The sequence below is a fragment of the Podarcis muralis genome, chromosome 4 (genome assembly GCF_964188315.1).
Source record: "Podarcis muralis chromosome 4, rPodMur119.hap1.1, whole genome shotgun sequence".
Lineage (NCBI taxonomy): Eukaryota > Metazoa > Chordata > Lepidosauria > Squamata > Lacertidae > Podarcis > Podarcis muralis.
In genome coordinates, this window is record NC_135658.1 from 58,372,020 (window position 1) to 58,516,198 (window position 144,179).

A 144,179-nucleotide genomic window follows, 5' to 3' on the forward strand; every position below is an offset into this window, starting at 1 on the left:
ACAGTGGATTATAATAATATTAAACCAATGTTAATGAAGTGTTGATTAAACAGAAATTGTTCTGACCAATAACAACCCTGTCTGAAACTTTATGACTACTTTAATGCATATAAAAAATTTCAGACCTTGGTTTACCCTCTTGAGAACTAAATGCCACTGGTTATCCCTGCTCTGGATCCTGACAACAGCTAGGTATCGAAGCTCAGTCAGAAGAAGCTATAGAGTCATCCATCACTGGAAACTTTGCAGGGGGAATGGATCTGAATGCTTTCATGCAACGGAGCAAGGCCATTCACTTAATTACTTTATTTATAAATGCAAATTTCTGAACTGCTCAAGATTCCAGGGCAGTGTTATTCTATTAATTAACTGTTCTTCATCATATTATTCCAACCCAGTGTACATAAGTGAGGATAAAACTTTTCATACAATATACGGATACTACTTACTTAAAGAATTTAGAAGAAAAAGTAGCTCTTAAAATACATGAGAACATCTGTGGGGAGTAGTGAGGAAAAGGAGAAGTAGAATGTGGGAACTCTCACTGAGAATTAGCTGAGAAACCTTAACTCTTCAACTCTTAATCTTGTCTACCAATGGATTGGATTAAACAGAGTATTTTGTGGTTTTGAATGTTTAGGAAACACAGAATGTCACATAGGGAAAGAATAATTGAAGGAATTGGCTGAAGAGCAGCAAATTTGTTCAGCACAGTCACCTGTCTGAGCATGGCTTACCAATGTCTGAAGTTATAAGGATTGTGTGGCACTTGGATTCGTGTACTTGCTAAGGGGGGAAAGGGAAGTTGGAGTGCACTATTAAATGGCTATTTTAGCAGGCTGAGGAGTGTAAACCACTGCTCTTAAAACAGCTGCTTAGACTGCAGTCAATTTTTAAAGGGGTGAATCTAAACAGTTTCAATCTCTGGCATCTCCAGTTAAAAAGGGACTGGGTAGCAGGTGATCAGAGTGGACTGTAGCTCAAAGCAGTGGCGTAGCGTGGGTTGTCAGCACCCGGGGCAAGGCAAGTAATTTGTGCCCCCTAACCCGTGGATTTGCGCCCCCTAACCCGTGGATTTGCGCCCCCTAACCTGTGGATTTGCCCTAACCCCAGATGTTGTGCCCGGTGCAGCCAGCACCCCCTGCACCCCCCACGCTACGCCACTGGCTCAAAGACAGAGAACATGCTTTGCATCCAAAAGGCATCTCTGGGTAGGCTTACGAAAGACTCCTGTCTGAAATTCTGGAGCACCACAGTCGGGGCTTGCCCACACCTCTGTTTGCCCTGCTGCTTCCCCTCGGGGAAACCTGCAGCTTGACACTGAATTGGACCAAATGGCACTTGGGTTTCCTGCAGATTTCCATTTGTTCCAATTTAGTGGTGAAGAGCATGTTTTCCAGGAGAAAGGTGCTTGGACCCATGCCTAGAAAGCATGGGACAAGCAGACAACTGGAAGTATGGATGATCCCTTTGGGTAGACTATTCTGAAGTAGATGGACCATTGTCTGACTTGGTATAAAGCAACTTCTTATGGGCCAATGGTCTGATTTGATTTAAAGCACGTCCTGTATTCATATCTTCTTCAAAATTGTCTTGTCACAGTGGTAATTACAGGGAACCAGGCAGAGGGCCTTCTCAGTAGTGGCACCCACCCTTTGGAACGCTCTCCCACCAGATGTCAAATGAGCAAATACTCTCTGAGCTGCTCTAAGGAAGCTTCTCCCTACCCTCTCTTTCTTCTCCAAGAGGACCTGAGTAAACAGCACACAGCTCATAATGTAGTCTGCTTGACTCCAGCAAATCTTACAAGATATGGACTCCCCATGAAGATACATAAAGATATCCTCAAGAGTGATCTAAAACCTCATCTCATCTCATAATAATGAGCATGTGGCACTGATCGGCCATCTGCAGAGTGCCCTGTCCTGCTACCTGCCCCATTGCCTTGCTTGGGTCCTGCTCAGCATGCTCCTGCTTGGGTTGACAGGAGGAGCGACTCCCTCTTCTGCCAGGCAGCAGACATGGGTGGGTCTGGCAAAAGAGCATCTGTATCTTGACAATGTAATGTGAGCCACAGCCCTGGGGATGGATGCTGCGGATTAGATTGTTGCTAAGCACCCAAGCTAGCCTGATAGCAATGCTGGTCTGCAGCCTGTTAATACCCTACAGATCTGGAAGTGATTTCTAGTTGAAAAACAGTCTTGTTTTAGCAGGATCATTTCATGCAGGTGGAATGAATGGGAAAGGGAGGAGAAGGGTGCTTTGTTCTTTTTCCCCTGAGTCTAACCAGATGCAAATATCACTGAAGCAGGCTTCTGGTGTCACTGAAGTAAGGTCACTTTCCAAGCCAGATCACTACATGATCAAAGTCTTATTTAGACACTCTTCCAAACTATATAGAAATAGTACACATAGTCACAATTCGTGGTCACAGTGAGGGAGGTTGTGCATGGAACCTGAAGGGAATGACTTTTGGGGAATGTAACCATCCTAGTCCTTCCACATGCTCTTTCCTTGATGTTTTAAAAATACAGTGGTACCTCGGGTTACATACGCTTCAGGTTACATACACTTCAGGTTACAGACTCCGCTAACCCAGAAATAGTGCTTCAAGTTAAGAACTTTGCTTCAGGATGAGAACAGAAATCGTGCTCTGGCGGCATGGCAGCAGTGGGAGGCCCCATTAGCTAAAGTGGTGCTTCAGGTTAAGAACAGTTTCAGGTTAAGTACGGACCACCGGAACATATTAAGTACTTAACCTGAGGTACCACTGTACCTGACTAGGACTGGCATCTCCCCTCTGCAAACTCAATTTGACCATTGTGCCTTGGAAGCTTATGGATCAGGGGCAGCACGTCCTGTTTCCCCACTTGGCCATGGAACTAAATAAGTTGGGGTGGGTGGGGGGGTGGGTGATAATAGTTTTCCGCAGGTCTGAAAGTCCAGATTAAACCCTGTGGAGGCCCCTAGGCAGTCAAAATCTCTGGGGAGCCCTCACAAATTATCTCCTAATACATTTTTTATTTTACCAACCAACAATTTTAATAAACCAAATTTACTACACAAAAGAAATAGTATTTATTTTGATCCATTGTTGTGGGGCCTCTAAAAGGAATGGGGCCCATAGGCCAGTGCCTACTCTGCTTATTTGGTAATCTGGGTTGGGCTTGTTAACAGCTGTGCATGATACCTTTAAAACTAACACATTAAATTGGAGGAATAAGTTATGTTACTATTATTACTTACATATATATATATATTATAATTCTGTCATTCTCCTTTCTTTTTCTTTTTTTCCTTCTTACTACCAAGTGTTTGACTGTAACATATTAAGTATTGATGATACGATAAAACAGAAAAGCAAATAAACATTAGAAAAAACAACAACTAACACACACATTCAGGCTGTAGTCCTCTATGAGTGCCATCCCCATGCACTTTAGTGGGACTTACTTCTGAGTGTGGTTATTGTGACATCAACCCGCACTAGAAAGTGTGACAGCAGGGACCCCTCCTAAACCAAGGTGAGACACTTTTCAGTTGAGATAGGTGCTAGGCGCTTAAACAGCTCCTGTGCTTTCCAGCCCACACCTTTGCCAGGGAGAGAACGATGGGAAGAAAGCCAGAACTACTTGTCCCTGCTCTTGTGTCTTGCCTCCTGGTCCCACACATATGACCTTATTGCCCCTGCCTACATGACCTCCTTGGCCACAGGCCGCTCCCCAGGCCCAGGGGTTACCTGCTACCTGTCCCCACTGCCAATAAAGGTGGCACCTCTTTAATGGCCCTGGCTCTTGCTCAGGGGCAAGAAGCTGCTGCCTTCTTGCTGTCTCTTTCTTGGCCAGAGAGAGTCGACCAAGGCTGAGCTCCATGGCGAGCCTCTCCTCCACCAGCCGCCTTGGCAGGAGGAAAGCAGGGGCGGGGCTCCCCTCCAGGCCGAACGAAGGGGCGGCGCCGTGCTAGCGCTGTTGCTCCTGCTGCTGCCGCCGGCTGGCAATTGTTCCAGGAGCCTCGGCGGCAGCCAGAAAGAACAGCCAGCCAGCCGACGGGCGGAGAGAAGGCGGCCACCATGAGCAGCCAGAAGTGCGATGTGGTCGTGATCGGGGCAGGCATTTCAGGTCAGTGGCGGGGCGAGCGCGAAAGCATCTCCGCGCCGGAGGGAGAAGGGGCGTGCGCCTCGCTCGGGTCGTGCCAGGGCTGTCCCCAATCCAGTCGCTGGGTTATACTGGGTTAAACTGGCTGGGAAACACTAATATCCCTCGCGGAGACTGGCGAAGCTGCCGGGTGCCCCGTCCCCGCCAGAACGCAGACTGTTGCTCTTTTCTCTGAATGGTTTGATAACGCGCTCTTGCGCAGCAGCCGCCCGGGCAGCCTGTTCCATATCAGACGAGGGGCGCCGGCCGCTCCTTGGAGTCTCCCCCCGTCCCCCGACTGCTCTTTCTCACCAGGGACGATCTGTCTGGCTCCCTCAACAAGGATGTCTGCAGGCTGGGGGTATCCTAGCCTCGCTTAATGCCGGTGGCACCTTATTTTGGCAGAAGCCCTCCCAAGGCCGTGCCCATAATTTCGTGTTTTGTTTTGTGGTACCCAGATGCGTGTCATCTTAGATCCAAAGGGGTCATTGGCAAGGAAGGCTGACTGTCTTGCCCCAGACCCTGATGTGGAAGCCCCAAATCAGCGCCTAGGAATGCTTGCCCTGGGCTCCTTTGGGAGCCTTTAATTAGGTGATAATGAATTGCCTGGTTAGAGTGGAGATCTGGCTAGAAGGGAGACTTCCTGTTGTGCCTTTATTTATTAGCTCCGCTGGAGCTAGTGGATCCATTCTGGTTGCCACCACTAGTAACATGACCCAAATAAATTGCCACTCTTTGTACCCGCAGTAGCATCAGTAGTAACACGAGATGGTGATGATGAGATCAAAAGAGGCAAGCAGAAGGAGCAGTGAGGAAAGTGCCTCCATGCTACTTCCACAATTCTGTTTTCCTCTTCTCTTAAAGGGAAGCACTAGAGTGAGGAAGAAAAGGCTTATTGAAGGGAAAGGATGGAGAGATGCCTTTAAGGCATTTAAGGAGAGAATGAGGCTTAAAATTTATACACTGTTAAGGTAGGGGGGGAATGGATTGCTGTCTGCTCTTACCTTTACAGAATATTTTTTTGGGGGGCTGAGGTGTTCCTGCCTAAAAACTGTAGATTAGGGTGGGGCAGCAATCTGAAGTGAAGCAAGGTATTTTTCTAGGTCAGTCACAGTGCAATCATCTACATGCCTACTCAGAAGTTAATCCCACTAAGTTAAATTGAATTTATTCCCAGCTAAGGGTTCCACCTGGAAGTAGGTCCCATCAAACTCAGTGGTGCTCACGTCTAAGTAGACATGAACAGTACTGCACTGGTAGTGTCACGGTCTTATTACATTTCCAATCTTATCTCCATCTGTTACAGTAGAGGATGTCTGCTTTTTTAAAAAGCAAAAAATTAGTTAGCCCCCCCCCCAAATATTCTGAGAGCTTTTGCTTTTGGATCTGTTTTATATACTACTAACTTACCTGCTGGAAATGGTGACAGTTTGCTGATTTGTCTCTGTGTTAGGCTTCTATTATTATTTCAGATTAGGGTCTGTTACTTTGTAGTCTGCATGATGATGTGCTATAAAACTCCAAGGAACCTGCTTACCTAACGTCATGCATTTACTGTTCTCTAAACTCATTTTATGACAGTTTCTGTGGCTCTAACAGGTCCATGACAGGTCAAAACTCAACAGGTGCAACTTTCCCCAGGTGAGATATGCAGTGATGGAGAGGACAGGCCTTTCAAATTTCTGCCATGCAGCTGGTAAAAGACATAGGCCATTTGTCATAAAAATGGCTACCATATATGCAACCATAAGGGCAAATTTATAGCTTTGTATTTTTTGTTGGGCTTAGTGACTTCTGACTTCAAAAGTCTAGTCTGGAAAACTAGAACTGGCCTTTCTTTCTCCAGATATTTTATTGCCAATTTGAGCTAAATGCTGTCTACGCACATAGGCAAAGAGTTGGCTTCTCTTTCTGCCTCTAATATCAGCAGTCACCAAGTCAGAACTTTTAAATAAAAGGTTGGCACTTCTGTGGCAAAATCGCCTCAGAAACTTTGTCTACCATTACCGCTCTTTCAAATCTTCTGTATTTCACTGTATTTCAATCTTGACTATCAAAGCAACAGGTTACCACCTATAACACCTAACACTTTTCTGAAAGCACAAATCCTTTTATTATATTGACTGAAGGATCTGAAGGAACTAGAGGTTTGATATGGGTCGTGAGGGTTAATGAGCAACATCCGACAAAAAAGTCTTTGAAGTTAAGATTTGCAATTTCAGATTTACATGCTCCTATAATGTTCCAGAAGATGCTAAGAGAACAAAAGGATCATTTTTGAAGGTGAATGATGAAGTATAGTATGCACTTTTCAGTTCAGTCAGCAGCTCTGCTTAGTAGTATCAGGTGCATGTCTGACACTTCAACCCTTGTCCCACTTTAATTCCTCCTACCCCAGTCTAGTAGACTTTGGCTGCATTGCACACCATTAATTCAAAGCACATTAAAAATACATGCTTACCCCCAATGAATCCTCAGAACTGTAATTTACCCCTCACAGAGCAACAATTCCCAGCACCCTTAACAAACTACTGTTCCCAGGATTATTTTTTTTGAGGGGGGTGGGGATAATGTGCTCTTAAGGCCTGCTGGTGTATGCAGCATTTATGCTCTGAAGACCCGCCTGAGGCAGTAGCAGGCAGCATGTTTGGAGGTGATGGGAATGGCTTGAAAGAGTTAAATGTATATTGGAGGCTTAAAACCTTTAGGTTTGATTAAAGTGTATTGGGGCAACTTTTCTTTTCTCACTGTTTTCATAGAATGGCCAGCCCCCTGCTATGCATAAATCTTTTGCTCATGACCCTGAGATTAAGAGTCTCATGCTCTACTGACTGACCTATGGGAAGGGATGAAGAATAGAGGAAACATGGATGCATGAGCTGTTGAAAAGGTTTAGTTGGGCAACTGCACCACAATCTTACTTCAACTTAAATTGTATTTGTGGTTGCTGAACCAGCTGCCGTGCATCCAGACAGCAAGAACAAGCTAGCCATGTGCTCATATCCTGATATGCCTTTAAGGTCATGTTTACTCACTGAACCGAGGCAAAAAGAAAAAGTCCAGCAAGCTTTCAGTAGATGGTAATCATTCACATCATTCTTGGTGAAGAGTTACTGCTGGACTGTTGTGAAGGAGATTGAAAAGTGTGTGCTTTTCCTCATAGATTAGGTACATTCATCTTCTCTGGCGATCTCTCGTAGCAGAGTAAGATTGTCTTCCATAAACACGGTTTTAACAATGAGTCCGTAGGTGACTGTGGAGGCCAATTCTGGATCCACACATCCTTCCACAGTGGGGACATTGGTTACCGGGCGGGAGTTGATCACGGTGTGGATTTGCCAAGCGTGCCTTCCTCTTAGCACGCTTCTCCCTTGCGTCCTGAGTTTGAGTGTCTTCAAAGCCCATGACACCTTTGGTAAAGGCTGTTCTCCAATTGGAGTGCTTGCAGAGCAGTATTTCCCAGTTGTCAGTGTTTATAGTACATTTTTTTTAGATTTGCCTTGAAAGAGTCTTTAAACCTCTTTTGTTGACCACCAGCATTATGCTTTCCATTTTTAAGTTCGGAATAGAGTAGTTGCTTTGGAAGACGATCATCAGGCATCCGCACAACATGACCAGCCTAACGAAACTGATGTTGAAGAATCATTGCTTCAACACTGGTGATCTTTGCTTCATCCAGTACACTGATATTAGTTCACCTGTCTTCCCAAGAGATGTCCCAACCATCCTAAATATCTTCACAGAAGCTTACGAAAAGCTTGGTCTGTCGCTCAACATCCAAAAAACCAAAGTGCTGCACCAACAAGTACAAAATAAGCCCTCTGCAGTGCCACAAATCCAACTCAATGGTGTAACATTGGAAAACGTTGATCACTTCTCCTACCTAGGCAGTTATCTTTCCACAAGGGTCAACATTGATGCCAAAATCCAGCATCACCTGAGCTCTGAGAGTGCAGCTTTCTCCCTTTTGAAGTGCAGAGTGTTTGAGGACTGGGACATTCGCAGGGAAACCAAAATGCTTGTTTACAGAGCTATTGTACTACCAACCTTACTGTATGCTTGTGAAACATGGACCACTTACAAAGCCATCTCCAACTTCTCAAAATTAGGTACATATTTACTTCCCAATATAAGGGACCTAATGTTCTGACTTTGGCTATTCCAAAAATAATGTGAGGAAAAAACATTTTCTAAGCAAATTGTCCCTTTGGCTCAGGACATACAGATTCCCAGGCATGAATATCATCAGATGTCTTTTATCATTCAGTGTGGGAAGAGGAACTTAGCATTTAACTTTCCTAAATCCCTTTTGTAGTGTAATATATATTTTGGAAAGTAGATGTATCTGACTCTAATGCTGACATTTTTCTCTCAAAGAATGGACTTAATAAGCTTCAGTCACCAGAAGCATGCTGGGCAACTCTGTCATTATTCAAACCACCTAAATTTAAGACTGATTTCGGGTTTTAAACTCAAAGCTTCAGGTAACCTTAAAAGTACTTAATACAGCAAATAGGACCTTGCACAATGTTGAAAGTGGCTTTGTGTTCTGCCAGAACATCCTCACAGTGTTATCAATTGGTGCTGTTAGGTGACTGCAAGGTAGCCAGGAAACATGTTTGAAGGACCTACAAAGGACCTGTACTTACATGTGTGGAGAGAAGCCATGGTTCCCTGCCCATTTCCAGGTTTAGCCTTCTTTCAAAAGTAGAGTTCAGTTCATGGCAGCCTGATAGTGAGAGGCAACTTTCCAGTTATTGCTGGCCTCCAACTCCCATTAGCCTCAGCCAAGAGGCCGGAATGTTGTGAGCTGCAGTCCAAGTAATATCTGGAGGGCATCAGCTTGAGGAAGGCTGATGTGAGATGTGAAGCTCATTTGTGTACTCAGTGGTGGGTGGGTGTGTTCAAATAGCACCAACTCTGTTCACAGGAAAGCACTTCTCTAATTCATGAACCTCCCAGTGTATTCATAGACCACAGCCTGCCTTCCTTCCTTCTGGAAAGAAAACTGGATATAACTGGGTGAGATGTCCCGCTTCCACTAATTAGTCTTTAAATATTATAACAGGGCAGTTGCATTCTTATCGTCTTATTGGGCCATAAATATAAATTTGTCAATGATCTGAGACAGAATTTAAGCAGCACACCAGGAACTGAGAGAGACAGAGTGATGTCTGATTTCTGTTTCAATCCAAGGCTGCAAGCTATGGGGGAAACAAGGCCCTCTTGGGGTGTTAATGCTGCGAACCCCTCCATTGTAGGCTCAGGTTGTATATATGTGTAAATAAACCATGTATCCTTAAAAACACCACAGTCCACGTAGAACACTGTTTTCCCAGAGTTCCCAACTACTGCATGACTTTAGTTCAACACAGAGATAATTTAGGACCCCAAAACAATCTGTCAAAGTTAGAAAAACGAAATGAAGAATCAAAGGTGTGTGAAACTGTTCAATTGAGCAATTTCAGTGCTACCTTATTAACAGAATTTTGCTGACTGACAGTGAGTAAGAACAGAGATCAAAGTATCTGATGCCAAGTTCAATATCTCAGCTGAAACCCCATAATCAGATTGTTTATATTATGCTGACTGCTCTAATGATCCCAATGCTATTAAATCCAATTTTCAGGCAAAGTAATGCAATAAAGCAGAATGTTGGGGCTTTGAAAGGAGATCTAAGCTTGGGGAAATTATAACAGGACAGTTGCATTCTTATCACCTTATTGGGCCATAAATATAAATCTGTCAGCATTTTTGATGGCTACTGTTCAAAGGCTGACATTGCATTTTGAAGGCAAAACTCCAGGTAACATTAAACTTGCTCAATACAGCAAATAGAGCCTTGCACAATGTTTGTGCACTGTGTAAACACCCTCACACTATTATCACTTTGTGCTGTTAGGTAAGGTAGCCAGGCAACATTTTTGAAAGATTTAGTTGCTGCATTCTCTTTACAAATAGTTTATAAGAGTATTTCTTTAACAAAATGAACTGTTCTTGTCACCTTCCCCAGAGAGAGAGAGAGAGAGAGAGAGCGCACTGTGATTGGGAACAAGGACCCTTCTAACCCTTGGATCCAGCAAGTGTTAAACTATAAGTGAGGCTAGCTTCTTGGTGAGGCAGTCAGCTGGGTGATGAGCCATTAGGGGGAGCAAAGGAAAGGGCTTCTGTGTGAGATGGCATATGAGTGGGGCCTTCCATCAACTCGTGGATAGTTAGAAGGACAAAGGCAGAGTTGAGAACAGAGAGTTTCAGTGATTTGAGGCAGAATTTAAGCAGCACACTAGGAACTGAGAGAGACAGTGTGATGTTTGATTTCTGTTTGAATCCAAGGTTGCAGCTATGGAGGAAGCAAGGCCCGTTTGGGGTGTCAATGCTGCAAACGGTTGTATATATGTGTAAATAAACCATGTATCCGGAAAACACAACAGTGTCCACTGTGCTTCATTCTATGGGAAACAAGAACAAGGGAGATTGTGGTAGCATACACACACACACACACACACACACACACACACACACACACACACCTTCCTCCAATTGGTCATGGGTAACAGACCGTTTCTGAACTGTGGAGTATCTTTGATTGCTCCCTTGATCTCTGCTTAATTTGCCTTTTCCTTAAGGGTACCGGTGGGTGAGGAAACCTTTCCAGTGCTTGGAATGGAAACTAGGTATGGTAATTATCACTCTGTGGGTAATAAGCTACCCAACAGTTTGCATCAGTTCCAATTATATTGCCATTTATATTGCTGATGTCCAGATTCTGGTAGAAACATTCAATTTTAGGCATCTCTGTGATGTCACAAGTACCCATACTATGAAAATTCACACAACCTCATGTATCTGGTAGTTTCAGAGAGCTCATGCAAGTATGCTGTGTTTTCACTAATGCTGCTAATGTGGCTGTACAAGACTATTTCCTTTGGTGAAAAGCACAGATCAATCATTCCTGCTGTAGAATATCTATGCAGTATATTAATTTGCTAGCACACCAAGAAGAAGTGTCAAGACAACCAAATGTGGATAAATAGGTTATATTTACTAAATATAACAACTTGCGGATCTGCAAAACAAATTAACTAGTCACATTCAGCCAATGTAACCAAATCAAATTAATTAATTCTGGGCAGGTGTTCATTAATAGAGGGGGCAATTTCTATCCTCATCATCTGGGCAAGTTAACAGCTGCACATTGTGTGCATGCAGTGAGGTTTCCTAATATTCCTCCCTCCCTGCTGCCTGGACCTTGAGTGTAAGAGCCAAACAGGCACACTGTGGCCCATTGACCAGCATTCACCTCATTGTGTCTGCCAGGCCAAAGGGCACCCCACCCTCAGCACCTGCAAGCCATGCCTGACAACAGTGACCAAGGGATGCCCACAACCCAACATGGCCTTAGGTACGTGTTCTGTTCTTTCTGAAATCTTCTCACCTGTCCAGAATACATGCCAACTAACCAAACTGAAGGAACACCACTCCAAGAAACATCACCCTACAGTGTGGAGTCAGTAAAAAAAAGAGAAGACCAGGAGCCAATTACAGTCTCAAAAAAAAAAAAAAAAAAAAATCCTACTCCGCCCCTGGAAAACAGATGACTAGCCTGTAGGCCCACGCTGCAAAATGGAGGGAGGGTGCTGAATAAAGAAGAGGGAAGCGTGCAGGGTGGAGTAGGCCTAAATAGCCTGTCACCACCTCTCTCCCCATTGGGCAAAATTGCCCTCGGACCATTGTCCTCCCCTAGGGAGATACCACCTCCCTTCTTTTTCCAGGGGAGGAGGATTGTGGCAAATTCATCCCTGCCATAAATGGCGTGAACGGCATTCTTATTTCATATGGGCACATAGTTTGTCTAGCATCTCTGGTAACTTGTTCTTTTAGATTTGAGCCTCACAGGCCTTCCTTTCTAGCACAGCATTAAGCCCATTCTTGTCTATCACCTGCACTTCCTCTTTATACATGATATCAAGTTTCAGATAAGGCTCTGAATCCAATCTACAGAGTTTGCAGCCTCTGAAGCAGCTGATTAAACAATTTGTGCAACATGCTGTAATTGCCTAAATAGCTCATAATGCTACAATATCAATTTGGTTTCAGCGTTGGGTAGCTGCCAAGGAAATATCTAGTATGACAACTTGCACAATCTCTTTTTGATACAGCTATGAAGGTCAAATTACCTGAAGCAACAGAATACATTCAGGTTTTATGGCATCACATTTCTTATTGTTTTGGAAGAAAAAGCTGTGTTCTCAAAATGGTGCATTGTCTCTGGGCATCTCACCCTCCAATATCTCTGAGGGACGACTAACTAGCTATTGTAACCCTGAGCAGTGAAGATAGAAAGTGGCTTAAGTTTTTTTCTTGACCTGTGTGGCCTTTACCACTAAATATCGTGTTCCCTAGACCTATGCAAATGTTTGGACTGTTTACACTCTTATACAGTGGTTCTGCTCCTTTCTCCTGGGCTGTGTCCAGAAAGTGGTTTTGGGGGATGAGTATTCAGACCCCTGGGCTCTCACATGTGGGGTGCCTCAGGGTTCCGTCCTCTCCCCCATGCTTTTTAATATCTATATGAAGCCACTGGGAAAGATCATCGGGGTTTGGGCTGGGTGTTCATCAGTATGCAGATGATATGCAACCGTGCCCCTGAGGGAGCAGGTGCACAGCCTGGGAGTCATTTGGACTCACAGCTGTCTATGGAGGTGCAGGTAAATTCTGTGTCCAGGGCAGCTGTCTACCAACTCCATCTGGTATGCAGGCTGAGACCCTACCTGCCCACAGACTGTCTCACCAAAGTGGTGCATGCTCTGGTTATCTCCCACTTGGACTACTGCAATGCGCTCTACGTGGGGCTACCTTTGAAGGTGACCCAGAAACTGCAACTAATCCAGAATGCGGCAGCTAGACTGGTGACTGGGAGTGGCCGCGAAGACCATATAGCACTGGTCCTGAAAAACCTACATTGGCTCCCAGTACGTTTCCGAGCACAATTCAAAGTGTTGGTACTGACCTTTAAAGCCCTAAACGGCCTCAGCCTAGTATACCTGAAGGAGCGTCTCCACCCCCATTGTTCAGCCCGGACACTGAGGTCCAGCACTGAGGGCCTTCTGGCAGTTCCCTCACTGCGAGAAGTAAGGTTACAGGGAACCAGGCAGTGGGCCATCTCAGTAGTGGTGCCCACCCTGTGGAACGCCCTCCCATCAAGGAAATAAACAACTATCTAACTTTTAGAAGATATCTGAAGGCAGCCCTCTTTAGGGAAGTTTTTAATGTTTGAAGTTTTATTCTGTTTTTAATGTTCTGTTGAAAGCCGCTCAGAGTGGCTAGGGAAACTCAGCCAGATGGGCAGGGTAGAAATAATAAATTATTATTATTATTATTATTATTATTATTATTATTATTATTATTATTATTAACAGGCTCTGCCTCCAACACACACCATGTTCAGTTGAATGTCTGCATGGACTCTACATACTTAATACCGAATGTGCCATAGACATTGACCAGGACAATCTACATAGAACACTGTTTTTCCAGAGTTCCCAACTACTGCATGACTTTAGTTCAACACAGAGACAATTTAGAACCCCAAAACAATCTGTCAAAGTTAGAGATATGAAAGGAAGAATCAAAGACATGTGAAACTGTTCAGTTGAGCAATTTCAGTGCTATCTTATTAACAGAATTTTGCTGACTGACAGTGAGTAAGAACAGAGATCAAAGTACTTGATGCCAAGTTCTATATCTCAGCTGAAACCCAGTAATCAGATTGTTTATATTGTGCTGACTGTTCTAATGACCCCAATGCTATTAAATCCAAGTTTCAGGCAAAGTAATGCAATAAGCAGAATGTTGGGGCTTTGAAAGGAAATCTAAGCTTGGGGAAATTGCTTTCTAGCTGTGAACAATAGAGGCTTACCCTCTCTAGTTCCCTCATTGTGCATCACATAATTTTTTGTTTGTCTCTGTATATTCTAGTGAACTGCAAAGTTTATTGTGCTTATGCTTTCAAGAAAGTGCTTGACTTGCAAGTTAGCCTGTAAATAAAAAGGGTCTGATTTGATCATGGACTAAACTGATCTGAACTCAAAGAAAAAACAGCTGCATGGGGCTGGCAAAAGAGGCATTTGTTAAGTGTGCTGATGAGGGTGCCTCATAAGTAAGCAACACAGGATGTCATTCTACTAAATCATACTCTGAATAGACCTATTGAAATTAATGGACAAAACTAACTTAGGTTCATTAATTAAAGCAGGTCAGTCCTATATGGAGTACATACATTGGGCTGCATTTAACTAAGTTTTACTACTAGTAGGACTCATTGAAGTAACTAACCTTAGTTGCTCTTATCCATTACTTTCAATGCGACTACTCTGACTATGACCTATTCTGAATAGTTGCAAAAATATCTGTGACCATCCTTACCAAACAGGTACCAGTAATTGTAGCTGAACACAAGCTAGTTTCCCAGTGTATATCTAAAGTGGGTACATTACCTAATTGGACATAAACTCAATGGCTCCACAGTCAACGGTTATTTGATTATCAATTATTGTGCTTTCTGTGGTTTGACTATGTAAAGCTTTTCACCACTGTGGTAATTGTGAGAGTGTAGCTTCCCAGTTCACCTTAATTTTTAGAGGTGTTTTTAATGTCTCACTTGAGCAGCCGATATTCTGTTACGTATGATTTAGTTGTGAAATTACTTCAGAGTTCCAAATTAGGCTTGAAGTGGCTGTTCTCTAGAGGGCTTAGGAGAGAAAACAATCTGGAGGAAAGTCTTCTGCGTGAAACTGTCTTTAAACGTTTTGAGACATTTAAGTGTTGCATACTGTCTGACTGCACTTTTTAGAAAACACTTCTATTTTTATCTGTGGGCAAAACTGTCTTGGATGTTCAGAACAAGCTGGGGGACACACACACAAATGAACTTCCTCCCACATTTGTTTAGCATCTCCTTGGCTGTCCCTGTGTGCTTCCCTTTCCTTGGAGAAGTGAATGCATTACACATGTAGGGACAGAAAGCAGACAGATTTCCTTACAGAGGTAGATGCCTGGGAGCCGTTTCTGACATTCTCAAGAAGCGTGGGAAGAGGAAGGACCTCTGGTTTGCATTCTTTTCCCCCCCAGGCTGCTTTGGAAAGTATGAACCATCTCTGTGACCCTTGACCTTGGATGGTTTGGAAAGATGAAATTCCAGACAGGCTCTTAATCCAAAGGGGGGTGGGGTGGAGAGGAAATGCTTGTTCTTGGCCCCCAAATCAAGCATCTTAGTTGTTGCAAATGGTTTTTAGTCTAATTCATTAATGCCCCAGTCTTTGGGGCTCATGTTTGGAAAGCTGCTTCTAAAAGTGCCATTCAGCATGCCTTTTGATGCCTTCCTTGACCTCATTTCACCACCTGTTTGGGGTTGGTGAAGGGGTTTGCAGCCACCAATAGGTCACAGATGCTAAGAATAAGGCCCTGTGGCATAACAGAAGAATCTGGTTTTGGATGAGCCATGGAGCTCATTTAGCCATTGGGCAAATGGGCAAGCAAAAGACGCAGAGAGGAAACTTCCAATCAAAGGGATGGATGGAGAAGATGATTGTTGAGTTAAAATTGTAGAAAATATTGGCCATGGGAATGAATGGATATTGTCAGATCACATGTGTATATAATTCAGTAACCAAACCTTCTCTCAAGTTCCCTTCATATACAGCATTATCACTTACAGTTCATATTTTATAACTGCACAAAGTTCATCTTTAAAGGTGAGCCTAACTGAGAGAACCTGTGTAATGTTCATCTTATTTTATCTTTCTGATGTTTTGGGTAGATAAATGATTGAATCTAAAATTCTGATTGATGAAAGATGAACCACTAGGAATCCAACAGGCCAAAATCTAAGCTTGGTTAATAATTATGATTGCTGACATTTCAGTCAGACAGTAATTTGAATACAGATTATTCTGTGATAGGGAAGCAGTCTTTGCAGATTAAATTTCCATTGTAAAAGCCCTTAGAAGCCAGTCTTTAAGGGGATGCAATTTTATAGCAGGTTGCCATAGTTACTTATGAAGGCTTACTGCATTTCCCTTGCTTCTCCTCTGTCTAAATGTTGCAGTGCCCTTTGTGCAAATAAGATCAATCCTTGTCAATTCTTAGTTGTTTTTATTAATTTTGCTACCACTGCAACTCTTGGAGAAATTTGAGTTAAAGCTGCTGAGTTGCCGCAGGGCACACAATGGCTAAATTCGGACATCATGCCAAGCCATGGTTTACTGTGCAAAATATGGATCTATAGGGTAATGCAATGAAGAAAGTAACATTTTGTAGCACTGGAAATGGAACTAACAAAAATAAAAGCAGTTAAGAGAGTATGCAGTGAGATACTGCATAGAACTTCAGCACAGAATATTTTTATGTGATTGCTTCACTGTTCTTCATAAAATTGCATGTTTAACTTCCATTTGTGGAACTGAAGCTGAGAGAGGTATTCTCAATATATTGCTAAATATCAACCATAAAACAAGAAAAATATGCCAGAGAGCATGTGCCCTAATATTGTGTGTGTGTGAAAATATTATTAGGGTTAGGTATGGGAGATGCTTTTAGTTTCCTGCCATGTAATATATTAGAATGGTTATTCTCCTTCAAATGGATAAGAAAGGTGGCATAGCTAGGAAGTGCTCTCATTTGTCACGCTGCATCATTGGAGTCCAAAGACCTTCCCAAGCTCTTGCCCTGAATTATGTACAATAAGGGCATAAGAAGAGCCTGCAAGATCAGGCCAAGGTCCCATATAGTCCAGCATTCTGTTCTCACAGTGGCCAATGAGATGCCCATGCAAAAGCCTGTAAGCAGGATGTGAATGAGACAATGATGTATTCTCAAGTGAACACCATCTGATGAACAGTTGACTATGTCCATCCATGGCAATAGCATTCCAGATTTCATAATGGCATTTTAACACTGGCTAAGGAGCACTTCACTATTCAGTCTTTGTAACTGGGTGGTTTAAACCTCTGAAATATTTAATGAAATCCATTTTCAAGGTTGACTCTTATTTCATGTAGCTATGAGTACTTTGCGTGGTGGAGGGAGCGTAATGCATCCTTCTGTTTGCTCTTTAGGTCTGTCAGCAGCCAAGTTGCTGTTTGACTCGGGATTGAGTGTTGTGGTCCTGGAAGCCCGTGACAGGGTTGGAGGCAGAACATTCACGGTCAGAGTAAGTATTCCTGTCTTATCTCTTTTATTCATTCATTCACAAAGCATCACAAAATGATGCTCAAATTGGCTCACAACAAAGAAAACAATAATGCATTTCAAAATCAAACATTGCAAACTATTTCATAATAACATAATAAAACAGCAACACAATAGCAAATATTGCAACTCCAAATAACATTGCAGTACTGTATAGCAACATTACATTAACAGTGTTACACCTCCTGGCAAACAGCAAAAATAACAAGAGAGTCTAACACTGTTTCCTGGTCCTAGAAACCCCAGTCCCGTGATGTTGTTCACAGTTCCCCTTTTGCAGCAGCTTCTTACAAGGCTTCCAGTGGCAGGAGGTGGGGTAGCTGAAAACTCCTCTCCCATGGTGTTATTTATTACATTTGTATCACAACTTTCTTTCCATCATGGAAGGTGTGGTACATAGGGTTCCATGGCAGTCTCCCACCAAAATGCTAGCCAGGCTTGTACCCAGTTCGCATCAACAGGTTTCTGTACCACAAGCCTTCAGCCCATGCACTGCACTGCTGCAGAAATTGTGTGTATGTATGTGTATGTATTGTGTGTATGTATTGTGTGTATGTATTGTGTGTATGTATTGTGTGTGTGTATGTATGTATACGTGTATATATGTATGTGTGTTTGTGTGTGTGTGTGTGTGTGTGTGTGTGTGTGTGTGTATATATATATATATATATATATATATTCATCCCATGGCACAGAATTGAGGGCAAAAATGGAGAATCACAAGTTTTGTCTGATAGCCATTTGCCAAGAATGTTTCCTTTGTTCCCTTTTCTGCCAGAATAAGCATGTCAAATATGTGGACCTGGGAGGGGCATACGTGGGGCCAACACAAAACCGTGTCTTGCGACTATCTAAGGAGCTGGGACTAGAGACCTATAAAGTGAATGAAGTAGAACATCTCATTCACCATGTCAAGGTATGACTAGAACTTTTTTCTGAATGTGTATGTTTTTGGAATTAGGATGGTGGCTCATAACATCTTTATTGGAATCCCTAAATAGGATAAAGATCAATGTTTAAGCCTAACTGGGGTTATGTATAATCATTCTTTCTGCAAGAAGTTGGGAGTTTGACTGGATCAAGTGATCTAATCTGATCGTGGAATCAAAATAATTTGATGGATTATTGCAGTATTAAATAATATGATTAACTGTAGTGATACCCTGTTGAAATTTGATCAGCTATATAACCAAGATGCAGAATTAAGCAATGAGGTGGCTGTTATTTCCTGGGTTTTGAAGTGTTTAATGCCTTCTAAAGAGATACGCAAAATTCTGTTAGATGCAGAATTTCAGGCAGTTCAAACATGCTGGCATCATCTAGTTGGGATATTTGCAGTAAAGGGTAGCAATATTTATCTTATTATTTTAAGTGTCCCTTCCCCTCAGTGCTGTGAAAGTGTAGTTTTCCGGTAGCAGCTCTGCTGTATCTGAGAGAGTCTTGGAAGAAAACCTACGGTAATTGGTCTTTTCTTAGATGAATGCCCAGTGGCAGACCTGGTTATACTGAGAGATTTTAATGTCTGGATAGCTTTCTAATTATGTCTCAAAGGCCATCCCAGCATATAATGCTAAATGATTTAGCATGGGCCTGCATGATTACTATATTACAAATTCAGTTTCATTTTCTTGAATGGGGAAAGGTTAGGGTTGATGATGACTGCCTGGACCATTTTACCTGTATGTCAGATAAGGGCGGAAATATTAATCATCATGTTATTACATTACATTGTATTTGGCAGTATCTCACTAACTTCTACAGTTGCAATAAGGGCAGATAGTGATCATCCTTGAACGGAAATGGTTTATAAACCCTCTGGCTTCCCAGATATTGCAAATGTGCCCAAGGTAGAAGTAGACAGATGGACTCACGTTTGAACTGGTCATTCACTTTTGCATTGGGTGTTCAGACCTGTGGTTGGAGCAGAATGCTTGCTGTAAGGAAGGAATATTGAATCTAGATCTTGTGCATCAAAGAAGCAACAGGAGCCTGCAAATATGGTGGGCAAGTTCACAATTCAAAATGTGAAGTTCAGCCTCCAGCCGTCCATTTGCCCCCAAATAGCTCTTTCATTCATGTTCCTGTTTCTTACTCTACTGCCTAATCTGCACATTTCTCTTAGTCCCATTGTGTCTCGGTCTGGTGTCCCTTGGCTCCCCTTCCTTTTAGTCTGGCCCACAAAACTACTTCTCTTCCTGGGAACTGTGGGTCTGTATTTAATCCCAGGCAGGCAGACAACTTTCCATTCTGACAGTTTAGTTCTCTGAGCAGTTGGAATATTTGTGAACATTCGAGCCAATTGGTATCTGAGGCTTTGCTGCCTTGAGCACAATCCAGTATAGATTAGGTTATAGCAGTTCTTTCCTTTAGGTGGAATGACAAAAGCTAAATATCACTCAAAGTAACAAACAAAACAGTGTCTACCAAAAGGTCAATATATGTTGATAGGAGCAAAGAGTTATTAGGGAGAACTATGATCAGTCTATGTTTTCCAAGCAAAACCCACTATAACATACATAATGGTATATTACAGGTAAAATGTTTGTTTAAGTAAATGTTCTATGCATACCCCAGTGCATTTAAGTACACTTACCATTTAAGCTCCATCATTACCACACCAGCAGGCCAGGAATTACTGGCTTGGTAATACTGCATATAGGCCCACTGACATGTAGCAAGTGCATGATGGGATATGTGTGGGATGTTAAGCATTCTACATGGGGCTGGCTTCATGTGTTTTGGCCCTTAAGTGATGTTTTATTGGTGTACTAATCAATAAATATGAGACAAATTACTGAAACATTTTGTTTGCTAACTGACACCAAGGCATTGTAATCAATGGATTGAGCGTAGGAGAAGTGGGCTTCACTTCTAGTTCAGATATGAGAGTGTTGTTCACCATATTAAGCTTACTTTACATCTGTATAACTGGAATAATAATTACCTTATTAATTTTTAAAAATAACAAGGGTTTTGCAGGATTTTGCATACCTGCAAAATGTTTTTTCTTTTTAAAAAAAGTTTAGGGGTTCTCTCATTTTGACTCAAGAAAATCACCATTTTATAGTTCAAATCCGGGAAAATAAATACAGTAAATGGACAAAACTTCAAAGATCCACAAAATGTTTAGGGGTATGCGTACCCCTGTGTACCCACAGAGAAAAGTACTGCCTGTCTGACGATCCAATATGGGAATGATGTCATCCTTTCAGATTAAAACATTAGTGGATGCCTTTGCAAGAAATGTAAAGGATTCACCTCAACGTTATCTTTGAAAGTTTTAATGAGGGTCATATAAAACCAGTGCATTTTTCCGGGGGTATTCAAGGGTATGCAACCAGCACCTTTCCCCCCATATGTTAAAATGTGGCACTCACTGTAATAACTTCATGGTGGGTACCAGTACTATTTTTCTCATTAAAAAGCACTGTATAAAAATCTTTCTGTTTCTTTTCTGATGGTGAATACTTGAGAGTTGATTAGGTTCACTAACTGAGGTGCTTCTTTAATTCAAGGAGTATGAATTACTTCTAATACCAATTAACAAAATAATTTCAGACCAGGATGGACTGTATGTTAGAAAATAATTATTATGCTATGGAATAAGCAACTGAGTGGAGGCAAATAGGAGGGTCCACTGTGATTTTTCTTAAGAGATTATTCTCTCTCTCCCTCTCATGCACACCCACCCCACACACAACACATTTTGTTATTCAGAGAAGGCTTCTTCAGATAATTAAAATGTACATAGTGGGGTGTATGTGGCAAGACGTTTGTGTCACTCAACTAATGAAGTCATGGTCCCTATCCAGTGGGAGGAGCTTGTGATGGTGATATTCACGCAACCACATTCTGCTCTGCCCTCACAGGAATCCTAGTGGGGAGAAATAATCAAGCGGCAAAGCATTGGAGGGAAGATACCTAGTTCCAATGCAACAAATAAGTTACAGCTGCACAATTGTTTTTATAAGACTGACCTTCTGGGTATGGTATGCTTGGGTATGGTGTATCTGTGTTCTTGCGTAGCCCATTGTAGTGTGGAGAAGATGGGCTACTCTGGTCGCAGTATTTAGATTTGGAAAACTTATTTGCAGAGGGTTGGACTATGATGATTCTGTGCTGGGGATGTGGCCTATGTAGTTGTCATAAGTCACCAGTGGGCTGCTCCAAAGGAAACCAAATGCAAGCAATTACTTGCTGCTCAGAGAAGTGGGGTGAGGAAAGCAATATAATTTTACATACACTTTCATGAATATGAATAGGGCATGTGGTAGTCTGGGGACTTTTGAAATAAAAATATGGGTTTTTTGCCTTCTGCACCCTTCCACCTACCTTACCATGGGGGGAAATTAACACCTCAATCACTTCAAAATGTATTCTTCAACAGGTGATGAATATCTTATCTGCAAACATGTATATATTTCTTAATTAAGAGGGTAGGTTATTATTTTCTCTTCCCTTCCTCTTTTGGTTCCCATAAAATATTAACCAAAGCCACAAATCTGTCTGTATGTAAAGTGCATAGCCTTCCTTCTTCCTTGGCTCTAACCATTGAATTACAACTTTGCAAGGCTCTCTCAAGCCTTGTTCATTTTCATTCCTGCTCTGGAACTGTTTATTAAAATGTTGTTTGCCGTCTTCTTGTTTATGAATAAAATATGCAAAGCAGCTGGAGCATTCAGACTTAATTAGCCCCAAAGTACGTGATTGCTGTATTGGAACACATTCAATTTTGTGGCATCTCTTTTATGGCTGGAGATACATGTGTGAGAGTTAAATACTCTGATTTATTCTCATCCTTGACATGCTCCACAAAATAAATGGCCATTTCCATGTGCAGAGATCAGAGTAGAACAGCTTAAATGGATTTTAAATGACTGGGTGAAATTGCTTTCGTTTTTCATTTTCAAACTTTTCTTTGGAGACCTGTTCTAATTAAAGCATAAATATTAGAGTCAAGATGACTTAAGATGTTGTCATCCTTCTCAGGTTTTCCCCAGCCACTGGAACATGGGCTAAGGCCTTGTCTAAAAGCTGAAAATAAGAGCATATAAAAAGAATTATGCAGGATCCGACCAGAGCCCCATCCTGTCCCCACAGTGGCCAAACAGATATCAGAAAGAGCTTCCCTACTTGATACTCAGGTATTCAGAGGCACAATGATACGAGAGGTAGTAATGGTAAAGGTAAAGGTACCCCTGACTGCTAGGTCCAGTAACAGACGACTCTGGGCTTGCGCGCTCATCTCGCTTTACTGGCCGAGGGAGCCAGCGTTTGTCCGCAGACAGCTTCCGGGTCATGTGGCCAGCATGACTAAGCTGCTTCTGGCAGAGCTGCGCACAGAAACACCGTTTACCTTCCTGCTGGAACGGTACCTATTTATCTACTTACACTTGACATGCTTTTGAACTGCTAGGTGGGCAGGCACTGGGACTGAGCAACAGGAGCTCACCATGTCGCAGGGATTCGAACTGCCGACCTTCCGATCGGCAAGCCCTAGGCTCAGTGGTTTAGACCACAGTGCCACCCGCGTCCAGCCATACATCATGAAATAAAATTTTTAAGATGTTCAACCTCATCAGCCCCTCCTCATTTCTCTCTGGGAATAGATCACCCACAGGGGCATCCAAGGTGGTTTTCATTCCACAAACAGTGCTAGACAGATAAAATTCATGTAAGACGTTCCAAGAACTTGTATTTTTTCCAGTAAAGTAGAACATATTATTTCAGGTCATCCAATTTGTCTTTTCCAATACTGTGTACTTTTTCAAGCAGGCCAGGTTTGCTATTCCCTGTCTCCATGGCTTTGCTTTTACTACTTTCCTTTGAATTCAATTTCTAAAGACTTTAAGCTAATAAAAAAAATGTATCTGCTTTTTATATGCTGTATGTACAGTTGATATTTCTAGCCTCTCAGGGGCTTTTCTTAAAGAAATAGCTGCAAAGGCAATGAATTATAACAGCTGCACACTTTACATATGCTGGCTACCTTTCACCAAAGATTATTGTTAAAGACACTAAATAAAATGAGACATAACACTGATCCACAAAATCTCTCCTATCAAATGATTCCTGTTGTGATCAATCTATTAACATTCTAAATCATATTATCTTGCTTGTGTAGCAGTTCATTTCAATTAATTTGCCAGTTTAACTGGACACTTAATCAAATACTTATTAAAATTTGATATTACATGCACACAAGCGGCATAATCTACAATCCAATTAAGACAAAAGCGGGTGGCAGTTTGGCTGTTTTGATGGAAGCAGGGAAGCCAACCTAGCCTAAATCCTTTTGCACTGACTTACAGTACAGATTTTAGCCAATGTGTCCATTTCTAATGCTATGTCCTTTATGTGCATGCCTTGAATATGCCCCTTGAAAATGGGGCTATCAGCAAAGCTCACTGATGTGTGTTACGATTTCCTGAATTATTCTGCTTCAGATTTAGAATCCAAACCGGAGAAGAATTCCTGGCTTACCCCCTGCCCAAAGGCCTCCATCCATCCTGCATTCACCAGCAGCAGTGCCAGCAGTTGGAAGTCCTTGGATCTTTTCCAAGGGCTGTCAGAGAGGCAGACCTCCCTCCTTCACCTTTGCCACAGACAGAGCATTGCTGATCTATGTGTTAAAGGGAAGTTTGGGGGATATGTAAATAAGTTGGTTTGGAGCATAGGAAGCTGCCTTCTACCAAGTGAAGTCTATCTAGTTAAGTATTGTTGACAACAACTCTTTGAGATTTCAGAGGTCCCTCCCAGCCCTACCTGGAGACGCTGGGGATTGAGCCTGGGACCTTCTGCATGCAAAACAGGTGCTGTACCATGGAGCTATGACCCTTCCCCAAAGGTCTTTATGGTATAAGGTACGGATTGGCTCAGAGTTTTCCATCTTAGGAAAGTGCTTGGCGAGTGTGATACAAGTCTGAGCTGCGCCTATCATTGCCTTTTAAAATTTCATCCAAAGATGGTCTGCAGGAGGTTCAAGAAGGGCAGCTGAGGAGTAATGGAGGACTTTCTCCTCCTCTTCCAGTGTCAGCTGCAAGGGCCAAAAAAGGTGGAGGAGGTGCTCTTGCCCTGGTTGGCTGCCTACATGTATGATTCAAAGAAGAGTTATTTGCATCAACTTGGACAGAATGTGGTGTTTTTTTAATGGCAGTCTCAAGGACTTGTTTTCTATATTCATTTGAGAGATCTGTTCTCTAAAACGGATCTTCTGTATTGAATTGCATCCTTTTTTCAATCAAAAACAGATGAAAATAAGCAAATGGATTTGAGTGGTTTTTTCCTTGTTTCTTCTGTTTTGCAGGGCAAATCTTATCCATTCAAAGGCCCTTTCCCTCCAATGTGGAATCCCATTGCCTATTTGGATTACAACAATTTGTGGAGGACAATGGATGAAATGGGGAAGGAGGTAAACTCCAACTTATTGTCCAGACTGGTGACATCTATCAGAAGCCTTTCATTTGAGCTTCAGTACCCATAAGCCATGGGTAGACAAACTAAGGCCCGGGGGCCGGATCCAGCCCAATTGCCTTCTAAATCCGGCCTGCGGACGGTCGGGGAATCAATGTGTTTTTACATGAATAGAATATGTCCTTTTATTTAAAATGCATCTCTGGGCTATTCGTGGGGCCTGCCAGGTGTTTTTACATGAGTAGAACGTGTGCTTTTATTTAAAATGCATCTCTGGGTTATTTGTAGGGCATAGGAATTCGTTGGTATTTTTCTGTTATCTAGAAGTGGTCAAGTAACTTACAGAGAAGCAGACATACAAACCTAATTTCAAGATAAAAAAATAATCAAGAGGGGTTTTTTGGTAATAAAACAATCATGTGGTATATAAATTTATACAGTAAAAATTAACAAACAATAAATACTGCAATCCTATGCAGTATTTATTTGTAGGTCTTTGTTTGTAGGTCTCATTGAACTATGCAGGACTAAATAAATATATAGGCTATAAATAGCGTAAGAATTAATTCCAAAAATGTGCAAATAAAGCAAGACAAATAAAAGCCAATCCATTTCATAGTTCTAAATGGCTTATTCCAAAACAAAAAAACAAAAACCCAGAATGAGTCTTCACGTTTAGCAATAAATGAATGGGCTCCTATCTCCCCTCTCGTCCTCCAGTGTCCTCTTCCATTTCACCTAACCACAGCATGATGTTAGGTCTGAACTAGGAAGTGCAGTTAGTTTTTTAAATTATGGTCTATCTGAACAAGCAAGGTCCATAAGACATGGTTGGAAGTTGGCTTGTTAGGATAAATCAAAGTTCAAACTAAACAGCATTTATCTCACTTTGGATATAATGGCAGGCCATGTTCAATTGAAATGGGAGACAATGCTTTTTATCTGTTCCTCGCAGCTGCACCAGAGGTGACTGGCTCTGCCCATTATGCACATGATGCTCAGTTCAGTATTCTATCCATAGCATTGTATCCATACCTTCTCAATGAGCTATTTCGAACTTATTCCCAAGTAAGGGTATATAACATTGCAGACTTAATAATAATAGTTTATTGTGTGGGAAACCCAATAAAAAGAGTACAGGACTTAATTAATTTAAAATATGCTACATAGTATTTTAAATTTTTCAATGAAAATCTGTCCAGCCCATTGAACACTGCAGTTTGATAGGCAGAATACATTCCCAAAGCACAAAGGCTTTATTTTCTTTTACTAAACTGGGAAGCAGAGGACTTTGCAGAAGATAAAAACTCTTTGGTGTCATGGATAAATGAAACCCTTTTGTTTATTTTTCTAGAGAATCCTGTCTAAAGTCTTAAGCAGTCTAGAAGTGAACTAGTATGGCGCTCCTGTGGGGCCAGTGAAGAGAGTGAATGATTTCTAAATAGGATATCTGTGGCTTCTTTCTTGAGATGTGACTCTCTTTCTCTCTTAGATTCCCAATGAAGCGCCATGGAAGGCGCCCCATGCAGAGGAATGGGACAAAATGACTATGCAAGAATTGATAGACAAAGTGTGCTGGACAAAGTGAGATGCAGTTTTATATATTCCATATTGATAAGCTCAATAGCAATAGTACCTAGAGGAAACACCCATCCTAAGTTGAGAAGTAACGCTATCTATTTGCTACAGTAATATTAATCTTTATCATAGTGAATGATGAATTGTGTTCACAGTTGGGAGATACAATGAAATAATGTGCATGTGGAAATGTGGCTATATTGCTCTGACAGTGTGATCATGCACATGTCTACTCATGTAAGCTCTGCTGAGTTTAGCAACAGTAAAAAAAAACCAAAAAAACAAAACAGACTAGCAGTGGAAAACTCCAAACCCCCAAATAGCAATTCAAAGGACTTCAAATGCTCCTAGAAATTAAACTGTTATCTGCCACCATAAAACTAGCAACAGGGAAATAGATTGGGGTTAAGCAACCCATGGTTTACGAAGTATGATTTTGTACCAACTCCAATCAGCCTTGGCCAGCATGGACAATGGCCAAGCAACATCGGAAAAGCCACAGCCCATTAAATATATATATATATGGGAGCTGATTCATTTATTTTCTCTTAGCAACTCTGGTCAATTTGTTAGTCCCATTTTCTACCAGAGGTCATTTCTAAGAACTCTTCAGTGACAGCACCACACATCAGTGGTGGGGAGCCTACAAGCCATGGGCTAAGGTGGTCTGCCCATGTCTCCCTATCTGACCCAGTAGGTGCTCCCAGTTCTTCATGAAAGTTTTAAATTACCTGGTGTCATATGATACCTGGTAATTGACAGATGGGTGGCCCTGCCAGCCTGTCGAAGTGGCTTGTGGAGGGTTGGATCTTGCTCTCCCACTGGATCCAGTTCACTGCCCCTGCTTTAGTGTTAGGCTTTTTTTGTTTTTTTGTTTCTGTTTTAGCATTTGTTTTTCTAGCACTTAACACTTTTTTTGCAGTGTTTTTGCAGTGAGCATTCCTAAGTTAATGCTCAGCTGGGAGGGTTGTGAGACCTCCCACTCTTCTTCAACTTCCAGGGGAATGTGGTTTAGATAAAATGAATTAAAAGCAATGGTTCCTACACAAACTGAGTCCTATCTCATATTAAGCCCCAGGAAAGACCTTTGGGTGAACCTCATTTCTCTCTCTCTTATTAGAAACCTATCGATGTGCATGTTTCATGTACTTCTATGCATTTGATCTGCCTTTGTGATCAAGATTTATGTTTTTTGAAATGGCTTCCCTTCTCTAGGATGCAATGGAGCTGAAGGGTAATCTCCATTTTTCTTCCATTCTGTTGACAAATTGAACAAATTTGCCTTTATATGGCATTGCATGCTGGAATGAGATGCATGACATATATTAGGTGCCTAGTTAGGTCTGGCAAGCTCTAATGCAGCCAGAAAGCTATGTGTGTTTGATAATTTCCTATAAACTTTACATATTTCAAATGATGAATCCACAAGGGCCATACTACATACAAATAAAATAGAAGGAGCCATCTATTTCCCTGTATAGTTAATTCTAAAGGCATGGAAGTAAAACCTTCCAGAGACATGGAGTGTGTGCATGCAGTCTCTACCATGGCATGTGTGCACTGATGTTCTAAATGAGTGCTGTGCTAATGTTCTCTCTCATTATTTAAACGTTCTCTATCAAGTGTTAAGAAATTGCATTCAAAAATAATAAAAACCGAGAGTAGATTTTGGTGAAATTTTCATGGATAGGGTACAGGGTTTTTGTTGTGCTTACCTTGCTTTCAAGGTGGCTAATGGGTGGGCTTGAGTGTCCTTTCTTTTATTCTGCAAATTATCTCACCAGTAGTCTGCACTCTGCAGCCTGCCCAGGTACCCATGCTTCAATTAAAGCCTAGGGGAACACATCATAAGATAACTCATTCCATGGGGCTTTTCAGATCAGGAATTGGGGCAGCCAGGGAGGCTGCACAGTGGTGAATAAATGTTTTCTGGAAAGATGCACACACCACTACTCTCTTAAACTCTAAGGCAAGCTCAAAATCCTACACCCACAGAAATGCTGAACAATGAGGCAGGGGGAAATGTCAATTTTCACAGGGAAATAAAACTCTGGAGAAATATTTTGGCACAGCACTAGTTCTGGATTGATTGGAACATGAGAGCAAGAAGTCAAAGGAACATGGGAAGCTGTTTATATCACTGATCCATCTAGCTCAGCATTGTCTACCCCAGGGATAGCCAATCCAGCCCAAAGTGTTGCTGAATTACAACTCCCATCATCCCTGATCATTGGGATCATCATCATTGTGGCTGTTGGGAGTTATAGTATAACAGCATCGGGAGGACACGTTTGCTACTCCTGGTCTATGTTGATTGGCAGCAGCTCTCTAGGGTTGCTCATATCAGTCTTTTCTAGCCTTACCTGGATATTCCCAGGATTGTAAGCATGCCACAGATTGAAAGCATGTGTTGTACCACTAACCTATTTAGGATTGAAGACTGCTGTCATTTAGGACAAAACCCACAGAGCTGCATGTGATGCCTGGTGTGCTCAGAGGTGCTTCTGAGGACCCACTTCTGAAATATTGAACAAATATTTGGACATGGGGGAGATTTGGGAGGGTCTTCCAACATTGTGCCAGAAACAGTAGATTGAAAGAAACCAGGACTTATGTGCCCTGTTTTGGTCTGATGTCAGATTCCATGGAGAAGGAGGCAAGGCAGATCAAAACTGGACCATGGACAGCTCCAAGTGAGCAACTTGTTCCAACAAAGGTTGGGAGCGGACTGGGGTCTTTTATGCCTCTGTTTCCAGACTGCTACCTCCAGGTTCCGCTCCCTTGAGTGAGCTTTACTGATTTAAAGACCCAACCCTCTGGCCTGTGCACAGTCACTTCTCACCTGTTCCATAGTTTCCCTCCTGGTGCATTGCCTGTGCTGCTGGACTGGTGATGTGCACTGGGAGGCAACTGGTGCTTCAGGGTCAGGGGAAGGTGCCCATGAGAGTACTATAGGGAAGTTCCTCTGGGGCCTCCTATCTTCAGCAATCAGCTCTGAGTCCTCCACTGACTCCCCATCTGGTGCCCTCCCCATCTGGTGCCCTCTAGTCTATTGCTTCCAGTTATGGTTCTCTCATAACAAAATATTAGTCTATATGCCAGGGAAATATTTAATTCACTCCTTTGCTTTTCAAATATCATGGAAAGAACTCTCAGCCTTTTTGGGTCACTTATTTATTGCCTTGTTTGTTTGAGGCATCTCAAGAAGGTGAGGAACAGTAACAGATTTATATGTGAAAACATGTGATAAATATTACATGCAATTGCAGTGTTGCTATTTCAGTGGTTGATCATTTAGAAATAATACTCTGCTGTCAAAATCATGCACAAAAAGATCAAAATGTCAGGCTTCCCTGGAGGCCAACACTTTCCTTAAGCACAGTGTGCTCTTTCAGGTAGGAACAAATGGGGCATGCTGGTTTCTGGAAAGAACTAATCAGAAAAAAATAACATTGCTTGAATAATATTTTCTCATTGGTTTTCACTTATTTGACATTTTCTTGGCTCCCTTGGTTTATAAAAGAATTAAAATTATAAAGCTGTGGGTTTTTAATAAAAAAAATATTCCCTTCAATACATGAATTATTTTATAGTCTCAAGTGGAATAGTAAATGAAAAGTTCAAAGGACCATTCAACAGGGCATTTATAGCTATGATAGAAATCTTTAGCTGCAGTCCACTGGGGTGTGGGTGTGCATATATATACACACATATACATACGGTATGTATACATGTACATGTATGCGCGTGCACACACACGCACACAGCCATTCAGTAGCTGTTGAACTTAGGACTGCCAAAGTGGAGCATTCCCCCTCCCCATGTTAAAGTGATTAATACCCAAGCCTGGTAAAGTTATTTTGGCACCTGAGGCACGAAAAACACCTCTTTCCCTCCCTAAAAATTAACTAACCATTTGTTGTCCTCTCATGATGTGCCCTGGAGACAGTGGCATATCTTGTTTTTCTTTAAATACTCAGCAGACATGAGTGTAGTCCAGTTCTTACTGGGAAGGCATCTCAGAAGAGGGAAGACTAATCTCACCCTCCCACCATGATTGGAACTGAGATCCCCCCATTTCATGAAAAGGGAGAATGGAGATATTAGCCACCCCTCCCTGTGCATGCAGTAAGAGCTGTCCAGCAAGAATCCTGCATCTCCACACCTGTAATGAAGGCGGGGCAGGGGGAGAGGCCAGACTCAACATTATTCCTCTCTCTTTTGGATTTGTATGCAGTGCTGCCAGGCGATTTGCTACTCTGTTTGTCAATGTCGATGTTACCTCTGAGCCCCATGAGGTCTCCGCTCTGTGGTTCCTGTGGTATGTTAAACAGTGCGGTGGGACATCCAGGATATTTTCAACAACCAATGGAGGCCAGGTATAGTGAACTAGAACCCCTCCTCCCCCGCTTATTTGTGTTCAATCATTATGGCAATAATTTCAGACGTTCAGCTTGATTGAGGGTTGAATGTCTCCAGAGGGCAGAATCTGCCCTCCATGTTCTCCATGCACTGGCCACACCATCTCTGACATTGATATTTTTATTTAGATGGTCTGAAGTGGGCTGAATTTGCTTAGTAGCCTCTTCTAGCTTGAAAGCCCTGATAACAGGATTCTTAGCTGTACAGAGGCTTCCAGAAATGGCTAGAAGCCACCTTTAGACCTTCATGCTCAACATGTGAAGGTGCTGGGTGTGTGTAGCCCAGCCAGAAGAAAAATATTAATGTGAAGGGGGTTCTATTGTGGTTCATCTGTTCCATCTGGGTATCATTTTAAGCCACCAATTTGGTCTGCTGAATGATGTTGGTTTTTTTCCTGTCTTCCAGGAGAGGAAATTCATTGGAGGTTCTGGCCAAATTTGTGAGAAGATAATGGAATATCTAGGAGAGCTGGTTAAACTAGAGAAGCCTGTTACCTCCATTGATCAGACTGGTGAAAGTGTCATTGTGGAGACACTGGATCATGAAACATATGAGGTGATTTAAAAGCTTACAGTTCTAATATATACAAGGATTCTCTTTTCCTCATATAAGGAGAAGAGGATATAAAGGACATTAGTTAGTTGGGCGAAGAATCCCAACAAACAAAAATGTTCAAACGATTGTGTTCAATTAAATATCCAGTTTGCTGTTACAAACATGAAAAAATTATGCCTTGGACCTGTACACTTTATCCCCCTCTCCTTCCTCTGTTTGTGAGAGAAGAGATTATAAACTTTCCTTCCTCATTCCTTCCTCATAGTCTACCCACAAAGGAGATCTCAAGCACAGGTCAAATTATGGTTTGGGATTGTGGTTTAGAAGCAAATAGAGTTTGCACAAACCATGGTTTGCCAGGTTTGGACAACAAAATTGTGAGCAGGTTGCTGCAAACCAGGAATTATAGATTTAATCTCCCTTCATACCCTGAGGAAGCAGGGAAGGGTAGAAGACTGTGTGTAAGCCATGGCTTGATTACCATATCTCAATGCAATAATTGATTTGGTACAGGCAACTCATGTGGGAGTTACATTCTGGGGATAGTGCATAAAACCCAAATCGTGTATAGTCAAAACACACTGGATTCAATAGCAAGCAGGAATCCCAAAGTATTTCTTCCTTTTTACCCCCTTTCTGTCCCCTTTAAAAAATTTTTTAAAGGAACATTACTAATGTGTAAAGCTTAAATGCATGCTGGTTGCAAGTTCCTTAATGAGTTTATGCTATTGTGCTTTCTTTCTTTCTTTCTTTCTTACTTTCTTACTTCTAATTATTTCTCTTGACTGTTGTGACTGTACTCCTTCCTTGTGGCTGCTGTCCTATATGTTTTCCCAGGAGACGCCTGGGTATCTAAATGGTATCTAAAATTACCCTTGTGTTCTTTGTGTTGCAAAGAGCCTTTTCAACAATTTATTCAGCCATTTGGAGAAATTCAAAGGTCCATTTCTGTCATCATTGGAAAAATTGCTTGTCACTTTAAATTTCTGTGACCTGTAACCTAATGAGAAATTTGTATCCTCTTTTGTGAGTCAAATTTCCATTGAAATGTAACCGGAAGTCTCCTAGAATAACACAAGCAGTTTCAAGTATCCTGTGAAGATAGAGTTGATTTTTCTTTGTATTTCTTTTCAAGGCCCGGTATGTTATTAGTGCCATCCCTCCAGCACTTTGTATGAAGATTCACTTTAACCCACCGTTGCCTTCAATGAGGAATCAGTTGATCAGCCGGGTTCCTATGGGATCAGTCATCAAATGCATAGTATACTACAAGGAAGCATTCTGGAGGAAAAAAGGTATTTCTTGCTGATTGAAGGGAAGGGGCACATGCAGAAATCCCCTAAAGTATACTTTTTCTCACATGTTGTTCTCATGATGTCTTCTTCAGCACCATCTTAGAGAGACAGACACATAGATGGAGAACTAGACAGGCACATAAATATATGCATAAAGTGTGTGTGAAATAGATGCATAAAGTGTGTGTGTGTTCTTGAATCCCAAAGTGACTAACAATTCTAATAATTAAAAGCAAACAATTAAAGCAAACAGTAACATTAAGATGGTGGAACAGCCGTGAAGAGACAACACATATTAAAACCAAAGGCAGCAAAATAACCCCTACTAAGACAGCATTTTAAAGGGAGTCTAAAAGGCCTGAGCAAATAGTGCCAAAAAGATACTGGACCCTCCCTGGGGAAGGTGCTTTGAAGATGGGGTTACATCTTTTATCTTTATGATTAATGTGGTGCACTATGGAGAGCAAGATCTTATGCAAAGAGTTGTCAATATTCTCTGTGCCTGAAGAATTACCATGGTAACCCAGAATCTGGCAGCCACCCAAAGGCTATCCATTTCTCTCTCTTTCTTAAAGCCTGCTGTTACCTCACACAGTTGCAGAGTACAATATAGGAATCTCAGAAACTTCTAGAAATCCAAACATAATGGTGGTGCATGGCTGTTCAGGACACTCATAGGGCTCAACTCTTGGCATCTCCCAGAAGGCCAATTTGGTATAGTGGTTAGAATGCTGGACCACTCAGCCAAGAAGCTGACTGGGTACCCTCGAACCAGTTGCTGTCTCTCAGCCTGGTCTGTGTCACAGGGTTGTTGTGAAGAAGAAATGGACTGGGGCAGAACCACACATGCCACCTTGAACTCATTGGAGGAAAGTGTAATAAGTATAATAATAATTTAAATACAAATATATATATATATATATATATATATATATATATATATATATATATATATCCACAGTTAAGTGATCTCGGGGACATTAGTCAAAAAGGAATAATTCTTCCTGGGACCTACTAGGAGGCCTTTCTAAAGGCCCTTTCACTATGTAGTTTCTCCCAACCACTTTAAGTAGCTGTGTATTGTGACTTTTAAATTGCTGCATATATATTGCATTAAATTTAATGTTCCTGTGGTGTCCCTGTTGTCAAGAGATGTTGTTAAGATATATTATTTAGAGGCATGAGAGTGGCATAGTTGTTAGAACTACCTAGATTACTGATACATGGATTCACTTTTCACTCCCATTTCAGATTATTGTGGCACCATGATAATTGAAGATGAGGATGCAGCTATTGGTTTGACACTAGATGACACTAAACCCGATGGAAGTTTTCCAGCAATAATTGGGTAAGGAATACTGAAAAGCCAGCTTCTGAGTCTTTTAAGAGAGGAAGAGAATCAGAAATGAAATGTGAAGAGAGTATCATTTGTGTCTTGACTTAAGCATGTACCATACATGCTTGACTTGAGCAACTGTACCATACAGTTGGAACATCATTCTTTATGGAAAATCAAGAGGACATTGGCTTTATATGTCCTGTGGGGTATAAAAAGCTGTCTGTGAAGAAGAATTCTTGTCTCAGTCTACTATGTTTGAGTTTGCACCTATTTAGTTTATAACCTGCATACCTTTTCATATGTTATGTAAAGTACGGGAAGAGAAAGAATGGGTCCCTCATTCTTTCACACATTTTTTGGTAACATGCAAGTGTGGAGTTTCTTATTTCCTGTGTGTACCGTGCATAAACTGTACCAACCAGGTGTCAAGTGCCCTTGGGCACTTCCATGAGAAAAATCCATGCTTCCCTTTTTCCACAATGTCATGGAAGGAGAGACAAAGTGAGATGGCTGGTGTTTCTGTGTTGTCACATCACGTGGAAAGATGCTACCTGACGGAGTCTGCATAAGTCTTGAAAAAGAACTTTATGACATGATTGAAAACCACCGGCATCATATGGTCTTAATCGAAACTATAATTATTATTGATTCTGTTATGATGATAGATGTAAGAGCCTGTTCTATATTATTGTATTTTAGTTTTATCCTTGCTCGGAAATGCAGAAAATTAACTCACCTCACCGCGGAGGAAAGGTATGAACAATAAACCTCTAGATTATTATTATTTTTTGCAGCCCAAGATGTTCCTTTCTTTCCATTCCCATATGGACTTCCCTGATTTTGTATGTGAGCTGGAACTGGTCTGTGACCGTAATAATAAATCATTCATTCATATGGTGGTAGAATCAGTGGAGGCTGACCCACTAGGGCAAAAGGAGCACTGTCCCACCAGCCTCAACCAACCCTCGCCTCCCTTCTTTCTTACTTACAGCCACACCAGGTGGTTGCACTGCCAGTCAAGTTCCTCCTCCTTAGTCCCAGTGTTGCCCCGTGTAAAGCTCAGCAGCAAAGACCTTTATGCACTAACAGGTCTATGCAGCTGTTTAAACTTTCTTGACAAGCCATTCATTTTATTGGGTTTTTTGGGGGGGGGTATTGTTTTGTGTTTTGTTGTACTTGTATATATTGTGCACTGCTTTACATCTTTTATATGAGCTGGCAGCATACAAATATTATTTGTAAATAAACAAATAAATGATTCAGCTGCAAATATATTTCATATAGGTTTTGACTCCCAGGACAAAATGGAGTCAAGGAAGTAATGATGTTTTTGATGGTTTTGATGGTCTCCAAATTAATGCTGTTTGGTATTTGCTAAGTTTAAAGTATTTCATTCGGTGCGTAGTTACTACAACTCCCCAGTCCATAAATTGATATATGAATGCACGGTCATAACATCTATGACAACATAGTGCGAGAGGGTGGGCCTGGAGTCAGCCTTGTTCTTGCAACAGATGATGAGCGCTATGCATCCATGGGGATGGGGGGAACTCCTCCTGCAGCACTCTTTGTGTATGTGGGAACATGTCCAGAAGACCCACCAACGATGCATCGAAGCTTCTTTTCATGCATGGATTCCACACTGTGCCTTTGTGCAATTTCAGTATGCGCCCAATCAGTTTATGGGAGTCATTTGTGTAGCTGGCTCATAGCAAGCACAGGGGATATGATACAACTCAGCCTGTACAACAGAGCAGCCTGTAACACATTTTTTTTTTAAAAGTGAGAATCCCGCTGATCAGCCATTGGGTGGGGAAAGGAAAGGGGGTCATTTCCATTTGCTTGTATCCTCCTATGAACAGGCAATTGGCAAAGCTTTTTAAAGGAGGAGTTCCATACATACAGGCCCATCTATTCAAACTGCACACATAGGATCTGTTTGCACATGTGGCTACTCAGTAGGGCCATCCAGAGAAATTTTGCTACCTGAGGAAGAGCAGAAAAGGCAGAGTCTCCAAGGCTGGCCAAGTTATTTTGGTACCCAAGGCAGAAAATCCCACAAGCACCACTTCCCCCTCCCTCACTTTAAAAATGCAACAATAATGTTTGCTGCCTGTTTGTGACACTCCAGCTGCCCCAGGTGGCCGTCTCACTCAGAAGGCCAGCAGCCCAACAATAGGGCTAGCCTTGTTGCTGCTGATGTTGTCTGCAGACTGTGTGTGGGGTGGTGGGCCCTAGCAGGCTCAGGCCCATGGTGTTTATGAGGACCTTTAGAATGTATAGCCCCAATCCCTGTAAATATTAATCTTAAAAACTGAGGTGATAAAATCCAGATGCAGAGCAAATTATAGTTTGTTTCAGAAACGTAAACTCAGCAATATGTTTTTTCTTGTATTTCTGCTATAGGAAAAGAAGGATCTGTGAGCTCTATGCAAAGGTGTTGGGATCCCAGGAAGCCTTGCATGTAAGAGGATAATATATATTGTTTTTATTAATGATTAGCTCTCATGATCCAGCTAGCAGGGCTTCATGCATTCTCCTCCTTTAACAGATGATTTCTAGTAATTTTTTTGTATGACAGTACTCTGGCACCAAATCTTCCTCTGGGGCTCCAGGACAGTGCTTGGACATCTTTTGGAAGATTTATAAGGCTAGTCATCTTGGATTAGTTTTCTGAGGTCACAGTCCGTGAAGCTGGACACACAATCCATGACCTCAGAAAACCAGTAGGTTGACTTTGAGTGTTGGTATTTGGGAATATTTCACATGTGGATCTCAGTCAACCACGTGAGGGTTTTCAAAGATGTATTTTGCATTTCAATTTTTTCAAAGATGGACTGAGAAGAGCAAGCACTTGCTATATTTTTTGTACCTTATTAATATACATTTCTAAGAAACCTTTAACAAAGCGGTGGGGCAGAGAGGGATTAAAGTTTATGTGTGTTACCCATTTTCTTTTCTCTTTTATAGTAATTTTACCTACACTTTTCAAATTGGAGTGTCTTTATCTGTAAATAGATGAGTAAATTTTAAAGTGACATGAGAAATCACTGGGTGCTCCTCACAGATCTCTGAAATAAGTTTTCTGTTTGTTTTTTTAAGCTTCCTCTGTTACTTTTAACCCTGTTAACTCTGCCTTTCTAGCCAGTGCACTATGAAGAGAAGAACTGGTGTGAAGAACAGTATTCTGGGGGATGCTATACAGCCTATTTCCCACCAGGGATAATGACTCAGTTTGGAAGGTATGTTAACAATAAGCAAGGATGTTTCATTACAGAAAGAAACCTGAGGAGATTATACAGTTCCCTAGCTTGTGATTACGCAATGACTGGCAGGAGGGTTGCATTTGTTTCAGCAGTTAAAAAACTGTAAACAGATTCATGTTTTATTGTTGATTGGCGACCATGCCTTTAATGAGTTAATTAGCTCCAAACAGCTCAGTCCTATCCAAGAGATTCCAGGAAAGTGTGCATCCTTAATTAAAGGGGTACTAGAACGTCTAAGTGTTGGTGAGAGTTTGCAGGTGTTCAGTAAAAGTAACTTCCTCACTCAAGATAAAGCATTTATTATTTGGAAATATCTTAAGTATCTTATCTGAAGCAAAGGTTTTATGTTGCTACTTATATCAGTGCCATCAGCCTTGAGCATCCTTGCACACATAACAGCTCTGATTAACATTCAGTTACAACTCTTGTTTATAATATGTCTCTAATAAATCAAAGTAGTAAGCTAACAAATTACATAATTAACGTTGGAATTCAATGCCTTTGCCCAACAAGGGTGCCCTGTATGTGAACTCAGATTTCTGTGCCTTGAAAACTTTCTGTGTCAGAAGACTGTTACTCAATTCTAGTCACCTTTCCCCTCTTCAGAAAGGATTTCATAAAGTTGGGAAAGGGGGCCAGAAGCAATCTGCCATAGGCTGCAATGCTGATGTGGTAGAATGATATTAGGAATGCTCTTGTCTGACTTACGATTAGAGAAATGGGTCCCTCATGCTTGCCATATTCTGTGCCTCTTTTAAAGGGTAATTCGTGAGCCAGTTGGGAGAATCTTCTTTGCAGGCACCGAGACGGCTTCAGAATGGAGCGGCTACATGGAAGGTGCAGTACAGGCTGGAGAGAGAGCCGTCAGAGAGGTACAGTGAGTTCTGAGTAACAAGGCCTTGTGAGGCTGCAATCCTATACTCACAGATCTAGGAGTAAGCCCCATTGGACTCAATGGGGCTTTTTTCTTTTATAGGGGCATATAGGATTGCACTGCTGTTATGTTTGAATAAAGGGCAGTTGTATTTGTTGGTTAAAACATTTGTATTCCATGATTTGGCCAAGCAATTTATGAGACACCCATTAAAAGCAAATAATCAACAAAAACAAGCAAGCCACCAAAATGGGAAAGTCAGTACATAAAATCACAGAAGGAAGGGTAGTGGTGGTCAAATTAATCCCAAAATGCGACCAAAGAAAGGAAAATGGACTGAAATTCTAACAAAGCGGAGCCTCCCTTGAGAGAGGGTTGCAAAACATGAGTGCCACAACTGAACAGGCCCTGTCTCACCAGCTGGATCTCTGATGGCTGCGGACTGCTGAGCACATACTCTGGTTGTAACTGTGCTTAAAATAATGCAATACATTATATCATTGACATGTTAGAATTCTTGTCTGTTAGGATTGATAAACAAGTTATAATGATGTTTATTGATGCCGAAAAGGCGTTTGATAATGTGATATGGAACTTTATGTTGAGAAACCTAGAATATATGGATGTAGGCAATGATTTCTTTAACGGGGTAAGGGCAATATATACAGAACAGAAGGCCAAACTGATTATAAATGGTACGGTAACGGAAGAGATTAAGATAAGGAAGGGAACAAGACAAGGATGCCCGCTCTCTCCGTTACTATTTATAACAGTGCTAGAAGTCCTCTTAAATTCTATAAGACAAAACAGAAACATAAAAGGAGTGACTTTAGGACAGAATGTGTACAAAACTAAGGCCTTCGCTGATGATTTAGTAGTGATGACGGAAGACCCAATAACATCAATAGGAGAGATATTGAAGGAAACAGAATTATTTGGAGAAGTGGCTGGGTTCAAATTAAATAAGACAAAAACAAAAATGATATGCAAAAATGTAGATTTAAGGACAATAGAATCAATCCAACAGCAATCGCAGATAGAGACGGTAAAAAAAGTTAAATACCTCGGCATCTGGCTAACATCTAAAAATATAGACCTATATAAAAATAATTATGAGCCGATGTGGAGGGAAATAAAGAGAGATTTAGAAAAATGGGGACGGTTAAAATTGTCAATGTGGGGAAGGATGAATATGATTAAGATGAATGTTCTATCAAGATTAATGTTCCTATTTCAGTCTATCCCTATAATAAAAGGGAGCAGGATTTTCAAAGAATGGCAGAGGACAGTTTCGAGATTTATATGGCAGGGCAAAAAACCCAGAATCCAATTCAAACTACTAACAGATGTAAAGGAAAGGGGGGGCTTTGCCCTGCCAGATCTGAAACTATACTATGAGGCATCATGCCTAAGTTGGTTAAAAGATTGGGTCAAACTGGAAAATACGGAGCTACTCGATTTGGAGGGCTTCGATAACTATTTTGGCTGGCACGCCTATTTGTGGAAGAACAAAATGAAAGCACATAAGGGGTTTGGTAACCATATTTTCAGAGGACCGTTAATTGAAGTGTGGGAAAGATATAAAAACGTGTTAGAACCGAAAACACCACACTGGCTATCACCTCTTGAAATAACAAGTATAAAAACTATCAATATGAGAAGCAACTGGGCAACATACAACCAGTTAGTAACTAAAGTAGATGGGAAATGGAGAACTAAACCTTATGAGCAGATAAAAGAATATGTTTATGATTGGCTTCATCACCAACAGGTTAACCAGATGCTTAGCAAAGACATTAAAGAAAGAGGTTATGCAGACAAAGATTCGAAATTCCAGACGGAGATAATAAACAATAAAGTGAAAAATATATCTAAGATGTATAGGATGCTGTTAGACTGGAATCTAGGCGACGAGGAAGTTAAATCAGTGATGATCCGCTGGGCAAAAGACGTAGGCCATAGTATACAATATGAGGACTGGGAAAGATTATGGAGAGACGGGTTGAACTTTACGGCGTGTACTGTGATAAAGGAAAATGTCATGAAGATGTTTTATAGGTGGCACTTGACACCTATGAAACTTTCAAAAATGTACAAGGTGGATAACAAGTGTTGGAGGTGTAAAGATGCAGAGGGCTCCTTCTACCACATGTGGTGGGAGTGTGGAAGGGTAAAACAGTTCTGGGAGAAGGTATATACCGAATTAAAAAAGATATTAAAGTACACGTTCATAAAGAAACCAGAAATCTTCCTATTAGGGATATTAAGACAAGAGATAAAAAAAGGAGGATCGTAGACTGGTATACTATGCGGTTACGGCAGCAAGGGTCCTAATAGCCCAGAGGTGGAAACAGCAGGAAACCCCAACAGTGGAGGAGTGGAGATCTAAATTATCGGAATATGCAGAGCTCGATAAATTAATGGGGAAAATTAGATATATAAAAGACCAAGTGTTCATTAAGGATTGGGGAAAATACGTAGATTATCTGGAAGGTATTAGTGAAGGACAAATAACGCTAAAGGGATTCAGAGATGTACTGTGATAGATCATGGTTATTGTGTAAGGAAAATAGAGAACAAAATTGGATACAATGACAATATAAACGATGAAACGTGTAACTTTATTTATTTGCTTCGAATGATTCGCGGCCAAGCTGAAGGAAGTCCTGAAAGAAACAGTTATGTTATAGGAGAATTGTGAAAATAAGAATCTTGTGTACTTTCTACTTATTTCTTTGTAAGTCTTCTCTTTCTTGTGTTTCGTTTCTTTTATCTCTGTGTTAATTTTTGTTTCTTTTTATGGAATAATTAATAAAAAGAATTTTGGAAAAAAAATAAAATAAAATAATGCAATACATTTTAAAATTGGAAAGAGAGCTTGAAATTCGACATTGGGGATTAGGGCAGGCCTGCAGTATTTTGGACTATTCCTAGGAAATAGTCCATTTTATAGCCAATTGAAACTTTACTTGGTTTGCAGATGCAGGATTTATTCCCATGGCTGCATCTTTGGGGGTAACGTTTTGCCTAGCTTGTTTTGATATGTCCTTAAATCTTGGACCTTTCTGATAAATTTGCATTACGTGTGAATTTGTGCACCTCCCACTCATTTCAGAAAGATCTGAAACCTTGGCATGCATTTAGTGTATAATTTTGGGAAGCCTTTTCCAAGGTATTTGGAAATAAAAGGAAGCCATGTAAATGTTGTCTTCATTTTTAGATATTGCACTCAATGGGGAAGATTTCGGAAGCAGAAATTTGGAAGCCAGAACCAGAATCACTCGTAAGTTTGCAGTTCTTCCTTTAAGGTGAAATAGTACTGCATTATTATTAATTTTATCGACCATTTCGTGACATGCTTTATACAGGATCTGTAACTAACAGTGAAACCTGTGGATGCTTTGTCACAAGCAAGTCCTGCATAATTCTATGGCTCTTAGTTATACCCAAATAGATGCGACTGAGATTGCCACCTAAGAAGAACATCACATTTGCCTTACACTAACAGTGAATGTTCTTTCATCCAGGATGTCCCAGCCCTGCCAATCACTACCACCTTTTGGGAAAGGAACTTGCCTTCTGTACCTGGACTCCTCAAGTTGTTTGGCTTCTGTGCTCTCTTGACATCAGCGACTGCAGTTGGGCTCTGCACATTTAAACGGGGACTTCTGGTGAAAAACTGAAAATCGTTCTGTGAATCTAATAAGAATTGGCAGATGTGTGTGCATTTGCACTATCATTTTACTCTTGCCCAGGTAGTGATGAATGCAATTCTCAATTATCCCATGTATTTCTCCTATGAAACTTTATCTTGCAAAAGGGTCCAATATGTATTTCTGAGGCCAGTACAAAGTGGGCTGCTGTTGTTATTATTATTTTTTTGGTTATTTTTTTAAAGTGGTCTGGTGGAGCCCAGTGTATTGCCATGACATTTTCCTTTTTTACAAAATCAACTACTATGTTGATCTCACCACAGTGGCAAAGCAAAAATCATTGCACAGTGGGAGAAAAGTAGTTGATTGAACATTTCCATTGCCTCCAAATGTTTTGGGAGAATGATAATTAAATGAAGAGATTATATGAGAGAATAAATTCCAGGATCAACATTCTACACAAATTTAGGGGTCTATTTCTTCAGAAGTACTTTTTGGTTTCTGTTCTTGGGGTTTATTTTTTTGCAGAGATTGGGGTTGTCAAAAAGCTGGAAGGGGCCTCTTTTTTTGAGGAATTCCACTCCATGGCACATTTTCTAGAACCCATAGGCAAACTACTATTCGACCATGTGTTAACTCCAAGAATGCAAGAGCAGTTACACCTGAGTGAACCCAACAAATGAAAACACACATTTTTAAGGCTTGAGTTATGTGTTTGCAAATATTTTATTTTACATGGCCAAGCCTTAACCTGGTCATTAAAAATACTAGGACCAGATTAAAGTGTGCAAGGGGGTAGGGGGGCATTGATGCTGTTGGGACTCCTGGTTAGACACCCTCCCCCTTGTCACTTCCTGCCTTTGACTTGTGGCATTATGAAGAACTAGGAATGGAGGAAAAGTGTAAATCACTACGTACTCAGATTTGGACTTTCTGAAACAGTATATGAATCGAAGCACAGTTCCCTGCATTTTTGTGGTGCACTTGTCCAATCAAGCAATGTTCACAATAATGCAGATATTAGGAGGAAGATATTAGTAAAAAAAACAAAGTAACATTTAAAATGCAGATGGGGAATTAGGTTTGTTAAAAAGTGTACATTAGCAAAGTTGCATAAAGCTTTTGTGTTTATTAGGAGAAATTCGCTCTAACATGCCGGTGAATTTTCATGAGTATTTCTTAAACATGGCAAATTGCTGTTGAGAACTGAATTTAAGATGGGGAAAATGTGAAACTTGAGAGAACCAAAATGGACACATCCTTCCATCCGAAGAAGGAACCTATCAACTCAGGCTAAATACAGGTGCAAATCCCAGTTTAGGGGTCATTTCCAGTATTGCTTTTCCTTTCTCATGTCTTTGGCGGTACAAATCAGGGAATAAATTACCAAAGATGATAATCTACAAGGAGCAGCCATATACTGAATCAGAAATTGGTCCATCTAGCCCAGTAATATTTACCAACAGGTTCTGGTTCTTAAGTATAGATGCCCAACAACTTAGATCTTTAAGCTGGAGGTGTAACCTGGGAGCTTCTACAGCCAAAGCCTGCTCTCAGCCAATGGCCTCTCAAAACAGCATTGTGATGATTATCACATGGAACTTGTTGACGCTGTTTTGTGAATTGTGAAAGATTCCTGTCTGTCATCTTAATCAGACCACTGCACTGTTATGAAGACTTGTGTACCCTGAGCATTTAGAAACGCCTGACATTGTGAGTAGCTGAGGAAAGAAAACGAGTGCTGCACTTCACACAGGGAGGGACCAATGTGAACTTCGGCAGTAGGTGGGCAAAAGAGAGGAAATAATATTGAGATGGACAAAGAACTGTGCATGGTACAAGAGTGCAGCTCCCTAGATATTCCCTTTTAGATTTTTGGTTTCCAAAAACATGCAGGCATCCAAACATTTCTAAGCTTTTCTATATGAGTACTGGACACTTGACTACTGCTTCTTATTTTTTAAATGAAACCATGATTTTCAGGATCCCAGCTTCAGCAATAGATACTTGATTTTGAATTTTGACAACCGTACCATATGGAAAGGTATCTTAAAACGTAACATGGAGTCCATGTCTACCTCTGGGACTATGGGAAAGGTCCTTTCAAGAACCTTGTCATACTTGCATCATCTTGAAGATCTATTATTTTAATAGTCTATAAAAATGATACTAGCTTTCTTTTGCACTTCCTGGATTTGCAGTAGGAACTAACACTTAATGTTGTCCAAAATCTGTTTACTTCCTATCTGATATTAGCATCCTCGTCAGGTTAAAATGATTTATTATTTCTATGTGTGAAGGGGCTTCTGCTTTGGTTTCTAATGAGATGGCACACAGGAAGTACACTGTGGGAAGGGTCTTGAAGCCCATTTTTCACCTACAAAATAGAACTGCAACATCTTGCTGCTCAAGTAGCTCCAATGAATTCAAGATAGCCAACTAGAATGACATTTCAGAATGTCAGATTTCAATCTGTTGGGAAGTCTGTTGCTTGCCTCTGGCAAGAATTAAGCTGTTTCTCTGTGCTCTGGCTATGCAGTGTGCCGCTGTGAACTGAAGGCATTCATTTAACTTGAGAGAGCTTCTCTTAGGAATTCGAAACACAGAGGAACAAGCCATAGAACAGACATGACGTTTCTTTTCGGGTATTATGGAAGAGTCGTGTACTTACCAAAAGATTTCCAAGTCTTAGAGTTGTTTTTCATTTTTTTTAAAACTAGGATTGCCTTTTACTAATGACATTGTGACTCCCTGGGAGTTACATATGTATATTTATACTAACTTCCAAGTTACATCCCTTGACCAAAATGGTATGCCAAGGTTTATTAGCTTTTGGCCTGATGAATTTACCATCCTCTTCCTCTGGGTGGTGTTATGTTTTTTGTTTCTATTCTTTGGACAGACTTAGGTTTGTTAACAATATCCCAGGGCTGCCATTATGAAGATATTTTTCCTTTTTTCATAATGGGCCACTTTTCCACAATTTATTCGTGGTTACAGAGGAAATTTTAGGGCAGTAGCCAGAACCTGAGGGGTCTCCCAAGGCACAGCAAAGTACCTTGTTGCACACTGTGGCCTCTACCCCTGCCCCCTTTTCTTTTCCAGGTGACACTATTGGAGGCTGTTTCCATGTTCTCCTAAGCTTCAGAAGCAGTTTTCAGGCAATTGAGGAGCAGGTTTTTAAGTAGTAAATGTTGGTTTTTGGTAATGAGAAGTTAACCTGTCTATGTGTGGCCTCTCTCCCGCCCAGCCTTGTGACTCCTGGCTTGAAACTGAAAAGGTTTAAAGAACGGGTTACTGATTGATTGTTGGGCTTCAACTCCCACCAGCCTTCGCCAGCATGGCTAATAGGCAGGGATAATGGGAGTTGTAGGCCAAAAGTTCTTTACCTCTAGCTTAAAGAGCACTGGAGTTCTGAAATTATCGTGTTCCACCAGGGCTTAGGGCTCACGTGAAAGCAATCACAGACTTTACCTGATGCCACCTTACCTAAGTTAAATATTTTCTATTAAGATCATGCCATATTACACTTTAGTAAGCAGTGTCACATCAGGTAAGAGTCATGTCAGGTTCTGCACCAGAAATATCCAGATTCAGATAGGCCTCATCAGAAACACAGAGAACACCCAGTGAGCGCTGCTGACAGAAGTGTACTCTTCCCAGTTTCAGGCAGTGGAGGGATATTGTCTCAGCAAAGGGCTGAAGCATTATGAAAGCTGGTAAGGTCTGTTCTGTCTGCCCATCTTCCTGGAAGACCTGGCTGTGCTCCATTAAATGACCCTTGTGGTGTTCTGGAACTATTGTTGTTTGTTTACAAGATGGAAGAGATGGAGATGCTGCTGGAGATTTGGAACCCAAGTGGTTCCAAGGAAAGTGGAAGGACCACATCCTCAAACTGGGATGATGTAGGAGGTGGTGCTAAAGATTTCCCCCAAGTGGGACAGCCTGTATATCCTCATCTTCCTGAAGGCTGTGCTGGGTTCTGGGACCATGCCAGCAATTCTAGATCCTTCCCTTTTTCTCACAGAGGGAGCAAGCCCTGTTCAATTGCTTCTTTTCATCAGTCAGAATGTGCTTGGCTTTATCACTCATTAGAATATTAGTCAAAACAGTGGTGAAGCTAATTCCATTTTAATTATTAAAGAAATTAGTAATTCAAGGCAGTGTTCCTGTGCACACTTACTAGGGACTAAATCTTACTGAATTCAATTGAACTTTTTTCTTAAGTAATAATAATTCCTCAAATGGCACTTGTCAAATTGATATTTTCTAAACAAGGAACATTGTGGTAATCGGATGTCAAAGTCTGATTATTATTTCACCTGAATGCAAAAATGTATCACACAATTGGGTCTTTGAAGGCAAGTCTGTGATAATAACAGGTTGCAGAGTCAGATCACTGGTCCATCTGTTTTTTTTTTTTTAATATAATTTTTATTGGATTTTCAAATTTTAATACAAAGCAAAAAAGAAAGAAGAAAGAAAGGAAAAAAAGAAAGAAAAAAGAGAAGAAAAAGAAAAAAAGAAAAAAAAGAAAGAGAAATAATCACAAATAGATTCTTTCATAACCCTCTTTCATTGACTTCCCCCCACCCCCACCCATGCATCCCAATTTTCAAACTTAATTCAGCAAGTTCTTGTTTCATTCCTTAAACCTCTTCTTATTATATTTAAACTTAATTCCCTTTATTAGGCCCAACTTATTTATCCCATTTTCTTATATACCTTAAATTCTTTTTCTAAGATCGATCGAGGTTCTTATACCATAAATTTCCCCATTTTCATATTAAAATATAAGTCAAAATTATAAAACTCAAAAGTCATAAACTAGTTTTAAAACTTTCTATTTTCCCCCTCCCTCCTTGTCCGGATATCTGTCCCTTCCTAGATATCTGCCCTCTTATAAGACTCCTAGCCCGGATTCCTCACATCTGAGGCCTCTAACACCATTTGAGTCTCTCTCTGCCTGTTTTGTTGATAATCCTTCTTATTGATCTTCAAGTCTCGAGGGATGTCTAATACAGTCTCTTCACCTTCTCTCCAGTCAATCCTAGTTGAAAGGACTTGCTGCAGGGGTTCTGCCAGATATTCCCTTAAATCACGTTCACCAATGCCAGAAAAGAGGAGGAAGTCCCAGTTATATTTCTTCATTATTTCAGCTTCCCATCTATAGTGTCCAAAATCTTCCTCCTTTACTTTTCTCTTTTCAAAATCCATAATCCAATAAACTTCTCTGTCCCCTTGCTGCATGAAGTCCTGTTCCTGTACTTTTTGCCCTCCAGACTCCTTGTCCTCCAACTTCAAAGAAACTTTTTCCAGTTCAGCTGCAGAATCTTTCAAGGTCAAATCCTCAGTTCCATCAGTAGAGTTGCTTGTTTTTGAAATCAAAGCCGTGAGCTGTTTGTCCATAACTATCTCTTGCTCTTGTAGAATTCCCACGAGAAAAAGGGCTCTTTCTATTTCTGCTTGTAATTTTCCTTCTGCAGCCATTGTAATGTCTCTGGTCTCCCCTAAGGGGATTGCCATTTTTTTTTTCCCTTTACCAACAGTCTATTACTTTGTTATTACTTGTTGTTACTTATTTTCCAGCCACTTCTGGTTAAATGTAACACCTTTGGATCAGAGAGATATAAAGATACAGTTCTTGTCTTGATTCCGCTGTTTGACAACTCAGATGACAGCTGTCAAACTCCCTTTCTTTCAGGCTAGGCTAATGCGGAACACTCCCGGATCCCGGGTGGGGGTTCCCAAAAATTTTCCCAAATACACCTCTTCCTCCAGCACAACTTAAAAAGACAAAAAAAAAAAAAAAAGCTTATTTTCACAAATCGATGGAATCTTCTATCAGTCCCACTGTCCCAGGATTGCTCACTCTGGCTGGTAGCAGCTTGGTATCTGAATTCATTTTAGCTACAGGTGCCAGAGACTGAACCTGAATGTAAGCATGCAAAGCATCTTCTCATTCACCAAGCAATGGCCTCTTCCCCTCAGGGTCTGTCATGAAGCATTTTACATTTGAGCTTCATAGTTCATCCTCTCAGAGCTTTGCCACAGTCCAGTCATCTTTTGGAAGCATCATAAACACTTGTCTTTGGGCTAAAGAGATGGGACATTAGCTGTGTGCCTCTTTGCTATCTGGGTTTGGTTTTTGCTTTGTTTTGTTTTTTGGTAACTTATGAGACATTATAAAATATCATGCGATGTGACATTTTAGCACGGTGAGTCTTCCTGTCAATAATGTGAGACAGGGGTCAAAGAAATGACCAACCTGAGGTCACTTTATACCAGGTATGGGGCACCTCCAGCTGTTGCTGAACTATGAATGCCATCAGTCCCAGCAAGCACCAGCAATAGTCAGGGATGATGGGAGTTGCAGTTCTGCAGCATCTGGAGGGCCAAAGGCTCCCCAAACCTTGCTTTATACACTGATTTTGTTAGAAATTACAAAGAATGGAGAGGAAAGAGATATGAGACCACAGGAGCTCTGGGTTTCTTCCTATGTATAACTTGGGTGTCAGTGACGGCCATTCAGGTAATATTAGAAGATCTGTAGCACCTGTAATATTTAGTTTATAGAGAGGAGGGGAAGGTGCGCATACAGCTGTTTGTGGTTTGTTCTGCTTTAGTATCCCATAAAGAAGCATTTCCCTATGCTGTTGTGAGTAAGCATGCAGCCCTAGGAGTATTTGGCAGAACTGAGGGAGGCGGAGAACAAAGACAGCATATTTTATGCAAAATGTGATTTGCTTTACTGCACCCCTTTCCCCTGTTCTAAGTTATGATGTAGCAGTCACAGAAATTCACCCATCAGGCATGGAAAAGTGGGTTGTGGATTACTTTTTGATCATTTTCAAAAAAGCACTCAAACACTCTCAACAATCCTCAGCTCTTCCATTTAATCATTCTTTTCCACAAATGTTTTGTTTCCCCGTTTTCTTCAGTTCCTCATTTCTTGAGATAAATGAGAATGTGGAGATTTTTTTGGGGGGGGGGAGGGGGGAGAGAATGCAACTGCTTTTCAGAAACAGAAATCGGTTGCACATTAAAGTCTTACCTCTGGCCTGGAAGTTGGCCTGTGAGATTTGGTGGATGAATGATCCTGCCTTTAGGCAAGAGGTTGAACTTGCTGACCTTCTGTTCTTTCAGCAACATTTCTTGGAAGCATGTCCCACATATTTCAATATAACTTTCTTCTACATCAATCCATGAATGGAAACAGGTTTCTGGGCATGAATTTACACTAACAGTATAAAAGGTTGCTATGGGAAAACCCCAAGCCAATACATGGTGCGGGTACCACTAAGCTCCAGCACCATGCAAAGAATTTAAAGTGCCTGCCATCTCCAATCACCTCTTTAGCTGAGGAGAAAACAAGAACTGGGGTCAATACAGGGATGATGTTTTCTTCAACCTTCTTATCTACCAAGTGATTAATCTTTCAGAGCTGCTAAATGCTGATCATACCTAAGATAATGTGGGGAAAGAAGAGGAAGGTTTTACAAACCAAATACTGGGCACTCAGCATGTTGCAATTCCCCCTCTAAGGCTAGGACCAAAATCTTTAAGAGCAGCGTGTTTTATTCTCATGAATTTATAAACTTCTCTGAGAGTTCAGAACCAAAATCAGGGTCAGATGGGAGAAGGAAGATGCAAACTGTTAAGCTGTCACCTCATAAATTGCTTGTGTTAGACTTCCTAAAATGACAGCGTCTTAATCTTTTGAGGTGTGTTTCGTTAACTTAAGGTAAAGGTAAAGGTACCCCTGCCCGTACGGGCCAGTCTTGCCAGACTCTAGGGTTGTGCGCCCATCTCACTCAAGAGGCCGGGGCCAGCGCTGTCCGGAGACACTTCCAGGTCACGTGGCCAGCGTGACAAAGCTGCATCTGGCGAGCCAGAGCCGCACACGGAAACGCTGTTTACCTTCCCGCTAGTAAGCGGTCCCTATTTATCTACTTGCACCCGGGGGTGCTTTCGAACTGCTAGGTTGGCAGGCGCTGGGACCGAGCAGTGGGAGCGCACCCCGCCGCGGGGATTCGAACCGCCGACCTTTTGATCGGCAAGCCCTAGGCGCTGAGGCTTTTACCCACAGCGCCACCCGCGTCCCGTTTCGTTAACTTACAACTGACTATTTTGCATCATACTTTAACTAGCATCCTATTTCTTGTTTATGGACAAAAATGTGTATGATGTCATACAACATTACAGGAAAAGAACATAGAGGTTGCCTTGCTTGGATCCTCAGAGGAAATGTCCATCTAAGGTTGTACTCTATCAATGTGTAGTGCAAGCCTGCATATGTCTGCTTAGAAGTAAGTGCCACTGAGTTTGGTGGGATTTATTCTGTGGTCTAAACCACTGAGCCTAGGGCTTGCCGATCGGAAGATCGGCGGTTCAAATCCCTGCGACGGGGTGAGCTCCCATTGCTCGGTCCCTGCTCCTGCCAACCTAGCAGTTCGAAAGCATGTCAAAGTGCAAGTAGATAAATAGGTACTGCTCCAGTGGGAAGGTAAACAGCATTTCCATGCGCTGCTCTGGTTTCGCCAGAAGTGGCTTAGTCATGCTGGCCACATGACCGGGAAAAACTATCTGCGGACAAACGTCGGCTCCCTCGGCCAGTAAAGCAAGATGAGCACCGCAACCTCAGAGTCATTCGCTACTGGACTTAACTGTCAGGGGTCCTTTACCTTTACCTTTTTAAGTGGATATCGGACTGCAGCCACCATTGGTTAGCTAGGTGCCTCTGTGGAGCTTACAAGAAGGGCATGACAGAGATTTCCCTTCACACTAGGAATTTAATTACTTCCTCCGAAAGGCATTATAGGACTGAAAGGCACATAACACAGCATGGAGTTTGATGACATTTTTAAGTAAGTGCTTGTTCTGTGCAGTGCCACTTGACTCTCTGCGATATGTGATTGGAAATCTGACACAATTTTAAAACTGCACTTCACTGATTCAGTAAAGACAGTGTGTATGCTGCTATGGCTACAATATTTTTTAATGGATGTCTGGGTCAGTGTTTTATTTGACCAGGGTGCTTATTGTAAGTTAACCCTAGTGCCATAGTTTTGATGGGCCTTGTTGAGACACATCGCCAAAGAGTGTGTGTGTGTGTGTGTGTGTGTGTGTGTGTGTGTGTACATGCCCAATTCTGGAATGGGCAGGCTACAATGCTACCATTTTTTGAGGGAGACAATCCATTCATCACTTCATTTGTTTATTGAGAGGGTGTGTGTGTGTGTGTTGTGGATAATGAATTCAACTATTTTGGCATAGAGTGCATAGAGCCATACCCCACTGTCAACTGCAGTACAGTGGTACCGCAGGTTACAAACACCTCGAGTTACAAACACTTTGGGTTACAGACTCCACTAACCCTCAGGTTAAGAACTTTACCTCAGGATGAGAAAAAGAAATCATGCGGTGGCAGCGGGAGGCACCATTAGCTAAAGTTAAGAACGGTTTCAGGTTAAGAACGGACCTCCAGAATGAATTAAGTTCTTAACCCGAGGTACCACTGTACTCAGATCAATATGTCAAATTGTGGGAAAGTGACACTTGGGACATAGTGAACTAAGGACTCTGTGCACCATTGATGTTGATGAAGGCTGTTGAATAAGAGGAGCACGGCAACATTTCACTGTATCTTTTCTGTAAATGACTATGGTGCTGCCCTACAGGTTAAAGATAAGGTTGCAAAAATTGGAGGGGAAGGAACGTGGAGAGCCCAGGAGACAATGAAGAGAAAAAGGTGCTGCTGTGTGCACTAATTGCCCCTTATATCAATGCATTTGAAAGCCATTGTATCTGTTCATATACTGCAGAGCTGTAACTATTGTATTGCTGTTTTAAATGTCAAAGGGGTCAGAAAAATCAGCTGTTGCACTTGGCAGCGAGAATTGGTGCATAGTTCATTAAAGGGCCCCTCTCTGCACCCAGTCAGATGAATATTCTGGCAATACCCTGTTAAAGGCTTTAGAAACATTGTCATCTTTGCTGCAAAATGTCCTGTTCCAAGATAACACCTGAATTCTAATTATCAGTGGAAATCAAGCAGATTATTAAGTGCTGGAGAGAAGACCAATGCCAACATTTTAAAACTGCTGACCTGCTCGCATAGAGATTAACTTAACATACCTATAAGCAGCCAGCTTCAAGTACGTCTACTCTTATCTGTCTTTGGGATATGATCCCTGCATGTCCACACTGGGTTGAAGTTGTACTGGCCCCAGCTGATCTGCATGGGGATCTGCTCTGCAGGGCCTGTATGAGCAATGGTGTCTGCATGACACTTATATTTTTTCAATGATTTTAACTAAGTTTTCTCTGGTAGGAATATCCTGGCAGCAGATATGGAGAAGTGCAGAAAAAGTTGCAGTACTGTGATATCTGAAGAACATTTAGCATGCATCTCCTAAAGGCTGGGACACTAAAAAGCTGTCCATGAGTAAAATTTCAGTTTTTCAAACTCAAAAATTAACACTTAAAAATCTTTATATGCATGCATTCTGGCCACAAAAACACATGCACATGAGAATTAATACATTCACCGTCTTGGATGTTGGCCTGTCCAAATCTGCAGTGATTTTTTAAATAGTGGCTCACTTTTCAGAAAGGTCCTCCATGCTCATTAACACTCTCAGAAAGAGAAGGGCTCTACTTTATCCTAAAGGGATGGACTCTACTTCCTCTAGCTGATTTCATCTTCTGGAAAGTCCCATTCCCCCAAGAGGTTCAGTTTATGGAACTGAAACTAGCATAACATTAGTCTAGAACAGTGTTTCCCAACCGGTGTTCCGCGGCACACTACTGTGCCGTGAGACATCGGCTGGTGTGCCGTGGGAGGGAGGCGGGCGAGTCGGGCGGCGAGACGCGGGGCGGCGGCGGCGAGCAGCGGCTGCCCAGCGCGGGGCTCTCGCCGTCTGCCTGCCTGGCTGCCTGCCTGACGCGCAAACCCCCGGCGCAGGCGCCCCGCTTGTTGACACAGGAGGGGAGGGGGGAGAGGAAACGCTGCTGGTGTCGCTGCTCCTCGGCGGCGGCTCCTCCTCTCAGCCCGCCCTGCCTATATTTGCACCAATCCCCGCCCACTAAAGCATTCGCGCCTCCCAATGGGAAGCCTTGCCGGGCGGCGGGTGCTGCTGCCTGAGAGTTCTGAAGCCACGCCCACTTTCCCAGAGACTGGCGGTTCTGAGGGATCCAGGGCAGGGCCGGCGCGCGCGCGCTTCTTGCTGCCCGGGCGCTTGCTCTAATCCCGCCTTCCCTGGGAGGGAGGGATGGCGGTGGCCGCGAGCGTCCGGGGTGGGGCGCGCGCTGGCTCTCCCTGGCGGCCCCCGTGCCTGGCGTTCTATCAGTGCGCCTCCTCTCTCTTTCCCCACCCATCCTCCACGTGCTGCGCTCTAACCCGGAGTTAGAAGCAAATTAGAACACGCCCCCCGTGTGTGGTGTGTTTTTTGTGCTGCTCCTCTTTTTTTAGGGCTTTTTGGCGGCTTTTGGGACGGCGTCGAGGGGTGGCCGCCTCAGCTGCCGCCGTCCCTCAGTCCCTCGCTCTGCTGCCTCCTCCCACCCCGGCAAGGGGGAGGGAAAAAACTTTCACTTTTGTGCGTCCCTCCCGGCGTGACGCTGCGCGCTGACGTCACGGGGCGGGGCTTTAATGGTGGTGTGCCGCGAGATTTTTTTCCGGTAAACAGGTGTGCCGTTGCCCAAAAACGTTTGGGAAACACTGGTCTAGAATATTATTGTGCTATAAGAACTGTGTCCATAGGCAGGCTTCTAAAGTTTAAGCCTATTTTGAAGTGTGGAGGAATAAAATATTTGCTTCGCAGAAAAGGAAAAATTACAACACACTAGGAAAGTGTGTGCTTGAAAACTGGAAGAGCTAATCTGCAGGAGACCTGGGCAAGTTTGCACAGTGCAATTAAAAGTTAACAGTTCTCCCTAAGTAAATGTACCCATTGATTAAACATAATATTCCTTCCAGCACCTTCTTCCCTGAAACCTTATTAATGGTTTCTGTTCCAGTGGAAATAAAAGTGAAAATCTTCAAAGCAGGTTTTTAAAAAGGGGGTTTTAAATTAAATAAATTATACTGATCTAACCTGCAGCTGAGCTTTCTTCTCCTTTGATCACATACTAGTACTAGTCGTCGTATCTGTTTTGTACAAGTGTAATATCACAGTATCAAGATATGGATTCAGTCAGTCATGGTTTGTTTGTGCCTTACATGATTGTGGCGTTTTCTTAAGTGCCTCTGTGGTGGCTATCTCGTCTTGAGTCCCTTATTATGTTCCTTTTTCTGTTCTAGATATTTTTATCTGGCAGCTGTGAACCTTTTTAAAAGTTCAACTCAAAGGAATAAACATTGCCACACTGAATGTCTTTTGTTGTTTTTAATTTTTGGCAGTCCCTGCATTCCATTGGTGCATTGATTTGGTCAAGGTGTGATGTTGGAAAAATGCCCTGGGAAGGCTGCAAGCTTCCCAAGTCTTCGGAGTGTCTCTTCGGTGCCCCTCTCTGGCTGTAAATCTCCTTCAGTCCAGAGTAGCTGGTAATAATCGATCCTTCTTTCCTGAAAAGAGCACGCCAGTCTTCTGGTATATCATAGCAGAAGAAAGATTCAATCGTAGTTCTAAAACTACTTTATTTATAGTCTTATATACAGAGACTAGGGACGCGGGTGGCGCTGTGGGTAAAAGCCTCAGCGCCTAGGGCTTGCCGATCGAAAGGTCGGCGGTTCGAATCCCCGCGGCGGGGTGCGCTCCCGTTGCTCGGTCCCAGCGCCTGCCAACCTAGCAGTTCGAAAGCACCCCCGGGTGCAAGTACATAAATAGGGACCGCTTACTGGCGGGAAGGTAAACGGCGTTTCCGTGTGCTGCGCTGGCTCGCCAGATGCAGCTTTGTCACGCTGGCCACGTGACCCGGAAGTGTCTCCGGACAGCGCTGGCCCTCGGCCTCTTAAGTGAGATGGGCGCACAACCCTAGAGTCTGTCAAGACTGGCCCATACGGGCAGGGGTACCTTTACCTTTACCTTATACAGAGACTCCATCAGTACATCTGTGCTCTCTGAACACCAGTACAGAAACCTGTGACACACACAGAAGTGAAACTAACTTCCAATAGTACTCAGAAGGAAGAGATAATACAGACTTCCTTTCTCACGCTCTCTCAGACACTCACATGATTTGTACAATCATAGTACCACTCGCTGGAGCAGCTTCGATAGATAGAAATCCTAACAGGTGATACCCAATGCATTACATCCATGGATATCAATGGGTTTACTGTATGAGGTGGATATCACTCATATTTTGTAGTTGAAGAAGAAGAAGAAGAAGAAGAAGAAGAAGAAGAAGAAGAAGAAGAAGAAGAAGAAGAAGAAGAAGAAGAAGAGTAGTAGTAGTAGTAGTAGTAGTTTGGATTTGATATCCCGCTTTATCACTACCCTAAGGAGTCTCAAAGCAGCTAACATTCTCCTTTCCCTTCCTCCCCCACAACAAACACTCTGTGGGGTGAGTGGGGCTGAGAGACTTCAGAGAAGTGTGACTAGCCCAAGGTCACCCAGCAGCTGCATGTGGAGGAGCGGAGATGCGAACCCGGTTCCCCAGATTACGAGTCTACCGCTCTTAACCACTGCACCACACTGGCTCTCATTACACCACTACACCACACTGGCTCTCATAGTTGCTTATGGCAGGGGTGGCTAACTTATAGTTGCTTATGGCAGGGGTGGCTAACTCTTTCTGTCACCCTTGGCCAACCTGCTAGGGGTTACATGACAGTGGTAGATGTTACCACTCATGCAAGTCTACAGGCATGTCCACAGAGAAGCACGGAGCCCCAGCTCTTCAGCTGATCTGCATGGATCAGCCAAGGAAATGAGTATCATCCTCTCGCCATCCATCAAATTATCCACCAGTTGATGAGGGAAAGAAAGAACAATTTGCCTCCCCTTCAGAGAGCTGGGCTGGATATATATATATTTTTAATCATCACCACAAAAATCAGTGGTGTCCTAGAAAAACCTGCAACCAATCTGACCCTTCCCTCCCAGATTAATGTGTGGATTGGGGCTAAGTTGTTCCCTGGCTCTTCTACAGAATGTTCTGGTGCAGTTCTCTGCTCAAAAGAGAGAGACTATCAAAATAAGTTTAGAAACGTGTATGTGCAAAAAATATGTGTTTAAAATGTTTTAAAAGCGTGGATTTCAAACATGGTTGACTGTAGAAAAGGGACAAGACAGATTTATGCATCAACAAATGTGAAAGAGGCATGAACTGGAACAGACTGATTTGCCTACCCCTTTTCACAGTGTTGACAGAGTAAACACTCAGCCATGCCTATCAAGAAGCTGATTCTGGGAACATGAACTATGAACAGATGCCACCAGCCCATCTGTAAATACGCAAAACAAATAGGCCAAGCCTGCATCTGAGTCTTAGTACTGGTCTCTATGAGAGTCTGAAACAAGCCTTCTTGGTGGCTTTCCAATCCCTTTGGACGAGAGCTCCCACCCCACCCCAGTCTGCACTGCTATTGGGTAACAAAGAATTTTGTAAAAGCTTGACAGCTTGCTCTTGAAATGCAAAGTGGAGAAGAGGTGGGTGGTGGCGGGTGAGAATATTTGACCCTTCCCTCACCTGTTGCTGAGGCAAGTCCCTTCCTGCAAAACTATAATTCCCCCAGTTCATGCATGTTTAGTTCACGAAGTCTGCACTGCTATTGGGTAACAAAGAATTTTGTAAAAGCTTGACAGCTTGCTCTTGAAATGCAAAGTGGAGAAGAGGTGGGTGGTGGCGGGTGAGAATATTTGACCCTTCCCTCACCTGTTGCTGAGGCAAGTCCATTCCTGCAAAACTATAATTCCCCCAGTTCATGCATGTTTAGTTCACGAAGTTGCCTTTTTCTAAATGAAAGATCCCTGAATATCATAGCTTTTCCTCTTAGAGAAAATGCTACATCTGCCTGATTGTTTTAGATGCTTGTAGCAGATGCCATGGTGGGGTGATGCCACTCATTTGACCTCCGGTTGGTTGCATCGCTGTTACATAATGGGATGGAGAGCTGGCAGCAAGGTCAGCAAGGTGCAGACCATTGCAGTGTTCCAGGCAGTGTGTTTGCACCATGCTGAACTTGCCACTGCCTCTCCCTTCCCCATAAAAGGCAGGGATGTGATGAACCAGACGTCAGATGAGCATCATTCCCCTCGCCAACTATGCTGTCTACTACTGATGGTTCCCAATATTTTTGCAACTTTTCTAGTTCTTTGATATCCTGATGTGTGTGAGGAGCCCTGCAATGTCACTGTAGAGTATTTTTAAAGCCAACATTTACTATGCAACACAATGGTCTGCAACCAATTATATATCTAGTAACCAATATGCTACACAACGGCCTTGGAATTGTAATGTTTACACCTGTTCATAGCCTGGTTTCAGCAAAAACAGAACCAGTCAACAGAATTAATGAAAGAAATCCTAGGCTATTTATATCCCTATTCGCAGAGATAAACAATATGAAATTGAGATGTTCCAGCTCATACTGCTGGCTTTTCAAACAACAGATCCATAGTGTCACATCTTCTCTGACTCAGGGCACTTATTCACACACAGCAGTTCTATGGCAACAGTACTTGGATTCAGCCCAGTGTTCTGAGAAGAATGGTTTTGTCCTTGCAACTAAAGCTCAGCATGTTCTTCACTGTATCTACTTTACAGAAAGATTTAAGTTTACTTCTGTTAAGTTTGAGCTGGTTGTCAGAAACATCAAAAAGTAGAAAGAAATTGGATGTATAAATTTATTCTGCAGCAAAAGAAAGATGTTGCTTCCAGCAGGAGCATCATGTCAGCAAGCAGCAGGGCACTGCCAATTTTAATGAAAGTCTTTTAGTCGAAATCCCATTTGCAGCTCCCACAGTCATGAGAAGTGCTTTTCTCTGTGTGAAGTTTTGGAACACAGCACAAGGCAATGTTAAGTGATTGAAGATAGCAGCTGCAGAACAATACAACCACTTCGCAAGCCAATAAAAGGTTCCCCCTAAATGCCCCAAACCAGCAAGGCTGATCTACTTGCAGAAGAAGTGGACTGTACAATGCAAAAGGCCATTCTGCATTGGATCCACAACACACAACAGGAACTTCAACCCATAGCTGTCAACTTTTCCCTTTTTTAAAGGGAAATTCTCTTATTCCGAATAGGATTCCTCGCAAGAAAGGGGAAAAGTTGACAGCTATGCTTCAACCTGATTTACTTCTTTCTGCACCAAAGAGAGAGATTTCTAAATGGATACTAATGTTGGGAATACAAAGTCATGTCTTCTCTTCAATGATTCTTGGAGCCAAAGCCAGCCCACCCATGAGTCGAGGTGAAGCACCCACCTCAGACAGAAGTGCAAGAGGCGGTCCTCCACCCACCCCACCACTTCCACTGTTGAGAGGGAGGCTCTCCAGCATGTGTCATAGATGTTCATCTTCCCTGGCCTTGGTGGAGAAGCCAGGTAAGCAGCATTGTTTTGAGGAACACCCTGGCTCCTGCTGAGTTCAGAGAGAGCCGGGGCATTCCTGAGTGCCACAACATTCCCGAGTGCCACATTGCCATTTGGCCTCAAACGCCCACCCCCAAGAAAGAATCCGACCACCCAACTCCCCCAGAGTTGTGCACATATTATGCTTGCTTCAATTCAGAGAGCCACAAACATAGCAAAATTCTGTGTGCACCCATTGCTGCACTTGTGAGAGTTTCATCCTTCTGTCCAAACGCCTCCCTCCCCCTCTCCCTGCACCAAGGTCATTAGCATCTAGAGCTGTCGCAACGTCCTCCTTTACAGAGCTCTGAAATGTTTCCTAAAAGCTGTGCGTATGTGCATTTGCAGGGAGGGTGTAATTTGCAGCAGACAAATTGCCCTTCAGTAGACATAAAAATGACACAGCTTGAATGATCTGGAGTGTTTTAAATGGATACTTTAATGGCAATTCAAGGAATGTTCAAAGGCACATTTCACTAAATTACACAGATAAGAGGCACAAATCGTATCTACCATTTTACAAAGGTAGTTAATGATGAGAGGAGCACCCAACAGACTTGGATACCCTTATCACCAAATTGTCAGTTATCTACATACCTGTATAACATTACCTGAAGTAAATTGTCTTTTCCGGGAGCCATTGGTCACATTATCATTGGACATTAACAACATAAGAAAAAGCTGCTGGATCAGGGCAGTGGTCCATCTAGTCCAGCAACATATTCTCACAGAGGCTAATCAGATGCCTGTGGAAAACCCACAAACAGGACCTGAACACAAGATATGTGTTCCTTCCTCCCCTCCTGTGATTTTCAACAACTGGTATTCAGAAGAATCATGGTGGAGGCAGAGTATAGCCATTGTGGCTAGTAGCCACTGATTACCCATAGAGTACTGTGTAAGGCTGAGGAGAACAGGGTTCAAATGCCTGTCCAGCCACCATGCTCACTAGATGACCATGAGTCAGTTTCTGGGGGGTAGTCAACTAAGTTTTACTCAGAACAGACCAACTGAAAGTAATGGCTCTAACTCAGTCATGCCCATCAATTTCAATGGGTCTACTCTGTGAAACTTAGTTTAATTCCATTCACTGTCTGTCAACTTATACTATCCCACAGAGTTATGAGAAATAAGGACGCTTAGCAGAATACAACCCATTTTCATTTAGCTGATTTATTTTTATTTGTTTGTGTCAGAAGGGAAACATTTTGTCTAGCTTTCTACACAAATGTGACTCTACTTCCCTAGTTCCTATTTTTAATTAAGGGGTTTGTAAGTTACTCAAAAATGGCAAAGCAACATCTTATGTGTTCAGAACATAGTGAGGGATTCTATACTTTTTTCTGTAAAGTAGTACATGTAAAATAATTACACACATCTCGTATCGTAACCCCACTTTTATTTATAGAGCCTTGGGAATCCTAAATTATCTCTCTTGCTAATTTTATTACTTTGCTTTTGCACTTAATGGTAGTTATTTCTCTTTAGTCAAATCCATTCTGAACCTCATATCTTATAATAGCTGAAACTACATTTACAGTTGCAAAATTTACAAAATTACAGTTTTGTCATTTTAAATGGCAGTAGACTAAGTACAACAGGCACTTGACAGCATAAACATCTAGTTTAATGAGCCACTAGAGTAAGCCTTTAACATTGATTTGTTCACTGTGAGATTAAAAAAAAAAATTAAGACAAACAGAATTTCCCCAAAAAGCATTGTGAAATGTGCAAAGTATCTGTTCTGGCTTGTTCTCAAAAGGCATAAGGGATAAAAGGCCACTGACTTTAATCAATAAAAGTAAGTGAGGAATCATAGAATTCTGGAGTTGGAAGGGACCATGGGAGTCATCTAGTCCATCCCCCACCTATGCAGGATCCTTTTGCCCAACATGGGGCTTGAACTAGAAAATAGAACTTTTGCTTCACTCCTACTTGATTTTTAAATGGACACTAAAACTCTTTTTGATGTGTTGATACTTCTCTCCAAGAACAACATTTGTTCATTGAAAATATTTATAGGCAACCTTTATGGGTAAAACTCACCCACTCAAGGCCACTTATAAAAGCAACAGATAAAAATACAGTTCCCACGATAAAAATACAATACCCAGCATGAAGGGCGAAATTGAAACATTTTCTTCAGAAGCATTCTCGGAAGATAAGTCCCTTTTTATAGGCAAGAAGTCCAGCCGCAGCCAGCGAGGTGAGGAAAGCAGAACATCCAAGGAACCCCAAGAGGCCTGGGACAGATGGCAAGTTCCTCTCCAAAAACGTGGTAGTGATTGGGAAAGCTGGGACATCCTAGGTAGAATATGCAGTCATTTTTAGAGCACAGCAATTTCAACAACAAAGAAAGCAACTGTACAATGCAGTTAAACAGGGCACCAGAAATTGCTTGATGAAAGCTGGAAGAACCCCTATCTGGTATCTCAGCAAATGAGTGAGACTACAAGACTATCAGGAACTAGAAGGAGGTGGAGATAGGTACTATGGGATAGAGATGGGCAGTTTGAGGAGCAGAACGAGAGACTTGCAAAGCACAGGAATAACTTCCCACTGTACTTAACTAACTAGAAACTATTTATGTGCAATTTTTCTAGTGGGAGACTGCAGGGCTGTTTGGGCCTCTGTTGATGAAATATGCCCACCTTGAATGCACATACTAGAAACTAGGCCAAGATTTCCATTTTAAGTTCATGGCTATTTTTCTATCAGGTATCCCCATAATAATATGGCAATAAATTATAGTGATGCAGTCATATAAGCCAGACAATGAAATGTTGCGTTCAGCCGTACAAAAAGAGCATGAGAAATCATACTTGCCTTTGATTCTGGTTCTGTCGCCCAAATTTCATTTTTTGAAATCCTTCCCATATTGCACAGTATCTGGAAGACAGAAAATGGTATCCCACTAACAGTAATTCTTTTCATCACCATGCAAGTCATGAAGGCAGAAATGAGATAAAGACAACTGAGGGCCAATTCTTGCATTGCACATGGTGTTCAGACTCTGTTTCCACATACTAGAATCCCACATTGCAAGAGTGATGTCTAAGATCAGAGACAGATCATACACTTAACTTCCATGCTAACTCTCTTGGCTTCCCAGAAGGTACACCACTGATGTGGTAAGCACCACATTGTCTGACCATCCCAAATGATCCCCATTTCAAACATTACCAGTATGTTGGTGGTGCAAAACCAGACCATGTGAAAAAATAAACAGACCACAAGGGCAACTCATAATTCAGTAGGACAATGGGGTGAGATACGAATTGGTTCCATGTTTACTTCCCACAAATACTGCAAGCCAGGAAGATTCATAGATCCAAGTCCTCAATATCTAGCCTATACAAAAAATACTGCAACATATTTACAAAAGAGGTTCAGATGTCACAAGGAAGTTAACTGACACACACCTAATACCTTTATAATTTGAGTCATCTGAAGTGGTTTACTCGATAGCTGAATGGTGCACATTTGACTACTAAGAGCTATTGTTTAAATTAAAGCAGCTGCTCCACGCCATTCAAGTCTATTCTGGCTTATTCTGTTTGAATTCTGTTTGAAAAAATCCTATTGTACATAAAAACTTTGATTCAGGCATTTCAAGGATACATTAAACAACAATAGCTGGGATTCATTAGCAGCTGATTGTTATAAAAGAATGTTAGTTTCTATTGTTCTTCTTTGGTCCTTCTGATTTGCTGAGAATTCTCTTTAGTACAGTGACATTGAGATTTGAATACCAAGAAGACCCAAAATCTCATTGGGACAGCTATATCATTTAGGTCTTTAATGAAGATGCCCAGTGAGTTCTGGCTCTCTTTACCTCTCTGGCAGCTCTCTCTCCAGCTTGCACTGCACCTTCCATGTAGCCACTCCACTGAGTAGCTGTCTCTGTGCCAGCAAAGTAGATCCTACCTACTGGCTGACGAATGACCCTGTAAAACAAACATTGCAACACATAAGTCCCACTTGGTAGGTACTGAGAGCAAAGAGCTTTAGGCTACTGAACAGTAGCAGGCAGTATAGCATCAAATATTCATGATGTTCAACTTTTGCTATTATTACAGATCTGGTATAAACGTGTGTAAATAAATCATATTTCAAAGACATTGCAGACTCCACTGTGTCTCATTTCTCCAAAGGAACACAGACCCTGGTTGAGTGCCAAGACCCTCTTTGAAATCTCATGCACTGCTTGGCAGAGATTGGAGTGGCCAGTAACACTGTGATAGTTGTTTCAGGGAAGGTGCAAATGCTTGGAAAACTCACAGAACCTTCCACTTCACTGTTCATTCCCCCCCCCCCCCATTCATGATTATGCCATTACCCTAATTGGCTATTGTTTCAGATGGAAAGGAAAAGCATCTCTGCTTCCCAACTGTGCCACCCTTGACTGTTCTGTTGACAGCATCATAGTCAATTTGTATTGTGCAGCAAGACTCTGCCCTGCCTCCAATTATCACGTCTAATTATGCAGTACTAATCGTTGCAGGATGCGGACTTGGTTGCACATTCAAATGTGCATCTCTGTCCACATTCTAGCCCAAATATTCTGCTAATTGTGACTGGAGCCGGAGGAGAGAACATTGGGTCCAGTTGCCTAGCCAATGGTGACATGCCATCTAACCTAACACAGTAAAAAAGGAATGAGTGGGTGATGTGTTCTGCAAGAAACAAAAATGCTGTATGAAATGCAGCCTTCCCATTTCGCCTCAGCACTAGTAATCCCCAGTTCCAGAGGTTTAAATATATCCAACATCTATTAAGAGGAATCAAACAAAGGGAACTGGAAATATGTGGGCCATTTCGGGGGGTGGGAATCTCCAAACTGCACCCCCTGCCCCCCGCAACTGTCTTCTCCTTCACAGGTCATAAGCCACATATTTGCTAGTAATCTGTAGTTAAGCCCCATGACTGTAATTGAATTGTTTCTCCTCAATGATGCCTAAATCAGGAGCATGTTATCTACAACCTTAAAATAGATTATTATGCTTTTACAGAGTGCTTTACAGCATATTATTATTTTGCCTGCTGGCAATAGCTTCAGTTTTCTGGCATTTTTCTCACTAGGATAATGTATTAGTATGCCTAAGTGTAGCAGGCTTCATATCCAGAAGGTTTTATAGTTCAACAAATTTCTGCTAGCAACAACGAAACAAGAGTATATTATTAGCTAGTTTTACCTTCCATATTGGCACATAATGCCTGGTGGCAAATAGGCTGAATAGCAGCCACCAGAATATTGTTCGGCACCCCAGTTCTTTTCTTCATAATGCACTGGCTGCAGGAATAAATCAAACATAGTTTTTTTGTTTGTTTTTTAAGGCATTGATTCATGACAGAATTTACATTGTAAATGCTGGATATTTTTCCAGGTTTCCATTACTGGATTACATGGAGGTGTGTTAATTTACAAACGGAATACAATTCATATAAATCAGAGAAGGAGGTTATGCTACTACACAGTGCTGACTCAATACTTTGGACTGAGCTGGGTTTCACTGTTACTGGCTATGAACAAGGCTGTGATTTTTCAAGCATTTCTCTAACACAAAGCCTGATTCATATCTCCGAAGAGCCGAGTGCTTTGAGGATTGGTAAGTAAGAGAAATGACTATTCTTGCAGTATGTCTATGAAGAAATGGTAATAATGGAGCAGAAGTTTAATTTCCAGAACTTGCATTGTTTTCACATGTTGCAGTCCCATGGTATGGACTCATAGGTTATGCTCTTCAACCCGAGGGGTGGGGTCCTTTGTAGAAGTGACCCCTCCCTGCAATTTCCTCCCCCCTTCAGGAAGAAGTGAGAGTCTTCATGCAAATGGAAAGAGTCTGCATTAATTTGTTCCTATAAGTATTGAACATAATCTACTTTTTTCTAAACTTTATTGATTTGGCTTATTTTTATTTACCGTATTCTTCACCCTATAGGACGCACTTTTTCCCCTCCAAAAATGAAGGGGAAATGTGTGTGCGTCCTATGGGGCGAATGCAGGCTTTCGCTGAAGCCTGGAGAGCAAGAGGGGTTGGTGCGCACCGACCCCTCTCGCTCTCCAGGCTTCAGGAAGCTATCCGCAAGCCTTGGGAGCCTACGGGAATTCCCGCCGGTCTCCCAAGGCTTGCGGAGAGCTGTCTGCATCCCAAAGCCCGGGGCGCACTGAGTAGCGCGCCCCGGGCTTCGGGCAGATATCCACAAACCTGAGAAGACCGACGCAACTTCCCGCCAGGCTCCCTAGGCTTGCGGATAGCAGCCTGTTCTGGGGGCTGGGGTCGGGGGAAGCTCGGGCTTCCCCTGCCCCAGCCCCGTGCCTGGGGGAAAAAATAATCCCCCCCCTTATCCCCCCCCAAAAAAACCTAGGTGCGCACTATGGGCCGGTGCGTCCTATGGGGCGAAAAATACGGTATTTAAATGATTTATATACTGCTTACCTCTAATCATCTCTAAGCTGTGTACAAGGAATACAGTACAGAAAATATAAAAATGTGCCACAACTATAAAACCAGACTTCAGTTAAAATGTCTTTTGGAACAAACAAACAAAAGGTCTTCAACAGGTATTGGAAGTTCAATGGGGGAGGGGGCCTGCCTGACCTCAGCTGAAAGGGAATTTCATAAGATTGGAACCACAATGCTGAATGCACAGCTCTTGGTGGATTTGAGCTGTTTTCATCCAAGCCATGGGCAGTCGTTAATAGTGACTCCTCTGAAGATTTCAGTGATGGGATACAAGGGATTAGGCAATGCTTCGTAAACAGAGTGTTTCAACAGTACAAAAGAATATGGCAGTTGCCTTTTGAAACAATGTTCTAAGAGTAACGGTTAACATGTTTTAAGAAAGCATAATTCCACCTCTCAGGGTTGCTTTGGATAGTCTATAAAATAGGCAAACAAGCTCTGATAATCTTTAGATGTATAGAAATTGTTATGATTGCCATTGAGATTATGGTTGCTTCCACATAGATCCAAAGTAAAAGTAAGTTTTACCAACTAAGTTTTGCTCATAGGTAGTCCTATTGAAATTAATAAACTTAATCTAGTTTTCTTCTTACGTAAATATCAATGGAGCACCTCTGATTAAAAGGTAGTTGACTATCACTACATGGTTCTTCCTGCATCAGATCCCCAAACAACATTCCTCAAAGATACCTGCCTCTTTCTGCCTCTGAGATTCTAAGTAATTAAAGACCATCAAGCTTCTTTTGCTAGTCACTCATTTGATGCAAGATAGGCCCATTAACAGGGACGCGGGTGGCGCTGTGGGTAAAACCACAGTGCCTAGGACTTGCCGATCGTATGGTCAGCGGTTCGAATCCCCGCGGTGGGGTGAGCTCCCGTCTTTCGGTCCCAGATCCTGCCCTCCTAGCAGTTCGAAAGCACCCTTAAAGTGCAAGTAGATAAATAGGTACCGCTTTATAGCAGGAAGGTAAACGGCGTTCCGTGTGCTGCGCTGGTGCAGGCTCGCCAGAGCAGCGATGTCACACTGGCCACGTGACCCGGAAGTGTCTGCGGACGGCGCTGGCTCCCGGCCTCTAGAGTGAGATGAGCGCACTACCCTAGAGTCTGTCAAGACTGGCCCGTACGGGCAGGGGTACCTTTACCTTTACCTAGGCCCATTAACATTAATCAAAACCATTCACATTAATCCAAACCCTTAACAAGATTGCTGTCATATTAGATAAATTACATTTCCCTATAACAGAAGCACTGCTTTCAAGTTAGATTTGTATTTTGCTTTACAAGGAAAAATAAACAAAAGAACACTACATTAATCAATTACATGCTGTAAAATATATATTTCCAAATAAAAAGAAAAGAATGCTTTTACAAAAAGGGGAGTTTTCCAGCACCTTATTTTGTCTTGCATGCTAATATAATATAAAAGGATCCTCATTCATTTTCAAAAAGATTGTTATCACATACCCTATTTCATACCCTAACCCGTAAAGATTGTGCTAATTTACTTAACACACCTGTATCTCCTAATTTGTGGCATGCAATTATGCATTTTCCCCTTATTGATTCTGAGGGGTCTGCTCTGAATATGACTGGATATCACCTGATATTTACATTTAAGGATTTCATTCAGATGGCAAGGGATAAAATAAAAGGTAAAAGTAAAGGTACCCCTGCCCAAGGGATAAAATAGTTGTCATCTATTACCTTTTCACCTAAGAAACAAATGAACACAGACCTCAAATGTTCATATAGCTAAACCATAAGTTGTAATAATTAATACTCCACCAATTTTAGAGGCTCTTCTTCCTTACATGTAAAGCTTCTTCTGATCCAAAGACTTTTGCATAGAGTTCACAGATTTTTTTCTTCCTACATGAAGAAGGAAAAGGAATAGATAAAATGTGAAAGCACCCAAATCCATAATCACTAGGTTTTTGAAACTAATAGGATAGCAAAATAAGATTTCAAACAACTATCAAAACCACTGAACAACTCAAATCTTCCAGTGAGTGTATTTACTCAAAAGACTACATTTTTTTGTACTAAACTGAAGTTCATACACAAAGATGGCAGACTTTCGCCTCTTCCAGAGAGTCGGAGCATGCTATTTAGTTGCTGCTCAGCTTGTTAGGTGACCTTGTCCAAGGTGCTATCTCATAACAACCATGAAGTTAGGTTTGATTGTATGTATCTTGAAAATCTGACTTCTGCATCTTAAAAATGCACCACTATACAATAATAAAGAATTAATTATTGTTAGGGAATACAAATCAGAGATATGTTTAGGAGTTGCTTATTCTTACCTCTCCTCTTTGCTAAGATCTGCTAGTCTAAATGCCTTTCTTGTAAGGATAAAGCTAAACAGGGAGGAAAGTACATGTCAATATTGCATACATAAAGGTACCAACTGGAAAAAAAATACATGCCACCAAAATGTAAAAAAAAAGAACAGCAATATGCAAGAGCTACATGCAACTAGTCTTATACTTCAGAAATTGGTAACTTCAATACTGGATTCCTGCAATGGGATGTAGATTCCCTTGTGGTATGTGGAGATTTGTGGGCACAGCAACAAGAGCTAAAAGATAATGTTTGCATGGTGTGTGAAATAAAGGACAGAGCTCAGGACATGCATGATGGAACTAACAGCAAGGCATAAATACATTTCTCTATAGGGTTCTCTAATGTTACCTAGCATAAATTCCATAACTTCACACCAGTTGGTCTTGCACAAGTCTTTCTGTCAATATTTTTTGCATCTAATATATAAATGCAGGCTTCATTACCCCATAATAGCAGGTACAGAGTCATCAGGTTTAGTATCATCTAAGGTGATTGAAATTGGAGCCTCTTCATCCAAAATCATTGCACAACCACAAAAATCTGAAAGGAAAAATAGAATGGCCACCAGAAATACTCAGTGTGGAATACTATTTCCAGGAACAAATGTACATTTATTCTAACATTAAATATCTTGTTAGCTGTTGCACTCTTGTGCTGCACAAATCTTCCTGTTCAAACTTCCAAGGAATGCACTTTCTAATCTTAAATTCTTTACAATAAACATTTTTGCTCATTGCAATATTCAAAAACTCTTTGATATGCCTCCCTGTCTCCCCTTGTCATATACAATGATAATTCTATTAAACACAGTTACTGAGATAATACACTGCATATCTATGTTGTGATTAATATGAGTTAGAGAAGGAAAGTGCATCAACACTAGTGATTGTACATACTGACAGGATTACATAACTTGTGTACCCAACAGACGAAACTTAGATGCTTGATAATTCCACCCTTATTACAGTTTTACTTTGAATGTTGTTAGCTTTCTTGAGCTCAACCAGAGGCAGATTTAGGGCAGCATAACTGGGTGGTGCTGTGGTCTAAACCACTGAGCCTAGGGCTTGCCGATCGGAAGGTGGGTGATTCGAATCCCCATGACGGGGTGAGCTCCTGTTGCTTGGACCCAGCTCCTGCCCACCTAGCAGTTCGAAAGCATGTCAAGTGCAAGTAGATAAATAGGTACCACTCCAACGGGAAAGTAAATGGCATTTTCATGAGCTGCTCTGGTTTGCCAGAAGCAGCTTAGTCATGCTGGCCACATGACCCGGAAGCTGCCGGCTCCCTCGGCCAGTAAAGCGAGATGACTGCCGCAACCCCAGAGTCGTCCCTTTACCTTTAACTGGTTCTGCTACATTAGATGGATAGCCTAGGGAACGCCGCAACTATGATGTGAATTGAGCAGAACGGAAAGTGAGAGGTGGGGGGGGCACAAGATTTTGACCTTGCACAGTGTGCTACTCAAAATTGAAAGGCCAAAGTCCACTCTGTTTTTGTAAGCAGAAAGTGGGATATAAATGAATCAATTCTTAATTGTGCCAGACTGATGCACACATACCCGACTTCTTCCAAAAGGCTTCTTTGTAGTACATCATGCATTTGATAACAAAGCCCATGGGAATACGCTGGATTAACTGGTTTCTTTTTGTTGGTAGTTCTGGCTTGAAATGGATCTTTGTGGTTAAGGCTGGTGGGATGGCACTAATCACGTACTTGCTCTGTAAAATGTAAACAGGAAAACATAAGACGCATATCCCAGAAGAGCAACCATGGCAGTTAAAGGCTAACGCTGCTTTGTTAAATGTTGAAAGAGTAACATTTATTGTGGCATAAGCTTTTCATCCAGATTTGTACGAGGAAATGTTACACACTTTTGAGAGATGTTCGCTCAGTACTTCAATCATTCTGACATTTACATTTGTACAGGATAAAAGCAGTGAGCACTGTAGTGGCAGTCCAGTGACATAAATATAAAAGGAAGGAAGCAAGTGACAGCGAGGACAGGAAAATGTCAGAGGCTGATGAAGCTCTCATAAATAGATCAATAAAATAGATTTCAAAGATTTCCTCAGTACTGAGAGAAGCAGAGTAACACACAAGGGTGGGGCTGATTACATTGGCTTAAAAGCTATAGCGGACATGCCCCCTATTAAATGCATACTATGTTTTATTCTTATTGGATTACCTTATATGTCTCATGGTTCAGTGTCTCCACAATGACACTATCACCTGAGTGATCAATGTGGATTACAGGCCTCTCCAGTTTCACAGTGCCTTTGAGTAGTGCCATTATCTTCTCTGTTATCTGTCCAGAACCCCCGACAAACTTCCTCTCCTGGGAACACCAGCACCATCAGAGAAATAAGATAACAATGTTGTTATTTTTTTTTTTTAATGGTGTAGTCCATCTTTAGTTAAGCTTGAGAGAAAAAGACATTGAAATCTGGATTTCCCAAGTAATCAAAATCAGCAAACATCTTCAACATGTGCTTGACCTGGCTGACTACTGGCATCAGCCCTGAACCAGAACCATATCTGGACAAAAGCATATTAGTTTTCTTCTATGGGATATGGTATCTCTAATACATTTAGTATAATTATGAAAGAGGTGATCATAGACAGTCTTCTGCTATCATTTCTAGGTCAGGAGAATTCACAATTGATATGAGCACAGGGAAAGCATAAAGTTTCCAATTTATGAAATATTGCGTTCACTGGGGACAGAAGTGTTCCTGACAAAGTTTTCCTTGAAATAGTGTCTCTTTATTACTTTCATGTTCTCAGAAATAATAAAAACTATTTTATAAATTCTGCTCTAATTGAGGGACCTTCCCAAAGACCCTTGTGATTACCGTATGTCAGGCAATAAGTAGTACTGTACTTTGGGTGCATGTTTATTAAACTAGAGACTCTGGGCAGGAGGTGGTGGTGATGAGATACAGAATTCTTAAGAACACAGTAACTGGCTAGTAACCATAGAAACTAAACTGGATCATTATCACAATAGCACAGTAAAGCCTCCATAGTATGGGGTGTGTGAATGTGGGAGAGGAAATAATATTAATCTAATTTCAACACAAGTCTAAATGTCCAAAATAGCATGATCTTCTGTTTGTTTATTCCAGCACATTGAATTCTTGCCAAATGCTCTTTCTCCATCAGTTAGAGAAGATGCAACAGCACATTCTTCTCACAAGGAAGAATCCATATATGATTTCACATACCTGCCCTCCATTGGTTACAGAAAATATCCTGGTTGTTCCTCCACACAGCTTCACATACCACAGGAACCAGAGAGCAGAGACCATGTGTGACTCCGAAGTGACGTTGATATCAACAAAGAGTGCAGCAAAATCCCTAGTGGTTCTTTATACAATGAAGAGGTAGAGACAACAAAGATTGAGAGCTATTGATATTAATTTGCTATTATCAACAGTACTTTTCTCTACAATTTTTTTATATATTATTATTAGGAAACCAAACAAAGATTCTATTTAATTGGCCTTCTTGGTAGTTCTGTCACTACCAGAAGCTTGAGGGGTGGCAATGTGAGATAAGAGTAGCCCATAAACTGTGGAATTCCAACCAAACAGAGGTGTGCCTCCAGCAGCATCATTATTTGGCATTTATCACACATGAAAATGCACTTATTTATCCAGGGCTTTGATAACTGAATAGTATTATTTTGGCCTACCTGAAAATTGTAAATTAATGTAAGGATTTAAAAATATTATTATTGATTGTTGGCTTTCTTTTGTTTTAAACTCTATTGTTTCTGCCATTATAACCTGCCCTGGGACCTTATGGTGAAGGATAGGTAAGAAATCTAATAAATAATAATAGAAGAAAGTGAAGTGTTTCTTAATCTGATGAGGAAAGATCATTTGAATGAGTGACAGCTCCTCCTTTGTTCATTAATTTTGTAGTGCTATTGATTTGTTCAGAATTTATTGCCTTTATTACGTTCCTAGATGTTATCACTTCCACTAAAAATAAATTGTCCAAATTCTCTGTTAATTGCAAAGACCTTAAAACTGCAGATAGCATATTAATATTGGTCTAGACCAGAACTGACCAGCTGATGATCTGAGGTAGCTCCCAACTAGGCTGTTAGTCTACAAAAGCAACATGAATGTACAAATTCTATGGATTCAACATACTATAGCCTTATTTATTCAATGGTTGCAGTCAATGATTAATATTTGCTTTGGGGAAAACTGTATTTCATATTTAGTGGTGATGTTTGCTCTGCCCTCCAAGGGAGCCTCATTAAGCTCATCATTTATGTAGTTGAAAAGTCTTTCAGCATCTCTTTTGAACCCTCAGTACTGGTGTGTGTGGTGAGGCATGGCATGGCTGGGGCGTCATGGCTCCTTGTCTGGACAGGGTTGGGCTGGGGTGATCCAGCAGCTCTGCCAGTGCAACCACGTAGTCCCAACCTCACCATGGCCCTGCCAAGATAAGCAGCAATGACGTCAATGGCAGGAGGGTGGCTTTGCCCCACCACACACAGTGCAGATACCCCTCAATGTGAGGAGTCTTCCCTTGAAGTCCACCACAGTTCTCCCTATTCCTGTCTCTCAATGCCTGCATACATTGAGATGTGAGGAAACAAGTGGAACTACCTATTAAACTGTAGGGAATGGTAATGGGTACTATAATACCATATCCCAAAGCCCCTCCTTTCACCTTCAGAATCAGGAACGTGTTTTCTATACATCTTCCAGTATTCATGTTTATTATTCATTGATGCAATGAATGCACTTTAAAAAAAACCAGATTTTATGGAAGTGATAGAGAAAACACTGAAACGTGTGAGGTGGATCAATGTTTACCGGGAAGAAGTGAGAACACCCTGAAAACAAATCAGAATGACTACTCATTGTTGTATAATTACCCACCAAATAAATCAGAATGAATGCTCAGCAAAGGGTAGGTATTGTCTAACCTGTGCATAAGCTTTGCACAAGCAAATCAGGATGGATGCTTAAGGTCAATCTGTCAAGCATGTTCCGCACTTTAAGTATATTCTACATTTTTTTACTTTCTGCTCCCAAATGTATTTCTCTAGCAACACTGCATATGTGTGATTGGTTATTCTATGACTAGAGGAGAGAGGCAACATGAATAAGGCTTTGATGTATGTAGCCTGAATATGGCACGCAGCAAGCAAAGAAGCAAGTATCACATTAAGGTAAACTTTCAAAATGAATCAAATCACCTACTTGGTCCAGCAGTGTTTGTCAATGAATTCTTTCATTGTCATTTTGTCCCATTCTGCAGCATGTGGTGCATCCCAGGGAGCATCAGCCGGAATCTGAAGACCAGGAGTGGGAGGTGGGGAAATAAGTCACTCTCCTTACTACATACATCACAGTCAAAACTGAACTTCCATCCATGCACCGAAAGGGCATTCAGGCAATAGTTTCACTCCACAGCCCCAAATGCATGCTAATGCAATTCTCTCTCTCTCTCTCTCTCTCTCTCTCTCTGTGTGTGTGTGTATGCATGCGCGCATATATATGTACACACATGTGTTTCATGCTTCATAGATGCAGAACACTCCATGTGGAATAAAATTAAATAGGTGAATTCTTCTATTCAGAACCAGTAGAACATTGTTTTAATCAGTCAGAACAGCTGGAGATAGGACAGCTATTAGTAGATATTTTCCAATGCTGTCGAAGTTAACTATACGTACATTTAATACTCACTAAGATTTCAAGTGCAGTCCTATACATGTCTACTCAGATAGCAGCAATAGGACTTATACCCAGGTACCCAGTGGGGGCTAATCCTTTTCAGCCTGAGGGTCCCATTCAACCATAACCAACCCTCCAGGGGCTGCACATGCATCTTGTACATACACACAGAGAGAGACACCACTTAAAGGCAGATGTCCAGGTGCAAAGTCTCCTTTTCTCAGCTGATCCATGCAGATCAACTGGGCAGAGACCTTCATTGCCCCATCTCTGCCCATCAGATGATCCACCTGATGTCTGAGGAGGGGGCAATTTGTATCCCTCTCAAGGCACTGGGCTCTGCCCACCCCAACACTACGTCTGTTTTATTTTGCCCTTCTTTGCTGCTGTTGCAAAAAACTATCAGGTGGAAGGAAAGAAGAAAAATTGGCTTGGACAAAATATATACCACTAACTCTGCTTCTGGGCAAAATAGAGTGAAGCTAGGCTGGGTCGCATCCAACAGAGCCAGTATAGCTGAACACACAAGAGATTTCCACTATCTGTATTTCATTATTAGGATAGTGCCGGAAAGGCAGGTCTGTGCCTCTGGCACAATTTATTTTCCTGAAGTAAAACGCACTTGGTTGTTAATCATGCCAGATGACACCAACTCATTTGGCCAATACATTTCACAATTGAAGATTTCAATGTCTACACAATGACTATACAGTATAAAGAACTCTCTTTGATTCTTGATGGATTCTTACTGAATGCCATCTTCATGTAGCCCTAATGATTTTCCACATGAGCTTTTAGAAATATTGCAGATATTGATACATAGTATCCCTTCATTGTTTCTAGCATACCTCTTTTCCCAGTTCATCCATTGTCCTCCAAAAATTGTTAAAATCAAGATATACGATAGGATTCCACACTGGAGGAAATGCACCACAGAATGGATAGGACTTTCCCTGAAACAAATAAATATATGGAACAATGGATTTGTTTCCCGGCATGGATCTGAGGTCTCCATAGCAGCCATATCAGTTACAATCCACAAACAAAATTGGAAATGAATCCATAAACACAAAGTATAGAAAAAGATGGATTTTTCTGAAGACATCAGCCAATAAGCAAAGCTAGTTAAGGTAGCTTTCAGATAGAGAAGATCCCAAAATGTAATGTCCATTTCCAGGGTGTGGGTGTGTGGAATTAAACTTTCTACATGTTGTTATACCACAGTCAAAATCAAAGGAAATGTATTCCCTTTAGTGAGAATATAATATAATATTCAAATATAAGCCAGACCGATCCCAAAACAAACCCTTTACACTACATACAGATTAATCAATAAATATTTAACTGGATGCAAATATTGCTGCATCATATGTCATTTATGTGATTTCATGAATATTCTTAAGTGAATGCCGCTCTTCTTACTTTAGGACTACAGGGATCAGAACCACAAGGGCATGAAAGGGTTAAGGTCTGCCATTTCCTTTTGCTGACTGCATGAATGCTCTCATGTCTTGTGAGAAGAGCATAATTTTTTGCTGCTGAATCTACTACCAATTGATTTAATTTTGTGTCCCCAAGTTGTGATATGGGCGTGTGTGTCCAGAATGTCAGCAAAATACATTGGAAAAGCTGGATTGAGGCTATGGCAAGATAAAGCTTCTTCCTGATTTGCATTCATGCTTGAGTAAACCCTTTTACATTCATGCCATGTAGCTCATCAGATTGAAACTGCTCTTGAAACGGCTCTAAAAAGCAACATTTAAAAGTGTGCTCTATATAATTCATCTGCACAGGTTAGCAGGACGTTTCAAATATTCAAAAAGCATCAGCTAACAACCCCATTTATCCACCCCAACAAACTGAAATCAAAGAACACATAATAAATGCAATAAACAAAGCTCAAGTTCATTGTCCAACTGCCTCAGAAATAAAGGTTAATGATTGCAATGGAATGAGTATTCTGACCTCTAGGTATTGCAGAAACAAAATCTCCTACAGAGTTTCTTCTTCTTCTCTTCCTTCAGCTGTTCTCACAGTTCTGCCTTTGCAAACTGTGCTCAGTTTGGTCTTTAGGACAGAAACCCAAAATTGAAAACTTCATCTCCTAAGCAAATAGAGTTGCTTTCTTATACTACAGAGACCTGCCCCACCCATCCTACCAATTGCTAAACTTCAGTAGAGAAGCAGGCTAGCATGCACAAAGTAGGGCTTTGCCTATTAATTTCATGTCCCGTGTTTCCCTGGATGGCATAAAAACCACTGTGGTGAGGCAGAGCCACAAAGTCACCCTCCTGACAGCAGGGTCACTACAGCGCTGGTCCCAGGAGGATGGATCTGATAAGGTACATAGGGAGCTGCCTTATACAGAGTCTGACTATTGCTCTATTTAGCTCTGTACTGTCCTCACAGGAGATGAGCGCACAACCCTAGAGTCTGTCAAGACTGGCCCGTACGGGCAGGGGTACCTTTACCTTTACCTTTTTAAGTTGTTCACCATTACTGCCTCCTGCTGTAGCAAATTACATAGGGTTTTGTTCGGTTCTTCTGTATCCAGTTATTGATTTGCAATAATACAATGTGTATATAAGGAAACAAGAATTAAACTGACACACTCTTTCTCCCAACCCCAACCCCTCCTAGTTTTAGGTGACTAGTTACAACCCTTTTATTTCAGTGGATGTTTGGAGGAGCGAGAACCAGGATTTCTGCTGCTATTAGTAATTGTGATTTAATTATTCATTATTAATTTTTTAAAAAAGATTGTGTTATTTTATGGAATGAGGAGACAGTTCCTCCACAGAAAGCATCTCCACTGATAAGCATTCTTTTTAATTTCTGAAACCAAGATGGGACATTTTTGTTTTGTTGGAAACACGAGAACTCATAGCACTAAAGTCTGTGGTTGTCCAAAGAAGCTGGGTGCTGGAGGATTCAGAACAGACAAAAGGAAATATTTCTTTACACAGAGCAAAGTTGATCTATGTAATTTGCTACAGCAGGAGGCAGTAATGGTGAACAACTTAAAAAGGTAAAGGTAAAGGTACCCCTGCCCATACGGGCCAGTCTTGACAGACTCTAGGGTTGTGCGCTCATCTCACTCTATAGGCTGGGAGCCAGCGCTGTCCGCAGACACTTCCGGGTCACGTGGCCAGCGTGACAAGCTGCATCTGGCGAGCCAGCGCAGCACACGGAACGCCGTTTACTTTCCCGCTGGTAAGCGGTCCCTATTTATCTACTTGCACCCGAAGGTGCTTTCGAACTGCTAGGTTGGCAGGTGCTGGGACCGAACGACGGGAGCGCACCCCGCCACGGGGATTCGAACCACCGACCTTTCGATCGGCAAGTCCTAGGCGCTGAGGCTTTTACCCACAGCGCCACCCGCATCCCTGCAACAACTTAGATGGCTTTAAAAGAGGATTAAACCAGGCATAGGCAAATTCGGCCTTTCAGATGTTTTGGGACTACAACTCCCATCATCCCTGGCTAACAGGGCCAGTGGTCAGGGAATGATGGGAGTTGTAGTCCCAAAACATCTAGAGGGCTGAGTTTGCCTATGCCTGGATTAAACAAATGCATGGAGGTTTTATAGAGGTAAAGGCTACCAGTGGCTGCTAGTCAGGATGGTTATGCTCTGCCTCCATGGTTGAAGGCATTCTGTTTCTGAATGCTTGTTGTTGGAAGGCACAAGAGGGGAAAGTGCTCTTGCACTTAGATCCTACTTGCAGGCTTCCCATTGCTATCTGGTTGGCTACTGTGAGAACAGGATACTGGACTAGATGGGCCACTGGCAGGACACAGCAAGTTCTTATGTTCTTATGAGTGCTTTGGAGTTTGGGGATTTTTTTTTTGTTGGAGGGCAATAAAAAATTTGTTCTGCAAATCTTCAGGTTCCTGAATTTGTTAAGTCCTGATCAATTGCCTTCACTCAGCAGTGCTTCATGGATCATCCATATGCAGTAGGGAATTTATTACAGTGGTACCTCGAGTTACAGATGCTTCAGGTTACAGATGCTTTAGGTTACAGACTCCGCTAACCCAGAAATAGTACCTCGACTTAAGAACTTTGCTTCAGGATGAGAACAGAAATTGTGCGGCGGCAGGAGGCACCATTAGCTAAAGTAGTACCTCAGGTTAAGAACAGTTTCAGGTTAAGAACGAACCTCCAGAACGAATTAAGTTCTTAACCCAAGGTACCACTGTATTAGAAAAAGAATGCATAAGAAACATTTCCACTCAGCTGTCAATAAACGAACAGAAAAGAGATCTATGTCCTTCATATTACAATGCATCAAATGTTTTCCTGTGCACACTGCTGCCAAAAGGAGATGTAGAAAATGTAATTCTTACATTTGTATGCAGGATAACTCTCTCCTTTACATTTACTTTGTATGTTTCTATGCCAAGTTCTTTAGCCAGTCGCAGAATTCGGTTCTGGGTAGGTCCCACGTAGGCTCCACCAACATCTACGTAGTTTACTTGCTTGTTCTGTCAAAAGAGGAAAAATGCAGGAATAACAGAACCTACTAGATGTTCCACACTGGAAGAGCCAGGAAGTGCTTACGTTTCATAGCAGCAAACAAAGCTCCACCTCAGAATTAGGCCTAATTCACACATGCAAACTTAGAACCACAGTTATGTGTTCTACACAACTTTGTGATTAAGCAGAACCTTTTGCAGAATTGGCACCCTCTTTCAAGAATGTCATAAGCTACATTTACATAAAATATGGTTATTGGCTACTTGTTTCTTACCCTAACTGTGAAAGTCCGTCCTCCAACTCTGTCACGAGCCTCTAAAACCACAACATTAACTCCAGATTCAGACAACAACTTAGCTGCCGACAGACCTAAAACAAAGACAAAACAGTATTTTATTTTATTTCCTCTACTATTAAAAAGTACTGGGTTGACTCCAACAAAGTTGCTCCTTTCATGCTAGGACCTCTTCTCCTCTCTGTCCTCTCAAGTCCCCTGCATCTTCTCCAGAGGGTCAGGGAAACCCCAGTAGAGATTTGGGGAGTGGGGTGCATTGAGGGAGGGGGGAGTAGGAGGGGAGGGGAAGTTTATTGAATAAGTGCAAACAGAACAACTCTGTGAGGTGGAGACAGTAATGACCTTTAAACACATCTTAGAATCTTTTATGTTTACCCAAACTTTCCTGGACTCGGTTAATTTTTAATTTTTATTTTCCATTTTATACACTACTCAGTTTGATTTGTGATATACAGTAGCATTCAGTTGGTATATCGTTTTAATCTGGTTTTTAGGAATTTTTTGAACTGTTGAATGTTAATGTTTTTATTCAAACCACTTAGACTAGATAGATAGATAGATAGATAGATAGATAGATAGATATAGACACACACGTCTGCTCAGAAGTAAGTCCCATTGAATTTACTTAAACTTAGTCCTAAGTAAGTGTATATAAGACTGCAGTCATAGTTATGTCCCACTGAAGTCAATGGTGTTTGTTACAGAGCAATTCTAGGATTGTGTTGCAAGATGCCTAAAGGGAAGCAATCTGTATTGTGCTGCAGGATGTCCCTGAAAAGTGGGAATCAACCTGGCAGAATGATGTACCCTCAATTTCATTTCCAGAAAATGTGGAAAAAGAAAAGGCTATATACCAGGAGGGTACGTAATCCTGCAGGGTTATTTTCCAATTCCCAGGTCATTTGTGGTTTGGGAACACCTGTTGCTGGGCTCCCAGCTTGCCTTTTGGGGTTTAGATTAAGGAAGAAAAAAACCCAAAAAGACCACCATCCCCTGGCCACCTTGTAACACACACACACTGCAGTTGTGGGCCATGAACCGAAGATGGTTGACCTAATGATGCAGGGCAAAATTATTGAACACTTCATTTGATCGGGAGGTGTGAAACAAATTAAATGAACTCTTTTGGGGTAATCTCAAAGTGAAATAAATTGTTTTGCCTGCAGTTAAATTTAAATTCTAACAATTATTTCTAAATTTGTACCTACACATAAAAATTGGCAAATGCACATTTAATGCAAATTTCTGCCCTATTCCCCCCCTTTTATTCTCCCTTTGGGCAATGTGCAAATGGATACCCTCAAATTGGGTTTAATTCCACACCCCCCCCCCTTTTTTAAATGTATAGCTGCATGAGGATGGAGCTAAGTAGCACAAAGAACCCCTCAAAATACAAAAACCTTCTTAAATACAAAAAATGGCTGGATATGCAAAGTGTTAACTAGCTATATATTGGCTAGGAATATACTATGAGTGAGGAGGAAGTACACAAAACATCTCAGCGCTCCCAACAGTCTGAGGAAGGAAATAGGCGTACTGCCAGTCTTATATGTAATCCAGCAATTGGCTCTCTGTACTATCAGCTAGTACAGAGGCAGGAAGGAAAAGCCCTTTGGAGCCCCATATGTCTAGTCTCAAGGCTTAGCGTCACAAGCCTGGAAAGGACCCCAGGCTCATGTGACACAGTGCAGTCTTACAACAACCCAGAGTTCTAAACAGGAAAACCAAGCAAGCAATTTTGGAATTTTATCCTTATGCCATTTATTTTTCTCTGTTCCAGAATCTCACTAGTTCTTGGAGACTCCAAGTAGTAAGACACTACTTTGCCTTTTCCATGGAGAACAAAGACTCCAAGTATGATGGGGAGGGGAACAAGCTGCACGTGAGAAACAGGTGCATGTAACGTTTCTTTAAAATCAAAAAGCAGTTTCAGGAGTGGATGAACAGGAAGAGAGGTGGGTGGGGCTTTATCCTTTCCCTGCCAGCTGTTTTTCTGTTTCCAAATTCATTTGCCTGCCACAGTGTTTCTCTTTTGCAGAGTTCCATGTATTCCAATGCAGCTGGACACAGCAGGTGACTATATCCTCTGAGCTGACTACATGACAGCTCACAACCATGTAGAGTCTGGCTACAGAGAGAGGTGGATTTTACCTTTACCCCTCCCAGTAGTGGCCAGTGGGGCTGTGCAGCTGGGGTTGCATTGCTCTTCTGGCTTCCCAATGCTGCACATTGCTGTAGAGTAGACTACCAAGAGGGGGAGGGAAGGCAAGCACTGCACTGAATACAACCCCTTCTTCTTTCAACATGACTTTTTAGCACAGATAGCTCTCAGTCTGCAACTGTGTTGGAATTTTAGATGCTTTAATTGTGTGTTTGCCACCCTGGGTAACTTCAGGAGGAACTGCGGGATTTCTTTCCCTTCCTTCCTTCCTTCCTTCCTTCCTTCCTTCCTTCACCAGCAGTGGTGAACAGTACTCAGCTGTATCCCTCATGTCTTCCAAACATAGTCCTAGTTTCAAAAACCTTCATGCCATTACAATTTATTATAGACCTTGGCATTTTCTGATGAAATTAAGCCTTTCCACCCAAAAGTCACAACAAAACATTACTATCACAAATTTGACTTATTCGCAAGCTCCTAGCAAAGTAGAGTCTGCTTATTATTTGGTCAGGGTAAATAAGTCATAGCCACTTGAACAGTTTGCCCAGGCGTTTCCATAGCAACTCAACTCAAGCTTGGAGGTGCTGCAAAAAAAGGGGGGGGCTGCATCCCAGTTTGATTCTACAGTGGATTCAAAGACACTAAACTGCAACTGCCACATTCAGCACCAGAACTGACCTACTTTTAGAAAAAGCCCTCAATCTCATTGCATCCAAACACAGATGCACAGCGATATATACAATTTGTGCTACGATCCAGTATGATAAAAAGGGAAATAAACCAATGTCAGGCTAAAGATTACAAGCCAGTTCTTCCCAGCTGCCCCCAAATTTAGCTAAAAGTCAAAATAAAACATCAGCAAAATTCTACAAGAGCTGCTTGTTCTCATCACAACAAATCCTAAGTGTGTGAAGAACTGTGAGTGCTAAGTAGAAACTATCCATTTGGCTGCAGATCAGAATATGGTCTGTAGCAACCCCATTCACATTAAATTGACTTCTCTTGTGTAAACAAGCTGTAGACTGAGGGCTTTATCTTAGCATTACTTTTAAAAAACATGCATAAACTGTTAGTTAACTGCATTCCATTTGCAAGGTTCCCTACCGGAACCAACTCAACAGATCCAAACATGTGAAACTTGGGCTGTTGTTGCAATACTCCTCACAATAACTATTTAATATGTGCAGGAATCTCTCAGCTAGAAATTGTTCTAAATGTATTTATTTATGTCAAAGCCTGTAGAGATGTAGCAAGGTGTAAGTCGACAAGAAGGAAGTCAAAACACTTATCCATATATGATGTGCAGGGGACACTAACCCAAAGGAGTGTATAATATACATTGAAACTCCTCTCCACCAGCTTTGAGGGGAGAGGATTAACCCACCAAGGACTGTGTTGGCTGCTGGGGCTCCCACTGTGCAGGTGGGAGGAGACTCAGAGCCGTAGGGAGGCAAGCTGCACCTGGTCAGGCCTTAGGGGCTGGGGTGCCAGCAGTGCCTCCTTCTCCACGAGGAGAAGGATCAGCTTAGGGATGCCTGAGCATGCCCTGACCCTGGGCCTGTGGAGAGGGAAGGAGGGGTAGGGCGCCTGGCCCCTCCATGTGTCTGGGCTGTTGGAGCCACTGCGTGCACATGCTCCCTTCCACTCACTGAGCCGCCTCCGCCTCCCTGCAATCAAGCAGCATATAAATTTTGTTAAATAAATAAAATCAATGGCTACTTCTAAGAATGGAGGAAGGTGGTTTATATGATTTTCCTGTGCAGTTCTTTACTAATTAAGCAAGATTTTTTTTTAACTGCTAAAGTAATGAACAGCTAAAGAAATAAGTCATGAATATGAGCTTTATGCTAGAATGATAACACAAGCATCCTCCATGAGATTATGGTTATAGTGGTGCATTAAAAATAAAGTTATTGGCCCATTAGAGCAGTCACCTTGCTAGTTAACGCTGAACAGTAAACACAGAAAATCCCTTTATGGTCTTGTCTTTGCATTTTATTTGTGCGTTTATTTCCCAACATTTCTCCTTTCTTATTCACTGTCCACATCAGTTAGTGGTAAATAAGGCTAATTATTGATGTATCTTTATTACATTAGAGCTCCACCATAATGATGCACTTTTGCCATGATTTACTTTCGCTGCTTCCTCAATGGGGAATCTAATTATTCCTACACACAACTGAGAAATGAAATCTGGCAATGGCCCATCTTAACTTCAGCTCTCATTAGTCAAACAGGAATCTCTGTGCCAAGTAAAATGTGGAGCTGCCAATGTGGGCCAGATAATACTTTGAAAATCCCCCCAGGGATAAACTTTCCTGCCCATTCTTCCCTTTTCCAATATGCAGTTGTGTTTTAATGGTATTTTGTTAGAGCAGCTTACTGAAATGCATGGCCTAGACTTGTTTTTCCAATGCATCTTTAGGTGGCTACCAATAGTCAAAACCCCTTTCTTTTTAGGATTATAATTCCCAGTGATAAACCAGTCATGAGGATGTACAGACACTGTGGACAGCCCAAAGACCATAGGCAGGATGTTTACCACACAGAAGTAATTGCATAGTAAGTAAAGTTGTTGGTATTCTATCAAGATGACTTTGATATTGTGGGAAATTGCAGTCAAACATAACAATGCATGAGAGCTAGCTAGTGTATAAGGGGTGTGTTCTGTTCCTAAACTAGGTCACTTTCCCTTACCTCCATGAGGAAGAAAATGAAGCTTCTTCCCCTTCCTTCCTTCCTTCCTTCCTCTCTCTCTCTCTCTCTCTCTCTCTCTCTCTCTCTCTCTCTCTTTCTGTCCTTCCACCGCCCTCCCATGTATCAAGGAAGGACATGGCTATGCTTGCTCCCAAGCTTAGAGCATGTGTTTGGAACTATAGTCTGTATTTTCTACCCAAGAGTATTTTTCCTGTCGGCAAAGCATATATGATATTAGCTGCTGTCATTGCAGAATTCACAAAGCACACCTATATTTTCTGTTTTTCATATATTTGAAAACTAGTTAAAATTATGATTTAGCTGGATGAGCAATTCTATGAAATGGAATAGGATTCAGTTTTTTTCTTCTCAACTACTTGGCCATGTTTGATAGATAAATATGGTAGGAAGCACTTTCATTTCCCACTGCTACCAGCAAATTTGAGAATCCACTTATCTTGGCAACATGTTTTTGATGTTCCAAGCAACAAACCACTTACTACTATACTCAGAGTCCTCTGTACTAAATGAGATGATGCTAATTATGAACATAGCTTAGAGTTTCCTATGTCTTAAATTTACTCAGAGATATACCTGACTGCAGGGTTCTTTTTGATGTTGCTTACATACTTCCATTATAACCCCTAGAACAAATACAAGATCACAGAATCCTGACCATGATTAAAGCAGCCCACAAATGCATTCAGTTCCTTCTTCACCGATATTACTCGGGGAAGTGGCCTATATTAACTTCCTCTGTACTTTGATCTGCTATATAACATTGACTCAAGCTGATGCTGCTGGATCAGAACTAGGAAAACATTTCCCAGTATTCACCTCCATTTTATTTGTACTGTGGAAATAATCAATACCACCACTCAACTCAAGTTGGGATACACGAATGATAGGAATACTATCATCCAATATCCCATCAGAGATCAATACAAGTTCCCAGTTAATGCATTTTATTAAGATCCGTGGTTAGTGGCCAATGTTATGAGGTCAGAAGTACCTAGTTCAGATTTCACCTCAGTCATGAATTGGTCTTAGGAAGCCACACATCTTCACTCTTAGTTCACCTCCCCCATCTGTAATATAGAGTTACTAACAATAGCCAACTAAGCTGTAAGGGTTACCAGTAATAGGGATATGAGTGGCCAAAACACTTCATTTTCAAAAAGCACAATATAAATGTATGTATTTTAATAAATAAATAGGCAGCACCTATTTCATGGTGCTTATCCCTGGTAATTTTTTGGTTTTATTTGTATATTTTTATGGGGATTCCTTGTGTTGCTGTTGTTTTTTTAAAAAAAACAACCCTAATTAGCATGCATAGGTTTTACACATTTTGTGATTTTTAAACTTTTTTGGGTTCTCTCACCCAAGGGTACTTGCCCCAAACTTGGATCTTGGCATCCAGGGAATTCTCCTTTCTATATGCATTTATTTTCCCTTGCACCAACACAAGCTAGCACACAAAATACATGAATAAAATGTACAGCAGGCAGATAAGAACTCTCGGAAATATGTAATGCTTGGAGAGAAGGGGTTTTTTACTATTATTAATTAAGCACCTCAGCTGGTTCTCTTAACGCGATATGTATGGGGATGCTGGAGGGAGTGGGCAAGATTGCTCTGCACCCCATGTAGTGGAAAGAACAATTAAGACAAAACTTTTTTAGTTCTGGCCCCTGACAAATCTGGAACTCCCTTCTGATGGATGAATGTTCAAAAGTGATTTGAAATACTCATCTCCAAGTTCATGGGGAGGGTCATGTGAAATATGCTTAGGGACTGAGATGTAAGATTGCAAGTCTTCACGGCTGGGGCCATCTTTTGTACTGTGTGTCTCAAGACCTTCATCAGTTCACTGAACTTATAATTGCTGCCATAAAAATACAGCATAGAGTAATAATGAAATTATGGGACATAAATGACAAAGAAGGCTGAATTCTTATCCCAAGGCCAAACTACAGGCTAGGCTGAAAGATCCATGATTAGCTGATTCCCAAGCTTTTTTTTTTTTAATAAAAAAAAAGTCAGCCATGGAAGAGCGGAGGTACTAATCTGATTGGGGATAAACAGAAAGGGCTTGAGGTATTTAACCCTTGCCCCTGAACTGTTCTTCCAGTCTATATCACATACACATGGCATTTGCTCTGTCTTGATTAAAAATTCAGAGATGAAAATAAGGGACTTATATTTCTCCCCCATCCCCCCCACCCCCAGCATGGAGCAATATTTAAATTGGAAAAGGGTTAAATGCCACCATCCCCGGCACCACTTCCTGATCAAATTAGCATTCCCTGCTCCCCCAACTGCATTTAACAAAACAACAACAGATCTCCCATTATAACATGGAACTTGGACCAAAACAGGTGACTTCTAATTCTAATAAAGCATTGCTCTGCTGCTGTAAGATACCAACATCAACAGGGTGTGATATTGTACTTTTTGTTTGCACATCCTGCCTTATTCTATCCAGACGAGTGGGTGTGACATTGCTGATGTAGGTGTGGAACTTCACTTGACTAGATTGGGTGGGGGGCGCGGGAATGGCAAGCACCATGTGGGGGAGGAAGTCAATAATCAATAAGCCAAGCGCTTATACAGTGGTACCTCAGGTTACATACGCTTCAGGTTACAGACTCCGCTAACCCAGAAACAGTACCTCGGGTTAAGAACTTTGCTTCAGGATGAGAATGGAAATTGTGCTCTGGCAGCGTGGCGGCAGTAGGAGGCCCCATTAGCTAAAGTGGTGCTTCAGGTTAAGAACAGTTTCAGGTTAAGAACGGACCCCCGGAACGAATTAAGTACTTAACCCGAGATACCACTGTACTTAACCCAAGGCACCACTGCACTCTCTTTAGAAGAGGATTAGACCGATTCATGGAGGATAAAGCTACTAGCCACAATGGCTATGTACCTCCACTGCCTCTAAATACAAGTTGCTGGGAATAACAGCTGGGGAGGGTACTGCTGCACTCAGGTCCTACTTGTGGGCTTCCCATGGGCATCTGGCTGGCCAATTTGAGAACAGGATAATGGACTTAGATGGGCCACTGGCCTGATCTAACAGGCCCCCTTTTATGTTCATTTAAGTGTGGTTGCCTATTACCATCCGTGAGATTTGCATGCTTAATATCTCAGATGAAGTGGAATGCGACTCCAGATTGTTCAAAGTTATGCTCTGTAAACCCTACAGCCTTAAAACCTGTTGTTTTGGGGCTGGCTGTAGCTATTCATTGGGACTATGTGGAAAGCACTCTGTACCTTCTTAGGGTGCTTAGAGGCACCATCTTTATTCTTACTCCACATGAGATCTGGGCCCTGAAAACAAATTCAGCAGCCATGTTCTAGCTACAAATAAGCACCACTCCCACTGTTATTTAATAAGAGACCTCTGTCCTTTAATTTAGAATAATAATAATGCTGCTCTCAGTCTGAAGGGCTCTGTCTGATTTTTGGTAGCTTCCTGAGATAGAGGCTTGGAGAGAGGTCAATCAAAGGTTTTCCACATGCTCTCGCTGTGGCAAGCATCCAAGAAAGCAATATGATACAGCCAACTGCTACTGAAAAACAGGAACAAGGCTGGCACTATGTGTGTTTGCTCCCTTAGCTAACACATCCTTTCTTTTCTAACCTGAAGCACTGGAAGAAAAAAATGAAGAATAAATAAAAGTCTGACAGTGAAATAGCTAAATAAAGGAAGCTTTGCACCCCTATGCTAGGAGGACTTCTTCAAAAGCAGCCCTTCCCTTCAAAATTCAAGAGGTACTTACTTCTGAGGCAAGTGTGTGCAAGAGTGTAGCCTAATTGTGCATGCAAACTCTGAAGTAAGTTGTACTGAAATTCAGTAGGGCGTACTTCCTGGTATTTGTACACAGACTCATGGCCTTCCTTATTCTGTTTATATACTACTTTCCTATAGATGTGTTTTGTCATCTTAATTTTACAATTCCAGGCTGTAGCAAAGGTTCCTCCTCCTATGTATATGTATATGTATATTATTTGCTTTGAAAACGCCCATGCTGCCATTCTGTAAAAGTGCTCAGGGTGCTGAACAGTCTGCTCAAATAAACAATAAAAACATAAAACACCACATAGGGTTTGAATGGCATGGGCGTTCACTTTGGGACAACATTCATTTTTGAACATCCTTGAAAATATAATACAAGAGCTGGATTATATTTCTGCAAGTGCAGACTTGTTAAACAGGACAGAACTGTTAGCGCCTGCAGGGAGCATGTCTCTTTGTTATAAGGCAAGTAAGTGGGTTATAGTTCTTCCAGTGTTATATTTCTAGCACACAAGTTATTGTCAAAAAAAGACGCCCTGTGTTTGAAGTGTCCAAGGGAATTAATTTTAATGTAACAGACAGTAGCTGGGGAGCACATACTGTGCAGCAGGGGTAAGCACTGTGCTTTCAAGCAACCTGTTAACTGAGCATCCATCCAGACTTGTTTGCATGGGAATTAGATGATACCAGCTATTTAAAGAGCATTGATTCTGATTTGTTCAATGGCTGTGTCAAAACAAGTGCTACCTCACACTTTCCAGTGCATTTTCCTGTCAGTTTCCTTAATGCACGGAGTCTAGTCTTGTGTGTGTGTGTGTGTGTGTGTGTGTGCTGCACAAGACCTGCCAATCAACTATAACTGTACTGCCAAACTGAGTGGGACGTACTTCTGAGAGTAGGCACATGTAGGATTGGCCAAAAAAATGCCAACCCCTTTGGCTGAGATATACGTATTCCATATCAGAATGCAGGTGTCTGCCTCAGGTAGGAAAAGAAACAGAAGAGGAACTCAACAGGTGCCAGCAGCTTTCCTGGGAGCAATGCTGCAAGTCAACAGTTTTGGTAATTTGTGTGTGTGTTTTAAAGGGGCGACTCAATGTATTGCTTTCGTTATCCCTCAGTGAAGGCTTTTAAACACATACACACAATGGATCACAGAATCTCATAGTAAGAAAGTCTTCCCTAGCACCATAGCTGTCAACTTTTCCCTTTTCTTGCGAGGAATTCTATTCGGAACAAGCCTAGCACCTGCTCAGGTCCTGTCCTCTCCGCTTTGGCGAAACCCTTCCTCTCACTGCTGATATGATCCGTCTGGGTGCAAAGCGCGCTGGGCGGGGATGGGCAGACCAGAGCAAAACCGATCGCGGCGGGACAAGAAACAAACCGACGAAACAATGCGAAAACGAAACCCCCTTGTAACTCTCTCGGCTCGCAAGAACTTCCATCTCGCGGAGCCCCGTCCTGGCAGTCGCCAAACTGCCTGACAAACCCCCTGTGGCTCCTCCGGACCCCGAGCCCCAAGGGAGGGGGGCGCGGCGTGACCAGCCTTCTGACCCCGAGGAGAAGCCGGCTCCGTCCGCGACAGGCAGCCAACGCCGAGCCTCGGGTGGCCCTGGGCAGACTTCGCAGGGGGCGGGGCCAGCGTCCCTGTCCGCCGGGGGCCAGGCGCCTCCGGAGCCTCCGCCACCAAGTTCCTCTCACGAGCTCGGCCGACGACCTTTCCCCGAGCTCGCCTCACCCCGGACGCCTTTCCCGGCGGGGCCACCATCGTACCCAAGGCGCCCAGCCGGTCTCCCGTGACAGAGGGCGCGACCCTTTCCCCGCCCTCGCCTCCCGCAGCACCGCCAGGCCGGTTTCCTCACAAGGGTCACCCGGGCGGGCAAAGAGCGGGGAAGCTCACCCACCTGAGATGCCCGCGCCGACCACCACCACGTCGCAGTCGACGCTCATGGCTGCTGCTGCTGCTTCTGTGCCCTTCGCAGCTCCGGGCGCCGCCAGCCTCCTCGCGCGCCTCTCGTCCTGTCAGCGCCGCGCCCGCGCCGGGCTTCTCCACTCGGGCAAAGCGGCCACCGCGGCAGCCCTGGGAACTTCCCAGCTGGGTCTCCCTCTATGCCGCCCCGCCCCCTCGCCGGCGCCGCCAATCAGGGCAGAAGGTTGGTGCCCAAGGGGAGGGGCGGGAGAGGGGGCGGGGCGCTGCTTTTCTTGGCCAGACAGCGGGTCTCTCAGGCCCTTCTCGGGAAAGGAAGAGGGCGAAGTCCCCAAACTGGCGAGATCAGCCCAGCCTCTCCCCACTCATGTACGCTAGTGGCCAAAATTGTGGAAAGCTTTTGGAGAAAGTGGATTTCTGAGGTCTGATGGCTCATAACACCATTTTATTTATTATTATTATTATTAATAACACACTGACAAATGCCCTCCTTGTTGATGTTGTAATAAATAATCCTTCATAAAAGTTATTGCATTGCATTCTTCATTATACAGTGGCACCTCGGGTTAAGTACTTAATTCGTTCCAGAGGTCCGTTCTTAACCTGAAACTGTTCTTAACCTGAAGCACTACTTTAGCTAATGGGGGCCTGCTGCTGCCGCCGCGCCGCCAGAGCATGATTTCTGTTCTCATCCTGAAGCAAAGTTCACTGAGAGCCAGTGTGGTGTAGTGGTTAAGAGCGGTAGTCTCGTAATCTGGGGAACCGGGTTCGATTCCCTGCTCCTCCACATGCAGCTGCTGGGTGACCTTGGGCCAGTCACACTTCTCTGAAGTCTCTCAGCCCCACTCACCTCACAGAGTGTTTGTTGTGGGGGAGGAAGGGAAAGGAGAATGTTAGCCGCTTTGAGACTCCTTAAATGGAGTGAAAGGCGGGATATCAAATCCAAACTCTTCTTCTTCTTCTTCTTCTTCTTAACCCGAGGTACTATTTCTGGGTTGGCGGAGTCTGTAACCTGAAGCGTATGTAACCTGAAGCGTATGTAACCCAAGGCACCACTGTATTATCTTTCCATTGAAATATAATTTTATGGTATTACTAAAAAGAAGAGAAAAAAGTGGTGTTAAGAGTCATCATAGCCAAAACAAGATGCTTGGTTCTCTTAACACTCCTATTTCTGGTTATTTGGCTATATCTTTTGATAGAATACAGATAATTGAACAAACCTTGTTGCATTACATTCTTTATTGAATTATCTTTCCGCTGATATATAATTTTGTGGTATTACTCCATAAAATTATATATCAATGGTATATAATTGGTAGGCAGGTAGGCAGGTTGAGGAGCGCCCACACCAACTATTCTTATTATCATAGGATCATAGGGTTGGAAGGGACCATGAGGGTCATCTAGTCCAACCCCCTGCAATGCAGGAATCTTTCGCCCAAAATGGGGCTCGAACCCACGACCCTGAAATTCAGAGCCTCTTCCTGATATCTGTTGGCTGTCAGAATATCAGTCCTTTGAATCGGATCAGCTTTTCAGAGGCCCACCTATCTTTCTTTAAAGCATGATCTCCTTATCTTTTGAAGGCCATCGCTTGCAACACTTTCTTTGCAAAATTTATTATGATGTGATGATTTACTTTTAAGTATGTTCAAAGTTCTTTTGCATAGTGAGAAGTAAGGCCAAGCTCAAACTGCTAGTAAATGCCACAAATAGATAAGCAACTTGATGAGAACTGACAGAATCAGCTTTATTCCACCTATCATAAAATGCAGCACTGTATCCCCCCCCCCCTTTTATGGGTTCAAATGCTCATTCAGAATTGGCAAAGTGACTGTGGTGAAGCAAAGCAAGAATACACCCTCTGTGCAATCAGGAGACAGGTGTAAAATGAATGTCTGAGTTCACATAATATATTGACAGTTGTTAAATACATAATCATAGAACCAAAGAACCATAGAGCTGGAACAACTGTAGATGCCAACAATATCATTTCAGAGCAAGTTAACCATGGAAAAGTGTTAAGAGCCCAAGAGTATGAGGACAATAGTATGTCACTGAGCCCACCCACTCCCTCAATAATGCTACCTATGTAGCTATGTTTGCAACATTTACACTTGTATTTATGTATACCGGTTTATATTTTAACTGTATCAGTTAATAATAGTTTCAAATTCTGCAACAGTGTTAGACAGGGAACTTTGTACTGTCAGCAGCATCACTGTGATGTTGTCACTGAGTTCGTCTCAATTTTGGATGTTTTAGAAGGAATTGTTTCTACATTTTTGCTTGTTATGCGTCCTTCAAATGCTGCCTGTGCAACTTACATACACAGAATTTATATTTGCGGTGCGGTTTTTTTTGTATAACAGTATACATTTTGATTGTATCACTTCATAGTAGTTGCTAAATGAGCAACATTGTTATATGTGGATGTTATAGCAGCTGCATGGCAAGCAGAATTTGAAAAGGTTTGTGTATCTCTATGACCAGCCTTGGTTGTTAATTATTATCTGATGAGGTTCTCAAAAAAATGAAGGTTGCCTCCAACCTTAGCTTAGAAAACCACATGCTAAAAATAACCAAGGCTTGCATTCCGCATAGTTATATGGCCAAAGTTCTGTCAGTGCAAGGATTTTCCTTTGTCAAGAGAAACTTCTCCCCCTCTCCTCCCTTTGTGTGTCCTCTAAATATGCCCTGGGCCTTCCCCAACCCTCCAGAGCAGATTTGGGAATGGTGTGGGGTACGTGGGGAGGGGGGATTCCCATTATGCTAGTGGGAATCCTTGCACTGGCGCTCTCTCTCTCTCTCTCTCTCTCTCTCTCTCTCTCTCTCTCTCTATATATATAAATTAAATTAAATTAAATTAAATTTTCCATTTTAACAATCCAATCAAATCACATTAAATATTCCAAATTATACAAATACATATCATATAGTCCGAATATTCTGCCAAATTATAAATTTTTATTGGGACTTCCCATGCTTCAAGTTAAGGGGGGCTCTGATCATCTTATATCTCTACTGCCTTGAGTTTCCAATAGTTCCTTTAAATCTTCCTGTTGTTAACCTTCCTCCTTGCACTGGCTTCTACTAATGCAATGGTAAGCTGGACACGAACCCAAGATACAGAAGCCAATTTGCATTCATACAACCTCCCTTGTCTCAGCTGCTGATGTATACTGGGTCATTCACAACTGCAGGTTTTGGGATCACACTTTAAACTGAACAAGGGCCAGCAGTGTTCGAATGGGTCTGCCCCCTAACTCACCCCGGAGACTCCTCAAAGAGCTGTCCCCTCCATGGGAGCAGTGGCACAGGAACAGTGGCGTAGCGTGGGGGGTGCAGGGGGGGGCGGCTGCACCGGCCGCAACATCTGGGGGTTAGGGTTAGGGGGCGCAAATCCACGGGTTAGGGGGTGCAAATCCACAGGTTAGGGGGCGCAAATCCATGGGTTAGGGGGCGCAAATTACTTGCCTTGCCCCGGGTGCTGACAACCCACGCTACGCCACTGCACAGGAACACTGGCAGCTGGTGGCCTTTGGATTGTGTGGGGCTGTTTGCTGGTCAAAGAAGTCATCAGGATTGCAGACAGTGAATTTTCCTGGCCCTGCCCGGAGGTGTCAAAGAACTATAGCCCTTCCAAACAGATGCTTTGGTACAGTTTCCCCCTTATCATGAGTCTCAGCTGCTTGCTCCCATGTACAAGCCAAGACACAGGAAGAGGAAGAAAACAGATGAAGTGCACAAGTCAGAGAACTCTCAAGGATTTTTGTGTGTTGGAGTTGATGCTGGGGAGGAAGAGAGGCCAGTTCAGGAGCTGTAACACTGCTGCACACTTAGGGTTTAATGGTCCCTATGGGTGCTACTCTTGCCCCAAATGTCTTCATGGGGGGCTTCCACCATTAATCTTGGCCATGCTTCAGCAGCATGTGGCACATGGGGATAATCTTTTGCTGCAGTGGAGGAAAGTGTGCTAGCTTATGCAAATGTGAAGGCAGTATGGTGTAGTAGTGGTCAGAGTATTAGACTAGGATCTGGGCCAAATACCTGCTAAGCCCTGAAGCTCACTGGGTGACTTTGGGTCAGCTATTGTCTTTCAGCCTCACGTACCTTACATGGTGGTTGTGAGGATAAAATGGGTTGGGCATCATGTATGCCATCCTGAGATCCTTGGAGGGAAGGAGGAATAAAATGCAGCTAAAGACAGCCAAAATTAACACCTGTGTATTAGATACCAGACTTGAATGCGATTTTTATTCTGAGAATCTTTTGTATGGTGTTCTGAAATCCTCTTTTAAAAGCATTTTTAAAAATCTATAGAACAGAAGGATAACTGAAGTTCTGATTCTCTGCCAACAATATTGAAAGCTAGCAGAGTGGAGATTGGAGTCATTAGCTTTCCAGATGGCTGGCTGCCCTTCTTGACTGGGGGAAGCTTGTTTTGACATCAGAGTAAAGAGAACCTGGATAAAGGATGTGGAGAAGAGACTTCGTGGTAAAGCCAAAGACCTTGTCGATCACAGTATCACAGATTTCTTTTGTACATATGGAAAGCCATAATCGGTACAACAGTTAAAAAGCATGGCATTATTCCTGGGATGCATCTGAGGCAGAGTCTAAAATAGGTCATATCTTCTGTTTTCTTTCTTTTTCATTCCTGACTTTCAGAAACTCAAGGCTTTACCATAGACACCCAACAGAACACTAATATTGGATGTTAAAACTTTATTATCATGACTAGATACAGTGGTACCTCGGGTTAAAGGTGCTTCAGGTTATGCGATTTCGGGTTGTGCACCGCGCCAAACCCGGAATGGGTTACTTCTGGGTTTGGGCACTCGTGCATGTGCAGAAGTGCTAAATAGCACTTTGCACATGCGCAGAAGCACCGAATAGCAACCTGCACGTGCGCAGACGCAGCGCTGCTAGTTGTGAATGCTGTGGGTTGCGAACGTGCCTCCCACACGGATCACATTCGCAACCCGAGGTTCCACTGTATGCACTTTCTGATTAAGATTTCTAAACTTGTGTTTTGCTAAGTTTCCATACTTGTATTTTTATACCACCTTTTTCTCCAAGGACCTCATAGTTCTGTTCCTCCTAATTTAATCTTCACAACAACCCTGTGAGGTTAGGCTGAGAGCCAGTAACTGTCCCAAGGTCACCCAGTGAGCTTCATGGCTGAGTGGGGATTTGAACCCTGGTCTCCCAGCTATGCATTCAGACATAATACAGTCTCAAAGCACATAAGTGCTTTATTTACCCACATAAGTACTTTATTAAAAGTGCTCTTCCGTCCTGGAGCTCAGTAGTAAGACAGTCCCTGGCATCAGGTTTCCAGTCTAAAAGACATGACACATAAAGAAAAAGGGAAGGGGGCGGAAGAGAAGAAAGGCAAGCATGAGCACCAATTTTTAAAGTTTCAGCCTATCCTTTTTGCTCCCTGGCTGGAAGTTAACATACATCGTGTGAAAGGTACAGAGCAAAGCAAGGAGAGGAATTGGTTTAAGGTGGATGAGTTGCTGGGGGCGGAGGATGAAACTAATGGAAAGCTAATGGAAGCCCACTGTGATGATTTTGCAAGGGACTTTGAGGATGAAATCAGCTGTCTCCATGTGGATTTGAGGGCTGGCCCTGGTAGGGTCTGTTGAAGGGTCTGATATGCCATCCTATCTGATTGTGAGTTTGATTTAAGTTACTGGGGCCCGGGGTTGTGGACCTTTGCAGCTCTCTTGACTGGGTAGATCTAGGGTGTGGTGAAAGCACATTATGGGTTGGTGCCTGTTGTGTGAGGATGCAGGTGTGGCCATTCCAGGGGAGAAAAAACCATCCTGAAAACAGAGATTTGTGCCAACTTTCACCCAGTCACCAATACACACTTGGTGGGGGGCAAGATAATTGAGAGGGTGGGTGTTCAGATGCAGATGCTTTGAGTTGGCCTTTGTTGCCTGGGTGTACAGACTTTTTTGGAAGGAAACCAGAGAGTGCAACCTTGTTGCTTCTCCTGGTCCTCTCAGAAGCTTTGGATGCTGTTGACCATGGCATCCTCCTGGACTACCTCTGTGTGTTAGGAGCACAGTTTTACGGTGGTGTGAAGCCTATGTATTCCATGTAGTGGATTCCCTTAGTTACTGGACAAGATGATGAAAGCATTAATGCAGTGTAAATTAAGATTAGTCAGAATCCCCACCCACCCCTTTGCCCCAGTTCAGAACTTGCAGGTTAACCAAGAAATAAGGTTCTGTCCCAACAAAAGTTAATGGACTATGCAGAAATGGCAACACTCATGGGAAGATTAAGAAATCAAGAAGAAAGAACTTTCAACAAAGAATGGGGGATTATTGTGAATATGTGGATTATTATTATTTAAATGTAAACAATTAAATACATTAGCAGGATCAATTTAAAATCTAGCAGTTAAAAGGTGGCTTTGGAAGAAGTATAAAGAGTAATAAACAAAAGGAGTTAAGGAAGAGATGCAGTTTTGCAAATGCTCCCATAGGGAACCAAGGAAGGGGAGGAGGGAAGTCTAAACAACTATGTATGCCATCGTATTTGATTATTATTATTGTTAATTTGAAAAACTGAAAAATAGAATCATAAAAATAAAAAATAAGGTTTATTAACATACACAGCAAGCATAAAATTGCAGTCAGAGGACAAAAGGAGCAAAATGTTGGAAGGTAAATGATAGCCCAGGGGACTGAGATAGCTCTCTGGTAGAAGAAATATGGCAAGGCAAGTCTGAGCCAATACACAATCAGTGTCAAAGGTGAAGCAAAGAACACTCCTCATATATGATGACTGGAAGGTCAGGAAATGCAACGTTGCCCCTTAGGAACAGCAGGCTGGCTGGACTTATGGAGCATTCTGTGCTTCATATATCTTAATGCATTCCATTTCTAACGCTCCATGGCAGGTGCATGCCCCAAGGAATAACAGAACCCGTGCTGACATCAATGTAGGCTTGAAATATTGTCCTGCATTCCTGAGATCTGAGAGGGCTTAAAATCATAGCATTGTGTAGTTGGAAGGGATCCTGAGGGCCATCTAGTCCAACCCCCTGAAATGCTGGAATATCAACGCGTGGTCCTCTATCCAGTTCGAAACCATAGCAGACCCTGCTTAGCCTTGCAAAAGTGGTAGCAGTTTTCTTGTTGCACCACCAGGAGGAAAGGACAAATTTGTGCTGATTGGATATGACTCGGCCAAAGTTAAACATTTGTCAGGATACCATCTTACGTACACATGTATGCTCAAGTCCCCTTGAGTTCAGATGATACTTTTGAGGAAACATGCATAGAATCAGGCCACACTGATGTGCTTAACTCTCTCATTGAAATCAACGGGATTTCAAGGTGCTAACCCTACGTTCCTGTACCAAGCAGTATTATACCCGCAGAGCTTGTCCCAAGAGGGCTGGATGCTCACACAGCATCTTCCACTCCCAGAGCTCCTGCCATGGTTTTATCCTGGGTGGAATTGTCACAAATTGGGCCAGTTCCTGCCGGTTCTGGAATTGTATTCCCAGGTGCAACCCCAGCAAGAAAAGAAGCAGTGCTGAGGCTTATGAAAACCCACCACTGCCTTCTCCTGCTCTGTCCCTTGGTAAATTGCATCGCTCTGGGGTGGGCATCTCTAGTCAAGAATATTCTCTTTCACAGTTTCACAAATTCAACCAGTTCTCTCAAAAGGAATATTTTGGAGTGCTGCATATATGCTAATTGCATCTAATGAACTGCGGAGTGAACAAAAAGGGTTGAAGACCAGGAATTCCAGTTCAGTAGCACTATTAATTCATTAGTGGACAGTGCTGATTATTTGATGCTTGAGTAGGCATGAAATTTCTCTAATAACCCTTACTTCATATTTATGCCTTTGATTGTAATATAAAAGAAAAAGAAAAGGGGGGGATTTACCCTGAGAGAGCAGGGCCTCTCATCTAATTAGCTTAAATTTCAAGAACCCTTGTAATAAATTGATGCCAAGATCAATGAGATCTCTAGGACTAGATAATAGCCTTTTGCTTTAATATGCCTTCATTAAGTCTGCCTCCTTGAAATGCAATAAAGTACCAAAGAATGCATGCTGAGCCTGGTGTGTGATGCAAAAAACCCAATATTTTAGTGTCATAACTTTGTCCTTCAGTTTATTTCCTTAAAACATTTTAGGAAAATTAAACAAGAAAGAGAGAACGGGAACTAATATTGGGCCCCTACAGATTAACAAGGAAAGTGTGCAATATGGGCAGGTAGTGCATTTATAGCTGTACTTACACTGGCTATTAATCAGATTTCAAGTTTAAAAACAAGCTGTTATCAATGTGGCCACATGCTGCGCAAGGCTTATAGTTGCTTCCAAATATTTTAAAAGCTTTCACATTCCTACCTCTTTTAAATAGCATTCGTTTTGCACTGATTTCTGTTAACAATAGCCACAGTTGAGACACTTCCAAGTCCCATTGATTACCATGGAATATATTTAAGCTCACTGCTTAAACTCCCCATTGAATAATGAGATTCAAAAGCACTGAACATTGGCTAGATCCTACCCAATAGTCTGTGCACTTTTAGAACAAGGGCTTTTAAGGTTGGTCAAAGCAAGCTGCCCTTACTGTTCAAGTTTCCTCCTCAAAATGCCACTAAAAGAAAACAACAGAAGGCAGCTTAGCGTGTATAAAAGTCTTTCAAAATGGAAGTCAAAGTGGGGAAATGTGCTGTGTAGGGACATCTCTCCCTGACTGTCCATTACAACGGGTCAAAATCTACCCAAGTATATTTTTCTTCTTGATTAAGGAAAGGCTGTTGAACAGGCAGACACAGCCTTCTGGCAAGGACGCACCTTTCCTAGAAATTAATGCCTATGCTCCTAACTGAGGTTTGATTACATGTTTGGTACCATTCTATCAGGCTACAGAGTGCAAGGAGAAAAGAGAAGCAGTAATTGCCTCTATTGATGCCAGATGCCATTAGTCCTCCTTCAACTGTCACCCAGTTGCAGCCATTTCATCAGGCTGCCATCATGGTTCTGTCCTAGCTGGAGATGATAAGAACTGTAATTTTAAGGACTGGGCCCTGATTTTGCCCCCCCCCAATCCATCCCTTTTTTCTTCTGTGTTATGCCTTTTTAGAATGCAGGTCTGAGGTCAGGGATTGTCTTACTAGGAAGTTTTTGTTTTGTTTTGTTTTTGGTTAAAGAGCAGCATAAATGACCATTTCACTAACTCATTAAATAAATAATAAACGTGTTCAGACAACTGTATGCTATTGTGTATTTAGTTCATAAAATAACATGTGCACTACTTGATTGCAAAACAACAACAATCCTCAAAGTACTTAACCCAAAAAACAACAACCCCAAAATAATATGATTAACAATAAGAATGAACAACCATAATTTTAAGACTTCCAAAAAGTTAAAATAACAACAAACTAAAAACAGATTAAAACTCACATCAGCTTTCTAAATTTCTGGGCAGGCTTGTCTAAACAAAAAATGTTTTTAGCAGGTCTGAAAAAAGCGTAAGAACGCTAAAAGATAGCATTCTTACACATGCAGAACAGGCATTATATGGTATCTGTAACAGGACCAGTTCCACAGATTGAAGCAGTCAAATGTGGTAAGGTGATTTTATAGGCAAAGTGGTCCCAAGTTGCAAAGTTGTTACTATATACTGAGGTAACACCTTGAACCTGGCCTGGTAGCATACAGGCAACCAGTGCAGATCCCTGAGCACAGGTGTTATATCCTGACAAGGCCTCAATTCTGTCAGCAATCATGCTGCAGCATTCTGCACTAACTGCAGCTTCTCGATCAAGTGTGAGGGAAGTTCCACATGGAGAGCACTGCAGTAATCCAGTAATCCATTGCTATAGATTTCAGGAAGATTGTACTGATTTGGTGTAAATTTGGCATATAGGATTATGTCAGTGCCTGAATTCTGAGAACTGGTAAAATGGGAATATTTTATTAGCACCACTAAAATCAGGGTTAAACACTCACCAGTAGAGCAGGGAGTACACACTGACAGAGCAAGGATATCTGCTGAAGCTGAAATGACAAGCTCTGTCATTAAGGACATTGTAGACAGGGCAAATGTCAGGGGACTGAGCTCACCAAGAATAATAAAAAGTGCTATGCATGTAGGTTCAGTTCTTGGTAAACCCAGGCAGAGCTGAAAAGGAGACTCCTCTCTGCCACCCTGCAGAATGTTTGCCAGTGCATGTTGACAGTGCCAAGCTAAATAGATGAATCTGAGGCAAATTTCAATATGGGAATTGAATGCAGGATCAATACTGCAGAGGCTGAAACAGAGTCATTTAAGAACTACTCTCTAGGGATAGCAGGAATGTAAGAAATTGCTTGTAAAGCACATAAAAACGTAGTAGTAGCATGTTGTAGTTTAATCCGGTCAGAAGTGTGTGTGTGTGAGAGAGAGAGAGACTCTGAAAAGCAATTCTATTATGCCTGTAGTATTTGGTCATTAAAGAGTAAAAGATTATGTCCAGTGATTATGGATTGGAGTGAAGACTCCATCCTTAAGCTTTTGATTACTTTCATTTTCCTAAATAGTTGTGTGCTAACCTGTTCATCAGTTATCAGCCTCTTGTTCTGGGCCTGTAAAGTGTGCAACCTTGCTGTATATTAAATGAATAAAACACCACCATTTAACAATGCCGGTATTTACCACATGAAGTGTTTTAAAAACACAATATTCACGAGCCATTTCACCCACAGGCTGCTTCTGTGCTTAAACACCAGAGCCATTTCACCATTTATAAAGCTGAGCCTGCAGGGTGAAGCGAGATGAAGTTATGGATTCGGCTTATTCATTTATCTTTACATTCCTATCTTGGGCTTCCACAATTATGCTTAAGGCAGTGTGCAGCATGGAGCTAATAAAAAACACAGTGACATTAATAACACAGATTAAACCAAGAAACCTATGCACATTAATCAGGGAATCCTAGACAAGCAACAAAACGCCCAAGTTCATGGGAAACACTGGAAATTGTAGTCCCAGACATCTGGAGGGCACCAGGTTGGCAAAAGCTGGTCCAAAAATTACCTTACAGAACTGCCTATTGGTATAAGAGCAAAACCAGAAAACCCAACTGGTACTCTTCCTGGAAAGTCAGAAGGATTTGATGGTTAGCAGTATCAAAGGTTTCTGGGAAGTCTGGAAATATATCCAGGGATCATATAACCTCCTCTGTCTTTCTGCAGATTCTCCACCAGGGCCAATTAATTGCTTCTCTTCCACAACCAAAAATGGATATGAATTGAGATCACCTGTTACCTAAGCACCAACATCATACCCTCCAAGTGTCCTGATTTAAGCAGGACATCATAGACTTGACAGAAGCTGCCCTGGCTTCTGATCCACGTCCTGAATGTCCTATTTTGGCTCCTGTGCTCTGGCCATGCCAGGACCAAAAGATGGGTGTTTTTAGGTTCTGCGCTGTGGTGCGAGTCAGTTGGCTCACACCAGAGTGTGGGACCAAAAAACAGAAGGAAAACCCTGTGCATCACCACTTTTCTTCCTCCTTCTGCCGTGGCTCCATCTCCTGACACCACACAGGCTGGTGCAACCTTCCAGTAGGCCATGCTTGTCCCTGCAGCATCTCTTGACTCCCCCTAGGCTGTGGAGGAAGAGGAGGACAACGGACAAAGGTAGGGGCGCGTGGGCAGGTGAAGAAGGGCTTGGCAGCAGGAAGAGGGCAAGTGATGGGGGCAGCGGGATGGTGTGGGGGTGCCCTGAATTGCCCTCCCAAAATGTTGGGGGCTATGCAACATGTTTTACTATGTTATCCCAAAAAGGTTGACTGTAGTAAGCCTGTACGGCTGCAGCTCACATTAAAGGTAAAGGTAAAGGGACCCCTGACCATTAGGTCCAGTCGTGACCGACTCTGGGGTTGCGGCACTCATCTCGCTTTATTGGCCGAGGGAGCCGGCGTACAGCTTCCGGGTCATGTGGCAAACCAGAGCAGCGCACGGAAACGCTGTTTACCTTTTCATTTAATATACAGCAAGGTTGCACACTTTACAGACCCAGAACAAGAGGCTGATAACTGATGAACAGGTTAGCACACAACTATTTAGGAAAATGAAAGTAATCACAAGCTCCAATACATAATTGTGGTACCTATTTATCTAATTGCACTTTGACGTGCTTTCAAACTGCTAGGTTGGCAGGAGCAGGGACCGAGCAATGGGAGCTCACCCTGTTGCGGGGATTCGAACTGCCGACCTTCTGATCGGCAAGTCCTAGGCTCTGCGGCTTAACCCACAGTGCAGCTCACATTACACCATGCCATATAGCTAATGTTATCATCGGGGAGTTTGATCTCACTGCCTCTGCTCCTGCTGGGGTTGGTTTCGCCAACTCATGGGAACTCCTCTGCTTTTGTCTGTGGAATGGATGCTCTGTCACCGACTTCCAGCCCTTCCTCATATGTACCTTTGGCTGTGCTGAGGTCAGCAATGTTGAGCAGGATTCTGACTTACAGAAAACCTGCAATTAAGACTGCCATCAAGTTACCTGGAATTCCATCTTACAAGTGTAAAAGGAGCCACCATCAAAGCAAGATAAGCCATCTAGCACTGTAAACTGTCTTTTTCATTGTTTAAACATACAGTTTACAGCAGAAGCCATTAGTGAGTCATTCTTATGTGTGTTGCTTGCATAATGACCAAATAGATCGTTAAAAGTTGATGTCAAGCTCGGGTCCTTATCACCTCCCTTTGGCTATTAATGCGTAATGATCAAAAGAGGAAAATGAGATTTCATTACAGCTGGTGGTTAGTTGCCAGCTATTTAGAGTCAAACAATTGCAGCTATTAATACCTAACTGCATATTCCTAGTACAAGTACTGTAAAAACAAGCTTATTTGTTACAGAATCACTTTGCTATGTAAATTTCTCATGTTAATGATCATGGTATGAGAATTGCTCCTGGCATAGTGTGCTGGTGTCCAGGGCACTTAAAAAAGCCATTTTATTGAATGCAGGTGGGGGTGGGAAGAAGGTGCAGGACTGCATATGTATGAGCTGCACAAGAAAGCATCTATAAAAGTAACTGCTAACAAATTTCTCAGTCCTATATCTTCCTTTCTTTCAGTGGTAGCCTCTTGTTCAAAGACTCCTACTCCCCAAGCGTAAACAAGTCTGCAGCAATTTTTGTTTGAGTTTATTATAATATTATAATCTTGTTTGCAATGGGAGGCACTTCCGCAATCATTTTTTTGTTGATATAGTAGGTAGCAAAGTAGCAAATTGTTGCCAGCCTTTTAGAGATGAAAAATGTTTAATGGAAAGGCCTCCTAGCGAGGGGAAGGTTGTAAAGTGGTACCCCGGGTTACAAACACTTCGGGTTACAAACTCTGCTAACCTGGAAGTAGTACCTTGGGTTATGAACTTTGCCCTAGGATGAGAACAGAAATTGTGTGGCAGCAGCGGGAGGCCCCATTAGCCAAAGTGGTACCTCAGGTTAAGAACGGTTTCAGGTTAAGAACGGACCTCCAGAACGAGTTAATTTCGTAACCAGAGGTACCACTGTACTTTGCATGCAGAAGGTCCCAGGTCCAGTGTGAACAATACACAGCTAAATGGAATAATGATCTGCATCTATGACCCTGTTATGGACATTTCTACAGTTGCCTGGCAAGTGTTCAGTTTGTATGGTTCAAAATACAGGTAAGCTCTGCCCCCCCATAATCAATCACATGACATGGCACACACGCACCATTTGAATGGCAATGCCCATCAACTTGGGGGGGGGGGCCTGCCTCCCTCAAATATTTTATTTGGGAGGCCAAAGTATCCTCAGCCTCCAGTATTTGGCCCCATGGGCCTAGCACAGAACATGACCACGCCAAATAAATACTAAAATTAACCTCAAATAGTAAAATAAATGAAACAACATTACAGTGGTACCTTGGTTCTCAAACACAATCCATTCCGTGAGTCCGTTCGACTCCTGAAACTGTTCAAAAACCAAGGCGCAGCTTCCGTTTGGCTGAAGGAGCTTCCTGCACTCAAGTGGAAGCCGCATCAGACATTTGGCTTCCGAAAAATGTTTGAAAACCAGAACACTTTGTGGCGTTTGGGAGTCGATTTGTTTGGGAGCCAAGCCAAGGTACTGCTGTATACTGAAGAAAGCTAATGTCTGTTTTTACTGGTGCATCTGAGAGAACATCACATTAAGTAGCTTGAGATATGAAAGAAATTCACCAGCACAATGAATTCACACACACACACACACACACACACACACACACACACACACACACACATATATATATATATATATAATTTTAAAATCAGCATCTGGGGGGGGGGGAGTGTTGCATGCCTTGAGGAATGAACGTTCTCTGACCTAATTTTAGTTACTTTAATTCAGCAGGAGGGTGAAGTTAGGGGTTAAAGGCTATATTGTTGTCTTTTTTCAGATTTGATTTTTTCAGATGTGATTTGTACAATAGTCTGAAAAATGCATTTAGAGACTATGAGTGGTATTCAACTAACTGGCTCCATCACAGCAAGGGTTTTCACTCGTGCAATGGAACGTCCCCCTTCTCGGCACCCCACACCCTCCCCAAATCTGCTTTAAAGGGTTGGGGAAAACCCTAGAACAGATTTAGGGAGGGTGGGTAAGTTCCATTGTGCAAGTGGACATCCTTTCTCTGATCCATAATTGCAGAAAAATAAATAGATGGATTAGTGCTCAAAAAAATAAATAGATGGACTAGTGCTCATTCTGGAAGATCCACTTTCTTAGGAAGGCTTGAAATATTTATTGGTGGATTAGATGATTGTTAGTTTTCCATGTATGTTTGTATCAAGCAGCAGATGTTTACAGCTGGAAATGTCTGCTGGTAGGTGTTCACTTAGGAAATTCCACCAGGGGGCAATAAAGGTTTAGGAAACATTGATTTTGCACAATACAAGTTCAAGGAGGAAAAGGGGTGGGAAAGTGAATCAGGATTTTTGACAAGCTATATTGGAGGCCTGCGGAGTTACTAAAATCGATTGGAATAGCAATAGGTCAAAATGAAAGTGGTTTTTGCTTTTTATTTTTAATTTCTCCTGTTCCAGAATTGAGCATGCAGGCAAGTCGCCACATAGCCAATCATTTACAGTGCCAGATAGCAAACAACTCAGTTCCTCTTGTTTCTGAGAATGGCTAGGATGTTAATCATATGCATAGCTACTGGAAGCATGAGTCATGCTTCTGCATTTGCACATACTGTTAATGCCTGAAGCAGGGACTCCCTATCTCCCCCACAGGGAGGTGTGGGTATTCACTGTGTAGGCATAGCACATTCAATTCCACACATGGGAGATGGCAAGGCTTCATTTCATATGTTAATGATATGCACAAATACAGAAAGTGCAGGTGAGTATTTTGCATATTATTAATTCCAGAATCTGCTAGTTTCCACAGACTTCTAAAGGCCTTTGTAGTTTAAAAATACTCCACTTTCGGGGGTTTTTAAAAAGAACTTTTATTCAAAATTAAACATATTATCCAGAAACATATCATCCTTATTTCTCCCCATTTTTCCTCCCTCCTCCTCCCTCCCCCCACAGAACCCACCCACCCATCCCTGAGTTCCAGTCTTTGATTTCTCTAAAAACGCTGTTTTCTGCATGTTACACAGTTGTATAAATCCTCAAACTATTTAGCTGATTATTATCAATAAAAAGTTTATGAATGTTTATTCAAAACCAGCCAAGGAGTCCAGTTCGCTTTGTTGTATCTTCAAATACTTTGTAAAGGGTTCCCATTCATCTTTAAAGTCACAGTTATCCTTGTCCCGTAGCTTGTATGTCAGTTTTGCCAGTTCTGCATAGTCCATCAATTTTTCTTGCCATGATTCTTTGGTTGGGGTTTCTTCAGTCTTCCATCCTTGTGTTACCATTGTCGCATAAATGAAGATGTTTATCAGCTTTTTTGCAGATCTTTCCCTACATTCCCTAATAAAAATGCTTCAGGTTTTTTTTAACAAATGTTAACTCAAACAGCAGCACATGACTTGTTGCCAGTGCCCTCACTGCCACTTGTAGGTATATGGAGCAATCAAAATAAAGATGGGAAAAGTAAAATTTTAGTCAGATTTTTTTATGGCTGCAAGAATATTAATCTTTAGCTATTGGAAATATTTGGAGAGCTTTTCTATAGAGGTATGGTATGAAGGGGTATGGTTTTTGACATTTTCAGAGACACTGACTAAAAAAAAGACACATTTTACACCATTTGATCTGACTTCATTGATTATATAGCAAGATCAGAATATCCCAACGGAATACCAGTTCATATGGAACCAATAATGTCAGCTACTTTTCTTCAGAATCTGGATGCCTCTGATTGGCACAATGAGTTGTGATGAGTTGGACATTTCTGTGAAACAGCAGACAGATATCAAACACATTTTAAATTTAATTAATATTTGTTGATATGATTAATATGTACATTATGGAATGTGGTTCTGGGGGAGATGGCTAGTTGTTTGTTGTTGTTGTTGTTGTTTGGTGTGTGTGTCTGTGTGTGTGTGTGTGTGTGTGTGTGTGTGTGTGTGTGTGTGTGTGTGTATGTGTATGCGTATGTGTATGTATCTGCTTAATTAATTCAACAAAGTTTTTTTGAGGGGAGGGGGAACCTGGAGGGCACCAAGTTGGGGAATCCTGCTTTAAAGGGTAGGAGTAAAGTCTCTAGCATTTTCAGTTCATGGACCATTTCTGGGGGTGGGAAGTCCAACAGAGCTCCTGCAAACCAAATGTGCACCCCAGAACATGTGGCACTCCATACCATTACCAACCAGTGGACCCCCAAAGCTAATTGCTTGACTCAGCTACAGAGGTAGGAACAGAACCACTGTAACTCAATGCTTCCAATTCCCATCCCAGGAAGCCAGTCCAGGAGGATACCATGGTCAAGAACATCAAAGGCTGCATAGATATTAGGAATAAGGAGCAAGGCTGCACTTCTCTAGTTCTGTTTTTGATCGTGATCATCCATCAGGGTGAATCAAGGCTGATTCAATTCAAGGGTCAGGCCTTAAACCAGATTGGAAGAGGTCTAGATAACCCATATCATTCAAGAATGTCTGCAAGTGCCCTGCCATGACCCTCTCCAACAGCATCCCTAGAAAGCAAATATGATTGTATCTTATATTAATTTGACCCACTGTATTTGCCATCTCTGTGCTGGCATTTGATATTAGATAACCCAGTGCCACTTATGCTACCAATATTATGCAATTAAAGTAACCATTCTAATTACTGCAGTTGGTCTTCAGAAGGACGATGAACCTGGGCTGCAGAGATTTTAAGGGCTGACACCATATTTTGTTTTTTAATTGGATTAGTGTTGTTGTTTTTTTAAAAAAGCATTGACTGGACTGCTGGAATTGCAAACCATTTGGGAAATAGCTGAGCTCATGTGAAACACGCTGCCTTTCCCCTTTGTAGGTCTAGATCAAAGAATGGCATGAGCTTGCTAGACATTATGTTTTATGTGGCTAATATCAGGCATAGTGTGTTCTGAAAATGCATTTGACAGGCCTCGTTGATTACATGCCTCTTGAAGGACTTAAGAGTTATAGGACTCTCTGGGAATTTCAGTGTTTGGCCAATGGCCATATATTTATTCTAGCACAGCTCAGGTAAAAGTCAATAGAATTCTTCTCATCTTTTTAAAGCCCTTAATAGGAAGGGATTAGGGACTGAGGTATAAACTACTGGCCAAAGCCTTGTGTTACCATGACTAGACAGTCATCAGCATTAGCTCAATTTAAGACAAGCAGCGACTGCATCTGGCCATTAGCATACTCCTTCCAGCGAAACTGGGTCCCCAGCAGGAAGGGACAGATTTGACCATTTCCTTTTTTCTCAGTTTCTCTCTTTTTAAAAAAATCTTAAGTGCAGTTGGCCCTATTTCCATATCAGTTTGCAATTTTCTGCTCCAAAGGAAAAAAATGTGTGAATTTTCGTGCTCATTTTGCCCAATGTCCTCATTTTTGTATGCAGTTATCCTTAATATGCACTACTCAGAGGAGACCAATTGAAATTAATTTCAATTATATTCTGAGTATAACTTAGTTGTATGATAACCTGTTAGTTACATGTTTTTAGGCATAGCAGAGTTAGAAATGTTGGTGCCTATTGATGTCAATGGGCTTCAGCGTGTCAGATTAAACCAATGGCCTTAAGCATATCTATCTCTGATCAGGTCTGCTTTAGGCCCTGTGTCACAGGCTTGATTTCTCAAAGCTGTTTCACACATGGCATCCTACATCCTCGTGTTTCAAAAATTATGTATGCCAGTGCATGCTTACAAGCAAAAACTGCAATGAATTAGACTAATAGGAGACTGAACGATAAACCATACAACCTGGAACTTTACCAATTTACACATAAAATTTACTAAACGTTCAGTGTAGCATTAGCCCACAATGAGACTTTAAAAAGTGTTTTATTTTTATTTCCAAGCTGCTTATCACAGCCATTAATGAAGAGAAATGGTGGTTGCACCAAAACATTGCCAAGCCAAAATGTCAGCAATAAACAATAATGAAATTACATATATAGGCAGGCCAATGCTCAGGGGGTTAACTGTTAATCTAAGCATTAATCCTAGCTATACTAATTTTTCCATGCAATGAAAGTGATAATATTCACCATCTATTTTCAGTTCTGGTTTCTGCCAAGTCATTAAAACAAGGTGCAGTGGTACCTTGGGTTACAGACGCTTCAGATTACAGACTCTGCTAAGCCAGAAATAGTACCTTGGGTTAAGAACTTTGCTTCAGGATGAGAACAGAAATTGTGCGGTGGTGGCGCGGCAGCAGCAGGGGGCCCCATTAGCTAAAGTGGTGCTTCAGGTTAAGAACAGTTTCAGGTTAAGAACGGACCTCCAGAAGGCAGCCATAGGCATGCTTAAGATATTTCCCACACTCCGATGTTGCACCAGGCTCCATTGTGGCTTCATTCATCTGGTCAGCTCATTGATGCCTAACATGGTACAGCTAAGACTGGCCCCCATTGCTGTCTCTTATTCTCTTGCTTGTCCAAGCCCTGACTGCCTATGACTATGTTATTATTTCTATGTGGGTTATATGTAGACCAACTTTCAAAAAGTCTGTCCACAGAATGAAGAACCAAGCAGATAGTGCCAAGCTTTTAAAAGAACGGCAACCTTTATTTCAACTACAACACAGCCTAGAACATGGCTGACTGAAAGCATCACTGAGTGTATGAGAGTGAGAGGAGAAAAGTGATTTAGGAGTAGCGGCAATGAGCCTCCTAAAGATATATTCATGTATGTCGTATCTATAGTCCAGCATCTTCACCCCTTAGTCCGCTGCCACACCAAAAATCACCTATGGATTTCCCAAGCACAATGAAAATACTCTCAGCGAACCGAGATCTAATCCTGTTTTTATAAGCATGGTTGTTAATCTGACACGTTCCAAGAGGAATCAAATGTATACTTTAGTAACAAACAGAAGTGCTCACCTTCAATAATATTTAAAAGCAAACTCTGTACTAATTTGCAGTATAAGTACTTAGAATGGTCTACTTATGTCAGCTGCTCAAAGGACTGTGAGATCAGCATGGAACCATTCGGAATAGGGAAGATTTAAAAAAATCACACCAGTCACCTTCTCAGAGCAATGCTTCACCTGGTTCTATGCTAATATGTGATTTGTATAAAAATTCAAAGAAATGCAAGGTTTGCTGGACTGGCTACTACAGAGAAAAGCAGAAGACTGACTCCATTACAATGCATGAGGGATCAGATTTTTGTAGAAAGATTATTTGCTCCGTGAAATAATGAATTGCCTTAATTTGACATTAATAGCTTTGATCTGATTTGCTTTGTGACTAACCAGTGTGTCTGCCAAGCTGGAGTGCAGGTGGGAAGGACATCTTACTCTTTTCTTTTTTCTTTTTTAAAGTCCCTTCTACTACATTACTTGCTCTCCCCCCCCCCCCCCAGTGGAAAATGATTGCCCCATATTTCTAGAATGTAAGAACTCTTAGACAACACAATGGATGGCTTTTATTTCAGAGGCACTACATTTTAGGGGTATCATTTGGTTTGCATATTTAGGATGAAATTTTGGTGTGTGTATGTGCTAGTATTCAGTCTCTGTCAGTCTTGAAGGATTGAATATACATTATCTCAGCTTCTTTTATAAGGCAAGTCGCGTATGGTGTGTGGATGAAAGATAACAGCATACCTAAAAAATACCAAAACTGAGACGAGATTTGAATCATGGCATTTTAGGTCATATCAAAGCGATTCACCAACATTTTATATATTGCCTACTGTCGAAAGCTACCTGCTCTTGTGGCGAAGCGTCACTATCATACCCAAACATTAATTCATCATTTGCAAAAACTTGCAGCGGCATTTACAAAATAATGATGAAATGTGACAAGAGGAGGTCCTACAGGGAAGGAAATGTCAAAGATGAGCTTTGGGGATAACAGGGGAAGGGCAAGTCTCTCAAAGAACTTTTTGAGAGGCTGATATTGGCTGAGGATCCTAGTGGAGCAGGAAGCAGGCAGTGCAAGGGTTGCAAACATGCTAGTAACAAGGAGAGCTCCTGAGATTTGTATGTCTGCTAAAAGTGGTACTTGAAAGGATTGGGGCTTGTTGGTTGCATTACTATCAGGTTAATGAAATGTTTAAAAAAGACTGTAAAGAGTGTGGATATGGAGAAAAAGATTCAAAATTTCAAACAGAGGTATTGAATAATGAGTATAAAAATTTGTCAAAAATGTATAAAATGTTGCTGGAGTGGCGTACAAAAGATGAAGAGGTCAAAACGGTAATGATACATCAGGCCAGAGATTTTGGGTATAATATACAATATGATGATTGGAGAAAATTATGGAATGAAAGGTTAAAATTTACGGCCTGTACTGCGCTGAAGGAAAATATAATGAAAATGGTATACAGAGGGTATATAACGCCAGTAAAACTGGCCAAAATGTATAAAACATGTAATAAGTGTTGGAAATGTAAAGAAAAAGAAGGAACATTCTATCATATGTGGTGGGAGTGTAAAAAGGTGAAAGGCTTCTGGGAAATGATATATAATGAACTGAAAAAGAAGTTGAAATATACGTTTGTTAAGAAACCGGAGGCCTTCCTACTAGGATTGGTAGGTAATGAAATAAATAAGAAAGACTGTAAACTTTTCCAATATGCAGTAACAGCAGTGAGAATACTTCTGGCCCAAAGATGGAAACAGGAAGAAATTCCAACGGTGGAAGAATGGAGAATGAAATTGACTGAATACGCAGAATTGGATAAACTAACAGGGAAGATTCAATATCAGCGAGACCAAAAGTTCATCGAGGACTGGGGGAGATTTACAGATTATCTGAAAAGCATATGTGATGAACAGATAACGCTTGATGGTTTTCAAGAGACTCTGTGAAAAATTAAGAAATATTGTAAAAAAGAGAGTAAGAGGGGAGAGGTGATCTTTAAAGGCAATACTAAGCTTAGAAATGCGTTAATAATATAAATTTAAACGAAAGATTGGCAGAGAAACTGAGGGAAGTCAAAAAATAGATGAATGTGTGACAAAATGTGAATTGATTGTATAAAATTGTTTTTGAAAATGAATAAAAATATTATATAAAAAAAGAAAGGATTGGGGCTTGTAGGCTGCTGGGGACTACATATGTTAGGTGTAAGGCAAGTTCCTATTTTGTGTGTTGTAGTACCAGCCCTGTAAGCATTTGAACCAATGATCTGATGAACCTTCTTTGAGCATGCTGCACTCTGAGAAAAAACAACAACTCCTGTGTGCCCTGCTTTATTCTTCCTATCTTCCAATCATCAAAAATGGTTTCTTTGCCATTTCTAGTGCCTCGCTCGTTATCTACAGTGTTTGTCCATGTGCATGTTGGGTCAGTAGGATAACTGTGACAAAGCTCTGCCACCACCATATGTACATTCATGTGCATGTTTCCAACATGCCTAAATACATCATTTGGTCATATGTGCAGTTGTGGGACTGTGCTTTTTGCAAATCCCCAGGAAGCACATACAAGCCTAAGGGTGTTCATTGTACATGTGTTAAAATACCTGAGCAGTGCTGGTATATCTCACAGTTGCTCATTTAAATTCTTCTCATTATCCTGCCTAGTTCTTTATCAATCTCCTTACCCTGAGCAGTTCCAGCATTTATATTCATGACAGCTGACCTTGTATTCTCTTATTTCCCAACTGTTTTTTTTTAAATATTATTTGATCCTGAGCACCATATTAACTCCCTCATCCAACTCTGCAGTGTCACCAAAAAGCCCTTGGTCTTTCTCAGATCTTTCATTCTTTCTGATCAACACTTGATCTCCAACAGTTCAGACCCCCCTTTGCTAATCTCTCATGCAGTTCTCAAATGCTTTCCCATTCAATGTATAAACTAGACTTTTTTTGGGGGGGGGATATTTTTCACACAGTCTATCATATTTATATAGTGTTAAAAAAAATCGGGGGGGGGGGGATTGACAGATCCGTCTAAATTTGGTCAATACCATTTCTAAAAATGTTCCATTCAAACTCTCTTCTATGATTCTATTCCATCCCATTTGCACTTTAATGTGCAGATTTTATCTATTTTTTTTTGTTTCTTTCTATCTATCTCTGCATGCTATTCTCAAAAAAGAGATAAATTTATAATCTGATGAAGCGATCTGATAGCTGCCTTTAAAATTCATTCATTCATTCATTCATTCATTCATTCATTTCATTTCATTTTATACCCCGCCTTTCCCCCCAGGAACTCAATGTGCATACACAGTTCTTCCCTTCCTCATTTTATCCTCACAACCAAACCTGTGAGGTAGACTGAGAAACCTCACCAGGATTCGAACTATGGTCTCCCACTAAATGCTGCACTACACTGCCTCATAGCTGCTTGGAGTGGCTAGGGAACACAAGCTGCAAAGGAGTCATGAGTAAATTAGGTCCATTAATTTCAGTAGGTCTACTCTGAGTAAAGCCTAGTTGATTACCTGGGGCTGCTAATGTTAGCATGGGAATACTGACATATCCAAGTAACCACACAAAAATGGAACAACATGCAACGAGCTGAAATGCATTATTGGCAGAAGGAGATAGGATCTGCCCATGCAATGCCCACCTGGTGGAAACTCTAGCTCACATGGCCCTTAAATGTAATACGTATGATGATCTCCGCCAACAATTTCTAGACCATCTATGTATTCCAACATGGAAACCAGAGGCAGAGGTTATACGCTTCTTATTACAGGGGAGAGACCAGGAGCTCACCAAGACAGTAGCTAAGTTCCTCTATTTGATTTTTTTTATTGCCAACGTACGCTACAGGATCCTGCCCTTGCTGGAGACCCACAGAGATGAAATAGATTGCTCGCCTCTTCTTCCCTTTGGCAAATGACTGTAGTGTTGAAATGGTGACGAGATCGCACTGGCCTATTTATTCTGAATGTTTGTATATGATGCCAATAAAGGTTTGATGATGATGATGATGAAATGCATTATTTACTAGTGGAGCCTGAGAGCAAGATATAGGGAAATGATTTTGTAGCAGCGAAACCACTGCTAAAGTAAGATATGAACTGACGTTTTCATATCTGCTCTTGTAGAATTTTAATCAAGCTATTGTGCCTCACGTATGGTCAATCAGTTCAGATCCCAAACTAGGTTAGCCCTGAAGATGATGCACAGGTTTCCCTAAGTGCTGAGCCAGTTGCTGCAAGATTGCCTGACAAATCAGAATTGCTAGGGCACAGCAGTTATTGGAATTCCCTCACGTGCAAAGATGCAAACAGAGGTGGGCTTGAAAATTACGTGCAAGCAGTATTAGCCTGACCTTCTGTTAAATCAATTCTCCCATCGCACTGCTCATTATATTCTGTTATGCGATTTCAAATGTCCGGGAAGACAGATTGACTGTCCTAGGCAGTGGGCTGCCCAGTGCAGAGTTTGTTGGGGCAATGAAGCTTTTCATTTTGATTGCAGAATGCTTTTGTCTGAAATATCACCTGTCAGATTGCCCTAATTATGGAGAGACATTTGCTAGTGTCAAAGTCAATCTGCTACGGAAGCTATCTCGACGAAGTGAGTTCTGACAAGAACAGTTCAGCTAAGTCATGACTTGTATTAACTAATACTATGAAAACCAATGTCGGTTTACAAATTACATTTTTGTTAGTATTCTGTCATATATTGATTAGGGTTACAATGTTTAGTTGATTATATGTTTAGTTAATCATAGAGTAATCCTAGCCATCACTATTCAAAAGGACGTTCTACTAAATTCAATGGGGCTTGCTCCCAGTTAAGTGGGAATGGGATTGCAGCTTCAATCTATGCTGCTGCCCCTGATATAACCAGACTGTTTTGTTAAAGTTCTTAATGCAATAGTTTACAAATGCTTCTGTGTCTTACATATGGAAGACCATGCCTCTTCTAGGCAATGCAATTGTAACGTGTTTCAGCCCATTTCAGCTCCCCCCAAAGCTGTTGTTTTTATATGCAAATTTATGTTAATTTAATCAATAACTAATCTATTTGTCAGCTAAAATTTCTAGCGTGGCAATCTTAATATTGATTAAATAGAGATACAGCATGTATCTCTATTCCAAATATGTATATTATTCCAAATATTCAGAAATATAATGCTACCTGTTCTCAACGAGACTAGATCGAGAATAAACTTTAACTTGGAGCCATTTCATTTCCATCCAGAGATACAGTATAGGGAAAATTTCTTTGCTGACCATAGAAGTCAGATGTAATCAATCAAAGCTGCTGATAGTCAGATGGACTCAATACATTTTGCTCTTTGATCTGGAAACTAAGCAAGGAAAGGCTTGTTTTATCTACATTCATCATCTTCTCTTGTCAGGTTTGGCGGGGTGGCCTACTTTCATAAGTGAACTAATAGCTCTTCTTTATTAACATCATTAAGTCAATGTTGTCTTGTAAACTATCCTTTTATCTCAGTATGCAATCTTGCCTGCCCTGGAGAGTTTTTTTCTTTTCTTTTTAAAAAGATGTTGCTTCCCAGAAGCATGCACTTCTGCATTGTGCTTGAATACACACTGAAAGAATTGATTTTGGGTGCAGCATTAATGTACAATGTGTGTGTGAGAGTGAATGCGTTCATGGGAAATGCTTGTCTTAAGCTATGGGTGAAATCCAATTTTGCTATCCTGCTCACATTATGAGTTTTTGAAGAAGCATAAAAGGATGGGAGGCAATTTTCTGCAATTGTTCTCTTCCCATTATAGCTCCGGAACACAATCTGGTCCAGAAGGTTGGGGAGGAACCCACAGAACAAGTTATAAGGGGACAGTGGGAGGAGGGATTGAGAAGATTCCCTCCCTTCCTATTACATTAGTGCAGGGATGAGGAACCTCAGGCCTTGAGGTCAAATGTGGGCCCCTAGCGCCGTCTAAATGGTTGTCAGGACTCCTCCCAGCCAGACACCATCCTGAGGTTCACCCCTCACTGACTTTGCTGTGCACCCTTCTTTAGTGTTTTTGCTTGGCTGGAATGTGTCTTGGAATTCTGATAAGAATAGCAGTGGTAGCAGAAAAGGAAGCTTACTTTTCCACCACCATTGTATCTCTAAGCAGCTGTTTGGTAGAGCTTTTCCAAGGGGTGAATGGGCTTTTGACATCTGGCCAAGAGAGTGTTGCCAAGTGTAGTTCCAGTTCATTTCCAGATCTAAGGTGCTCATATTAGCATTTAAAGCCCTAAATGCCTACCCTCCAACATTTACCTGATGAAAATAGGGACATCCTATTCCATAATAATTTTATTAACAATAATTTTACACTCTGGGTGGCTTCCAACATATATAAAACATTAAACATTAAAAAAAAATCCCTATACAAGACTGCCTTCAGATGACTCAGGGGTCAGATAATGCCATACACACCAACATTTCTCCAATGAAAATAGGGGTGTTGGACACGACTAAACGACTAAACAACAACAAGAAAAAGTGGGACATTTCAGAATCAAATCAGAAACTGGGATGGCTTCTGTAAATCTGGGACTGTACCTGGACTATAGTGGCACTTGGAGCGTCTGTAAATGACCTAGGCCTCAAATATTTGGGAAGTGTCTTCCTTCCCTACTGACCTTCTCAGGTGCTAAGATCAACAGAGATTTGGAGGGCAGTGGCCTGATACCTGTCTGTGGTGGTCCCTAAATTGTGGTATTTCCTCCCCAGAGAGATGCATCTGACATCTTCATTCTATAGCTTTTGGTGAATCCTGAAGAGACAACTCTACCCTGCCTTTGATACTTGATGCTTTCAGAACCCGCCCTATTCCTGTGACTTTAATTTGTTCCAACTGTTCTTAATTTCTGGATTTTAAATGGCTACAGCCTGCCCTGGGGCCTCCAATTAAAAGTGGGTAATCGTAGTCATAATACTTTCGGTTTGCCTGGATGGAGGACCATCCAGTGTGTATGGAAATCACCCTACCATGGAAAAGTAAAATTGACTTCATCACTCACCTCTGGCCCCTCCCTCCACCAGTGTCTGATGCCTGGAAAGTTGCCTGGCAGGAAATGTGTCCTTTGGCTGGCAAAGGCTTCCCCCTCCTGTATTAGTGGACTCCTCAGCTGCACCAAAAGCCACTCAATGAGTGGGACCACAACACTAGTTTCCACCCTATAGCATCATGTCTTGTTTAACATTCCCTCCTCTCTGTGTCTCTTCATCAAAGGCTGAGAACAACTGAGAACAATTTTTACTGTACTGAAAGCCAAACCCCACAGTCCTATTTAACTAATCTTATGGAGAGAACGCAAAGAACGTCTATCCTGGGAACTGTGCGCCTCGATCCACACTGCCACAGGGGGTCTCAAGGCAAAATGAATATTTTTCTGTTTGCTGGCTTGTTTGTACCTAAGAGGATGACAAGCTGAATATACTTGCTGGATTTGATTCCTGCCTCTGTGAGTCTGCAATTTGCGAGGCTGCTGCCTATTCATGGTACATTTTGAAAGGAAGAGCTGCTACAAAGGGGAGAGAGTGTTCTGCCTAAATGGAAACACTGCAAAGAAAATAAATAATTGAGGGCTCAATCCTAGACCCAGTGCTTTTTTCTGGGGGGGACGCAGGGGTAAGCATACCCCTAAACATTTTGTGAATCTAAGTTTGGCCCCATTGAGGGGCAGTATTTTAATATGAGTAGGAAAATGAGAGTACCTATAACATTTTTTTAGAAAAAAGCACTGCCTAGACCCATTTACTTGGTAGACATCCTCATTGAAATCAATGGGACTTACTTGTGGGGAGATATGCATAGAATTGCACTCTCAAACATGGCAAGTTGTGCCAATAATTTCAAGTTTGATAGATTTTTTAAAAAAATATGTGTAATCATTTCTGACGTAGCAGAATATAGATAGGCTGCTAAGTTTTTTCTTTCGGTGCGGCATGCTATTCTTGCTCACAGAAAGAGGTGCAGCTGTACATTAGAAGGCACAAAAGACTTTCGAAGTTACTTAGGGGTGTGACAACGTGATCCAAAACCACAACACATTTCCTTGGAAATAAGCCTCATTGATTTTAATGAAATTTAGTTCCATTGAAAACACAGCCGAAGTCCCATTTATTAGGCTCATAAAAGTGAAATGGTGAATTTATGCAATCATTTTAACAAGGAACATATGAAGCTGAGTTTTATCAAAGCAGAGCACTGGTTCATCGAGCCAGGTGTTATCTACTGTGACTGACAGCAGCTCTCCAAGGTTTCGGACAGAGACACCTGCTGTGAAAGATCCTGAAAACTGAAGATAGTAAATCTGGGACCTTCTTTATGCAAACAATTCCATTTCTTCCCCATATTGGAGACGCTAATTTGCCTGTGTCGTGTCTTTTTCATCTACTTCACACAGTTGGGTGTTTGTGTGACTGGAGTGGTGTTTTGTTTGAATTTGTCTAATTGGCATTTGGGGTATATTGGACAGAAGCTTTACACAGGTACCATGAACACTCAGAGTGCACCAGACAGGGAATTTACACATGCTCCATAAAGCTCTTCCATACCAGAGGAAACACTGGCTTGCTCCATTATCTGTGCATTTAGAGTACATTGGATTATGATGACTCCAGTGTATGTACGTGGAGCTTCTTTATGCAAGGTTAAACCCTCTTGTGAAGGACCTCTGTGTGTGCATTGATGATGGGCATCTCCTTCTGAAGCTCTCCAAATCGCCAGTGCAGGGACAGAGCTGGCCCATGTGGCAGCAGCAGTCTGTGGGGTGGCACAGGTAGGGCAGTGTAACTCACTTGGCTTCCCAATGACAAACATCAGTTGGTTAGAGCAGGCCTCCTGAACCTTGGCCCTCCAGCTGTTTTTGGCCTACAACTCCCATGATCCCTAGCTAGCAGGATCAGTGGTCAGGGATGATGGGAATTGTAGTCTCAAAACACCTGGAGGGCCAAGGTTGAGGAAGCCTGGGTTACAGAACATGGTGCTGATAACACCAAGGCTGCAGGTTCAATCCCCATATGGGATAGCTGCATATTCCTGCATTGCAGGGGGTTGGACCAGATGATCCCCAGAGTCTCTTCTGACTCTATGGTTCTATGACTCTATGATCATTTCTGGTTACTGAGAAAGGGAGAGGCAAGGGGGCCTTGCTGCAGTGTGGGCAGACATTGGGGTGTCATATTGGCACCACACTGAGCTGCCTGTGCATCTCCCCCTCTGCCTTTCAGTATCCAACAGTGATTCTCAGCATTGTGAAGCCTGGTGAGCAATGCCCCACCCTGCACTGACCACCACTGCCATGTGGCCCACTCTTTCAATGCAGACCCTTCCTTAAACCAGGGGTCAGCAAACTTTTTCAGCAGGGGGCCAGTCCACTGTACCTCAGACCTTGGGGAGGGGACTATTTTTGGGGGGGGAAATGAACGAATCCCTATGCCCCACAAATCACCCAGAGATGCATTTTAAATACAAGGACACATTCTACTCATGTAAAAACGCACTGATTCCTGGACTGTCCGCAGGCCGGATATGGAAGGCGATTGGGCCGGATCTGGCCCCCAGGCCTTAGTTTGCCTACCGATGTATTAAACTATGCCATAAAGCTGCATTCTCTAAATGCTGAAACAGATGGCAGCCATGAGATCTCTTTGTGACTGATATGCAACAAAAAGCATTGAGAACAGCTTCATTTTTTATATATATAGCAGTGCTGTTCAAGAGCAGCAGGACCCTTTTCTGATTTTTCAGATTGCAGATTATATCAGTCATTATTATTTTTTGCCAAAACAGAGCTCCTAGCAACCATGCCAAGGATGAAGGCTAATTTTCAACTAGTAAATGTTAAGCTGAATGGCACCTTTTTCCAAAAGCTACCCATCGCTGGAGCTGCCATGTTGGAAAATGGCCATTCCTGCCCAAACAAGGCCAAATGAGGACTGGCCCCATACCCTATTTTGCTCAGCACGACAAACATAGCACTTGATCCAAATTTCATGCTTCTGCTTCAAATTGAGCAGGATTCTGGCGTTGGAGTGAGCCATCTCATCACTGTGATTTTATGATGGCAAGAATGAGCATGGCTTCTCCTAGAGTGACTATTAATTTCACAGTTGCTTCCAAGGGAGTAAAATGAAACACTGCAGGAGACAAAACCAGAAGGACTTGGCAAATGCTACAGGTGACGATTACAGACCTGCTGCTCACCACATCCAGGAAAGACAACAACTCTAACCATTCTTTAGCCCTCTATGTTGAGGGCTAACACTGCAGATGGTGACAGCAGTCACGAAATACCTGCTTCTTGGGAGAAAAGCAATGACAAACCTAGACAGCATCTTAAAAAGCAGAGACATCACCTTGCCGACAAAGGTCTGTATAGTTAAAGCTATGGTTTTCCCAGTAGTGAAGTATGGAAGTGAGAGCTGGACCATCAAGAAGGCTGATCGCCGAAGAATTGATGCTTTTGAATTGTAGTGCTGGAGGAAACTCTTGAGAGTCCCATGGACTGCAAGAAGATCAAACTTATCCATTCGGAAGGAAATCAGCCCTGAGTGGTCACTGGAAGGACAGATCGTGAAGCTGAGGCTCCAATACTTTGGCCACCTCATGAGAAGAGAAGACTCCCTGGAAAAGACCCTGATGTTGGGAAAGATTGAGGGCACAAGGACAAGGGGACGACAGAGGACGAGATGGTTGGACAGTGTTCTCGAAGCTACTAACATGAGTTTGATCAAACTGCAGGAGGCAGTGGAAGACAGGAGTGCCTGGCATGCTCTGGTCCATGGGGTCACAAAGAGTTGGACATGACTAAACGACTCAACAACAACAACAACTTTGGTTGGTGGGGCCAGCACTCACCTTAATTTACATGTTAGCCCTTAATGGCTGAATACACTCTTCATTAATCACCCCAACAGCTGGTTCTGCCAACATTATTGGTTCCTTCCTGCCTGCTGCTTGAGGTCCAGATCATGACACCATGATCTGGTAGAATCATTTTGTGAAGAGTGATAAATAGCATTTAGAGGATCAGAAAGGGAGAGCACAGAGGGTGGAAACACTAATTAAAAATGAGGAAAGTTATGCCTGGGAGCTTATGTGAGTTTTCCAGCACCCCTTCCAGCTCCATTTTTATCTCCGGAATTTCAATTGGCCAAAAATGGGGTGTCACACAATATTTAGATGTAGCGAAGCATTATTCATCATAGAAAATAATGCTTTGGGACAATTTGCATTGTTGAACTGTGTCATATGTCTTCCCTGCTTAACTCCACTATTTTTACTAATAACATTGGAAAGCCTATCTGCTATATTAGGCAGTTGCCTGCCAGAAAAGAAGAAAGAAAAATCGACCAGCACCAGAATGTTAAGATATTGCATGGCAAAAAAGAATAGCCCGAAGACTATAACATATGATTAAAAACAAAACTTCAGCTTTTAATATTGCAGCGGATTGTGCCGTTGCTGCCAGAGCATTAGGCATGAATGCACTATGTTTTCTGCATTGTAAGTCTTTATTTATATACAACTAATTTGCCAATAAGTAAATTTGTTTCTTGGGAAATGCAATTCAGGTGTGAAAAAAATAATATCTTCTGGCAGTTCAAGGGCAGAGCATCACTTTAACTGGAGAAGGTCAGTCAGATTTGCTTATATAGCTTAAGATGCCTTGATTACACTAGCAGGCAGCACTTTCCCCTCACTTCTGAGAAGAAATACTGATTCAACCAGTGCTTTCCTGTGCCTTTCATTACATTTCTCTTCACCCCTCTGCTCTAATCATTGTACATTTGATTTTTCTTCTATTCTTGTGTCATCAACACCAAACATATATGAGCATTAGCTTGCTGGAGCTTGCTGGATGTTGTTCCCGAAGTCAGCTGACTGGCTCTTTAAGTTGGAATAAAATACCCCTTTTAATATGGGCTGCAGGTAGCTTGCTCTTCAATCAAACAATCATAATACAGGCTTGACTACTGTAATTCGCTCTACACGGGGCTGCCCTTGAAGCTGTCCCAGAAACTCCAGCAGGTGCAGAATGCTGCAGCGAGGCTCCTCACAGGGTCTCTGCCTTGGGAGCATATTCACCCAGTGCTTTTCCAGCTGCACTGGCTCCTGGTGGAGTATAGGGTCAGATTTAAGGTGCTGGTTTTGACCTTTAAAGCCCTTCATGGCCTAGGACCCTTGTACCTACGGGACCACCTCTCCTGGTATGCCCCATGGAGGACCTTAAGGTCCATAAATAGCAACACCCTAAAGGTCCCGGGCCCTAAGGAAATTAGATTAGCCTCAACCAGAGACAGGGCCTTCTCAACACTGGCTCTGGCCTGGTGGAACGCTCTTTCTCATGAGACCAGGGCCCTGCAGGATCTGATTTCTTTCTGCAGGGCCTGTAAGACAGAGTTGTTCCACGTGGCCTTGAGCTTGGAATCAGTTTGATTTCCTCCCCCTCTTTCTTTTTCCTTTCTCCTCCTGTGAAGAGGCTGCATCCTAATGTTTTAATGTTGTATTTTAATCTTGTTTTTTAAATTGTATTTTAATCAACTTGTTTTCATTATTGGTTGTTAGCTGCCCTGAGCCCGGTCTTGGCTGGGGAGGGCGGGGTATAAATAAAATTTATTATTATTATTAAAAAGATCAAGATCCAAAGCTTCATGCTTTGGAAAAGATCAAGATTCAGTCAGAAGCACTTTGGATGCTGTTTCATTTGGCTTAGGGTTCGAATTTGAATCCCTGTTAGGGGAAAATGAAGCTTCATGGCTCCCTTCCTCCCTATTATGCTTTAAAAAAAACACACCAAAAAACTCAGATAATACTTTCCCCCTTTTGGCAGAACTGGATGGAATTTGCAGGCATATTAACCCCTTCTGAGTGGATAACAAATGCCATATTACTGACAAATAGGTCCAAGACTTTTTTGTGATGGACACCATTAACACCCCCACCACCAATAAAAGTGAAGAATTAGAGGGAATTTTCAGGCATGGCAGTCCTGAATAAATGAATGAATCCTGCCAACTTTCAGGAGGATAGCTGCAGTGTTTTTTCCTGCCAAGGCAGCATTTCCTGATTGGGAGTTCATTCATTCTATCATATTGTTTTATGGGTGATCTGTGTGAAAATAGCAGAGATGGGAGAGATTTTCCAAGGTAAGAAACCTTGGAAACAAATATGGATCCAGGATGTTTTGTGCCAGGCACTTTTAAATGGATTTGGGGTGGGGGAGAGCTGAAAGAGATTGCATCCCCCTCTCCTCTTTTCTGGGCAACAATATGAAAATGGCATGCTTTATAGAAGTGCCTCTAGGAAAGTAACCTACAGAACTTCAGAAGGAGGAGGGCAGGACCTAGGGAGTAATGATGAATTAAACTGCTTCAGGCTGGTGTTCTGCTAAATTGGCACAAAAAGTGACAGAAAGTAAGTGCAAAGGTGATTTGCCAGGGTGGGATATGTGGCCATGTGGCACAAAGGCAGAAGGACTTGAATATCAAGCATTTTTCAAACAAGTACCACTAGCAGAACTATTCCTTCTGAACTCCATCTGTTTTCCTCACATGACAAACTTTGAAAACCAAGTTTTCACTTTTAGAACATACACATCTGCAGCATATATTTTTAACACCCTAATATCCAAAGTGCCTCAGAGATCCCCACTTCACTCTGAGGTGCTTCAAAGAAATCCCACTTTGGCTCTGACAAGTCCCGAATCTGTTTGAAGACGCCTCCTTTGGCTATTGATTTCGCAGCATTTTTTGCACACCCCTACACTTGGGACGCGGGTGGCGCTGTGGGTAAAAGCCTCAGTGCCTAGCACTTGCCGATCGAAAGGTCGGCGGTTCGAATCCCCGCGGCGGGGTGCGCTCCCGTTGCTCGGTCCCAGCGCCTGCCAACCTAGCAGTTCGAAAGCACCCCCAGGTGCAAGTAGATAAATAGGGACCACTTACTGGCGGGAAGGTAAACGGCGTTTCCGTGTGCTGCGCTGGCTCGCCAGATGCAGCTTGTCACGCTGGCCACGTGACCCAGAAGTGTCTCCGGACAGCGCTGGCCCCCGGCCTCTTAAGTGAGATGGGCGTACAACCCTAGAGTCTGTCAAGACTGGCCCGTACGGGCAGGGGTACCTTTACCTTTACCTTATACTTGGGAGGGAGGCTCATCATACTTCCAGCTTAGCTGTACAGTGTGTCAGGAACTGCTGACTCACCATATAGCAAATGTTTGAGCTGTATGTAGATGGTAGTTTCTCAGTGAGGTACCCCAACACTCTTGACTGACACTGCTCATCCAAACTGGGCCGCTGGATCCCCTTGGACAGAAAGGAGTATAAAGGGGCTTCCTGTTCCAACTGAGCCTCACAAAATCTTCCTGGCTTCCGGAGTTCCTCTATCCTTTGGCTGTCCTTTTGTCCGACTTGTGCCTTGATCCTGCCACCTGATTTGCCAAGTGCTTCCAACTTACTCCTTGGTCCTTCCCACTGGCAGATCACACATGTTCCATGTTCCTGGAAATTTAAATGTGTCAAGGCAATCCCAAGCTACATATTTGGGAATAAATGAATTATCACCAGGACACATGTCTCCAGTGCTCACTCTTCACAAGCACCCTGAAGCCAACAAAGTGCCCTGGAATATCTTGCTGTGCTGGGACTGGGGAGTGCAAAACAGGCTTCAATTTTTTCTGCTGTGTAAAGAGAGAATTTGGAGGGTTCTTTAAAGAAATAAGCAAATAAGCTGCAAGCAATGTGTTTAGAGTCAGAGAGTAGAATTGCCATTACTGTTTCTGACAGTTCGGGATATTGTGTTATCTCTTTTCCAAGATTTACACCAGAGGCAAGTGTGCATTATAATTCAGTATTATTATGCCGTACATGTTGGATGCTCATATGTTTGTGAGGAACATACTGCAGTAAGACCAGGAATACCAGCCAGAGCATTTGGGAGGCTGGGGGAATAGGGCTTGCTCCTTTTCCCTCCTCCAGCATGTCCGTTTTGCTGCTGCCTGCCTCCTCTGGAGGAGAGATGAACTAGCCAGCTGTGGACCATCTAGCATGGTAAGAAAATTCCCACCCCATCTGAACTGTATTTGACCCAGGCTGTTGTGGCCACTTGGAGTACAGCAAAGCTAGAGCAGTTGTATTTCGCTTTGGGCAGGGGTGGTGGTGGTCTGTTAACTTATGTTCCCCTCTCTACTTATATTGAATTTATTCTGCTTTGTTGAAATATTATTTTGTCTCATTTGAATTTATTGATAGGTTTTGTGACAAGCATCACATAGGTTTAGTGTACCAAAATGTTTTGTATATTGATAATAAGATGGTGTTGTGAGCTTCTTTGTGCACAGTAGAAAACTGGCATTTAAATGAACTAAATTTAATTAGCCACTTTGGAAATGAGAGGTGTCAACAGAATTGCACTTCACATTTTTGTGAAGCATGTCTGTAAAGATGCAATTAAAAATCATACAGCATCTAGCATTGCACATTGCAATTGCTACAAGAGGCAGAAAAATCATTCAGTGGTCCACCAAGACCTTCAGCAGTTTTCAGATGGTCCATCAGAAAGCAAATGTTTGGGAACCAATAGAATAAATGAACTTGTTTCCATGGCTAGATAGATAGATGATGATAGATAGATGATAGATAGATAGATGATAGATAGATAGATAGATAGATGATAGATAGATGATAGATAGATAGATAGATAGATAGATGATAGACAGACAGAAAAGTGCTGTGATGCACAAAGACCCATCTATGTAGTTGATTCCCCTCCCCCACTCTTTGCGGGGCTTTGTTCTACCCCAGTTATCCTCCTTACCTTTTTCATCCTTGGAAGGCTCTCTGTGGCCAGGCACCTGCATATAGTACATATCACACAGCCCTTGTTTATCCTACTATATAATAAAAGGTTACAAAATCAATAAAAATAAATGGGATCTGCACAAACTCATGCTAGTACTCTTGTTCTGCTCTCAATCATTTCCTTGGTGCCTGGGCAGGAGAATTTCCAGGTGTTTGTACTCATAATTCCCATAATTTTGGACATTAGCAACAGTGGAACTATCCTGAATCTATAAAAGTTCCATGGGAGTTTGCCAGTGCCATAGGCAAGACTTGATTTTTAAACTGATACTTCTTTTTCTTTTTCTTTTTAAGGCAGATATCATTGGCTGTAACTAGAATTTGGATACAGAAGATTTTTTACTGTCGAGTCAACACAGAATAGAAAGCCTAATGAAGCTTGAACACATTATTACAGGGATTTTCTACTTCCCTTTCATTCATTTAAAGTAAATATTATTGTAGCATGTATTGAAGGCTTGCTTTTTGTTATTAACATTTAATGTTCAAAGCCTGAGATTTGAATACTGCCTATCCATGCATATATAGATGTCTTTTATTTTCATTTCATTTTCATTTTCAGTTTTTTAAAGAACGCAAGTATAATGTGCTTGAAATAGATGCTTGTTTTATTGCCTATGCAGTGCAGTCCTAAGTAAGTTTATGCAGAAGCAAGCAAGCAAGAATATTACTGGCATGGGGTATCTGAATCTCTTTTGCAGCTTTATCGGTCAACACAAATGTAAAGGAAGCACAATTCAAAGTTCATAGTAGATGGTGCATTGCTCTTGTTGGGCTTCACCTAATGCGTAGAAGCTACAGTCAGTACTGCTAGAAGGATTGTGGATAGATGGGCTTATTCTTTTCACCTTTGGTGGGAATGTCCAGCAGTTTTCCAGCATGGTTTCTGATTCCTGCCAGGAATGACTACACATTAGACCACAGACTGCACCTAAAAGCTATGCTTCCTCATCCTTTTGAACCTAATGACCCTGGGATCCCAATTTTGAAATAAGATTTCATGGCAGCATGGTTTCCATTTCTCTCCTGTGTGGAAGCCCTTCAAGCTTCTGATCACACCCCAAACTAAAATAAATCTCCATTTCAAACGTCTGTTCACCAGAATTTGGTGTGGCCAAGTAGTTGAGCCACACCTCCTTGTGTTTTTCATATGAAGGCCTCCTGGCCAACCTGGCTGCAGCAGCTGCTGGGAGAGATTAGACAGGACTATAAATAACCAGAGAGCTCCAGCTAACATAGTGCCAAAGGAACAGATAATTAGGCAGCTGGGGGCTATCAAATGTATTGTGCAAAATGTAACATGCATGACTATCTACCTGCTGGAAAGACAATGTTCACCACATTAACACTCCAACAGATCTTGCTTCCCCTTTAGATTTTGTAGGGGGTGGGCAAAGCCATAGCTTGAGATTCAGCACACAGAGTAAGTCAAGCCTCTGTCTATCTTCCTGGCCCAGTCCAAAACAGAACTGGCCCCTAGTCTCTTGTTCTCTTACACTCACTGATGACATCACCTCCAACCTCTCCCCTTTACTGGAAGAAGAAGGTAGCAGTGAGGTTTGCACAGTGCAAGTGCACTGGCAGGAGCACTAGATTGAATCTGCCAGTGCATTTGCACCATGCTGACCTTGCCACCACCTCTCTCCCCCTCCTCCTCTCTGTCCTAATATGCAGCAGTCATGTCGACAGCTGAAGGTCAGTTGAGCACCCCCACCATCCTATCTACTTCTGAACATTGTTAAATGACAGAGTTTGCTGCTGCCACATTAATAATAGATTTAAAAGGGATGTTGGTGGGTTAATGGAAGGTAAGGCTACCAATGACTACTTGCCTGTTGGGTTCAACCCTGAATATCAATTGCTGGGAATCACCAGGGGGGAGAATGCTGTTGCACCAAGGTTCTGCTTACAGGCTTCCCATGGACATCTGGTTGGTCACTATGACACTAGACTAGACACTAGACCCTTGATCTGATTCATCAGGGCTCTTGTTATGATTGCATGGGAATTTATGCAAGAGCAGCTGGTTAAGCTGAGACCTGTTGATAGTCCATGCCATCCGTGGGCAGGGCTAGCAACATGCCTGAATCTGGGGGTGGAACCATTTGCTGTCCCTTTCACACAATATGCACATGAAAGGAACATTAGCTAATAATGCAAACATTACATTTGGGGAGAGGAACCATGGCTGAGGTTAGAGAGAGCCTGACAAACAAAAGATGGGCTACACCCAGAGCACCAAAAAAGTGTAGTGAGGCCCCAGTAATGAAACAGGGTTTTGTTTTTAGTTTAGTAAAGTTAAAGATAGACACAGAGCATTAGGTTGTACTGACAGGGAGCTGCAAAAACTATCTCAGAAATATACCCACATTTGATTTATTTTAACGTAAATTAACCAACCACATCAGGGATGAGTGATAAAATGAGCATTAAACTGTTCAACAATGCTAACATTAATGAGGATGAGCTTGCCATTGTGCTTCTTGCCTTCTGTGCTGTTTTACCTACAGTTTTTATGTAATGAGTTTTTGCAATAAAGGGGGGGGGGGGACAAGTATGGACCAAGTACATCTCAGACATAAAAACAGAAGTTGCACAGAGATTATGAAGCGGATGCTTCAACCTCCAGCAAGTGTCGTCTGTCTTGTAATTATATAAGCAGGAGTTAATGAGGCCTATTAATGTAAAACCAAAAATCAACATTCTTTGGTCAGGTTGTGTTAAATCTGCAATATTTTATGTAGAAATCATAGCCTTGGATTTTATGCATAATTAATTTTTTAAATGTTCCCATTACTTGGTCCCTCTGCTTGCTAGCAAGTTATTGAGCTTGAAGATACACACACACACACACACACACACACACACACACACATGGTGCAAGCAACTTGTCATTTGTGGGAATGCTTTTTCCAAATGCTATGTTTTTTAAATAAAGAAGTTCTTGTAACTTTATCCTCTTATAAGGAGGTTAAGCCAGCATAGCACTTGCATTTATTTTAAGGGTGAATAAATGTGTTACAGACAACAAAAGATACACGTGTAATGTATCCCTTTACTAAAAGTCCCGCAACAAATAGACTTCAGAAAACAATGGAGATGAAACAGTGAGAATGATAGTATCAATGGCTCAATTTGAAACATTTATTACTCCGAAGTAATAGAGTAAACATAGAGTTTAGCAGCCTTATATCTCTAGGAAGTAAACTTCCATTTGTATCTTTAAATGTACATGGTTTTATGATGATATTGCATTTTTTGTATGCTGTCTCAAATGATAAGTGTGAAGCATAGCCGCAGCTTAAGTGTCAGGTCTGGGAAGTGAATGAGCACCACCAGCAAACTCTCCATCCCAAATTAGTCAACACTGTGCCCCTGGATTTCCAGACTAAACCTGGGCATGTTCACTTAGAAGAAGTCTGAGTAGACCACGTAGTGGAACTTCTGCATCCTGAGTGTGTTTGGGACTGCAGCCTTAGCAAGGTCTGCTGTGATGGGCTTTTGAGAATTCCTAAGTGGCACAAAATAGCAACTCCACAGAGAACTGTCTCCCTACTGCTTTAGGTAGTAGATCCAAAATTAACCACTTACCTTTTAAATTGGGGACAGCTTAACATTACCAGAATTCAGACTGGACTAAGCTCAATGGGAGAGGAGGGAGAAAAATTGTGCCCATTCTGGAACAGTTCAAGGAGAATATTTGCATTAAGAATCACTTACTGCCACTTTGTAATCATCCTATAAGGGAAGGGGGAAGATTTTCTGGGCAATTTTGATATGTAGGTAAAAATAAAAATAAATGCATAATTAATAAGACACAATGCATAATTAATCATCTTTAATACTCTCTTGTTAGAAGAACAGCTGAGCTTCTGTGATTGGAGTCCATGTTGTCCTGAGCTAATTCTTTACATTTCTGAACTGGGAAATTAACTTTCCCCAAGTGCTGATGTTTGCTCTTTTGGGCTCTAATCAGACTCCTTTGGAAAGAGTAATAAACGACATGAAAATATCTGTTTTACTGTTTCCCTTTTTAAATTTCAGTGTTCCAGGTTAAGAAGACTACAAGTTAAAACAGCCTCCCAAAATAATAAAGTTGCTGATGTGGAAATATTTTGCCATTAGGAACATTTCAGTATATAGGACATCTCAGTAGCACTGCATTTCTTTATTCATGGAATTAAATTTTATACAGCTGTGAAATATAGCTAAAGGACCTAGATTTCTACACGGATGATGTAGAAAATCCAAAAGATTGTTGTGATGAAAAAGGATGTCTGCATATATAGGCTCAGTTTCCTTCTGGGAAGAAAGTACTGGAGAATGATGGCGTCTCTTATAATAAATTGTTTATTTACAAATGTGCACGTGAAGCAGAGGGGACACAGAGATCTTTTTAGTTCCTTCCCAAGTGTGCCTTCTTGTTAGTTACAAAAATTCAGCCATTTCTCTTGTTCACTGTCTAAACACAACCTACTTTCTCCCTTCTCCTCTGCCCTCTTCCAAGACAAAAAACCCAAAATAGGAGGTGAGTGACCTTAATGCTAAAACAGCATTGTTGGTAGCCAAGCCACTAAAGGCAGGCTGCCTTCCAGAGTTTATTGTATTGCACATCCCATCATCTCTGACCATTGAGCAGCAGCAGTTGGCGAGGAAATAGGTTTGGTGCAGATGCAGCGATGGGAGCTCTGGGTTGTCTTTGTTGCTGTGCCTGCATTACACTCAGCTCCCCTCCCCTCCCCCTCCCTCCTCTCCTTCTCAGTAACCAGCACCAATCCCAGGATTGGCAAGCTTGGATAAGCAACACAGTCCCACCTTACCCCATGCTTCTGATTGCTCCTGCCATTGGTTGTACCAGCTGGGGCTGATAGGAGATTGGAGACTGACAATATTTGGAGGGCCACAGGTTGCCAACCTCTACACTAAGGGATCTTTCTCGCTAAGGTTATATTTGCAGTGTGGGTGCTGATGCCATGCAGCTTAAATCTGTGCTGTGAAGTCCTTGGCCATGAAATAAAAAGGTAAAGGGGACCCCTGACCATTAGGCCCAGTCATAGCTGACTCTGGGGTTGCAGTGCTCATCTCGCTTTATTGGCCGAGCGAGCCGGTGTACAGCTTCCGGGTCATGTGGCCAGCATGACTAAGCCGCTTCTGGCGAACCAGAGCAGCACACGGAAACAGGGTTTACCTTCCCGCCTGAGTGGTACCTATTTATCTACTTGCACTTTGACGTGCTTTCAAACTGCTAGGTTGGCAGAAGCAGGGACCGAGCAACGGGAGCTCACCCCATCGTGGGGATTCAAACCGCCGACCTTCTGATCGGAAAGTCCTAGGCTCTGTGGTTTAACCCCCAGCGCCACCCGCATCCCTTTTGGCCATGAAGTAGGGACCTACATTTGACTCTGTTCTTCACACCAACATTGTCCTGGTTTCCAACAGGCTGTAACATTGGGCTCCTTTCACATGCCTGGGGCTTCCCTCACTGCCCTTGTGGTCCAGAAAGGATGGAGACATGTTAGAATGTCTCACACATCACAAATGGGGCCTGAGAAGGGACCCTTTGTAGGATGGCAAATACCTTCTTGCTCTTACACAGTAAGATAACAACCAAATATTTCTACCCTATTAGAAGTTCAAGTGCCTCTGCTAGCTGAGGAGGCTGATCATCTTTGAAGCTGTGCCCCAGTGGAAGAAAGCAATCATTTGGAGGAGCTAGCCATTGGCAATGCCACTCATAATCTGTCCCCCTGAATGGAAGCCCTGCCAATGATGCAAAAAATGGCCCCACTCTAAGTGATAGTGGCATTATTTGGCATATAGCACAGGACTTTGGACCAAGCCATTAGTCAAATCAGATCACACAAAGAGCAACCTTCTATCCAGTTCCCATTACTGAAGATCCCTGTGCTATAACATTTATATTAAGACCAAACTGTGGTGCTTCAGAATTTTGATCAGTTCAAGTTTAGATATGGGGATAAGAAGAAGTATAATCCCTAATCAGCCATGTGTTGAATATTCAAATATGCAAAGCGCCAACTGTTCTGCTGAGAATTAACATTCTGGGGGACTGGGCAAGCTACATGCTTGAGGAATCCTTGATGAAATGATTATAATGAAGGCACAAAGACAGATAGGGAGCCACAGCATTAAAGCCTGCCTCAGAAAACCCCCTGCCAAGATAGGTTTGCTTAACAAAGAGGGAGTGACTTGCCAAAGCTTACTCAATTGGTTTCACAGCTAAGGCTCAAATTGCACATTATTGGTATTAGTATTAGTATTAGTATTAGTATTAGTATTAGTATTAGTATTAGTATTAGTATTGTATTAGTATTAGTATTAGTATTAGTATTAGTATTAGTATTAGCATTATTTTTTTACCTGCCTTTCACCCAGCATTAAAAACATCACCACTACCACCACCACCACCATCATCATTAAAAACAACCTACATTGTGGCAAACCAGTTGGCTTTACTCCAGATCTGCCCTAGTCATGTATAAAGTGTGGCTTAGAAGCCCTGGTTTTAAGAGGTAAAGGAGATGCAGAGTTCAAGGGAACCATAGCTCAAGGGAAAGAACATAGCTCAGTTGTAAAGTACAGTGGTACCTCGGGTTAAGACCTTAATTCATTCTGGAGGTCCGTTCTTAACCTGAAACTGTTCTTAACCTGAAGCACCACTTTAGCTAATGGGACCTCCCACTGGCGCCGCGCCACCGGCACGCAATTTCTGTTCTCATTCTGAAGCAACGTTCTTAACCCGAGGTACTATTTCTAGGTTAGCGGAGTCTGTAACCTGAAGCGTCTGTAACCTGAAGCGTCTGTAACCTGAAGCGTCTGTAACCCGAGGTACCACTGTATACACTTTGCATGTATCAAGTTACCTCAGTAGGTTACAGTGTGGTGCTGATAACACCAAGGTCACGGGTTCGATCCCCATATGGGCCACCTGCATATTCCTATATTGCAGGGGGCTAGACTAGATGATTCTTGATGTACATTCCAACTCTGCAATTCTATGAACAGGTCCCAGGTTCAATCCCAGGCATCTCCAGGTAGGGTTGGAAAGGAATCCCACCTGGAAACCTACAGAGTCACTGCCAGCCAGTGTAAACAATACTAAGCTTGATGGACCAGTGGTCTAACTCAGTGTAAGGCAGCTTCCTCTGTCACGCGCTCCCCCAACTTACCTCCTTACAGCCTTGCCACCGCCACTCCCCTTTCTCACAGCCAAGCTCACATCTAGTATTGGAGCTTTACAGAGAGATATATGAGTTTGGGTGATATACTTTGGGGAGGTAAGTTATGCGAAGAGAGAGGGTCTAGTGCTCCTCACTTGTATGTTCCTTTAACTTCTAAAAACATGGCTCCTCCTCGCCCTCACTTTATATGATTGGAGTTGTCCCAGATTTAACGAGATGGGCCAGCTCCTCTCATGTGTAGCTTGACCTCAACAGTCTTTCCTTAAGTCTAAGCTTTAGTTTTAGCTGTTCAGCTACACTGGTATTCTAGCATAATGCACCTTTCCTGTGTGATCTACTGCTATTGAATGATTACGCTTTGTTCAATTGTTCTTATTACCAAGTTTCTGTTTATGTCATTTAACTCAGCACAGCATTAGCATAAAGGAGCAAAGAAAGTCAGAGAGTACAAAAAGAGGACAGCATATTGCAATGATTTCCCCACATCTGGTGACTGAGTTGTGCCCTTTAGCAAATACTGCATAAGCTGAGGAAATTCTAGAACCAAGTTGTTTTTGATGAAAAGGCTTTCGCTTGTATGGATTTTCTACTGTGGCTGGCTGTTATATTCCCATGTAGGTGCACTCTGTTCTGAAACACACTGTCACTGTTACACTTGCAATGAAGCAAAACAGAACAAATATCTCACTGATCTGGCTCATGGCTCCAAAATAATTCCTGTTGGAATTAAAGAGATACTTCTGTCAAATACATCCACAAACACAGGCTAAGGAAGAAGAGATGTCAGTCTCCATTCAACATATTTTCTAACCTTAGCTTCAAAACTATGTGTGCTCCTATACGACTGTATCTTTGCTATAAAATGTAAATACTATATTTTTTAAAACCATATAATGAGGAGATTTTTGGATGCACAGTTTTCTAACATCATTCAGTCGTATTTTTAGGGCTGGTCTTAGGGCTGAGCATCTGACTGGTCAAAAAAGGGATTCTCACTTATTAATGCCTAATGGGCAAAAAGGCCAGTCATAATTATAACCCTAGCCCTCTAGTAGTACTATATATGGAAAGCACCTGGTAACTGTGGGAGATTTTATGCAACCAAACATAACTGTATTTTAATTGCCACTAACAAAGGGGTTGGGACGCAGGTGGTGCTGTGGGTTAAACCACAGAGCCTAGGGCTTGCCGATCAGAAGGTTGGTGGTTCGAATCCCTGTGACTGGGTGAGCTCCTGTTGCTTGGTCCCTGCTCCTGCCAACGTAGAAGTTCGAAAGCAAGAAGTGCAGGTAGATAAATAGGTACCGCTCCGGTGGGAAGGTAAACGGCGTTTCCGTGCGCTGCTCTGGTTTGCCAGAAGCAGCTTAGTCATGCTGGCCACATGACCCAGAAGCTGTACATCGGCTCCCTCAGCCAATAAAGCGAGATGAGCGCCACAACCCCAGAGTCGTCTGCAACTGGACCTAACGGTCAGGGGTCCCTTTACCTTTTTAACAAAGGGGTTAAGGATCACAGAGCTTTAAATTTCTAGAAAAGGCATGGCTAGGTCATACCCTCTTACTTTTTTGGGGGGGGGTATTGTTTGTTTCCCGATTCTTCTCTCTTTCCCCCTGCTTTTGAATCATATACTGCAAGCTAAGCAGACATCTGAGGCTGGTTCTCCAGACTCAGACCATGTGTTTGAAACTAACTTCTGTATTTTGCAACCAAGAATACCTTGCCTGTGCCGTTTCTGCTGTAGCATTGAACAATGCATGAATAAAACCTGTAGTTTACTGTAAGTAAAGCATTTAAACTTACTAAAGCTCAAAGTCTATTCACTCCAAGTGGGTAGAGGCAGGGGAGAACTGTAAGCACGCAATAGTGGGACATTTAAAGGTTTAACAACCTATATTTCTCATGCTTTGCAAATGCTGCGTAGAACTGTGTTTTAAACTGCTTTGGCTAAAGAGTGAGCCAAGCCCCCCCCCCCCCCCATAATTTCAAATTCAGGAAGTCAGCCATTTTTCTTTGTAGTTCCCCACACATGTGGGACTTCATGATTAATTGGTATTCCCCAGTTATTTCCCAACAGTAACAAACTAGTTAGCACCATGCCAGCCCATTTGCATTCCTGTTCTAGGCACATGTTCACTTTGCACAGTGGACTCCCTGAATTTCCCTGTCAGCAAAGCAAACTGTTGCTTTCCTACAATGTAGTCTGGGATTGCATCCCAACTTGCAATTGTGGTGGAGAACATAAGCTTCTCCTGGGTGACCCGATAAGGCACACTCAGGCCGTGTGTGAGAGATTAGAAACTGCCTAGACTAAGGGGGCTTATTGAAATAACCAATTACTTTACAACGTCTAATTCCCATAAAATAAAGGAGTGATTTGCTGCTCAGAAAGAGACCTATACTACTGAGGAGCTAGGATTACCACCTCCCACAGAAGGGAGGGAGCATGTTAATCAACTTAGATGCATGCAAATTTTAAATTGCCTATTATTTAGCATTGAGAATGAACTTAAAAAAAAAAAAGCTGAATGCATCCTAACTGATTCCTAGCCAACCTTTCTTAAAAACCTCCAAAGAAGGATTTTCCACAACCTCCTTTGGCAGCTTATTCCATTTCTGGACTGCTTTTGTAGCTAGGGAGGTTTGCTTAGTCTTTGCCCAATTCTACTTTCCTGGAGTTTAAAATCATTGCTCATACCCTCAGATAGACTGAAGAATCGACTCTCTTCTTTCTAATTTAAGTAAACCAAGAAAATAGTTGCGTATCTCCCTTTAACCTCCTTTGCCTTCCCCTCCAAGTTAAACATGTTCAGTTACTCTCACTTCCCTCATATGCCTTTCCTTATAGACGTGATGTCAGCTTTGGCCCCAACCTAGCACAGGAGCCAAGTCCTAGGGGCTGAGGTCCCTTGGCCTCCCCCCAATAAAATATTTGATGGGTCTGTCCCCCGCAGTTTATGCTACTGACTTTCAAACTTTGTGATTGTTAAAACAGATACAAAAAAAATAAAATAATGAATTTGAGTCATGCGACTCATATTGGGTCTACTAGACCCGTTTTTTAAAAGCAGTGTGGACTAAAGTCACTTCTGGACCCCCTCCAGGATTAAGGGCCCTGAAGCGTAAGCTTCATTAGTTTCATAGTAGATCTGCCCCTTGGGTTCAGTATGTGCTATAGCAGAGGCAGCCCTCCAGTTGTTGTTGGATTCTTGGATTCTATCTCCTACCATTACCGCAGACTGTTGGTTGTGCTGGCTACAGCTGATGAGAGATGAGAGTCCAAGAACAACTGGGGAGCGCAATGTTGGCCATCCCCTGTGCTATAGAGTTATTGGGCAAAGTCTGCTTTATACTATTTTATGGTTTCTGTGCTACTGTATTTTTTTTTAAAAAAAAGTGCTGGGGAGATGGAAAGTCCCTGCGGTTTCTTGGCAAATAAATTGCTGGCTTCGTATGTTGATCCAGTGCGCATGGATTGTTTGCCACCTAGAGAATGCCTCCAAATGAAGTAATTCAACCTGACTTATACCTGGGGGGTGGAGGGGGACCATGTGTGCGCTTCTCTTAGATGATACACTGTCAATGGTTTCACCAGGTGAATCAGAAGGTAAACTTTCTAAGCTGTTAGCAGCAGCTTTCACTGCATCTCAGAACGAAGTGGTTGTTGAGAGCATTACAAACTGTGACAGTTGCTTAGGTTGGGCAACCTGCAGTTTTTCAGGAATTAAACACAGTGGGCCAATGTGTGCCCCACGGCTCAACATATGCACGGTGCTTGTTAGAGATACAGAAGCGACCCGTATATCCGAGGGCACAGAGTAAGTTGTCTATTGTCTACGTTGCATAATCTGCCTGTGATGCCTTGCAGCGCTCTCACCTATTTCTTCTTTCCTTTTATATTAACATCCCCCTCCCCCAAGTCTTTTAGGGTGTCTTTTACATGACAAGAGTTTAGCACTCACATTGCCAGTTTTCATCTATTTATATTGTGTTTGTCCCTTATTTGCTCACAGACTGCTGCCCTGAAAACAAACAAATGCGGAAACGAAGTGTTAGGTAACTACAGTGGAACCTCGGGTTGTGAATGTGATCCGTGTGGGAGACATTTTCACAATCCGCACTGTTTGCAACCTGCAGTACCGTGTCTGCACATGCACAGGTCATGATTTGGCGCTTCTGCGCATGCGCAAAGCGCGAGTTAGCGCTTCTGTGCATGCATGAGCGCTGAAACCCAGAAGTAACCCGTTCCGGTACTTCCGGGTTCAGTGCGCTGCGCAACCCGAGATTGCATAACCTGAAGGGTCTGTAACCCAAGGTACCACTGTATCCCTTTTGGCAGTGCGAGCAAATTCATCACTCCCTGTGATATGAGGAGCATTTGTCCCCAGTAATAGGAATTAGGGGTGTTTCCCCCCTCTCTTTCTTTCTTCATTGCTGCAGTGGAAGCATCCTTCTAGCCTGGCTTTGAACCAGAAAGCAATCCTTAATGTATAAGTTTAAATCCCTTCAAGGTTGATATCATACTTCTTCTAAAACAACCAATTAAGCTTTAATTTCACTATCATTTTCAGATACACAGCCATCACTGTCTCCAGCAGTGCTGATAAGGACTACAGTGACAAAGACACACACTCAACTAGTAATTTAACAGAAAGAAAACAGGTGAAGGATATATATATATATATATATATATATATATATATATATATACACTGAACTATTATCAACCCACAGCTGCTGTTTGCTGCTGTGACAACTATTGATTAAAACAAGAAAACAAGAGTGAATATTTCCTCAACCTTCTGCTTTTCTCTTTAATTCAGAAAAGTGGGAGGGGGGAGTATAAATATTTTTGATCAATGAGGTGAAGGGTGGGACACATGCAGCAGAGGTGCCAGGTGCAGGCAACCACAGTAATGGCATTTCCCAGGATTGCTTTGCCGATTATCTTAGCGCTGACCTGTGAGCGCGCTCTTCCCTAGGGAGAGCCACTCATCAGTCTCCATATTAACTCATCACCGAGCTCCTCCATAGCCAAGGCTCTGCAATCAAGCTTCTAGCACATGGGGTTAAGCCGAGCGTCTGGTGTGTGTGGTGGTGTCTTGGCGCAGATTGCTATCAGCGGGAAACTAAGCTGCAGATTACTTATTTCATTTTGCAGATGATCATAGGAAAGGGGGAGGGCGCTGGTTCAGGAGGCTATGATGAAAGAGTCTGTCAATTAGGTCCTGATTCTGCCCAGGGTGTAAATGGAACCAGTGATCTCCACTTTCACAGCCATGTGTATGCTTCTCCAAGTATCAGTTTGGAAATGGCTCCCTCTAATTGAAGTAATCATCAGCCAAGAGGGAAGTAACTGGTGCCTTATTGATAAAAAGGTTCTGCTCTTGGGTAAACCTATTCCCTGGAATAGTATAATAGGACAGTTTTAAAAAGAAAAGAAAAACTTCTTATGTTCCTTCTGCTGCAGAGCCTTTTTCAGAAGCCAGTGTAGGACGGGCTACTGCACAGTACATGGAAATAATACACAGCGGATAGAGCAGAGCTTTGGGGCAAACTCAGGAAATTGCTATGAGATCTGTATTTGTTTGGTTGTACTTTATTGAGGTTTCCTTTCTTTCTCTTACTTTGCAACCTCATTGAAAAACGAATCTCTCACACACACATATAATAGTTCCAATGCAAACAACAACAACAGCAACAGCAACAACAACAACAACGGTGTTCTATATTCACAAGAGTTTCATGTTCTTTATTGGGAAATGCTGAAGAGCATGCTGTTAACATACTTCAATTCTGCCACATCTTAGGCATATTAAAGGGTAATTAATTAACTAACTAACTAACTAACTAACTCTAGATACAAAAAAGTGTAGAGAGATTCATGTTTCTATAAGTAAAGAATTATTATTATTATTATTATTATTATTAACAACAACAAACAAACAAACAAACAAACAAACAAACAAAATTATTTTTTATACCCCGCCCATCTGGCTGGGTTTCCCCAACCACTCTGGAAGGCTTCCAACAGAATATTAAAAATACGATAAAACATCAAACATTAAAAACTTCCCTAAAAAGGGCTGCCTTCAGATGTCTTCTAAAAGTCAGATAGTTGTATATTTCCTTGACATCTGATGGGAGGGCGTTCCACAGGGCAGGCGCCACTACCAAGAAGGCCTTCCGCCTGGTTCCCTGTAACCTCACTTTTCGCAGGGAGGGAACCACCTGAAGGCCCTCAGAGCTGAACCTCAGTGTCCAGGCTGAACGATGGGGTTGGAGATGCTCCTTCAGGTATACTGGGCTGAGGCCGTTTAGGGCCTTAAAAGTCAACACCAACACTTTGAATTGTGCTCGAAAACGTACTGGGAGCCAATGTAGGTGTTTCAGGACCAGTGTTATATGGTCTAGGCGGCCACTCCCAGTCACCAGTCTAGCTGCCACATTCTGGATTACATGAATAACTGATGGTGGAGATAGTAATTTGTTTTTTCTGCACCAGCCTATCTCAGATATCTCCCTCCTAGTAGCCTTGTGGGAAAATAGTGATGAAGAGTGAAGAAAATTTAAGACAGTAGCATTCTGAACCTGAACTGAAAAAAAATAAGTATGGTGTTGGGCCAAATACGACCTGGGAAATCAGGGTTCAAGCTCCAACCCAGCCATGAAGCTCACTGTGGTAATGTGAGGTAATGTGAGGTAAGGTAATGTGACCTTGGGCCAGTCACATTACCTTAGCCTAACCCACCTTGCACAGTTGCCATGAGGATAAAATGAGGCGGAGGACAGTCATGTATGCCACCTTGAACTCCTTGGAAGAAATGTGCAATGTAACAATATATATTTAGATTATTTGTGGTAAAGCAGAAAAATCCTTTTCCTACTTGATACCCATTCTACACAATCCTAAACATAAACTCCAATGTATTTCATTTTGTATTTTTATGTTGTGAACCAGCAGGTGATCTTCAGATGAAGGCCGGTATTATTATTATTATTATTATTATTATTATTATTATTATTTATTAGTGCAAATTATTAGTCAAGGTTTTGATGACTAGCTGTGTTACGGCTTTGATTCTATGCACTTCACTGATAGCACTGAGGAATCTTGACCAGAGAAACAAATAAGATGGAGAGACAATCACTATGCTCAGATCTGATTTAAAGCTAGGATTGCTTCTCAGTGTGTACTTTTCTAAATCAAAGGAAAAGATCAGTAAAAATAATATGCTCATTCTTCTCCCAGTGCACTCAGTAAATAGCGCAAATATGCCTATGGAAAACTGGAAGAAAATTCTGCTTTATCCTGACTCCTTGTCACAGGGAATTGCTTAATAAGTTGTGGCTGGAAAAATCCTAGGGAAGGTTTTTAGGAGATGAGCACTGATTGTTCAGGAGCCTGAAGCTATTGCTGACCTGTCTCTATTTCAGCGAAACAGGATTATTGCGTAAGAAGAAATACCGGAGGCAATTCAAAGTTGAATTTTAATTTCTTTCCCCTGCATGAGAGAAATTAAAAGTTAACACGCAGAAGATTAGTTTAACACACCTTATCTGCGTAGGGCTCTTTAATTCCCTCTCCACAAATATCTCAGTGCAGATATTTATGTATATGCCAAGCAGGAGCTTAGCTCAAAATTGGCCCAATGATCAAAGCAGAAATTAGGATCAGAAAAGGAGAGATGCAAGAACAAAAGAAGAAAATTGCTATTGACCCAACAGCGTTTTGGTCTTTTATGCGGTTCCTTGCAAAAACTAGCCAAGAGAAACAAATACTGTGGGCAGGGCTTTGGGGAGAATAGAAGAGACCTAGACATATACAGTGGTAACTCGGCAAACAGCTTAGTTCATGAACAACTTGGAATTCGAACGCCACAAACCTGGAAGTAGGTGTTCCAGTTTGCGAACTTTTTTCAGAATCAGAATCCGTTCTGAGTGTTGCACTTCCATTTTGAGTGCCACACTTCTGTTGCCAGCTCGCTTGCCTCCTGGCCCAGCCTTCCCTCACTCAGCACTAGGGCCTCAGGAAACACCTGGAACCTAAGGAGGGGGTGGCTGCTGTTGCAGTGGTGGCAGCTGCGGCGGCGAAGGGACCCAGCGCCAAGGGGCTGGCGACACCTGGAATCGGAGGAGAGGGTGGCTGATGCTGCAGTAGTAGCGGCGGAGGGATCCAGTGCTGGGGGGGGGGTGGCAGCAGAGACATGAGGGAAGGCAGGGCCAGGTGGCAAGCGAGCAGGCAAGGGATGTTGACACACACACCCCAGCACTGGGTCCCCTGCCGCCGCCGCTGCAGCAACCACCCCCTACTTTGGTACTGGGTGTCACCCACAGCCACCGCTCTAGGCCCCAGGGCAACGCTGAGCAGCTCGGCCCCAGCAGTGACTGCCACTGCTTCTCCTCACAGGGTGCAGGATGGCGTGGGCAGGATGCAGGCATCCCTGCTGCAGTACACGTTCTTCAGTGAGGAGATCGCACCCAAGTGGTGGGGGCTACTTGTGCCAGCCCTGAAGAAGGTGAGGACATGGTGCTGGGGGGGCGGCATCAAGAAGGCTAGCTTGGAGGGGGAGAGAGAAACCGACTGGCTCCTCAGAGAGAGAACTTTTGCCTCCCTTTCCTCCCCCCCACTTGAACTCCCCCTTCATGTGCTCCTCATCCCTCCAATGACAATAGGTAGATCACTGGGTAGAAGATTGCTGCCTGGTTTATTGCTTTCATTTTATGGATCAATGGTCACATTAGATAGTAAAATTCATGTTAAATTGCTATTTTAGGGGTTGTTTTTAAAAGTCTGGAACGGATTAATCCATTTTGCATTATTATGGGAAAGTGTGTTCTGGTTTTGGAATGCTTTGGTTTTGGAACGGACTTCCGGAACAGATTACGTTTGGGAACCAAAGTACCATAGTGTGTTGTGCCTCAGGTCTTTCCCATGGAAATCCACCAGAGGGCCAAAGTTCAGACCTCCCCTGTGGCCTGGCCCTTCCAACTTGGTCACCATGACTCTCTCTTCCTTCTCTGGTTGAGAACAAAGCACGCGGCAACTCGTTGCCTGAAATGAAAGTGGTATATTCTTCTTCTTCTGTTGGGTGCTATCAGAAGAAGAGGAGACAACTGCAGCAGTAGCAACTGTACAGGCAAATATGTGAAGCGGCACAAGGGTACAGCAGAAACAGATGCCGATACAAAGATACAGTGGATAGCACATTCATAGTACTTTGATCTGCCTTTATATCTTCAGCCTGCAAACACAGGATAAAATGGCTATTCTCTTGTTGCTCCTGTGCCCCATACTCTAAACAGAGCTTGCAAATCTAAGTATATAGGCACTATATATGCAATCGAGGTTCCTACAATGGAGGTGGAGAATATAGACAGGAGGCACGATCTCCTTCTCCACTCCATGCATTCAGTGAACATGTGAAAATGTAAATATATAAAATACAGCTGAAGGCATCTTTCCCACATTTCCAAGATGCAGAAAGGTTTGAGAAATGGACTTGGGTAGGAAGTTTTGGTCTGAAGGCTTATGAAGAATGGAGGCAAGGCTACTGCAAGGTGTTACCACACACCAGCTAGACTAAAATGTGGAGAGATGTGGAGGTGCAGAGTACCTACTTCTGTCTTTAATGCAAATGTCCATTAGTGTAGTACTTCTGTGACATGGTGCTTTCATGTACTGGAAATGCCAATTAATGTCAATTAAATGCCAATTAATGTAGTATTTCTGGGAGACAGTGGTAGCATGTACTGGAAGCGTTGCAGGTGCAGAGATCCTTAGATATCTCCTGCTTCTCTTTCTAAATACAGTGGCTTAAAATGGTGTTGTATGCCTTAGATAAAGAATTAATTTTCTTGCCATTGGTTGCTGCATGGATGAAGGATGTAAGGCTGTGGAATAAAATCATTATCAGTGGTTCTTCTGCAGTATTCCAGCTATGGAAGAAAAGTACCCAGAACAAAGCAAATTCAGCAATTTCATCCTGTAAGATCTGAACCTACAGTTTGCTCGGCACCCTTCTGCAGCTTCCATCTAAACATGATTTTGTAAAAACACATGATAAAGTTATAGCCTACGAAGTTACAGATTCTTCCCCTTCTGTTTTTCATATGGGAGACTTTGCCTCAATGTAATAATATATTTTGTAGAGCTGTATCATAAAATGTCAAAGCATTGGAGGAATTTTAAGCTGACTTTAAGGAGTTACACTTTTTTTAATTCTAAGTTTATTTTGCTTGTGTTTGTTGATTTGTCAGGAATTCTGAAAATTATAAATAGAAAGAAAAAAAGCTGTCTGAAACATGTTTCTGGACATTTAACTGCAGAAACCCCACCCCCACCCCCAACATTGTTAGCTCCTCCTTTCTCATAAATGTCCATTGTGTAAACTGGCCACAATAAGAATCTTGGTACACACCGAACCACAATGTCATTGGGCAGGTGTGGGTACACCCACACCCACACACTTCACCAGAACCTGTTTTCAAATGGACACACTATGCAGTAATGCAGAGTCAATCTGCAATAAGCCTCTGTTCAGGGGAATAAAACCAGTTTCTCAAGAAGTGTTTTTCAGGGTCAAAAAGTGTATAATAGTTCTAGATTGTGTGAGAAATATGTAGAAAAAGCAAGTACTCTTTCTCAATTGGTTCTTCAATAAAATTTGTGTGCACATAGCCAATGCCTCAGTCTTTTGTATCAACTAGGCTCTTGTCTTTTATCTAGCCATTGTGTCAATTTTCACTTTTTGTTGTTGATGTCCAATGTGTTGAAATCGTGTGGCTTTTATAACATAATATACCTGAATTATTTTGTTGTATTGCCCCATCTCCCACCCTCCCCATTCCATTCCTTTACCTGATGATGTCAAATTTACTCTGCTCTACATTTTTCTGCCTCAGCTTTCTTCCTAGGTTTCCCCCACCTCTATATCTGATGGTTCACATTTAGCAACTGGTGCTCCTGTAACCATGGCAACAAAAGTGACATGATATTAATGAGAGGATTCAACATCACAGTGAGGATTCCAGTCTTTTTTTATTTTATTTTTAAAAACCCATGATAATCAGTAAATTATTATTTTATATATCTGTAGCTCACTCTGTTATTCATTTAATTAAAAATGGAGGTGGGAGCATGGAACGGGGTTTGTGGGAGGGAGTGGGGAAGGCGCCATTCATAGATTTCTGCATGCACAATGAAAATGCCTCACTCCCTGCCCCCACCAGACTCCAGACAGTGTCAATTTCTGTCAGGGGAAAAACTTGCTGATACTACTGAAGTGCTCATCTGCATCTCTGTCCCTGCCAGATTCAGCACACAGATGCCTGCATAGTTACTAATGATTGGCTTGTAGTTAAAATAGAGTGGAAGGACGAAGCTTAGAAGTGACAGATCCCGGGGCTTATGCCAGACACAGCATTTTCAGGATTTCCAAGCAAGACGCAAAGTCTCTCTGTGACCTCCTTCTACCTTCCTACATCACAATGGTGACCCAAACCATTCTTTCTGTTCTTTCTGTGTGTAAGGTTCCTCTGTTAAAGTGGAAAGGTCAGCAGGAAGATTTCATTCCACTCCTCAAATAAGCTAACAGGGTTATATATATATAAGTGGGATTGGTGTTGGCTTTTGGTTGGGAGCAAGCCTGGCCTCTTTTAAGTTGGACAGCTAAGGCTGGCAGAACCCCCTTTCTCAACTGTTAAGAGAAAGCTTATAGGACTGGTTGCTTGATGGAGTGAGAGAAAGGCTTGGAAAACATAAAAGGGTGTAGATTCCTTCCTATACGCACACTAAAGCCATGCATTTCCTACAGCCATTATAGATGTGAGCAATCCCCCTTTTTTATTTACTGAGTCAATTCCACTTAACTGTTTGTAAATGAAGCTATCTCCTGGTAAAATGGTCAGAAAGCAATTTCCATCAGCCTGCACAATATGCAACCCACCAGTCTAAACACAACCCGGCAGCAGACATGTATTGTGGCCCACCAGGGGCTGGATGAGGGACCTGATTTCGTAGTTTCAGGCAGACTGCCGAACAAGGAGCTTCATCAGTCCCCTGATGGGCCTCTGTGTGTGGTTGTTGGGCTGCATTCAGCACCGTGAGTCACAAGTTGTGCAGGCCTGATCTACACTTTACCCCCAATATTCAATTCCCGCCAAAACAAGATTCCATTTTCTGTTCCATATGAAAGATACAACTGACACCCTTCCACCCAGATATGTAGACCCCATCTCTTTTGTTCTCCATTTAGCCTTTGTGGAAATAGTGCGATAGGAGAACTGAAGAAAATTTCACATCCAGCAACCAATGCACCCGTTTGGTTTCAGAGAGTACATGGGTAGATAAGTCTAAAAAGCCCAGGACACAAATTTTCGCAGCCCTCCAGTAGCTATGGTGGCTCATCTACCAGAAGTAATGTACTTAGTGTTATCTCTGGAAGTGTATACTCATTTCTGACCAGACTAAGCTTCCTGATGTATATTGTGGCTCCTCATACTATCCTGAGGAAAATAACTAGGTGAGTAGGAAATACAAGCTGCTCTGCTCAGGAAAAGAGACCACCAGCAGCTGCCACTGGGCCCTCCCAGCCTGAGAACACAGCTCTCCCACCTTCCTCGGACTAAGAATATGATGATCAATAACTTTTCTGTCCTACCTGCAGAAAAGAAGCTAGTGCCTATGGAAGCCCCAGTCAGCGGAGTCCACTGGGAACTGACCAGGGTCCTGATCTGCTTAACAGGACTTGCTGTGACTTTGCTTTGACTTACAATACTTGGAATTTGCCTGATGTGACTCTGCCTGGACCTTGTCTGACCTGGCGTGACCTACATAGAAGATACTTTGTTTATTGCTTCCACTTCCCCTGTAAACCCAAAGGACCAGAGCAGCACTTTTTAAACCACATGTTTACAATCCGAAAACTGTTTCACAAGCTATTTATCCCACTCTTGCAGTATCATATACAATTTGGGTTTCATTTTCAATAGGCCTTTTTTTTTTTCATTTTTAGGGCATGCAAATATATCTGCTAAATATATAAATATATACAAAGAAGATCAAAGCTGATCAAAGTTATTGCCCCAAGTTTTAATTCTCAGAAGAATATAGACTACCCACTTCTTCTGCACTGTATGCAGTGATTGAAGTGGCTTTTTAAGAAAAGGAAAATGTAGATCTCATTACTAGACAAGATCTGAAAGGTAAGAAATCTCAAGTCCATCAGCATGAAGTCTTTCAAATGTGGCTGCATGTTGGATTTGCATATGGGCATTATGTTATTAACAGTTTCCCCCCGAACCCTTTTCTAATCATCCAAATCATGGAATTTACTATCTTCCATGCTTCCAAGAGTTACCACATATTCAGACCCCATTTATTTGTGATATTGAGGTTTTGCTTTGGTTGTTATTGTTG

General features: G+C 42.1%; 2 protein-coding genes across 2 annotated transcripts; one reads left to right on the forward strand and one right to left on the reverse strand.

Annotated features, from left to right (window-relative positions):
- Positions 1 to 3,964: 3,964 nt before the first annotated feature.
- Positions 3,965 to 42,827, forward strand: MAOB (monoamine oxidase B). The gene is made up of 15 exons (XM_028727340.2): positions 3,965 to 4,118; positions 17,249 to 17,343; positions 18,160 to 18,297; positions 24,688 to 24,792; positions 26,287 to 26,378; positions 30,610 to 30,751; positions 31,200 to 31,349; positions 32,485 to 32,644; positions 33,896 to 33,992; positions 34,683 to 34,736; positions 36,390 to 36,447; positions 37,128 to 37,225; positions 38,010 to 38,121; positions 41,344 to 41,406; positions 41,651 to 42,827. Exons 1-15 carry the CDS (start codon positions 4,070 to 4,072, stop codon positions 41,804 to 41,806), a joined length of 1,569 nt encoding a protein of 522 aa, XP_028583173.2. The 5' UTR covers positions 3,965 to 4,069; the 3' UTR covers positions 41,807 to 42,827.
- Positions 42,828 to 58,714: 15,887 nt separating this feature from the next.
- On the reverse strand, positions 58,715 to 88,317 carry LOC114596153 (amine oxidase [flavin-containing] A-like). Its single transcript, XM_077927377.1, has 15 exons — positions 88,145 to 88,317; positions 77,560 to 77,654; positions 77,156 to 77,293; positions 73,657 to 73,761; positions 72,332 to 72,423; positions 70,331 to 70,472; positions 69,292 to 69,441; positions 68,665 to 68,824; positions 67,547 to 67,643; positions 67,064 to 67,117; positions 66,572 to 66,629; positions 63,489 to 63,586; positions 62,129 to 62,240; positions 61,120 to 61,182; positions 58,715 to 60,597 (listed from the first exon to the last, which is right to left on the reverse strand). The coding sequence occupies exons 1-15, from the start codon at positions 88,188 to 88,190 to the stop codon at positions 60,436 to 60,438; spliced, it is 1,572 nt and encodes a 523-aa protein (XP_077783503.1). The 5' UTR covers positions 88,191 to 88,317; the 3' UTR covers positions 58,715 to 60,435.
- Positions 88,318 to 144,179: the final 55,862 nt, after the last annotated feature.

Excerpts from the sequence above, each read along its gene's own strand:
- MAOB (XM_028727340.2), top strand. The coding sequence starts at position 4,070 with ATGAGCAGCCAGAAGTGCGATGTGGTCGTGATCGGGGCAGGCATTTCA. Across the intron at positions 4,119-17,248 it reads GATCGGGGCAGGCATTTCAG|GTCTGTCAGCAGCCAAGTTG; the intron begins GTCAGTGGCGGG and ends TTTGCTCTTTAG. Across the intron at positions 37,226-38,009 it reads ATAATGACTCAGTTTGGAAG|GGTAATTCGTGAGCCAGTTG; the intron begins GTATGTTAACAA and ends CCTCTTTTAAAG.
- LOC114596153 (XM_077927377.1), bottom strand. The coding sequence starts at position 88,190 with ATGAGCGTCGACTGCGACGTGGTGGTGGTCGGCGCGGGCATCTCAG. Across the intron at positions 66,630-67,063 it reads GATCTTAGCAAAGAGGAGAG|GAAGAAAAAAATCTGTGAAC; the intron begins GTAAGAATAAGC and ends TTCTTCATGTAG. Across the intron at positions 60,598-61,119 it reads CGACAGAACCAGAATCAAAG|GATGTCCCAGCTTTCCCAAT; the intron begins GCAAGTATGATT and ends TATTCTACCTAG.